Consider the following 115,956-nt stretch of genomic DNA (forward strand, 5'->3'; position numbering starts at 1 on the left):
AAAGTGATACAAATTTATCTGAAATTTCTACATTATTCGCAATTTAAAAGAGAAAAGCTAAACAACTTTAAAGTTCAGTGGAATTTATGCCTTCCAGCTGTGTAGTTGCTCTCATTAGCCAAGGACCTGACAATCTGAAGGTAATAAGAACCACACAGAAATCAGCAGTGGTGGTTCTGGCTTACTTGGTGCCCTTGGCGCCCCCCTTAATATCTTAAAATTACCCCTCCCCCATGTGAACGATACTTAAACTTTAATCATTTAAGAAAATAAAGTTTTGAATATAACAATAATACAAAAATCAACTTGAAAAAAATACCCCTGGAAAACCGGCTATGACTTTCTCTCCTTTTTCAGCTCTGATGATTTTGCATCCCTGATCATTATTAACAAATCCAGATTGTACATTAATACCAAATTAATTAAAAATATGTATTAAGTCCATAGGAAAGAATGTTCAGTGAAGAATTTATCTCATTTTGATCAATTATTGTAGAGAACATTTCAAATGTCTGGGTGAGGGAGACATTCTGGCAATGTAATATGTTCAACACTTATAGTAATTAGGAATAAGTAATTGAAAAGACACATTAAAAGTTTAAATCTGTTTTGATCTATTCTTTAAAACTAGATTTTGTATTCTTTTTGGAATCAAAACTTTTTTCCCCTTCAAAATCCTCCTCAAACATAAACAAATAAATCAGCCATAAACTGTTAGCTGGTCATGTTTGAATTTAGATCATGAGCAAGCAGAGGAAAGACACTCACCAGTGTTAATTATGACAATAATAATGATGATGATAATAATAACAACATGTGACCTACCTATTGAATACAGTCTGAAGTTAATAAATAGTGCACATTACAATTCCATAAACACTCTATCTGCAATACATGGTAGAATTACACTTTGCAGTATTTTTAGAGGTTTATCCTGTCAGATTAAGTTTAACGTTAACCAAGACATAATTCAGTGCATCTGTTCTTATTATATTTGCTTTATGATAAATGTTCTTTTACTGTAGCAGACAGAGAACTCACCTGATTTCTTTAAAAAATACTGAGTTGTTCTACATTAACAGCTCATTTTCTGTTTTCTTGGTAGGGTGCAGTGTGTACATGTTTCTTTTCCTTAGTTAAAATAACAGCTACAACAGTCCTCATAATATTACTCAAACATGTTCTGTTTGCATTCAAGTCATAATTTAAAGTTTTATAGATCATTTAGATTTTATCTTGACTTTATTTACATTTGTGTCCATGTGGTAATCCAAAGGTTATCTAATTACATTACTTTCATATTGTGGCAAATTGTATTACATTACTGATTACAATTATTGTTAAGTAATCAGTCATATGTAACATGTTACATTAAAAAGTAACCCTCCCAACCCTGGAAACTGGAGACGTTCCCTTTCTGTAAGAATTATGGGGAACAATATCCCATCATGCCGCACTACATGACATTACATTACCAGAGTTATAACACAAAATAGATATATTCATAAGGAGTCACAGGCCGATGACTTATAAGTCATATTAAAGTGTATCTGAAGTCCAACATGTGGGATGCCAGAAAGAAATTAATGTAGTCTGGGATCTATGAACCATATAAATATATATATACATTATGGATTATTAACCCTCTCACAACAAGGTTGGGAAAGTAGGTTTTATTTCTTATGGGAGCACTTATGACGTAAAAAGAAGCAGTTCAACAGCATATAATTGGTTGGCTGTGTTGATTATAGTCGGTAGCCCATATAGGACTTGGGCTCACCCACTTGAAAGTAAGAAGTGCTCTATTCAGAGAGGACTTGTGAGGAGATGGACACCACATTCAGGTTATAAAACCTCACAAACGTGTTTTGTGAGGATCATCCTGCTGCCAAACATATGTCCTGTAAGGACACACTGATTGTCCACCCCCATGAAGAGGCCTTGCCTCTGATAGAATGCGCTTTGACACCAATAAGGCAATTCACAGCCTGTGATTCATAAGCGAGATCGATCGCATCAACGAACCGGTGAGAGAGTCTTTGTTCAGAGACAGACATTCCTTACCATCTGACCCTAGGAGGGCACCTGAAAGTCCACCGGCTGCGCTTACTCGCACATTCTACGTTATTCAAGGACCCGAAAGCAGTTGCGGAACACAGATCATATTAAGCGAACACCTTTGCGTTGGGCATAATTTTGGGCGTACAATACACCTAAAGCGGCAGGGCTGTAAACCCATACAAGCGTCTGATTGTATAAGAGTTTCAACAAGGTCATGTAAAGGACAATCCCATAGCGATTACAGCAATGTCTAGTGAACTGAATCGAAAGGGAACTCAGTGTTTTGGTGATTAATGGTGACTGCTGATGGTAATAATAGCACATCTATTCCGAAATGTACATGTTGCATTTAAAATGAAGCAGAAAGATCTTCGAAATGTAACAATGCAAAGCTTTAGTGTAATTTTACAGGTCACATCCAGAATTTTAGCAAAATTTTAGCACCAAACAGGATTTTAAATTAAACTATATATATATATATATATATATATATATATATATATATATATATATATATATATATATATATATATATATATATATACATGCAATTTATTTGCCTTAATTTAATATATTTTTTAGCTGTGTAGCTCAATTTAGGGCCTCTTTGTAAAACATTGCAAATGCCTCTTGGATAGAGTTGACAGGCTAGCTTTAAGTTTTGACTTTTTTTAATCTTTATATAAATGGATTAAAGCAGCAAAAAATATATATTTTGATTTCACAGGGTCTTTAATTATATATATATATATATATATATATATATATATATATATATATATATATATATATATATATTCATAAAATCATACAAAATTTAATTCTAAGGTATTAATATCCTTTTTAGCCACAGCAAAGTGACCACCGATCTGTAGTATAAAACATGTCCTCCTAAGAGCCACCAGGCGACGCTGCAATATTAGCGGCGAGTTCTTCACACGAGGAAGTGAATTGTGCATCTCGGAAGTTGTTCTTGTGACCGTCCTCAGGGCAGACATTTCGGCCCATGTAGACGACAATTTTGGAAGAATTTGTGCAAAACTTTAAACAACCCGTGCCTGTCACCATCATTTCTTTCCATAATCTCGTGTATCAGCACAATCATGTGGTATGAAATATTGCCCGGTTTCGCTATTATGACGGTGTGTCTGATCATTCCTGGTGTCGCGACTGCTCAAATACACAAGCTCACAAACAATGGGAAGGTGAGTGTAGATGATTATCGTTGATTTAAACAACCCTTTCTATCTTATATCACGGCACTTATGCTTTATTGAATCTTTCAATGGTTAGAAATGTTGATATTACATGAAACTTGTCTGACAGCTCTGCATGCCCTCGTAAATATTGGTCAACGCATCTATAATTCATATACTCTGTTTTCTATTAGGAAAAGAGGATTGCAAGGGTCCCTTATCACTGGTATTTGATGGAGAGAGATAAGAGAGTGTCTGGGGCTGGCGTACATTACCAATCCAAGGTAGAAACTTGCATTTATTGTCGTAATTGACAATATTCTCACAAAATACGTTTTTTTTTTCTTTTTTAAATATGTTCTTTTATTTCACAGGGACTTGAAAACATCAATTGAAGATCCATCCAGTTCCCTCTGCAAACTTTATTCGCAATGTACATTTTATTCAGCTGTCTATTAAAATGTCTTTAAATGGTACATTTGCTTGCTGTTGTCATCATAGTTTAATATTTTTAAGATTCTTTATACAATTATTACATTGTACTGTTTTGATCAGCGTAATGCACATATAAATAATGGTAGTTTCCGTAACTTGACACTTTTTGATACTCAGCAGAGCAGAACAAATTATGTTTGAAGTAGTTGTCCTAAAATGAGATCAGTTTACTTTGTCAAAATCTCCACTACACTGCTGTCATGTAGAGACCAAAGAATTTGAAATGCACGCAATGTACATGATACACTATATACACATTATGTTTGTCTAGCATACAGTACACATTATACATTGACAATAGACAACTGAAGTGAAATAGTGGAATTATTTTTAAACATACACTGTATACAAGTAATATGCAGGGTTGACCTTTTGCCATAACAATAGGATGAAAAAAACAAGCATCTTGTACTGAAGTAGAAGCATTCTTATTTTAAAGTGAATCATAGTTTTTTTTAACGCAGCAATTTAAGTAAGGTAAATTTCAGAAGTAATCAAGGACAAAAGAGACCTTATGCATCTATTCAGAGAACCCATTGATTTGTAGAGATCATTGATCTGGACCAGCAAGTAAGCAAATAGCTATTTGGCAGACACGGTTATTCAAAGCACAATGCTTACAACACACTTATTAAAGGGATAATCCCCCTAGGCAACCTGAGTTATATGCATACAATTGTGCTCGTGCATGGAATGTTCCCTGTGAGGCTCAAATTAGCAAATATCTACTTTCTGGCCCAGAGTTTCAGTCACAATGGCACACTATCAGTGTACAAATGGATTCAAAATGGTTGCAAAATTTCAGCAATGTTATACATGTATTTATGATTGTACTTTTTCTTGAGAAGCCTTCCCAGCAAGCTAAGAGGCTAAAATTTGTATGCATATTTTTTATCTCAGAGCAGCCATGTTTAAAGGGATCATTCACCCTAAAATTTAATTTCTCTTATCATTTACTCAAACTCATGCCATCCCAAATGTGTATGACTTACTTTCTTCTGCAGAAGACAAACAAATATGTTTAGAAAAATAGCTCAGCTTTGTAGATCCTCACCATGCAAGGGAATGGTGGTCAAAAATTTGAAAGTCCAACAAGCATATAAAGGCAGCATAAAAGTTAAATGACTCCAGTGGTTTAATCCATATCTTCAGAAGGGATATGATGTGTGGGTGAAAAACAGGTCAATATTCAATTCCTTTTTACTAGAAAATGTCCACTTTCACATTCTTTGTTTTTGGCGATTCCCATTATTTGTGCATTTCGTAATCTACTAGTTGGGCCTGGTGAAAGGTGGAGATTTGTAGTAAAAAGGGTTTATTAATATTGAACTGTTTCTCACTCACACCTATTTGTATCTAAGTACCATGTTGCATTTTTTGCAACATTCAGAAAAATGCTGTTTACTTCAAATTTATATTATGGGGGTTTGTTGCCATTTAATATTTCTATCACTAAAAGTGGTGTATCATCAATGTAAAAATGCACTATACGGCCAAAAGTATGTGGACACCCCTTCTAATAAACTGGTTTGGTTTCGAGGTCTATAAATATATGGTTAACTGCATCTGGTGTGGAAGAACTTGACTGGCGTACACAAAGCCCAGACCTGAACCACATTGAACATCTTTTTAGTGAATTGAAAAGCCAGCTGTGATCAACACCCCATCGTCCCAACATATTTGATGCCTGACCTCACTGATGCTCTTGTGTCAGAATGGGAGCAAGTCCCTGCAGCCATGTTTCTACAGTACAGTGGAAAGATTTCCCAGAAGAGTAGAAGCTGTTAAGGGGAATTGATGCCTATGGTTTTTAAATACAATTTTCATCAAGCGCATGTGGTGTCTCGTGTCTACAAACATTTGGTCATTTGTAGTGTATATTACAGACCAAGTACTTCATTGGCTAAATTTGATCCAAACTACTGGTCAGTTGACAGTGACAATGTTGTGTAACTTTAGCATGCTGAGAGATTCAAATGATAAATGTGTTCCTGTCAAAAACAATTTTGATGCATTTTAGTGTGAGCTGTGAGTGTTGTACTATGTGTTTTTAACCAACTAGACTTTAAATTAAATTGCTTTAAACAACTTATGCATTGTTCTTGCAAAACAATGAAAGTAAATTCAAATGTTTAATAAAAGCACCAGTATGACAAAAAAAGAGGATCACATAACCATTTTATTTAAATGCAAAAAACACATTACATATGAGTATTGCAGTGGTAAATGTTGGTTTTACTGATCAGTCTATTCCTTATTTCTTAAATGGACAACAATTAGTTCACAAACCCCTCACTATACATTGAACACCATGATGTACCAAGCTGAGAAAACTGAATATATTCTGCACCTTAACTAGATTTTTAAAGTAAAACTAGGAGAAACAAACTAGTTATAATTATGCATTACAGTCTACTTCTCGTCTTTGCCTTTAGTCTTTCTGTACACCATTTCCCTGAAGCTAGAAAGGATTTTACTCTCCCTCTTTCTCCTTTCCTCCTGGTTGAAAGATGCAAGTGCTCTCTTCTCATCAGCACTGTAGATCTGGTTTTCCTTTCTCAAACGCACAGCTTCCATACGTCGATGCCTAAAGGTTGTAAACATTTAATAAACATAGCATAGAAAAAATGTACAAGATGCTCTACCTAGTCTATTATAAAACTTGTATGTTATTGCATAACATCTTCTGAAAGATTAGTTTGTTGTATAAATGCAAAAAGCTTTATACCTGCTTCCACTCATGACAAAGCCAGAAATCTCAAACTCTGCAATCTCATTGCTAGTCAGACCGATTTCACCTCTTCTTGGAATTCGTTTTCCAGCTTTGACAAACTCTGCCATGGCTGCACCTTCACCTGGCAGTAAAGCGTGGCCAAAACTATGGAAAAGATGAGAGAGCGGAATGTTTTTAAGTTCAGAAAAACACTTTAAAAACTCCATTAATATCATGCAACAGAATGGAGGAAGACAAAATGCTCACTCTAATGGTTTATCATCTTGGGACAGGTGAGTAAGAGGAGCTTCAGGTCCAACAACATGTTCTCCAACACCAGTTTTCTCCACCCATGAGACTTCATTAATGTCCTCTTCCTCAGACTGATCACTGCTAGAGCTACTAGACTCCTTGTGACTCTTCTTCGCCCTCTTCTTCTTTGATTTCCTCCTGTGAGGAAGAAATCATGACATTTTAGAAAACATTCCAAGCCTTCTGATTCAATGCAGTACACTTACAGCGAATGAAAAAAAAAGATAACTTACTTCTTACTTTTCTTCTTTCTTTTCTTCTTTTTCATCTCTTCTGCAAAACAAAACGGTAAACTCTTTTGAAGGGGATAGTTCACCCATCAGCATTTACTCATGCCATTCCAGATGTGTATGACTTACTTCTGTAGAACAAACTAAGATTTTTTTCAAGAATAAATCTGATTTGTAGGTCCTCACAATGCAAGTGAAGGGTAACCAAAACATTGAAGCTCAAAAAAAGCACACAAAGGTAACATTTATGTAATCAATATGACTCCAGAGGTTAAATCCATGTCTCCACTGTCATCCTTCACCTATAATAGGTGTGGATGAGAAACAGTAGGGCTGTCAAATAAAATTTTTAATGAAGAAATGGTTGAATTGAAAAACAAATGGATGGTTGCTAAAGCATTTGGTGTGTACAGCCCCTTACAGTTGGTGGAGGTATTTGCTCTCTCATAAAAACGTTTCTCAGATTAAGCAACAATTTTTTTTTTAAATGCTTTGCGAGGAAAGATGTTCAACTTGGAAATATGTGTCTCATGATCCTCGCATTCGGTTCCAGTCTGTTGTGTTCCATCTGATTGAACAGCCCCTGGCCCGTGCTCCTCTGAGCCACTTCACCGAGTTCAGACGAATACCTCTATTATTTGGGAATATTGCTACCCTACATACAACTGTAATAAATAAAAACAATGTGGAATTTCAATGTTATTACAGCTTGTGTCTGGGGTAGTATATTGTGGCATCAGTGAGAGAATGTCAGAGATAGAACCCAAACGCAGAGTTAAATAAACAAGGAATTTATTAAATACCAAAAATAAAAGGAAGACAAATAAATAAATCTAACTCCTACAAAGGGAAAAAACAATAAACAAACCCCAAAGTGAAAAAAAACTAAACAAAGGAAGCATACCGGTAATTCAAGCTGGGTCAGGGGAAACAAGAAGCAGGAACGACCAGACCGAGGCAGGGATGGGAATAATAAAGAAGAACTTGACCGACTGGAAAACAAGCACACAAGACAAACTGGCAATGGACAGCCAATATGAGGAGAGAAAATCAAGCGGGTTAACAGGGGAAAGGTGAGACAAATGAACTAATAATAAGCAAAAAAGGAGGCGGGGTATGACGTAAGAGAGAGAGACACCTGGCAATACAGAAACAAAACCACGTGCTCTCAAAAGACAACAAAACATCTAGGGATGCACCGAAATGAAAATTCTGAGCCGAAACCGAAAATCCAGGATGCACTTGGCCGAAAACCGAAACCGAAATTTTTACCTATTTAAAAAAAATAAAAATAAAATGTTGTGTATAATTGTATTAATTTTATACTTTTCATTAATTTCATGAATTTAATTAATCTGAATTGAAAAACTACAAACCAATAAAATAAATCACACTTTTATTGAAAGTAGCACACCAAAATTGGACAAAAAATATATTAAAACTATATTAAATATTATTCTTCTTTCAGTTCTGTAAAAATCTAATTTTACAGATTTTATTAACAATTATCCAAATAATGTAAAGTTTTAGAAAACTATTATATGCACAACAACAGTCAAGTAATGAACTTAGCTAACATCTTTCAAAAAGTTTAAATATGCAACAGTAATTTTAATTAAAACAACAGGCAGAACACAGAATGGCAGAGGGCCTCTATTCCACTGATCTATATATATCTAATATATATATATATCTAATATATATATATATATATATATATATATATATATATATATAGATCAGTGCTCTATTCTGTTAATGTAAACGTATGTACACTTTAAGTGAAAATGATTGTGCAAAACAACAGTGCAAAACAACAGTAATTGAACTAAATCCAACCTCAACTGTAAACGACAGATGTATTCTCAAGTGAAGAACAAGTGTAATGTAATTGCTATTCACATCATATTGGACCGCTTATTTAAGTACAAGTGACAGGTTTCTCTTCAAGAACAAAAGTTGCTAAACGTTCTGACAGTCTCTCCTGTCAGAAAGCTCATCAAGAACATGAGATGCTGCACTGAACAGTTTCTCACTCGTTGTGCTGGTGCTTGGGCAGATAAATACCTGTGCGCAATCCGCGCAAGCAATGGAAAGCGGTCTTTGTTTATGCGACCGTAGTCAAGGGGATTGTCGCTTCTGCGTAGTTCAGCTATACGTCTCAAGTTGTGTTGTAGCTGCGCTAGTTGTGACATTTTCCTGTAGAATCTCTTGCTGTACTCTGTATATAATATACATCTTGAAAGTTCTGCTGAATAAACACTGCAGATCGCGGGCCGAGGAGGTATATATTTTCGGCCTTTTTTCTCTTTCTGCCGAAAACCGAAAGTGCCATTTTCGGCCGAAAATTTTCGGCGGCCGAAATTTCGGTGCATCCCTAAAAACATCCGAATGGCATGAGTGCACATCGGCAAGATAATAAGGTAATATATGCCCATACCAACCGACAAACTAGACAAGAGAATGCGTAGCAACACCAAACAAAGTGATGCCACGCATTCTCACACAAAACGAAAACTGAACGTACATCATGAGGCAAAAGCCATGCAATACATGCAACAGGTGAGACAGGACACATGTGCGAGAATTCAGTCACACACAAACCCAAAACCTCAGACTGAAGGGACCGAACCTCAGCACAATGTGAAGACAGCTCGTGACACGTGGTCACGAGAGACTGACATATATTATTGACGTGAGTGCATGCCACCAATATGACAAGCGCAATGCACTCACGCCAATACATGGAATATGAGTTTCCGGAATTCCAACCCCAAAACCGAACCAGACAGAAGGTTCAAGATCCAGAAACCATGCTCCAGACATTAAACAAGACGGACCGAAGAATTCAGGGAATTCAACCAAAACGGTGCGCTCACACAGACAGTGAAACACAAGACAGACATGGGACAATAAAGCCACGGTCCTGTCAGACAAAAACCCAGACTGACAGAGTAACAGGCCCGTGACATAGTGCAAGTGTAACACCATGAGAACTGTCTATTGAAGCGTCCCCCGCCCCCTTATTTTACTTTTGACTTAACATTTGAGAATATGGGCCGACTAAAACTTTTTATTTATTAATTTTATGCATATTCATTGAAAATTAAATGCTCTTTTTTTTAACAGCCAGGAATGTTCTTTATAATAATATAATGGTGCTGTATGGTTTATGTATTTATTGCGCCCTCTTGTGGACACCGAAAAAAAATTATTTTATTACTGACATGAACAAAATATTAATTTGTTATTTATTGTACCAAATTAACACAGGCTCATTTAAAACAACTAGCAATATGCACAGGTTCACAAGAATAGATTTTCCTTGTAACTGGAGCAACATTAAATCTGTTAATGTGAATATCACTGCATTGGAGGAGAAATCTCAAATGTACAAATGTATTCATTTTACTTTACCTTTAAAACTTGGAAATACTGTACACAAAGAATTTAAGAATATTACCATTGTGTGATGGGATATTCACCTAATAAGTTATATGCATATTTATTGTGAGCTCTAGTCAAAATATCCCTGAAGTTCTGTGGTCTATTTTGATAGCACAGGTATTCCGAAGGAAAAAAACTCCCTGGGTTTACCCACCATCTGGGAGTGTTTGGTGCTCTGTTGGCTCTTATATGACAATATAATATGAAGGAACAAAGCGAAGCCTGTATGTGTTAAATTGTTGGAAAAGGCATTATGCCAAGCAATAATCCTATGATGATGTAATCAGAGCATGTTGAATGTCGGAAACCCTACCACCAAATATAATGCAATTTTGCCACGTCTTAAAAACCCTGCATCCTAACCTACTCTCGCGAGATGAGCACCTTAAAAACAGCCTACGTTAGACATACAGTATATCTCGTCTTTTCATATACCTCATAAACAATGAAATATAAAAAATATTCAAAATGGCCATAATTGTTTGTGCTTTATTACTAAAATAATTATAACTTTTTCACACATTCAATTATTTTCTTCTTGTAACCCTCAAAAGAGAGAGAGCTTGGTGACTCCCAATGAAGCTCTGGCGACCCCCAGGTTGGGAAGCACTGGACTAAGTAAACAACATCAATATAAGAATCCGCTATTTAAGGTAAAAATTATGTCGTTTCTCTGCTCAATTGACAGCCCTAAGAAACAGATACAATATTTCAAGCCTGTTTTTACAATAAATCTAAGCTTTAGCCTTCACCTACACATTTTTCTTCATTTGTTTTTTGGTGATTCCAATTCTAAATGCATATCACCACCTACTGGACAGGGAGGAGAACTTAAAGCAAACGGACTTAAATATTGATCTGTTTTTCACCCACACCTATCATTTAGCTTCTGAAGATTTAGATTTAACTACTGGAATCTTATGGATTATTTTGATGCTGCCTTTAAGTGCTTTTCGATGCTTCTAGCCACCATTCACTTGTATAGTATGGATCGGAGATATTCTTTAAAAAATCTATGTTTGTGCTCTGCAGAAAAAAATAAAAGACATACACATCTGGAATGCCATGAGGGTGAGTAAATGATGAGAGAATTTTCATTTTTGGGTGAACTATCCCTTTAAGATCTCAAAAATAACATTACATCTTGGGACAAAAGAAATAACCCAAACCTTCAGAATCACTTTCTGACCCGCTGTCCTCTGAATGCTTCCTGTGTTTCCTCTTCTTTGATTTCTTTTTCTTCTTCTTCTTTTTCTTCTTTTCCTCTGTGAGAATAAAATCAATATCCTAATTTGGATTATGCATACATCAAATCAAAGTTCATGTTCAATAAAATGTGTGTTTGAGATACAAGCATGACACTGAAAATAAAGAATAATCTACCCTACGAACCTGAATCAGAGCCATTGTTCTTCACATCCTCTTCCACAGGAGTGTGCTCATCTGAGCTATTGATAAAAACATTTAGGCATATGCAGATAAAAACAATGAATGCATTAATTTAGACTTTTCTAAGTTTGAACTGGCTATTGTCATTGTACATGTAAAATATACATTGCTTTTGTGAGGAGTTCATGGTTAAAAAACCAGATGAGCTCATATATAGTTTTTAAAATACACATTTGATTGTTGAACTTACTCGGGTTCTCTGACTCTTGGAGAATAGCCCCAGACCTCAGGACATCCCAGTTCACCAATTCTTTCTCGTTCCTGTAGGCGTCTTAATAGAAAAAATAGAAAGAGAATAATACATTTTTTAAATAATCTTTAAGTACTGTCCTCCCTCAACCCATTATTTCCCCACATAACATCACCGAATCATGTATGCATTTACACGATCACCCTCCAGACTTTTACAGTGTGCAACACACAAACTCACCTCGCGATAAAGGCGTCTTGCCTCTGTCGTTGGGCATCATCTCTCTTCTCATAGTAATCAGACCTTGAGCCAGGACCGTATTCCCTGTCTCTCTGGTCAGACCAATTTAACCTATCTCGTTCCCTGGACCTCGACCGGCTGCGGGAATTCGCCACTCTGAACCGGTTTCGTGTCCTTTCTTTATCTGAGTATCGCGGCTTGTGCTCGTCATTATGGTTGTGTCTGGCGTTTTGCAGCTCTTGGTCCGGTGAGCGGCTGCTGGAGCGACTGTGGCGGCGTCTCTTCGGGCTCACGGTGTTTGAATATTTCTCGTCTAATTCGGGCATTATTATAGACTGACAGATTTACTAAATATAACCCGTAAATGTATCGCTGTTTACCTTTCTTAAATGTTGTAAACTTTTTTTACATTTTGTAGGTAATGTCGCAGTTCACCAAGAGGAACACTAGTAGCTAGATTATGTTGTGTAGAGAACAACGTCCTCGAAAGAAGGTTTAACGATTTAAAGCGTCAAAATATTGGTTTATATTAATTAAGGTTGTGTTAAGACTCACCACGATCGAAATAAACCTTCCGATAGGCATGGAAACCAAATATACGCTAGGTTTGTTGAAATCAAACATGAAGCTTACGTTTCCGCAACATTATCTTCTTCTATTGTAGCTAAATATAAGACATTACTGCAACACTAGAGCATTATTGCCCCCTGGAGTCCAGGGGTGAACTTACATTAAAATGTCTACTGTTCTTGCTCTAAAACGGCACGTTTTGGTGTGCGTAATTTTTTTTATGTTAAAGTAATTATTCATTTATTGATTTCTTTGTGTTGTGACTTGTCGCCGTTGTGTTTTCAGCTTTTATTTGTTTTGCTAATTTGGTTGTCTAGGAAAATAATAGTTTCTATTTTTCAAGCATTTGTCCATCTATTTGACAGAACTGAAGTTTTGATACACTTGATTTTTTTAGTTCATCTATGAAAATATAGCCATATATGATAATATAAAATAGATTAAAATACATACACTGGTGGCCAAAAGTTGACTAATAATGTACATATTTTGCTCTTATGGAAAGAAATCTGTACTTTTATTCACCAAAGTGGCATTCAACTGATCACAATGTCGACAGGACATTAATAACATGAAAAATGACTATTACAATTTGAATAATAAAAAAAAAAAAAAAAAAATTCAGAACTTCTTAAATTACTTCAAAGAGTTCTCATCAATTGCAGCTTTGCAGATCCTTGGCATTCTAGCTGTTAGTTTGTCCAGATACTCTGGTGACATTTTACCCCACACTTCCTGTAGCACTTGCCTTATATGATAGTCGGGCACTTCTCACACACCTTTGCTGATCCCACAAAAGCCAGTGTCTGTGTTTCTTTGCCCACCATAACCTTTTCTGTTTGTTCTTCTGTTTCAAAAGTGTTTTTTTTCTGTGCAATTCTTCCCATAAGACCTGCACCCTGAGTCTTCTCTTTACTGTTGTACGTGAAACTGGTGTTGAGCAGGTAGAATTTAATGAAGCTGTCTGCTGAGGACATGTGAGGCATCTATTTCTCAAACAAGAGACACTGATGTACTTATCCTCTTGTTTAGTTGCACATCTGGCCATCCACATCTCTTTCTGTCCTTGTTAGAGCCAGTTGTCCTTTGTCTTTGAATACTGTAGTGTTCACCTTTGTATGAAAGCTTTGCAATCCTTGAAAGCATTGTATAGCTTTCATTCCTCAAAACAATGACTGACTGATGAGTTTATTGAGAAAGCTGTTTCTTTTTTGTTATGTTTGACCTAATATTGACTTTAAGACATGCCAGTCTATTGCACACTGTGGCAACTCAAAAACAAACACAATGTTAAGCTTAATTTAACCAAACAAAATAGCTTTCAACTGTGTTTGATATAATGGCAAGTGATTTTCTAGTACCAAATTAGCAATTTAGCATGATTACTCAAGGATAAGGTGTTGGAGTGATGGTTGCTGGAAATGGGGCCTGTCTAGATTTGATCAAAAATTACTTTTTTAAAATAGTGATGATGTTTTTTTTTACATCAGTTATGTCCTGACTATACTTTGTGATCAGCTGAATACCACTTTGGAGAATTAAAGTACCACATTTCTCCAAATCTTTGGCCACCAGTGTACATGTACTCCATCTTTTTTTTTAACCCACTTGCATAAATGTGTCTCTTTAAGCTAAACATGATATACATAAGATTTATAAATGTGGATTTATAAAGTATAAATAAAGTATAAAAGATTTATAAATAAAATGAAATGATGAATATAAATGAAAATGAAAATATAAATTAAAATATAAATGAAAATATAAATATTAAAATATAAATGAAATGATGTGGAGTTTACAATGATAAATTGGTGTTTTATAAGAGAAGTGACAGACAATTTTGCGACAGGTAGGTGTCAGTTTACGGCTCTCCCCATTCTTTTGTTTGGTATTCACAAATGGTATACTGTCATAACACTCTAGTTGACCACTACTCTCTCTCCTACTGTAGAACCGTGGAGGTTGTTATCTCCTTTTGTATAAAAGAATCTCTGGCAGAGTGCTACATGGCGCTAGGAAGTGTAATCAAGCTTGAAATCATGATTGTGCCTAGAACTTAAAAGCAAAATGTACCCTGACAAAGGAGTTCTCTTACGAGAGGTTCTCTCGTATTGCGTAAGCTAGCTTACGCTACGGGAAAGATTCATCTTTTCTGAGATATTGAAGCCAAAAAATTATCCTTAATTTTGTATCATTTGTCAACGCAGTGCAGCAACTGCAGACCTTGAGTGGGCTAGCTAGCGAGCTCATTGGTTGCTCTGCGGCAACTGCTGCAGCCTATAGACGAACTTGCGTGAACTCGCGTCCAATGAGAGGCGTCCGCGCGCTTACTGCATCAAAGCCCGCCAAAATGGGCGTGGCTAGAGTGCATATAAGCGTAGTTCGTAGGCTGGAACCCTGATTTTCATCTCTTCAGCGAAGCTCTTCGCATCTCTGAACTGGAAGCCGCGTCACCGTTCGAGGGGCATCTAGCAAGCTTGGACAGCGCTCGAAGAAGCCGGCCGTCTCCGCCACCTTCAGCCATCCTGCGAGCTACGCCATCCGGCGACGTATCCTTTTTTAGAGCAAGCTAGTTCTTAACGAACTTCACAAAAGAGTAACGAGTGTCTTTTTTAAGATGCCTCGCACCACTTGCGCTTCATGCCGCGCCCCTCTCAGCGCCGGAGACCGCCACATCATCTGCGCTCTCTACCTGGACTGGGGTATGCAGAGCTCGCCCTCGCTGAAGGCGGATGCGACCTCTGCGAGGAGCTTCCGATGTCGACCCTGCGGGCTCGACTCGAAGCGCTCAGAACCGAAGCCGCCGCGCCGCCTTCCGTTCCGCCGCGCAGGAAAAAGCGCCGCTCCCAAAGGCTGCCAGAACCGGTGATAGAAGCAACTGCCTCGCCGGAGCCTCTCCCTCGAGCATCGCTCTCACCCTCCCCGCCCCCCCAGGACACGCAGTTGCCGCCCAGCGGCCGCACTGCGGCCATCTCGGAGGACGAGGCGGAGGATAAGGGCTGTTCCATCATGGCTTCGGACAGCAAGGAGTGGTCAGGCTCCCACGCCTCCTCCTCGGCCCAGGAATCCAGCAGGACCCGCGCCGGAGTCGGAACTAACACGCCTCCTCACACAGGCCGTCGACCGCCTCAGGCTCGAGTGGTCACCGCCCCCTGAGCAGGCTCCCAACAGACTCGACTGCTGCTTTCTTCAGAGCCGTCGCCGCGTAACACCCACGGCCCGGGCCGCTCCCTTCCTGCCGGAACTCCACACTGAGCTTGCAAAGTCGTGGAACGCGCCTTTCTCGGCCAGGATCCGTTCCCACGTCTCCACCCCTCTCGCTTCGGTGGACGGCACCACCGAGAAGGGCTACTCCTCCATCCCCCCGGTCGAGGATTCGGTAGCAGCACACCTTTGCCCGCCCTCCGCGAGATGGCGGTCTAAGCCAGTGCTCCCGTCTAAGGCCTGCAGAGCGACTTCCGCCTATGTTGGCCACGCCTATTCCGCCGCCGGCCAAGTCGCATCTGCTCTGCACTCCATGGCCGTCTTACAGATCCTCCAAGCGGACCTTCTTCGGGAGTGGGATGAGAAAGGCAGGCACCCAGAGGCTGTTACAGATCTAAGAAGAGCGACGGACCTCGCCCTTCACGCCACCAAAGCTGCAGCCCAAGCTCTAGGGAAGTGCATGGCCTCGCTGACTGTGACCGAGAGACACCTGTGGCTAACGCTAGCCGACATGGGAGAAGCAGAGCGCTCCACGTTCCTCAACGCACCGCTCTCTCTGACCGGTCTCTTCGGCTCCGCGGTGAGTGGCATTGTTGACCGCTTTTCAGAAGTCCAGAAAGCCACCCAAGCCATGAACCTCTTCCTGCCGCGTCGCGCTAGCTCCTCTGCAGGCCGCCCACGTGACCAGCCTCCTGCACGAGCCTCTTCACAGCGCCCAGCTCAACAAAGTCAGACTTCTCAGCGTCGACAGGGCGGCCGCCCTCGATCAGCGCTCAGACAGCCGCCGCAGACCGCCGCCCCGCGGGCCTCGGTCTAAGGTTGCGCTGAAACCTGAGCAACCGAAGTCCTCCTAGCCTTGTTGAAAAAACGACGGCTCAGTCCGCCGCGGCGGACCACCGTCAAAGCTTCGCCCCTGTCAGTCCCCTCTCTCAGGCTACTACAGTGGTGGATTCAGCAGCCAACAAGCCGGTGATACTGCCCGCTTGCCTGCACTCAAACACCGTTTTCACGGCGACCCAAAGAAATCTTGTAAAGAGCAAACATGCCTTATGTGTAGAAAATGTGCCCACAATCCAGTGTTCACCCCTACACACAAGCATTACACTTCCGTGTTCCTATCAGAGCCCACTCACATAAAGCGGACACAGCCCGCTCGAGTGTTAGAGTCAATAAACGCGCCCATGAATCCGTGCGGCGCCCTTCTCTGGCCGCTCTGTCACACGACCAGCCTTATGTGTAGAAAATGTGCCCACAATCCAGTGTTCACCTCTACACACAAGCATTACACTTCCCGTGTCCCGATCAGCTCCACTCACATAAAGCAGACACAGCCCGCTCGAGTGTTAGAGTCAATAAACGCGCTCACGAATACGTGCGTGCGCCCATTCTCTGCCCGCTCTGTCACACGGCCAGCAAACACTTCTCTGTATGTAAGTCCCGTGCCCGTGATTATGCTCGCGCATCACTTAACAGATGTGACTCTTTCCCCATTCACCTCAATCGGAAGTCACTCACAGAACAGCCTGTCCCTGCTGTCTGCGAGCAGTCATGCATAAGCACAGTAAGCGGCTCACACATTCTGTTCAGCGCTGTGTGCAGCAATCAGGGCCATTTGGCCATTCACCCTCTAGCGTTACGCTTCAAAGCGTGGGAAGCTATCCCAGGGATATCCAAATGGGTGTTAAGCACAATAAAACAGGGCTATTTGCTACAGTTCGATCGCCGCCCTCCCAGCTTCAGAGCGTGGCTCGAAACTATTGTGAACACGGAAGCAGCCTGCATGCTTCGTTCAGAAATAGCAAACCTTTTGTGCAAAAGGGCCATAGAGAAAGTGCCGCCTTCGCTGAGCGAGTCGGGGTTTTACAGCCGTTATTTTCTTGTTCCCAAGAAAGACGGCGGCCTCAGACCAATATTAGATCTCAAGGGTTTGAACAAGGTGCTTGCAAAAAGACCGTTAAAAAATCAGGAAACTCCTCGCGCATACGCGCCAGGGGGACTGGTTTATCTTACTCGATCTGAAAGATGCCTACTTTCAAATTCAGATAAATCCCTGTCACAGGCCATTCTTGAGATTCGCCTTCGACGGCCAGGTTTATCAATCCACCGTCCTTCCGTTCGGCCTGTCTTTAGCACCCCGTACTTTCACGAAGTGCATGGATGCGGCGCTCGCACCCCTGAGGAGTCAGGGCTTGCGAATTCTGAACTATTTGGACGACTGGCTGATTATGGCACAGTCACATACGGAGCTTCTGTCTCACAGAACAGTTCACCTCAGCCATCTGAACAGTTTGGGTCTTGCAGTCAATTGGGCCAAGAGCTCACTACAGCCCAGTCAGGCAATTTCCTTCCTTGGAATAAAACTGGACTCCGTGGCAATGACGGCTCGCTTATCTACACAGCGCGCGCGCCGTGTTCAGCGACTAGCCGCGTCCTTTCAGATGAACAGCCTCACGCCTCTGAAAAAATTTCAGAGAGTGCTAGGTTACATGGCCTCAGCCGCAGCAGTACTTCAGCTGGGTTTACTGCGCATGCGCCCACTTCAGCATTGGCTAAACACCCGCGCGTCTCGCCGGGCTTGGGCCACAGGCCGCCAGCCGATCAAGGTGACTCAGACCTGTATTTCAGCTCTGCAGCCCTGGACAGTGGCCGAATGGTATCAGCGGGGAGTGACGATGGGAGCTGTATCTCGCCGAAAATTCATCTTGACAGACGCGTCCAACACGGGTTGGGGCGCGGTCTGCGAGGGCTCTCCGGTTTTTGGCCTATGGTCAGTTCAGGAAAAGCTCCTTCACATAAATTGTCTGGAAATGATAGCGGTCGAGTACGCGCTTGTGCGCTTTCTCCCGGTCATTCAGGGTCACCACGTCCTGGTCCGTTCGGACAACAGATCTGTGGTATCCTACCTAAACCGTCAGGGCGGTGTCAGATCCAGGAACCTCTTCCATCTGACGAAACGCATACTGAGTTGGTCCCAGTGCCACCTGCGCTTGCTGATGGCGACGCACGTGCCAGGCCACCTGAACGACGGCCCAGACAGACTGTCCAGAGACAATATTCCTCCAGGGGAATGGTCCCTGCACGCTCAAACAGTCCAGAAGTTATGGCGCATATTCGGCAGAGCAGAGATAGACCTCTTTGCGTCAGAAGAGAACTCTCACTGCCCAATATTTTTCTCGAAGCGAGGACGCGCTGGCCCAGGACTGGCCCAACCGCCCGCTTTACGCCTTCCCTCCCGTCTCGCTATTACCACAGGTAATGCAGAGGATCAGGGAAACACGTCACTCGGTGCTCCTCATAGCCCCGCGTTGGGAGAATCAGACATGGTTCCCGGAGCTTACGCAGCTGTCACTGACAGCACCGTGGCCCATCCCAGTGAGAGCAGATCTCCTCTCTCAAGCTCGCGGCACGATCTGGCATCCCCATCCAGAGCGCTGGGCGCTGCACGCATGGGTGATCAACGACTACCCGTCGCTCTGCCAGAAGGGGTAATATACACCATCATACACACTAGAGCCCCTTCCACGAGAAGACTCTATGCGTCAAAATGGTCTGTGTTTTCAAAATGGTGCACCGACAGAGACCTAGACCCACGGACATGTGGGGTGTCGTCGCTGCTCGTGTTTTTACAAGAGCTGCTGGATAAGGGCAGATCCCCATCCACGCTCAAAGTGTATGTGGCGGCCGTCGTGGCGTTCGCTGAACCCCTGCATGGCCAGTCACTGGGAAAAAACGAGCTGGTCATCTGCTTCCTCAAGGGAGCTAGAAGGATGAACGCCCCCCATCGGTTCCTATCTGGGATCTTTCTATAGTTCTCAAAACTATGAAAGCCCCCCCTTTCGAACCGCTTCAATCCGTGGATTTGAAATACCTTTCACTCAAAGCCGTTTTTCTGACTGCCCTGTCATCAGTCAAACGTGTGGGAGACCTTCAGGACCAAGTGACTCCAAGGTCGTTTTAAAGCCTAGACACAGCTATGTTCCCAAGGTGATCGGTACTCCTTTCAGAGCACAGGTCATTTCCCTATCGGTGCTGCCAGCATCCGATAGCGAACGCGACGCCAAGCTCCTTTGCCCAGTCAGAGCACTGAGATTGTATACTGCGCGCTCCGCCTCTTTCAGACGCTCTGAGCAGCTTTTCGTTTCGTTCGAGGGCGCACCAAAGGTCTCGCCGCCTCGAAACAGACACTGTCTAGATGGATAGTGGACGCTATTGCTGCCGCATACGCGTCAAAAGACCTGCCATGCCCGTTGGGCATTAGGGCTCACTCCACTAGAGGCATGGCCTCATCGTGGGCATGGTCCAGCGGGATTTCCATTCACGACATATGTGTGGCAGCAGGCTGGCTTCCCCCTCCACCTTTGTCAGATTTTACAATCTGGAAGTGCCCGAGCTAGCTAGCTAGCCCGCTCAAGGTCTGCAGTTGCTGCACTGCGTTGACAAATGATACAAAATTAAGGATAATTTTTTGGCTTCAATATCTCAGAAAAGATTAATCTTTCCCGTAGCGTAAGCTAGTTTACGCAATACTCGTTCCCTCATCTAGAGAGAACCGAGGTTACGTTAGGTAACCGATTCGTTACATTTTGGTCGGCTCTCACCCAAAACCAATTGGATCCCTTTAGAAGACATGGATTAAACAACTGGGGCCAGTTGGACCAGCTATATGCAAGTTAAAACTTAGCTATAGCTGAGGCATAAATGGGCACTAAGTCATAATTTATGCACTACTAAATATTTGAGCATTACACCATTTAAAAATGTAGTATTAACTAATATTTAGTTAATTATATTACTCAAGGAGTAACGGATGGAATAAAAAAGCAGAATGATTTAATGACATCAGTGAGCTTATGTTCTGCGTGACAGACTTTAATCCTTTAGACATAACTGATGATGTTGATATTTAAACTTGTTTGCATTTATAAGAGAGAATATTATGTAAAAAGAAAAGAAAAGAAAAGAAAGAAAAGAAGCTTGCTTCTTTGAGGCTGTTCAGCATGAAACCGATCGAAAAGTGCACTTTCTGGGGTGTGTCACCCGGTGTCAAGTTTCATCACATACAAAATATATTAGATATTAAAATGAATAAATGTCAATTTTTCCAGCCTGTTGAATTAGTATTTATTTATTGCTCCTGATTAATTTTAGACACAGTTCATGAATAATGTTATATACATTGGCTATATATTTATTATATCTACTTTTATTAAGTGTCGCATTTCAATGGGAATATAATTGATTACAGCTGACAGTTACGTGAGTCAACAAGGTTTGAACATCAACTGTATCAAGATAAAAATATAATGCATGGCTTTTTAACACTTCTGTGTACAAATTTGAAGGTTGCTTATTGGATCTACTAGTTAAGTCTCACCTTAAGAATAGATGGTGCAACCAAATTAAGCACTGACTTTGTTACAAACTAACTAGTAGTTATAAGCAATTCATTTTAACTTTATGCCCAAATTTAAGTGAGACCTTATGCAAAGCTGGTGCAACCCTACCCTGGAATCTTATGGATTACTTTTGTGCTGCCTTTATGTGCTTTTTGAAGCATTCCATGGATCTACAGAGCTGAGATGTTCTTATAAAAAAAAATCTTAATTTGTGTTCCGCAGAAGGGGAGGGGGTGAACTATAAATTATGTTTAAATTAAATTGCATATTCACTAATAAAATACCAACGGCTTTTGAAGCCTCAGCCTCACAACCAGCGAAATAATATGAACAAACAGACGTTGGCATCAAGAAGCTCTAAGGTTGGCATCGTTGGTTTGTCACTTGTTATTCATCACACGTATGCATTGGCAGACTGTTATTTTGCGACTCCTGTCGGCTGGTGCACGAGACGCAGCGCGAGACTCTTTCATCTCACACAAGGAACTCCAGCTCGTTGCGTTGTTAGCTCAACCGACGCATATTATCGGTGTAATTGTTGTCTCTCAACAAAGGGAATCGTGGCTTTTAACGGGTCGCTCTGCAGGTATATGATTCTGAGAATTCACTTACAATAATGGGGATATTAAAAATGAAATGCATTATGTTTAACCTACAGCGTTGCTGTGCATCATAATCAGATAGGCCGCGACCTGCCGCCAAATCAAGAAGGAGAGTTTCATTGAAACATTTGTTTTGTTTGCAGACTGACCGCTGCCCACCGGGTCCTAACAGTTCTGATTGGCACAAACAAAAATCTGTTGCCTCACAGATATTGCATTTTGTTCATGACGCAATTAGACTTATATCATTATCTGTATGCCACTTTTCCGCCGCATTCCCGCTTTTGCTTGTCTTTTGTTATTGCAAAGCTAGCCAGCTAGCCTGCTTTTGATTCTTGTGTTCATGCGGTGTCCAGATTTTGTTGCCCTGAATTCAAAATTATTATAAGTTTATTTTTACTTTATTAGTATATAACTTTTAAAGCATGTTTGGATCGGCACAGCAACTCGATAGCAACTTATATATATATATATATATATATATTTCATTATTATTATTATTTTTTTGTGTGTGTGAACAACAGAGAATTGCTGTTTTATATCACTGCTTGACAGACAGCTAAAAGTTGCCTGTGACAGCAACATTAATGTAGAAAGCTTTGTATTATATAGAGAGATAGAACAGGTGAAACTCGAAAAATTAGAATATCGCGCAAAAGTTCTTTAATTTCAGTAATTCAACTTAAAAGGTGAAACTAATATATTATATAGACTCATTACAAGCAAAGTAAGATATTTCAAGCCTTTATTTGATATAATTTTGATGATTATGGCTTACAGCTTATGAAAACCCCAAATTCAGAATCTCAGAAAATTAGAATATTACATGAAATCAATAAAAAAAAAAAAAAAAGGATTTTAAATACAGAAATGTCGGCCCTCTGAAAAGTATAATCATGCATATGTACTCAGTACTTGGTTTGGGCCCCTTTTGCATTAATTACTGCCTCTATGCGGCATGGCATGGATGCTATCAGCCTGTGGCACTGCTGAGGTGTTATGGAAGACCAAGATGCTTCTCAGCTCTTCTGAATTGTTTGGTCTCATGTCTCTCATCTTTCTCTTGGCAATGCCCCATAGATTCTCTGTGGGGTTCAGGTCAGGCGAGTTTGCTGGCCAATCAAGCACAGTAATACCATGGTCATTGAACCAGGTTTTGGTACTTTTGGCAGTGTGGGCAGGTGCCAAGTCCTGCTGGAAAATGAAGTCAGCATCTCCATAAAGCTTGTCTGCTGAAGGAAGCATGAAGTGCTCTAAAATGTCCCGGTAGACGGCTGCGTTGACTCTGGACTTAATAAAGCACAGTGGACCAACAACAGCCGATGACATGGCTCCCCAAACCAACACAGACTGTGGAAACTTCACACTGGACTTCAAGCATCTTGGATTGTGTGCCTCTCCATTCTTCCTCCAGACTCTGGGACCTTGGTTTCCAAATGAGATGCAAAATTTGCTCTCATCAGAAAAGAGGACTTTGGACCACTGAGCAACAGACCAGTTCTTTTTTTCTTTAGTCCAGGTAAGACGTTTGACATTTGAAGCCCATGTCCAGGACCCGTCTGTGTGTGGTGGCTCTTGATGCAGTAACTCCAGCCTCAGTCCACTCCTTGTGAAGCTCCCCACACATTTGAATGGCCTTTTCCTGACAATCCTCTCCAGGCTACGGTCATCCCTGCTGCTTGTGCACCTTTTTCTTCCACACTTTTCCCTTCCACTTAACTTTCTATTAATGTGCTTTGATACAGCACTTTGAGAACATCCAACTTCTTTTGCAATTACCTTTTGAGGCTTTCCCTCCTTGTGGAGGGTGTCAATGATGGTTTTCTGCACAACTGTCAGGTCAGCAGTCTTCCCCATGATTGTGAATTCAACTGAACCAGACTGAGAGACCATTTAAAGGCTCAGGAACCCTTTGCAGGTGTTTAGCTGATTAAAGTGTGACACTTTGAGCCTACAATACTGAACCTTTTCACAATATTCTAATTTTCTGAGATTCTGAATTTGGGGTTTTCATAAGCTGTAAGCCATAATCATCAAAATTATATCAAATAAAGGCTTGAAATATCTTACTTTGCTTGTAATAAGTCTATATAATATATTAGTTTCACCTTTTAAGTTGTATTACTGAAATTAATGAACTTTTGCACGATATTCTAATTTTTCGAGTTTCACCTGTAATGTTCATTATGGTTGAAATCATATTTTTTTTTCCACCGTTTTTTTTGTTGTTGTTTTTTTGTATGGTTTTCTATTCAAGCAAATATCACAAAATCCTTAAAGACTACTGTTTTCTTCACAGGGATGTCGAAACTAAAGCTGATATCTGCAGAGGACACTCAGTACACCACATCATTTCTGAAGTCCATCAGTGAGCAACGAAACAGTGGTTTATTCTGTGATGTCACCATAATTGTGCAAAAGCGCAAGTTCCGGGCGCACAAAGTTGTGCTGTCCGCCTCGAGTACCTATTTTCGCCAACTTTTCTCAGTTGCTGGACAACTTGTAGAGTTGAACTTCATCAAGGCAGATATATTTGAGGTGATCTTGAATTACATATACACATCTAAAATATGCAAAGTTCGATCGGACAGACTTCAGGATCTCATTAGTGCCGGTCAGAATTTGGGTGTGAATTTTCTCGCCAATTTAGGAACGCCACTTGCACAAGTCAAGGGATTACCTGGCTTGTCCAAAGAAGGAGATAACAGTGTTAACTGCTCTGAGAAGAATGATACTGAAACGGAGAATATGCCGATCATTACTGAGACATTCTCACTGTCTGCTGAAGAGTTCAACATGGCAAGCAGTGGTACAGAAAAGGAAGTGGACTCGGACAATGATGACATTCTTTTCGTCTCCAAAACAGAAGCCTCACCAGCTCAAAAGATCAAGATGTCAGAAGTTAATGAGGGAGGGCCAGAGGCTAAAAAACAAAAAGTCATAAATGAGGAAGGAATTGTCTCTAAAAGCCAAGAGGGAAAAGACAAGCCTCCTTCTGATACATCACTCCAAAACAACCTCCAGCCCCAGCCAGACACAGTGCTTCTTGCTAGCCCTGTGATGTCCCCAGACGCCAGTAGCAATATTCTCACTTCACCTGTAAGAACCAGCTCAGCCAGTGAGCCCCACACCCCTGCATGCGAGAACACCTCACTCCCTCTAGAAAACAATGAGGTGCTTGGTGTGCAAAAGAAAACGGTTCTTCTAAAGCACTCGCCAGATAGTCCTGATAAAATCAGACTGTCGGATGTGAAGTCAATCTATAGCACAAATAATGGAACAGGAACCGGAATAAACATGGTACCGGTAGTTTCCGCAAAAACGACAATAACTTTAGACAAAGCCTCGGAAATTGATTCGTTATCGACAGGGTGTAAAGTATATGCTAACATAGGTGAGAACACCTATGATATTGTCCCTTTAAAGGAGGACCCAGGGGAGGGAGCCACCCAAGATCGAAAATCGCAGATGTCACCTGGTGCCGGCAATGTGTCTGGTAACTCGCCTCGAGGAAAGAAGTTCAAGCTGGATCAGGAGGATCACTACGAAATTATCATGGATGGAAAAACCTTCTATGTGTGCATTGTGTGTAAGCGTCCCTATGTGTGCCGAACAAGTCTCAAGCGTCACTTTAACACTCACTCGTGGGAAAGAAAGTACCCGTGCCATTACTGCAGCAAGGTTTTTGCTCTGGCAGAATACAGGACCAAACATGAGATCAGTCACACAGGGGAAAGACGGTACCAGTGTTTACTGTGCAGTGAAATGTTTCTCAATTATCAGGTTTTGTCTGGTCACTGCAAGCAAGTTCACAATCAAGACCCTTCAGGGCGGAAGCAGAAAGATGACACAAGCAACAACTTGTATCGGCTACTGCCTTGTAAAACAGTGCAGTTCAAACCGTATTCCTTCGTATCTGAGGAATCATTGGGGATTCCAGTGATCAATGAAGATGGGACTGTTCAACATTTAGACCCCAATAAAGCGCACTTTACAAGCGAGGAGCTTCCGTCTAGCCAAAGCAAAGCACTGGCCTGGAGTGACATCTTTGCAGAACCTGAGACACATAACAGTCCAGAAGCTCTTGCTCAGCGTAATCCGCAAGGACCACAACTGCAAGGACCACCGCCACAATCGCTCAACCAAATAAATGCTGAAAGCACAACAGAATTTGAGTTTGTTATACCAGAGACGTACTGAGCATGCTTGTTCGCTGCCCTGGCTCAGGTGCCTTGTTTGGGGTGGTGGAGTGGTTGATTGTCTGGACCAGTTGATTTGATTTGTAGTATAAACTCCAGTGTCCCATCAACTTACAGTAGTTTCAAGGTGCTTTTTGTTCTTGGTAATGTATATTTAGAACCATGTAGTACTTTGCATTGGTTTGCAGTTCAGTTTCAACTCATCAACTTAACATCTTAATTATGTGTTATCACTGTTAGATAACACATGGTTAATTAAATGGATATAATACATATTTTATGTACAGCAAAATTAGATTGAGCTGCCATATCTTTAAAATTTAGTTTTGCATTTTCTGTTCCATTCCTAGGACAGTATAACAATGTTGGATGTTATTAGCAGGGAACAAGTACAGACTGTTACAAATACAATTTGTTATATTTTTTTACAGTTATGTAACTTTAATATGTAAAGGCTTTTTGGGAGAGTGTTACATCAATAAGTCCAAAAGTAACTGTGTTGTACCTAAATCATACTAACTAAATTATTGTTTTCATATTCAGAGTTCAATTGGAAAGAGATGCTAAAATCATTTAGATTTTCTAGTCTGCTTCTTATTGTAGTTATTAATGATTGTTTGGCACTAGACGGATACATGTTAACGGCAGGTTTTGGTCCTGCAGTAAGAGTTTGAATGTTTGTATTTATGGTTTTTGCTGATTGTTATGTTTTAAGAAGGATGGAGTAAATATGCAAAATGTTTTTGTCAATTGTCCATTAATTATGTTTTAAAATGTATATGCTGGCCATATATTATCACAAAGGGTATGTGAAGAAAAATATTCATCCCTCCGCCAATCATGTCTCGATAACTACTGAAATGTTCAAGCTAATCAAATATTGGCACGATGACCTCTCCTTTTCAATAAAATATTTTTAGTGTTTTTTCAGCATAGTTTTGTCAGTTCATAGGTGTGAAGAATCTTTGATGACAATTAGGATGCCTTCAGTTTGTCAGAATACAAGCGCTCTAACACTGTAATCATCATCTACATAATAGTATTTAAGACCTTCATTTTAACCATTTCTCCCTTTCCTGAAACCTATTATTAGGTCTTCGTGCGATATATAATACAACTTTAAAGTATGCATGTATTTATTTATTTCCAGGAGCATCATGTGAATGATTATTATTTTTCAGGGTCAGTCTTCTACTTTGGTGATAACCACCCATCCATCAGTCATGCTAACATTCCTGCTCATGTCCCCTACATATCAGAGTGGAAATAACCAAGGAGCATATTGTAATGCACCAATTCATAGTATGTCTGTATAATCCGTATTGTGTAGATTCTACACGATGCAAGATAGAAAGGATTGAAATGGTTGAATGTCAAATTCCATTGACAAATATATACCGGTAAGTATACAAGGGTCTGATAATTAAAAAGCTATACATAAGAGATTATTAAATACTTATGAATGTTTCACATTTTTAGATCAAAGGTAAACAATGCCATCAATAATTATGATAAACATAAATGTGTTTGAAAAATTTACAAACAAGACAAAGATCCACTTTATAAGTTCTCTTTATAGCATATGACTGTACAATCACCATCAGCTGCACCCACATATCAACCAGGAAGTTGCAGAACTGTTGAATGTAGCTTCACTAAAGGACAACTTTCTTGATATAAATCAGACACATAAAGTGCAGTGTATAAACTTAACATTCACAGTGAACACACGGATGAAATAATAAAACTAGAAGTCTTAAGACTTATGTTTCATTACAGGAAGGCAAGATAAATGTTGATTGTTCGGTATATGTACAACATGTACAGCATTGCACACAAACTGAACACATTTGCAATGTGGAGAGAATATCGAATGTCTTTGTTATTACACAGTGACATTTAAGTGTTTTCAGTTTATACAGTTTAATTGTTTCTCATAAAGCTAAGCCTCATTTACATTTGATAACAATTTAGACAGAAATAACAGCAACACAAAAAGGCAGATGCATGTAAGTTTTTCAGAGCTTGTAACTTTGCATAAGAAAATTAAAACATATTTGTCAAAAGACTATTTGAATTAGTTTGCGTGCTTGACATTGCAAAAGCAAGATCTTGCATCCTCATTAAGCAGGCGGAAAGGGAATCAGCCTTAAAATATGTACAGGTCATTGCAATCTAGCTGCCTAAAACAGTTAAAAACAGTTTATAACTCAAGTAATAATCTAGATCTGTGTGAGTACAGTAAATTCCGAAGACAATAAAGTGCAAATCAATTGCAAGATAAGATATGAGACTCATCCTTATACCACTATAGCAGATGCAATGCAAAACAGACACGTTGTGCCACTTTGGAAGGGAAACATTCACATTATTGATTTAGGAAGAGAATGGCAGAATCACAGAGCACAAGAAGGAGATCCACAGACATTACCTGTAACAGGAAGAGAAGAGTTGCCGAGCCAGGTGGAAGTATACTGAAAGCGGACACATTTTAAGGCTTATCTGTGAACAATCATCCTCTCATGATGAGGATAGTGTTTCTAAGTATAGGCCTCTTGAATAGAAGCTAAAAGACATGACTAATTTACACATCAGTTTTGTTGACTAGAGCAAATCTTGTCAAAGTTTAATGTTGCATATTACATTGCCTCTGTGGTGATGAATGCCTGTGGTTAATGCTGTAGTATCTCTACTCTTTTCCCTCAATAATCTGCAGCTGCAGATAAGGCCACTAAATTTCAAAAGCCTCCTCTGCTTTGGTTGTTCTTTTAGAACAATGATTGTTCAATGATTTGTTACACTAATACCCAAAATGCCCACTTGCCAGCTAACTCTTGGCAGCAAAATGTGTTTCCTTGCTCCTCAGGCTGGTCCCTTAGGGGCTGTATGGTGGGGGCTTCTCATCAGGTGGGTAATAAGGAGGAGAATAACGAGGTGGGACCATATGTGGCCACATGTGACTGGCTCCAGTCTGGGAGTCATCAGACAAGCCCAAAGAGTCAGGGAACATGATGGCACCCTGTGAAGACACATTACATTTTTATAGCACACACTGTAAAAAGTGGTTTACTACAATTTATATTCAAATAAAGCTTTTTTCTACCTGAACTAACCCTTAAAATGTGTTTGGTTGCTGTACCCTAATGTAGTCAGACTGATTCAGACATGTTAAATAATATTTTTGATTTTTTCACTGTCAACAAACAAACTTATGGTGGGAATTATGACCAAATCTTATATATAAATTAGGGCTGTCAATCGATTAAAATTTGTAATCTAATTAATTACATGGTGTCCCAATTAATTAATCGCATTTTATCGCTGTGGCAGCGGGGGCGTGGTCAAGTGTCCATCCGGAGAGAGGGAGAGTGGTAAGGGCGCATGCACCTGAGCTAAATTATGCCTAACACCTGTTTCTGATTACAGTGAACACAGGGAAAGTGGCATAAAAGAGCCACATAGCCAGCAGACCAAGAGAGAGAGAGCTACCAGGAACACCCTGAGACTGTGGTTTTCTGTAAATAAACATTCTCACTTAAGTTGAAGGACCCTGTTGACTGGTGTCGTCCTTTGGGGAACCTTCACAATCGCATATACAAATATTTGCTGAGAAAGCCCCTCATATAACAATAATTAAATATATAAAGATTATACATATTTATATCAATATATAATTATACATAGTTATCTTTAAATATTAAAAATTATATATATATATATATATATATATATATATATATATATATATATATAAATATTCAGATAATTAAAATGCATTACATTCTTGTGGCAGAAGATTTAATCATTGATAAGACAATACAAAAAGCAGCTTTAGAATACAATGTATTGTTTACTACCATATTATTGAATATAAACCAATCATTGGCATACAGTTCACAGGAATCCCTTACACAAGTGAATTTGTCAATCAGTTCGAGATTTATTACGAGGGCTTGTTCAATTTACACCTTCGTCAGACAGATGCTTGTGTAGCATCTCGGGTGCTTTGCATCATAAATATAAAATGTTTAGGTCACTGTTTAAAGTTAAATGTAGTTTAATACTCAATCTTTAAACACATCTTGAGATGCCTTAGTTCGCATTTGCACTCCTTCAAGTATTTTGAATTCAAGAATGTAACGCATGTTTGTGTTGTTCTGCCTACTGAAGTGTTCTCTACACTGTATAAACTACGCGTTGCCCATACAGCTGAAATTTCACTTACTGCCCTCTTGAATAAACAGGTGGTACTACAAGCTTGCATTTCTCAGGAATCTTCCTTATTATGGTCCGGGGGAAGTGCGATTAATTGCGTTCATTTTTTTAACACGTTATTTTTGGTCAAAGTAATCGCACAGAATTAACGCGTTAAATCGACAGCCCTAATATAAATATAAGCAAAAGGAATCAGTGCAAAAACAGCTTCTCATTATATAAGCCTTTGCATTACCCCAAGTTACTTTATCATTGTCTCATGTAAATAACATAAAGCAGTCCTGACCTCTGATAGCTGCGCAAAGGTATCTCTCGCTGTATAGACGGTATAGCGACATCTTTATTATGTATAATTTGCCAGTGTGAATTATAAATACAAAATGTATCCAATAATGCCCATGTGAATCACTAACACAAATTAACTTTGTTAAAAGTCCATAGTGAATGCAAATTACCTGAAGGTCATAGGCAGTGTATGGAGGTAAGCAGGGGGCAGTGTTGTATAAAGAGTTGTTGGAGGTGGTGGGGCCAGGAGTCTCTGGAGGTGGAGGTACAGGAAGAGGTTCTGGCTGACAGGAATCTGGTGCAGCTGTAGGCACCTTAAAAAGACCCAATAAATGGCACAGGAATTATACAGAATTCCATATGTACAGAAATTAACATGCTGTATAATATCTATCTGTCCGTCCGTCCGTCTGTCTGTCTGTCTGTCTATCTACAGGGCAGGATGTAGACATGGGAAGGGGTGGGCAAAACGTGAGTCTTTCCCACCCAGTTTAACATTAGGCAAACACGGTTTTGAATAAAATATATGATTTTTTATGATTTGTGCAGTGGTGTAAATCAATATTGGATTGGATGCTGTTTGTTGTTAACTTTAAGTGTGGGCTGTAGACCGCCCCATCCAATCACAAAATAGCACCAGAAATTTTCCCATTTTTATCATTGGCCGAATTACAATTATGCATTCTACACTCAAGAGTTGGCTGCTGCAAATCAGAGTTTCAGAGATATTTTTGCAATGCATAGGTTTTGGTGCCCATTAAGAAGCCTGATGGTGCTTCTAGCAGTGACAGTGATGTGGCTGCTGTTAATGTACCACAGGCTCCTTTTTCCCCAGCTCCCACTCATCAAATATATCCCTCTCCACCCACCTCAGCTCCTCAAAATCATGCTACGGGTACTAGAGAAATCCTGGACCTGAAATCTAATGCATCAACCAAGACAATATTAGCTAGCTACCCCAAAAGTGCATTTGGCTCCATATCCCTGTGTTGTGAAGAATTTTGACTCCCTAGCATCCTTAAGTTTAAAGGTCGGTCTAGGGATGGCTTTAGGGGTAGGGACTAATGAGGTTAGGGTTAGGGTGGAGTTAGGGATAGGCTTTAGGGATAGGGGCCAATCAGTTAGTGGGGAGTATGAATCTGGCGTGCAGTCAGATTTAAGCAAAACACTGGTTATTTAACAGAGAATGCTCCATTCGTGACCATGCCTGGATATAGTGTTTTGCGGGACCCGTTGCTGAGATATGCTGTCTTTACCTCATGTCTTACATCTCTTTTATTTACGTCTTTTTACAGTGCTGTGATAGATTATTGTTTATTGTTTGTCATTGCGCTTAAAACTACTCTGTTTTTGCCAGCACAATAACGTTTGGTGACATGACATTAAAAATAAATACAAAATATCTATATATCATACAATCGATAATTTCAGTACATTTTCCTAAATTAATTTATATACCACAGTTAGTTCCGGTCCTCGAATCTGATTGGATGAGAGACGTTCCATGAGCACTGATGGTGTGACAACTGTGTGTATCACTCCGCTTGTGTTCGTGCTGTTCTAAACTAAAGTGTAAGCGTAGTGCATGTGTGTTAGGAGTTACTGTCTTTATTTTTGAAATTACATTTGTTAGCCAGCAGGTGGTGGCAAAAGATCATTTTCACGTGTAATATGAGCCAGTTGGTGATGTAAAGTGAATCCATTAGTCATTGTTTACATAGATCAGCGCTCTGTGAGTTTCCACATTGGATACATACTGTTTAAAATGCGGAGGACATCGCTGTTTCTATAGTGAATGACATTTGTGCACTGGCTACCCTGAAATAGAAAGGAATACCCCGCTTGGACGTCTATATTCCATTGAGAAAGCTGATCTTCAGAAAGCTGTAAGCATCTCTGCTTGGGTGTGGCAACAGGTGATCGTACACGCTCTCTCTCTCTCTCTCTCTCTCACACACTCACACACACATACAGACAAACACACACATCCATCCGTCTATCCTTGTTTATCCAATGACTTGTTAGAAACAGCACAAGCCAGGATACTATTTCTGAAGTGAACATTTTGAATTACTAACGGAGGATTGGACGCATCATTTGTTTTGAACCAGCAACGGCAGATTCTGATTGGTCATGTAATAAAGTATTTCCATGCACAAATGCGTTTTTATGACCGTACTCAGTTTTTCCTCATTTTTGACAATGAACTTGTTCATTGAACTGTTGTATATAAGCAATATCAAACAAGCAAGAGTGCTAGAGTGCTGTGAGACAGCGCTACAGGAAGAACAGCTGATCATCCCCGCAGTGGCAGACCACATGTAACAACACCTGCACAGGATCGGTACATCCGAATATCACACCTGCGGGTCAGGTACAGGATGGCAACAACAACTGCCCGAGTTACACTAGGAATTCACAATCCCTCCATCAGTGCTCAGACTGTCTGCAATAGGCTGCAAGGGGCTGGACTGAGGGCTTGTAGGCCTGTTGTAAGGCAGGTCCTTACCAGACATCACCAGCAACCACGTCACCCATGTGCACAAAAAGTGGCAAAAAGTGCTCTTCACTGATGAGTCATGGTTTTGTCTCACCAGTGGTGATGGTCAGACTTGTATTTATTGTCGAAGGAATGAGCGTTTCACCAAGGCCTGTCCTCTGGAGCAAGATCGATTTGGAGGGTCCATCAATGTCTGGGGCGGTGTGTCACAGCATCATCGGACTGAGCTTGTTGCCACTGCAGGCAATCTCAATGCTGTGCCTTAAAGGGAAGACATCCTCCTCCCTCATGTGTTACCCTTCCTGCCAGCTCATCCTGACATGACCCTCCAGCATGACAATGGCACCAGCCACACTGCTTATTCTGTGCATTATTTCCAGCAAGACAGGAATGTCAGTGTTCTGCCATGGCAAGAGAAAAACCCGGATCTCAATCCCATTGAGCATGTCTGAGACCTGTTGGATCAGAGGTTGAAGGCTAAGGCCATTCCCCCCAGAAATGTCTGGGAACTTGCAAGTGCCTTGGTGGAAGATTGGGGTAACATCTCACAGCAAAAACTGGCAAATCTGGTGCAGTGCATGAGGAGGAGATGCACTGCAGTACTTAATGCAGCTATTGGCCACACCAGATACTGACTGTTACTTCTGATTCTGACCCCCCCCCCCCATGTCTGTGAAACTTGTTCAGTTTCTGTCTTAGTTGTTGAATCTTTTTATGTTCACACAAATATTAACACATGTTAAGTTTGTTGAAAATAAAGTTGAAAGTGAGAGGATGTTTCTTTTTTGCTGAGTTTATTTCATTCCACTGCATCCTTGTCATTCTTGATACTATTTCTCTCTACTTCATCCTTGCATTCGTGGGGATTTGTATGTGTTATTGTCGTTAATTGTGCAATTGTAATTACTCTGAGTGTACTGCTGTAATTTCTTAGTAATGGAGGTAGTATACCAAGAGTAACATTGTCAGGGGCAACTTCAATCGAATTTCTATATTTTAATATGGAGAATAAGTATATATTATGTGTATAATGGGCCTCGTGATCTTCACAATTACGACAACAGCTCCCTTTTGCAGGCATTTGTAAACCGAACCCAAGCGCACACAGTCAGAAAGTCTTTCAATAAAAGAAAAGAAATGAAAATGCAAAAACCAAAACAAAAGGCCCAGACTGATGCCAACAGGGCAGCAAACCAAAACTCCCATGAGAGGGCAAAAACGGAAAAGAAAAACCAACAAATAAACAAACATGAAAACGATGGAAATAGAATCTAATACAAATAAAAAAATTACTGATGGTAAAAATGAATGACTAGGACAGGGAAAAAACCACAAGAAAGAAACCAGCAAAAGACAAGAGACACATTGGCTACGTTAACACCGCAGCTGAATGTGGTCCAAATAAGATTTTTTCACTCACATGTGACACAGATCTTTTAATTGGATAACCATGTCGACAGCCACAAATGCTTTAATTATAGCATTTTCAAATATGATTTGGGCCACTTTCATATGTGGAAATGAATCAGAAACAGCCAAGTCAGATCTAATTGAACATTCATCACTTCATGCGTGCTTGATTTACCGCATGTTATGCTTGCTAAGGTTTAAATTTATAAGATTTATCATATCTTCTCTAGTTAATGGTAAATGGTCTGCACTTATATAGCACTTTTTTTAACCTTAGAGGTTACTAAAGCGCTTTACACTAAGTCCCAATCACCCATTCACACACACACTCATACACCAATGGCGGAAGAGCTGCCATGCAAGGCGCTAGCCTGCCACTGGGAGCAACTTTGGGTTCAGTGTCTTGCCCAAGTAAACTTCAGCATGTGGAGTGGTGTGGGCCAGGAATCAAACCACCAACCCTGCGATTAGAAGCTGACCCGCTCTACCACCTGAGCCACAGCCATTTTTCCTTTGTAAGAAAAAAAAATGATAGGTTCAACAGTTGGGTTCAGCGGTTCCTTTGAATATCACACAGTAAAAACATTTGCATGAAAAGATACAGAGATTTAGCCTATGTAACAAGGCTCTTTGCTCATGTCACTTGAGCAGAAAACAGATTCTTTATTTCTCAAACTCTAGCAAAACTTGAATGCAAGCAAGTCAATGTGATTACATTGATCTGATATGATTACAGAAAACAACTCTTACCTTACAAATATATTATGCAGTCTTTCCTACTGTTCTTCAATTTTATAATGTATAAAAATGACTTTGACTTTGATGCAAATGCCTTAATATAAATTACTTTATCTATCTGATCTTCCATCACTTGCAGATATTTTGTTAGTTCCCTATCTGTCACTCACTTGACATTGTATCGATGTAGTGACACAAGGGGTCACTCTTGGGAGCCAGAGACATCTCTGATCTTTGATAAAAGGCCAATGGAATAGGCGAGTGGTATTTGCATGCCACTCCCCCAAACATATGGGTATAAAAGAGCTGGCATGCAAACCGCTCATTCAGATTTTCTCTTTCACTTTCTCTTTTTTTCGATGTTCACTGAGCTGAATTCCCATGGCTTTCCATTCACCTCTGCTTCATCTGATGCCGTATTTCAGCGGCTTCTCCCCCCTCTGCACTGGTGCACTGCAGAGATCACCCCTGGGTGCTTCGGCAGAACCCTAAAAGAGTGTATTCTAAACGAGCATAATCCTGAAAGAGTATATTCTAAACGAGTGATACACGCTGAAATGTCTTTTTAAAGACGCGTCTTTCCATTTGTGTGTAATTCCTGGTTGCGGTCATTATCTCTCGACTTCTGATGGCCACGATCACTGTCTTTCTTGTCTTGGCGCTGCCCACGCGGAGACATCATTCGTGGATGGGTCATGTTCTTACTGTGAGAACATGACCATGGCAACGTTGCGGTCACGGGTTGCCTTCGTAAGATAGCAAGCCACCCCAGCGGCTCCCCGCCTCGGTCCTTCTACCTACGGCTATGAGGCCTGCACGGCTAGCACTGGGGGCGATTTGGGGATCTCAATGGGACCACCTCCACCGGGCATTCCCTCACGGACCTCCCATTCCTCAGTGCACTCGTTTACCCCTATCAGGCTTCCGGATGAGACCGCCGGCTTGTCTCAGGGCGAGTTCAACCTCTTGTTCTGGGCCTGCGAAGGTGATGAGCTCTCGAGCGCAGCATCGGAGAGTGGGCTTGTCCAGTCGGTCACATATCCAGTGTGCACGGCTGTCATTATGACCACTGTCCACCATTCCATTTTTGCAGGTCCGGCGCTCCAGCCACGCCAAGATTTGTTCATGCCGGTAGACTTGAAGGATGTATACTTCCATGTCTCGATTCTACCTCAGCACAGACCCTTCCTGTGGTTTGCTTTCGAGGGACGGGTGTCCCAGTACAAAGTCCTCCATTTCGGCCTGTCCCTGTCCCCTCGCGTCTTCACGAAGATCGAAAGATCGGAAGTGGGCATTCGCATCCTCAACTATCTCGGTGACTGGCTAATTCTAGCTCACTCTCGGGATGTGTTGTGTGCACACAGGGACCTGAGGTCAGGTTGAGACTCTAGTTCCGAGATGGGCATGGCGCCTTGGGAAACATCGCATACATCAACACAGGTAGACCTGTTCGCTTCCCCAGAATCCTCCCACTGCCCGCTTTGGTTTACCCTGACCGAGGCACCCCTCGGTATAGACACGGTGACTCACAGCTGGCCCTCTGGACTATGCAAATTCCCCCAGTGAGCCTACTTGCAAAGACCCTGTGCAAGGTCAGGGAGGATGAGGAGCAGATCGTCATAGTAGCACCCTACTGGCTCACCCAGATTTGGTCATCTGGCACCCGCGACCAGACCTCTGGAAACTCCATGTCTGGCCCCTGGACAGGACACAGAACAACTATATGGCCTACCACCCGCCATGGTACACAAGATCACTCAGGCTAGGGCTCCCTCTACAAGGCACCTGTATGCCTTGATGTGGCGTCTGTTCGCTAAGTGGTGTCATTCCCAACGCGAAGACCCCCAGAGATGTGCAGTCGGTTTGGTGCTTTCCTTCCTGCAGGAGAGGTTGGTGGGGTGGATATCCCCCTCCAACTTGAAGGTGAATGTAGCCGCACACCACAACTCAGTGGATGGTAAGTCCTTAGGGAAGCACAACCTGATAATCAGGTTCCTGAGAGGCGCCAGGAGGTTGAATCCCTCCAGACCATGCCTCATTCCCTTATGGGACCTCTCTGTAGTCCTCCAGGGTCTACAGGGAGCCCCCTTTGAGCCCTTGGAGTCAGCTGAGCATAAGGCACTCTCTTTAAAGACTGCCCTCCTGACTGTGCTCACTTCCATCAAGAAGGTAGGAGATCTGCAAACATTCTCTGGAGTTCGGCCCAGGGTACTCTCACATGATCTTGAGACCCCGACCGGTCTATGTGCCCAAGGTTTCCATGACCCCATTTAGGGATCAGGTGGTGAACCTGTAAGCGTTGCCCCAGGAGGAGGCAGACCCAGCCTGACCCACCAGTGTCCAGTGCGCACTTTACGCATCTATTTGGAATGCACGCAGAGCTGTAGAGTCTCTCAGCAGCTCTTTGTCTGCTTTGGTGGACAGCAGAAAGGAAGCGCTGTCTCCAAGCAGAGTATCGCCCACTGGGTCATTGACGCCAGAGCGATGGCATATCACGCCACCACATGCCTCCTGGGCCTTGACCAGTGGCACCTCTCTAACAGACATTTGCAGAGCAGCAGGCTGGGCTACACCCAACACCTTTGCGAGGTTCTTCAATCTCTGGGTTGAGCCGGTGTCGTCCCGTATCTTGGCAGGAACTAACAGGTAAGACAGAGACAGTTGGCTGGGTATATCGCAATCGCATAGCGCCTTTCACCTCCCCTGGATGCGGAGAAACTCACCACCGGCTCAGTACATGTGCTGACTAAGCCCTGTACTTGGGGTAGGTGCTCCGCATGTGTTGGTTCCCCATAGGTGACCACATGTGACAATCTTCCCTGTTGGTAAACTGTGTCTTCCTTGGGCAGAGGCCCCTCTGCCCCAGTCACCATGTTTGTAGAAACTCCTCCCCATTGGGTAGAACCTGCCATGGGACTTCTCTACATGTCATCCTTCCGACAAAGCTCCCTGGGCGGGGTGTGGTCTCCACGGTGTCTTCCCCTTGGGAGTGAACAATTTTAATATGTTCATTCATTGTACATTTTAATAATGTCTGGGTTTGGCATATGTATGCTCTGGGAGTGTATTATGCATGCAGGTCAGTTAAAGAGCATCAGCTGTCCAGACCAGTGTCTTATATGGGCTACATTTAAAGTGCTGTGTGAACAACCTTACCAAAAGAAAAAGAAAATCTGACTTGAGCAGGAAATCAGATTTGGGCCACATTCAGTTATGGTGTCAACTTTGCCAAGGTCAAGTGAAGTAAAGTCAAGTGGTTTTTATTGTCATTCAAATGTAGTTGACGCGACGGTACAATAAATTACTAAAAATTAACAGGACAATAGGCACAGTGAGAGTCCAGTACACAGTAGTGCAAAAAGATGACAGTTTCTAAAAATGCCAAATGTAAACATAACATACTATGAGATGAGTGTTCTATGCACATAGCAGTTATTGAGGTAGCAGCCAGGTATAAAGTGACAATAATTAAAGTGCAACTCAGGACACGTGTGTCGTGTGTGTGTGTGTGTGTGTGTGTGTGTGTGTGTGTGTGTGTGTGTGTGTCAGTCCAATCTCAGTGTATTGAGGAGTCTGATGGCTTGAGGGAAGAAGCTGTTACACAGTCTGGCCGTGAGGGCCCGAATGCTTCAGTACCTCTTGCTAGATGGCAGGAGGGTTAAAAGTTTGTGTGAGGGGTGTGTGGGGTCATCCACAATGCTGGTTGCTTTGCGGATGCAGTGTTATAAAGGAGACTATAAAGGGGGATAAATCAGGAGGCAAACAAGCAGGGCATGTGAGGGAATTTAACAGATAACAAGGCAATCGAGGGGTGGAGTAAAGACAGGAGACAGAGCACATGAAGAAAAACCAAAACAAAGACACGTGACAGGATCCCGACATTAAATGATACTCAACAAGAGTGTTGGAAACCTGACACTACCCCTTCTCCATGGGATGACTTCCAGACATCCCCACCTGACCACAAATAAACAAAAACAGAAGGGAGGAGGAAAGTCCAATTACCTGAAAACAGCAACAAAACAGTCCAGGCGGGGCTGACGGAGTAGGAAGAAAGGTGACATACCAGGAGGGGACCGGCATAACAGGAATGCAGGGAACAGACCAAGGGAGGGTGGGAGAGGAAAACAAAGAGGGCAGTTCCGAACCAGGGAGGGAGCAAGGTGCAGTGGCTGGGGGCGCGACTCCAGGAAGGGAGCAAGGTCAGGAGGATTTGGAGAGTGGACGAGGTCAGGCAGCCTCAGAGCGGGAAGAAAGTCAGCAACTCCAGAGCAGGAGGGAAGATGGCGGGCACCTACAGGAGGGCTGCAGCAATCCTCCATTTTGGCTAAGCTTGGCTAGTGGTCAACCCAAGGGAAGGTGGGGCACAGACAAAGAGGAGGTGTTTTCCATTGTGGATGTCCTTCCCCTGAGCAGGGCCTCCATCTCTCTAAGCCGGCAGGTGTGGTTCAACACTCACCAAATGGCCCATAAAAAGTTCCCCCCATCTCCTCCGAGCTGAAAGGTTAGTCAAGTCCTGCAAGGAACAGGTGTTTAAGCACAGTTTTGCCTAAGCACAGCTCCTGGTCCACATTAAGGAGAGAGTCGGCATACTTAAATATGTGCTGGCCAACCTGAGGGCAGCCCAAACATTCTGTGTAAGGAACTGTGCTTCAGGGAAATCAGTTCCTGCCAGACAGAAGCTGGGTGGAGGAACAGACCCATAGGAAAAAAGGTCTGCTGGGTTCAAAATTGGCTGGTTTCTTCTGTCAGGTTTTTGTGTATAGAACTCAAGCACAGACATTCAGAAACTCTTAAGTCTTTTAATGAAAGAAAGAAAATCTACAAAAAATACACAAACCACAACTCAGATGAAAGGGCAAAAACAGAAAAGAAAAACTGGCAAACAAAACAACAAAAACAAAACAGAAAGGACTGGAACTAGAATCTAATAAAAATTATAAAACAGTTCAAAAAGACAAAAAAAAAAAAAAACAGACCAACAGGAAACATGACTTGTTTTTATATAAAATGTCTCGGTTGTTACTGCATTTCTAGATGCAGACTTGATGTTACTTAGAATCCCAGCCCACACTCCCTCCTCCCAGACCAAGTTTAGATCTTTCTCCTATAATCTCTTAAGAGAAGTTGAAGTTCCATTCCCCCAGACTATGAATTAGCATCGAGTAATACAATGATGCCTCATTACCTTTTCCAAAAGCAGTAATCACCACTCCCAGTATCTTCCTCTTTAGGGGTTGTAAACTACTCCCAAAAACAGTACAGAGCAGGTGGTGCAGTTGCAAACACTTGCAGAACTGAGACCTGGGAATCACAAAAAGCTGGACCAAATTTTGAAAGGATCACAACACTCCACTGTCATATAGGTCAGTGAGTGTAGTCACCCCCTCACAATCCAATCTGATGGGTTCAGCCATATGTATGGGCTGAAATATGTGCCACCAGAAACTGAATTTGAACCATTTATATTTGAATTTGAATGGCTAAACTTGAATAATTGCATTGAAAAACTGAATTTGAATCACATAATTTGAAATTGTATTGTTTAATTAAAATTGAATTTATTCAAAAACTGAATCTGAATTGTATCATTTGAAATTGAATTTATTCGTTTGGAACTGAAGTCCAATAAAATTTGATCCTCACTGAAAATTAAACTCTCTATATATCTTCACATTCACTTCTCACAATTCAGATTCAGTTCTCAAATTCAATTTCAAGTTACTGAGACAGACATCCGGGTAGTTGGAGGATGAAGGAAGAGCAATGGAGCGCAGATCGATAGATAGCGTTTATTGGCGCACAGGACTCCTCTTGGGCCAATCAGCACCAATGTTTTGGAGCACAGTACGTTACCCGCCATGAAACTATGGAATTACGATTGTGTCAATAATAATGAATGTACCTTTATAAAACTGAACGTAACTTTATAAAACTGAACGTAACTTTTTCAGAAACTATCAAAAATATTCCATTACAAAAGAAGAAAAACACAATTAAAATGAAAAAAAATGAACTCAGTCGCACGAATTTAACAGGCTCTTCAAATATGCTTAATTTTTTGTTAATGTTTTTCAAAGATTCGTTTTCGCAAATCGTGGATTCTGAATACATTGCCACAGATTTCGCTTATGCTTCGCAGTTTTTCGTTTGCTGTTTTGAGACAAACCTCTCGTGGGGGTAGGCTTAACAGTGATCTACTCTGATTGGATAGTGAGTTTTTGACGGACAGGTGCTCTCTGACCCGGATGTACAGAGGTCACTCAGTGGCGCGCATATTGGAAAGCTCTCGCGGTGATTTGTAGTTATGCAATACGTCGTGATTTGTTGTATTACTTACTAACAATATGTAAATAATATTTGACCTATAATGATATAATTTAATATTATATGAGACCTTCGATCGTCTAATAATCGTCTTCGATCAGTCTGTAAAGATGAGCTCTCAGGAGAGACACGGAGCGGCATCATCTTCCTCCTCCTCTTGTCCTTCAAGGCAGCTTGAAGTAAGTTCGTGTTACTGAAGTAACCAATAACATCGATAAAAGTTTTATTCGTGTAACGTTACAGTGTGCAACAGTTCTGGCTTTATTTTGCAAATTTATTGTTGTATTGTAAATGCATGCTAAATAAAATTTTGCTGTTTTGTCATTGTCATGACTGCAAAACTGAAACCTGGCCATATCTTGGTCCACTGTTTGACTCTGCCCCGACTGCTGAACGGACTGCTGAACGGACTGCTGCTGACCCTGCCTTGTGCTGGTATTCCCGAGCGACTGGTTAAGAATTTCAAGGTTGTTATGTACAGCTGCAGATGCAGCATCTGCACCAAGATTTCTGCCTTGCTGTAGAATAAAGACCAGTTTGATATCTGCACTGTCTACATTGACACGTCCTTGAATATAATAACTGTGCAAAAGAGCAAACAATCAAACTACATAACATCATGACATGACATCAGTGCATTGCAAACTTGTGAATGACAATAAAAAATTATTAAAAAATATATAAAAATATGATATTTTATATGTGTTTATCAAAACATTGTGAATAAATATAATAAAATATATGCAATATTCCACCACTGTGTTGAAATTTAGAGTGTTTTCTGTAAAATTAGACAATTTCTATCCATTTACTCCAATGTATGAGGGCAGGACGCTCTTTTAAATTCAGATATGCCTAATTCTCTAAAAAATTCAAAATATCCTGCAGAGCTGAAGTGGTTAAACAATAAATTTGCAAAATAAAGCCAGAACTGTTGCACACTGTAACGTTACATGAATAAAGCTTTTATCGATGTTATTGGTTACTTCAGTAACACGAACTTACTTCAAGCTGCCTTGAAGGACAAGAGGAGGAGGAAGATGATGCCGCTCCGTGTCTCTCCTGAGAGCTCATCTTTACAGACTGATCGAAGACGATTATTAGACGATCGAAGGTCTCATATAATATTAAATTATATCATTATAGGTCAAATATTATTTACATATTGTTAGTAAGTAATACAACAAAGCACGACGTATTGCATAACTACAAATCACCGCGAGAGCTTTCCAATATGCGCGCCACTGAGTGACCTCTGTACATCCGGGTCAGAGAGCACCTGTCCGTCAAAAGCTCACTATCCAATCAGAGTAGATCACTGTTAAGCCCACCCCCATGAGAGGTTTGTCTCAAAACAGCAAACGAAAAACTGCGAAGCATAAGCGAAATCTGTGGCAATGTATTCAGAATCCACGATTTGCGAAAACGAATCTTTGAAAAACATTAACAAAAAATTAAGCATATTTGAAGAGCCTGTTAAATTCGTGCGACTGAGTTCATTTTTTTTCATTTTAATTGTGTTTTTCTTCTTTTGTAATGGAATATTTTTGATAGTTTCTGAAAAAGTTACGCTCAGTTTTATAAAGTTACGCTCAGTTTTATAAAGTTACATTCATTATTATTGACACAATCGTAATTCCATAGTTTCATGGCGGGTAACGTACTGTGCTCCAAAACATTGGTGCTGATTGGCCCAAGAGGAGTCCTGTGCGCCAATGAACGCTATCTATCGATCTACGCTCCATTGCTCTTCCTTCATCCTCCAACTACCCGGATGTCTGTCTCAGTAACTTGAAATTGAATTTGAGAACTGAATCTGAATTGTGAGAAGTGAATGTGAAGATATATAGAGAGTTTAATTTTCAGTGAGGATCAAATTTTATTGGACTTCAGTTCCAAACGAATAAATTCAATTTCAAATGATACAATTCAGATTCAGTTTTTGAATAAATTCAATTTTAATTAAACAATACAATTTCAAATTATGTGATTCAAATTCAGTTTTTCAATGCAATTATTCAAGTTTAGCCATTCAAATTCAAATATAAATGGTTCAAATTCAGTTTCTGGTGGCACATATTTCAGCCCATACATATGCTCGAGGCAACATTTAAATAAATGTCCAAATTAAACTCTCTGGACACTTTTGTCCACACTGAGTGCAAATGCGTGACAAAGGGGTGTGACTTAACTTCTCTGATTAGTATTATAGAAAGGCTTTGCAATAGCGAAATATGGGTAAGAACTTCAAGTTCAATACAAAACCAGGGAGGGGCTCTCTCAGGTGGAAGCAACCAATGAGCCACATGTCTGAGACCTAATGCATAATAATAAAACAAAATCTTAAAAAGCCTAGCCCACCTTTGTCAATCGGCTTATGTAATTTATTGAAATGTAATCTGGGACGTTTACCATTCCAAATGAAGGATGCTCTGCTATCAAACTCTTTGAAATGAGAGAGGGGGACATCTACAGGGAGAGACTGTAGCAGGTAGATAAGTTTGGAATACAATTCATTTGAATAACATTAACCTTCCCAATCATAGATCAATTTAATGAAGCCCACCTGTACACATCGTGTCGTAGGCATAGTGACTTGCCTTAATCCGGGTGGCAGAGGATGAATCTCAGTTGCCTCCACGTCTGACACCATCAATCCACGCATCTTATCATGTGGCTTGTTGAGCAGAGACATAGTGCACATGGAGGCTTCATGCTACTCTCCGCGGCATCCATGCACAACTCACCCCGTGCCCCACCGAGAGCAAGAACCACATATTATAGCAACCATGAGGAGGTTACTCCATGTGACTCTACCCTCCCTAGCAACCAGGCCAATTTGGTTGCTTAGGAGACCTGGTTGGAGTCACTTAGCACTCCCTGGATTCGAACTCATGACTCCAGGGGTGGCAGTCAACATCTTTACTCGCTAGTTATCTAATCCCCCAACGATTATTGTCCTCTTATGATAAGGCAAACTGTAATAATTTCATCTGTAATTAGGGCTGGATTGTTAATCTGGCATACCGGGCATTTCCCCGGTGGACCGATGCACTTTGGGGCCGATCAGGGGCGGACTGGACTAAGCTGAAACAAGCCACCGTGTTATGCAGAACGGGACACAAAACGGTGACGCAATATGCCAAAGGGGGCAGCGATATGCCCTAAAAAGTTACCCCCCAACAACTTTTGGGCCAGTTTCTATTTAGAATCCCAGGCCGATTTCTCTTCCCAGTCCAACCCTGTCTGTAATAAGTCAGTCAGTCTAATTACAACCTTTAGAAGGTGAAAATAATATTATGTTTTTTTTTTTCTAAAATAATTTATTACTGTACTCATCAGGCATACTGTAATAATCTTATCTGTAGTAAGTCAGTAAACCTCAATAGCAGTGATTTTCAGGATAGAACATGCAAGTCTATTGCAGTGTATGGAGTTTTCAGACAGTCCCTTAAACACCATAACCGAATATCCAAGGAATATCGAACTAACAACCAACTTTACCTCACTCATTCATTCTGCCTGTGCTACAGTGTGTGATAAATAGGATAAACGGTACAACTATGCATTACAAACCATGGTGTTCATGAAAAGAATAATGAATGGTAATAATATGATCACATGGATTGCCAGCCTGCAATATAAATAAGTATAAATTAGCATTTTGTATCGCTAAAATGGCTGGAGGTGGCTTATAACGAAAAAGGTCCACATTCAGCGTTGATCATAGCAGCGCCCTAATAATGCTGAAAAATAAGGTGGATACCTTATTAAGACCAAAACCAAAAGAAAGACAGGTGACAGGAACCGACAATAAATAAAAACTCAGCAAGAGTATTGGGAACCTGACAACTTTCACAGAACTATTATACTGTAGGCTTATGTAGTGTGTATAGTTATAGAAAAAAAATTAATCTGTATCTTCTAGGCATATTCTCTCCAGACATGAAGAAAAGAAATGGTAATCTGAGTAGCCCATTTCCCAAATACCCACCTATATAACATCTCCCAGCACACCCTAACAAAGCTGGCCAGAGCAGGGCTTGTCTGTCTGTCTGTCTGTCTGTCTGTCTGTCTGTCTACATTATACATCATACAAAAGTGTTTGCTGTGCATTTCAAACTTACCATGTCCTTGAAGCCCCCCAGCACTGCTGCTGTGATGATGCCCAGAAACAGAGCAACAATGTTGAGGATAGTAGCAGACCACAGCAGGTGGTAAAGGTGCACAACATCCTGGCAGCTCCGCACCTCTGTGTACTCATGGTACCCACCTCGCAGCTCCACCCGACTACATTGTTTAAGAGAGTGTAAAGAAAAGAGTTATTGCAAAAGATTAATAAAAGGAAACAGAAACACATTGGTGACAGGCAGAGCAACCAAAAAATGTTAAGCATGACATGAGAAAAAGAGATTCATGCAATAAACAAAAACATCTGCATACTAGTGCACATCACTCTTAAGAAGAGCATGAAATGGATAAATAAACTCTGCAAAAGAAACGTCCTCTCACTTTCAACTGATTTTATTTTCAGCAAACTTAACGTGTAAATATTTGTGTAAACATAAAAAGATTCAACAACTAAGACATAAACTGAATAAGTTTCACAGATATTTGAGTAACAGAAATGGAATAATGTGTCTCTGAACAAAGGGGGGCTGGTGGCATTGTCATGATGGAGGATGAGCCTGCAGGAAGGGTACCACATGAGGGTGGAGGATGTCTTTCCTGTAACGCACGGCATTGAGATTGCCTGCAATGACAACAAGCTCAGTCCGATGATGTTGTGACACACCGCCCCAGACCATGAGTCTGACCATCATCTCTGGTGAGACAAAACCGCGACTCGTCAGTGAAGAGCACTTTTTGTCAGTCCTGTCTGGTCCAGTAAAGGTGGGTTTGTGCCCATAGGTGACGTTGTTCCCTGTGATGTCTGGCAAGGACCAGCCTTACAACAGGCCTACAAGCCCTCAGTCCAGCCTCTCTCAGACTATTGCAGACAGTCTGAGCACTGATGGAGGGATTGTGCGTTCCTTGTGTAACTCGGGCAGTTGTTGTTCCCATCCTGTACCTGACCCACAGGTGTGATAATCGGATGTACCAATCCTATGCAGGTGTTTTTACACATGGTCTGCCACTGCGAGGACGATCAACTGTCCTTCCTGTCTCCCTGTAGCGCTGTCTTAGGCGTCTCACAGTATTGACATTGCAATTTATTGCCCTGACCACATCTGCAGTCCTCATGCTTCAATGCAGCATGCATAAGGCACATTCACACAGATGAGCAGGGACCCTGGGCATCTTTCTTTTGGTGTTTTTCAGAGTCAGCAGAAAGGTCTCTTTAGTGTCCTAAGTTTTTATAACTGTGACCTTAATTGCCTACCATCTGTAAGCTGTTAGTGTCTTACCAACCATTCCATAGGTGCATGTTAATTGATTATGGTTCATTAAACAAGCATGGAATACATTGTTTAAACCCTTTACAATAAAGATCTGTAAAGTTATTTGAATTTTTACAAAATTATCTTTAAAATACAGACGTTTCTTTTTTGCTGAGTTTATATCCAATCCGCTTTGTTAAACGCACTGTCTACTGTTCTTATCTCTTAAATTAAATTGTTGAAGCCTCTTTCCTCACCTCTGAAAGAGGAACCAGAGAATGGAAAATAAAATGTCCTCTCATTTCATCAGTTATATAACTGTACGTTAGGTACAGTAACTGTACACAGCCACACTCAGTAGTTTAACAACAACAAATAATGGGCTGTGAATGACCATGAGGGACTAAAAGTGGAAAAACCTACTTCCAAATCATGGAGGATTTCCTAAATTTTTTCAAAACATCTTTATTCTGAAGTCCCATAAGAGGATGCTCTCTGAAACATAAATAAACACAAATGTTCTTTCGAACAGAGCTGAATTTTTTGGGGGGGGGAAAGAACACACCATACAAGCAAATATAAACCATAACTTAAACAAGGTAAAACAAAGATAGCAGTATTTTCAGATCTGCCCTTTTTGCAGAAGATATTAGAGGGAGCAATCCAAAAGGGACTTGTTCAAATACACATACTTGCCACAGTTGTAAAGGTCACAGCAGTAGCAGGTGTTGCTCTTCACACGCAGGTTACAGGAGACCCGAGATGCAGTTTGACAGTGGACCTGTGGGACAGATGTGCATTCAGAAAGATCTCAATATAGAGTACATGCAGGGTATTTCTTTCCTTTAAATTCAAAGGAAATGGGTTACTTTAGGTTAAAGAGCGTACTTCAAGCTATCGACCGACTCACATCTAAATCAAATGAGGTTCCACTGGAATAATATTCACATCGGCCAGCATATAGAGGTCTGAGGTCCTTTGAAACAAAAAATATAGAGCTTCAACAGCAATGAATATCTTTGAACATGCACTGATACATGGTACGGAAGAACTTACTATATGTCTTGCAGCAAAGACTCCGTCCACAATAGCACAACAGAAGGCAGCCACCACACCAAAGCTGATGAAGACAATGGAGGCCACCAGCTGTAAGCAAAACAGCAATGTCAACTGCTCAACAGGCTGCACAGGACTACCTATGCACCTGCTCTGATAGCTCAATACATGTGTACTCACACTTGGGGCATTATGCCTATATACAATTTCCTGACTAATGTCTACATTCACAGATTGAACTTGTCTTATTGTGTCTAACATGTAGACGTGTTTGTCATGGGACTTAGTGTGGTCTGGTCAGATCTTTTCAGGGAGTGCTTTCCCTGCCTTTTCACCACCTCTCGTAGGATTTAGATACATGTTGCTCCATTCTGTCTGCAATCCAAAGCACTTTGCAGCTAAGAGGCCTTGGTGTTATGCATTGTACACACTCAAAAATTTATAATTAATAAATAAATCAATAAATAGGTAAATATTGCTTCTCAATCAGAAGGCTGCAGCCTAGTTAGGTTGGATGTCTCGGCTGCCATGTCATTAAGCACTTTCGAAGGCCAACTCAATGGTTCGGATATTTGGAAGGCAGCCTCGTTTCGCAGCCTTTGTTCAGATTATTTATTGTTCAGACTTACTATACTGCCTCATTCATAGCACTGATGTTAAGGAGGAGCCTAGCCTGCAGCCTCAGAAGGACTGGTTTAGGAAGGACTCAGCCTTACTAGGGTTCTGCCTTTCATTTGAGAAGCACCCATGGTCACTATGCTATCATCAATAAAGCAATTGCTCAATGGATAAAGCAATATGTCGAATATTTAATATGTCTTTGTCCTCAAACTAGGCTCAAGCTTCACTCTTCACCTTGACAGTAACCCCAAGTCTCACAAGTCTCCTTCTTTATAGTCATCTTGCACAAAGACACATAAAATGACACTTAATTTTAACATTTACTCTCCCTGTTGAGTCCCATGAAAAGCATGCTGGGAACTAGAAATCCTCAGCACTGTTTCAGTGAACCAAACAAAGAATATTCATGTTGTCCTAATGCAAATGTATTAAATTTACTCAGTTAATATAAGTTCCCTTGGTTTCATAAATTTTTTAAATAATATACACATGGGAGGATTGAGTAAAACTAACGATAGTGAAAGTTTTTTTTTGAGTGCATACAAAAACAACCAAACAATTTTGTTTTGCTGTCCATATTTTATAAATGTCAATTTCATTTTTCATTCTTTAATAAATAAATAAATATGTTAAAATGTTGAACTCTTTCCGAAATACTCAAAAGTCCACTAGTGAAAATACTTTTTAATTAAAACAATTATTTTGCATTTTTCTAAATTAATACAAAAAACATTATTACAAATTATATGATCAGAATAGAAATTTTTGTAAAAACCTTACTTGAAAAAGTTATTGAATTTTTGAATATCTTAGTATTTGGTCTCTGTTTGCTTTAATGATAGCATGCTCAAGTTGGCATGGACTCCACAATACTGTGAAAAACCTGATATTCTGTGTTATCCCAGCATAATTTCAGAATGTTCCAAAGAAGGAAATCTGACCGTTTGTAAAAGTTAACATGGTCATTGTCACAAATAAGCCTACAATTGATCAGTGACCTTTAAATAATGCAGAATCTTAAATATTTTCATATCATAATAAATTCATATCTTTTCCATGGTTAAACTGTTCAAAATCCTTAAACATTCTGTTTATTTCCAGATTTAAATTATTTGAGATTTTCATTGTGGTCGCAGACTTTTGTCCCACTGTGTTTATATACTAATCCAAGGGTGGAATGTGTATCCTGGATTTGACCATCAATAAGTGTCCCTGTGCGTCTATGATCTTGCCAGCAATGCTGTCCTCATGCATTCTTTATTTGGATTGTGGCACCTCCTATTCCCTCTGCACAGCAATGACTTTTGAACATTCCTGCCTGGACATCCACCCCGCTCCCCTTACACTGAGCTATTTCTGGTTGCATCTCACCACAAGCCCTGCACCATGCCCTGCTATCTGAAATAAAACCTGTGAGCTATTTCTGCCAATATGACACCACTAAAAACAAGTAGCTCATTCTGAAAATGTGTTTGTTAGTACCCTCAAAAGAAAATCTGATTTTGTTTTATTAAAAAAGTTAATTGGACAATGGAATGCAAAAGTACAGAAACTGAAATGAGCAGTGTAACGAAAGACTCCTTACCATCTGCCTCTTATTCTCTATCAAATGGGCGCCAATGATTCCGAGAAAGGACCCGAAGCCAAGCTGAAAATGTCACAGGGTGAAACATGTCACTATAGTTGCGCAAAAAGGCAAACATATCACAAAGGTCTAAGAAACTCAATTAAGATTCCACCTAAAAGCTGCTCTTTCCCACTAAGTCATTTGTTTTCCACTAACAGTAGTATTGTTTATTTTATGGTGTGTTGTCAAGGGTCAAGTTAAGAGCTGTAAATAAAAACTCACCATGTCACTGACTATCATATAGAATTTCAAAACAGCCAATCCCTAAAGAATACCAGTGAACACCTGTTACAAAATGTTCTTGATTGGTTGTCACTTAAGCTTGCATGCTTCTCTTGGAGTGCAAACAGTACAAGATTTGCTCTTGAATAACGAATGGAATGAGCTTCCTCAAATCTGACGCACAGTTATGAGATAACAGCGATCCATTACCACTGTGGTCAGAGTAAATGGGAAAAAATAAACAGCCTTTTTCTCCTCTCAATACTCTTCCCAAACCCATTTATAGACTGACACAATGGTTTGCATTCTGTTCTAAGTGTGGCAATGAACAAAACTGGCATACTTACAATGACTCCTGGATAGTAGCCACCAACGGTGATGTTTTGCGTCCTAGTAGTAGCGGCCAGCCCAAAGACCAGGATAAGTATAGATACAATAAGGAGCATCACTGTTACAATGATGGACTTTCTTTTCCTCCTTTTAAATGACCCTGTGAAAGAAAATTAAGTAGGAAGATGCCACACAACAAGGTGTTTCCTTTGCCAACAAATTAATATTCACTCTTTCATTTTAATCACACTAAAATACATTAATTTTGGGAAAAAGCAAACCTAAAAGTGCTATTTAACGATGTAAACAGATTGCATGTTCATAGCAAAGGCACAGCCACAACCCAGTAACCCAGATAAATGTAGGTGATGTAATATGACGTTGTATTTTTCTACAACTAAACAAAACACCATTTTTCAACCAAGACAGACCGCATACAAATAATATTCCACATAAGGTTGATTGATAGTGTATATGTTCATATAAGTAACCAATCAATGTTACATTGGCATTTGTTGGGTACATGCAGTAATGTAGGTTACGGGACATTTATTTCTCTTTCCTGCCTGCCTATTGTAATAATTACGAAAAATAACCTTGTTTATCAAATAGGAGTATTGCTGTCAAACGTAAATTCAAGTACAAATGCTGCTCTTAGCGATCGTGGGCGCAGTGAATGCCATTGACCTTGTACTTACCCATCGCGTCTGAAGTAGGTGTACCGCTGCCTTGCGCATTCAGCCCCGCTGGCATTTTAATGTGAGGACATGCAGCATTAGCCGCAGTTATGATTTCAATTCAAAAACAAAGAACCAAGTCGATGATACAAAGATGCCTTTCCTCAGAGTTAGTGAATGTAAACTCTTGGCTTGCCGTGTCATTCTCTGCGACCATGCGTCCGACGTATTTTCGTGGTTCTCTCATCAGCATCCGTGTTCGTAAATCCGCTGCCCTCATCCCTTCTCCCAAAAGGAAAGCCGCTGCGCCGCACGGAGCGCCATAGTGCGCATGCGCACGGCAGTACCGCTCACTGTCGTCTCCTGTGGGTCAGCAGCAATATGTTTGTTTGAAAACTCTTTACAAATAGGCCTACTTACCAGTCGCTGCATTGCACACAGGAAAGCTCTTTGCAATAATTGTACAAGTACTGATACTCTCCTAAAGAGAGACTTTTGAACTCTTGATCTCTTACGATCAATAGGCCTATACACCAGCACTGCACTTTATTAATCGCACACTGGACTGTCATAAATTATATTTTCTCGTAACACACTGGGCAACTGACTATAAACCGAAAGCCTGAATGTCAATCAATACAACACTATACAACCTACTGTATATTTCTATATATTATTTTTATTGTATCATACTGTGTATTCTATATTGTGTGTATTGTATAGGCCTATATTGTATATTAATATTTGTACGTTGTGTGAAATCATGTGTATTAGTTTGGTAAATTGTGTTGTGTAAATCAGATTTTTATTGTAGATTAGTATATGTCTCATCACTGTTATGACTGCTTTGTTGCTCGGAACTGCAGCAAGACTTTCACCCACTTTTGCACTTGTGTACAGGGTTGGAAGGGTTACTTTTGTATGTATTCCACTACAGATTACAGAATACATGCTGTAAAACGTATTCTGTTAGATTACTCAAGGTCAGTAATGTATTCTAAATACTTTGGATTACTTCTGGAGCACTGGTAGATATTTCACTTGTTTGACTATAAAACCTCTACCAGTACAGTAAGAAAAAATACACATGTTAGAAATACATTCTCTGAAAAAACTAAATATCTTATGCAGTGTTGTTTCTAACAGAAGATAAATTAAATTGATCTTATTTTAATGATTTGTATATATTTTTACAAGAAAACAATGTAAAAATGATCAAGTATACGATTTTGATATTGCACTAATATCAAAGGTCTTACTAGAAAAAAGATATTATGATCCAACATGAATTTTCTTGTTAAATAAATATGATTGTGTCTGGTAACGTGCATGTAAAATGGCTAGAAATAGCATTTTAGCTTAGCGTAAAGCTGGCAATTTACACAAGGTTTATTTCTATTGTGCTCAAAACGACTTCTCTGTCTGCTCATATGAATGTAACACATCATAAGAAAGTGTTTCACCACTGCTCAAATGCACTTTGGATCACATAATTTATATGTATAGATTTTTCCATCTGAAAGGACTAAATATTAAATTAAACAAATGACATTTAAATGCAAAGTAATCTCTTCAGTAATTAAAATAATTTTTGAATGTAACTGTATTCTAAATATTAGCAATTATTTAAATTATAACTGTAGTGGAATACATTTACTTGTATTTTGTATTTTAAATACATAATCCCGTTACATGTATTCCGTTACTCGCCAACCCTTTTTGTGTATATGGTTGAGTGAATGACAGTAAGGTGATTTGATTTGAAACAATTATGTGCATTTTGAAGAATAACAAATGTGGTACCTATTCACTTGCATTGTGAGGAGCTACAGAGCTGACTATTATTCTTAAAAAATATTATTCTTAATTTGTGTTCAGCAGAAGAAAGAAATTCAAACACATCTGGTATGGCATTAGGGTGAATTGTGAGAGAATTTTAATTTTGGTGTGAACTATTTCTTTAAAACTAGATTTTCTTTTTTATCTAAAAAATGAAGCGTATAGTTGCAATCTTTCTCTTCTACAATGGACTCCCCGAATCTATGTGAAAGTAATGCATGTGCGCCACCATCTGGCTAGTGAACAAACAAATAAAATGTTTGATTTTCAATTTTCAGAAGAGAAATTATTTTTCTCCAAATCCCTAAACTTTAATATGTTTTGGTGATGATTGGATGCATATTTAGGCTAGGCTTTTGTGTATTTTGATTCACGCGCATGAGATACACATAATTGGTAGTCCTCATTTTCAAAAAGTACCAACGGTTAGGCATATTAATAATTCCTGCTATCACACACATGCATATAGCAATTGCTGATGTGATGCAGGTAATAAAATGGTGAGATTAAACACCATGAGCCAAAGTGATGACATTTTTACAGTTGGTGTTAAACATTCTTGCACTATTCTGTTGCCAAAAAGTGGCTTTACTATACCCCCAGAGTATAAGTTATTTCAGATAAGTAAATGTAATTAAATTAAAGTCCATGACTTTCAAACAACCAAGCAGCCTAAATGAAACATTCAATCTGGGTCTACAGCGATCTATATACTTCTAGACAAAAAAGCTTTTGTTGCATAGTAAATGATTGTATTTGCTCGGCTGTATTTTCAGTCATGGATGTTTGTACTATTAATGACTAGCTCTTCTCACCAAAGAAAGCAGAAAGAACCAGACAAGGCCGAATTTTCCATGACGCGAGTTCTTTTCGGGTTAAAAAAAAATCAGCGGGTTCAAGAACTAAACGTGACTTGAGTACAAATATTAAGAATTCGACCATTATCTTAATTTATTACACGTTTGCCAACAAAACACCAAAGCTAGACCATGTGTCAGAATTTAGCATTTGTCTCTTTACAGCATTACGCGTGTACTGTCTCTCCAGATCAACAGTCCAGTGAGTCAGTGGTGATTGTTTAGTGAAAGACTTCTACGCACTAAACCTCACAGTTCTAATGTGGTTGCTGATGCAGTTATTGGTGATTGACAACGACAAATGTAGATCAGGACAGAAACTCATAATGATGTGGGTCTTTGCATAGAGCTTGTTTCAGCAGACAATGAGACAGAGTGGTGTGCGTGTGCAGAATTCCACACAACACCAAAGGAAGCTGCTGCCAAAAGTAAAAAAAAAAAAAAAGAAGAAAAGCAAAAGCCCTCCACTTTGTATCCCACCCCCACTTTCTCCCTCCAGCTCAACTCCATTCACTATGATGCTCGACTCGTAACAAGAAGCTCCCTCGCGCCCGACATCCGTTATAAGGGGAAAACTCAATGAAATTCAAGGCATCTTCTTGACCAAATTACCAAGAAAAAAAAAAAACTAAACCAAAAAAAAAAAAAACAACATATATACAATATATAACGTCCTCGGACTGCTACAGACTTTATTTGAGGAACGGAAATCAAGCAGTAAATCGCTTGGATCGCGTGTATATGTGATTGGTTTAACAAGTACCTTTATTTTTCAGTGAGAGATCATGGAGCGCGACTCTACCGCGGGAGGGGCAGAGGACCTACTCCTGGAAGACAAAGATTCAAAAGTGGCAAGTCTCTGTTCCTCTCAACTACTAGCTCAATTATATAACCATAATGCACCAGTCTAAGGTGTACCTTTGTCTTACTGGACCTAGTGCACAAATATGTGTTTACTGATGCCATCTCAATTGTAGATCAGATGTCTTGAATCATTATTTAAATTCAGGACTGTTACTGTTTAGGTGCCAAAACTTTGAAGAGTGTGCATCCAGCCCATCATAATTTAGGTTCAGTGACACAGGACAAATATTATTTTAAATGACTGTACACTGAAAAAAAAAAAAAAAAAAAAATAAATATATATATATATATATATATATATATATATATATATATATATATATATATATATATATATATATATATTAACCCAAGAATGTGCTTTATGTGTTAACATCTAAAATAACTTTTTGATATGAGTGAAAACCTGAATATATAAGTAACACCAACAAAGCACATTTTAGAATTAGATCAAGTAGAAATAGGAAATTAACAATAAATTATATCAAAAATAAGTTAATAAACATAAAAAAATGTTAATCTCCACAAAGGTTTATGGCACCAGTGTGGTTTTCAGCATGCACTTTAAGTTTTTAGAAGTACATTTTACTCATGCCTTGATTTTGAGAATGAGTCTGTAACATCTGGCTGGAGAGTGACCCTGCAGATTTCGTGCAGCTGTGAGAGGTTAGATCTCCCATCATGGGTCAGTGAGTGTGTGGGTCCTCTCCGCCTTCAGTCCTCTCATACATCAATGGGAATGGGATCGTGAAACGTCTTTCATTCACTCCGAATGAGATCCTGCTCTTGCTTGGTGTTTTGACCATAAATATTTGTCTTCCGCTTGCCTACCCTTTTGTGAGATCATTGGACAATTTTATGTAAGTTAAAATGTGTTTTAAAATGTTACGGTGTCATCTCCAGTCTAGCATATAATACTTGATAGTTTCAATAGATGTAGTTAACAGAAGTGTTTTTGTGACTACTAATTTAACTTTCCACTTTATCGTTAGCGAGCAGGGTCACTTCATAAACATGAACTAGCTGAGGCCATGGAAGTGGAACAGGAAGGACTGGTAGAACATCAGCCTCTGGAGCAGGATGACCTCAACTTTGAGAAATGGAAGCCCAAGCCAAAGCCCAAGAGGACACTGCATGAGAAAATCGATGACCTAAAGACATACCTGTGGAACTCAGAGACTAAGGAGTTTATGGGTCGCTCAGGGAAGAGTTGGAGTAAGTATCAAGAAAGAGGTGTGTGTGAATGTACACCAAAAGTTTCAATGACCAAACAACGTGCACTTGTGTATGGGTGAGGGAGTGCATCCAAATTTTAGTTGGACTGTAAACGAAGTGTTCAATTAGTGATGTTCTCTCTCGTCGCCAAAGCTCAGTCAAGTAAGACCATTGTTTTTGCTCATTATTTTCCATTTTTAGTCTAGTTATTTGTAGCGGGAATGAGTTGAGGGGGTGAGGAGAAGACAAGAGGAGGGCAGAATTGTGCCTCTTCGGTCTTTTGTCACTGCTAACTTAGAGAGAAATTGTGTGTGTGTGTACAAACTGTCACCGTGGGTGCGAGTATGTGGGTGTGTATGTCCAAACTTAGTGTTTACATAGGTGCACAATAGCTTAGAGACATCTTGACAAAAACAGACTGCCTGGGGAATGGTCCACAGTGGGAGAGCGAATGTCACAGTCCCTTTGCTGGCCTGGGATAACATTCCAGTTACCCCTACCGTGCTTTCCTCTACTTCATCCCAAAGCCCCCTTGACCCCCAGATCTCTTACAACATGCTCTGAGATCCACAGCGCATCCTAACATGTAGTGCAGCAGTCTGTTTTTTTGTCCATGCTCAGAACTATCTTGGCAGCAAACATTTCCTGAAGAGGTCCGACGAGTTAGTGATAATAGAGCAACCAATCAGTGGTGCTAACTGGCCCGTTGCTAAGCAACATTCTAAATTCCCACCAGAATGAATACTCTAAACAGTAATATGAAAACATAACATAGGAAAATGTCAATGCACTGATCCCATTTTGAAGCTGTATGGAGTGCAGACACTGTTTGTCTTGATTAAACATCTCCACGCTTTACATGGACATGATATGATGGGGAATGTGCTGTCGAGGTGGTTTAAATAAACAGCCGTAGTCTTCCTTAGAACAGGGGAAGGGGCTGCTGGAGTGCTACGATGCTTGCCCCTTGAAAGCAGAGTGCAGAGGCCTCACAATGCCAGAATGGTGTGATCGGGCTCCTTGGAGCTGGCCGTGGCTCTCTATGGCTGCAAAAGTCCGTCACTATGATGGCAACCGGAGGTTCACTGTGTTCCTAAGTGAAAGGACATCTGGGAGAATTTTCACTAGGCTCAAACAGAAAGGCCTTTGTGGCTGTGGGACACAAGACAGGCTACAACTAGTCCCTGGGAAATTGTCTGCACAGCAAAAAACATTTAATTTGATGACACATCCCATTTGATCAGCTGTTAATTGATTCTTAATTGAAAATTAAAGGACAGGGGCTGCTTTCCATATTTTTCAGGTCTCATATGCTGTTTCATTCAAATTTGTTTCCTGAACACCGAGTCAAGAGGTTAGCTCATTCATTCTGGGTCAGTGAGTCTCACAGAATGATTAATGGCAGAAGAGATTCTTGTACAATTTAAAGTGTATCTGAATGGTTAATTGAATGGAAACCACATTCATATGTTTCTGTGTGAGATTTCGATTCTTAAACAAAAACTGTGTTAAGGTTATAGCAGTGGTTTGCCATTTTGCTTTCTGTTAATAAAAGATTTTTAGATTTGAAAATCAGTTTTTCTATAAGGAAATCTCTTATTTTTTCACTGTTATTCTGTCTTTTTTCAGGCCTTATTCTGCTCTTTTACTCTGCATTATACATTTTCCTGGCAGCCATGTTTGCTGGCTGTATGTGCTGCCTGATGTGGTCAATTAGCCCCTATGCTCCTACCTACAATGACAGGGTGATGCCACCAGGTGGGAATGATCCTCCTTTTTACTTTGTGAATATTCAAAAAAGTATGAATGCATGTATTACTATTTATACTAATTATTCCAATACACAATTTCAGTATTATCTTTCCTGTATTTTCACTGAGGTTCAGAGGTAACAGAAAACACTAACTCTAATTGTCTGTTTTAACTGGCAGGTATGACAATGTCCCCTCATGTAGATGTAGCTCATGGGTTTGACATTGCTTTTAATGCCTCTGACCGCAGCTCATGGAAGAAGTATGCAAAATCACTGGAAGCCCATCTGAAATGTAAGTCCTGTGTGAGAGAATAACTGAGTTTTGTCTAACAGTCTTTAAAAGGGAAGATACGTTTTTCTGTACTGTGGACGCAGATTTAAATTGGTCCTGCACGCGCTTTACCAAATCCTGCTGTCTATAGAAATACTGACAAGAAGGGAAACCCTTTTGTGCACTCAGAGTAACTACTCAGTGCTGCCGGGGCCCCACTTTTGTTTTAGCCTGTAAGTTGTAGAGGCCAGGCTGGGCAACTGCCATTGATGTGTTAATGTATGGTCTCTCTTTCTCTCTTTTTTTTTTTATACCTTTTCCATCACTTTTATCACTGTTTCCCACCACTGCTGTGTCCAGCCTATGACGATGCAGTTCAGGAGAGGCGCAATATTGTATGCAAAGGAAATATGTATTTCATGCAGGATGACATGGAGGAGAGTGCAGAGAGAAAGGCATGTCAGTTTAAGAGGTCCTGGCTGGGGGAGTGCTCCGGCCTGCAGGACCGAGATTTTGGCTACTCAAAGGGAAAACCCTGCATCATCCTTAAAATGAATCGGGTAAGAGAGTAATAGTTTGGAATGTAGAAAATGTTTTGTTTTTTGGATGGTACCCCATCCACCCGTACCCCCCAACCCCCACCACCAAAAAAACTGAGGACAAAGCATTAAAGCTCTAGTGCCATCTTGTGGCCATCCTGTCTCTTAAGTGTGCAATCTGTTATGTAATCAAGCCACTCTTATTGGTTAGCTAGGTAGTATGTCAGTTGTTTAAAAAAATAATAATTCTTGTTATTCTGACAGATTCTTGGGTACCTGCCTGGTCAAGGCACTACAGTAAATGTTACATGTGGAGTAAAGGTAAAAATTAATGACTAACACGATCAGTTTGTGCTGTATAAGAATAATTCTGTTAAAAATTGTGCAGCATGATCAAACATTATAATAATGCAATAATGCAATGGTGTAATACAATTTATTTTGTCACTAAACAGTAACAGTCTTAGACCTTTCTTCAATGTTTTTCCAGAAAGGGTCCAATGAAGGCCTCGGAGAAGTTGAGTTCTTTCCAAAAAATTGGTTTAACTTGCATTATTACCCCTACTATGGGAAACTGAGACATGTAAGTTATTGTATTTCAAATGTTTTTATTTGAATTCCACATTCATTTCACAGTGGCTACAATAATAGTAACACTGTAATGCTTTTTCACTATTTTGGCAAACAGGTAAACTACTCTTCACCACTGGTGGCTGTGCGCTTCGCTAGAGTCCAGTATGACAACCAACTACATGTTCAATGCAAACTAAATGGCAAGGGCATCATCAACGACTCACCAACTGACCGTTTCCTGGGTAGTGTGTCTTTCACTTTAGAAGTGGGTGCATAGGATTGTAGCAGACATAGAGAAATTGACATTACATTATTTTACGAAATAGTCCAGTGTGCTGTCTTTACCCATTTCCCATCTGATTATGCCTCCGGCAGCCACTGCGCTATTCATGTCTGTGAGCTGTGTTACTACAATACACTTCCTTTTTAAACAAGGAATCTCCCAGTAAGTAAACAATGAGATGAATATATGCAGTGTATTCATAGGGCACATTCAGAAATATAACAGTGAGTACCCAGCATCTGGAGACTGAAAGGGCTAACATTTTATTATTGTATTAAATGAAAAGACATCAAGATATGTAGATCACAACTACAGCTAATGAGGTTTAATCACTCAAACAAACAGTCTAATGCAAGTAGGGAAAACAATTCTCCAGATCTGTGTAGACTTTAGAATTAACATGAATTAAACCTTTTCAATCAGTTCTTTTGGTAAGTCAGGTGTATATAACACATATTAATTAAACAATTCTTTATTATTTTTATTCTCTGTTAAGAGACTCATTAAATTCTCCCTCTTTTGTACAAATCATCTGGACAAGAGAAAACGACAGGAAAGTTTATTTCTGTTTTCTGCCACGAGCCAGCTAGCAACTTAACATTATAATTTTGCTTGCTCATTTAATGGAATAACAATCAGATGAGGTTTAGAATTAATGATTAATTGTACATTATGGACTAAATGTGTTTTTTCTTCTTCTTTTGGATGTACAACTAAAATCTGATTCCAGAGGCAAATGTATTTTACAAAAAAGTGGTACAAAAAAAAAAAAAAAAAAAAATCCCTTTTCATCATTTTCACAGAGCTTCATAATGAAATACAAGTTGATCTTTAAGCAACCATGCAACCAATACTGTACTTCATAAATGAAATAGAATATATCTATTATAGAGTGAAAATATCTGTTACGTTACCTGTAAGAAGGATTTCAACAGTATTATTTATTAATTGTGTTTGAATATGTTGACATGGTACAAACATTTAGAGGAAATTGGTAACTTTGTCACTCAGTAAATACAATGAAATATCCAATGGCTGACAAAGATTTGCTAGCTCATGTTTTTAAAAACACGCATGTTCTAGCATAAACAATAAAGACGGATGAGAATTAACGGAATGAAATCTTTCTGCTCAGTTTTCCATTCTCTTTAAAATTAGATGAGATGTACATCATTTGAACAGAACTGTCACCACCACACTAAATCTTCCATGATTTACTAAATCTTCAACTGTATACAGATATTATTCTCATTAATATGCAGACTTGAGTGAGAAGCTTCTAGATTATAAAGGCACCATTCTTGTGACTCTTGTGTCATCTGGAACTTTTATAGCAGCAGTCCTCCATTAGCACAAGCTAGAGGTTTACATGCCATGTGAATGCTGTAAAAACTGTTATTTGCTGAAGGTTAGCAAAGCCAGGTTGAAGATATAAAAATCTACATGGAAAATGTCTTCATTCCACAAACACGATAGAAGACAAAAGAGAGAGGGAGAGAAACAAAATAGAAGACTATTGTTCAAAAACAGAAAAGACATTTTATTGAAATATTCTCCACTTTGAACCAACATTCTTAACCTGACAGGTCCGATAGAAAAGAAACAAAGAAATGCAACTAAATGGCATACTATAATTAAGCAATAATATTCTTTGTTTAATTGTGTATGGTATTAACAACTAATTCCTTTAGGGAGAGTATGGTGAAAGAAAGAAAAATTGTCATCACATTAACCTGGTCTGGCCTAATTTGGACACAATTATATGCCAATCAGCCACAACATTAAAACACCTGCCTAATATTGTGTAGGTCCCCTTCGTGCCAGTAAAACAGCACCATTGCTATTCTTCTCACCACAATTGTATAGAGAGGTTTATCCGAGTTACCGTAGACTTTGTCAGTTTGAAGCAGTCTGGCCATTCTAAAACCTCTCTCATCAACAAGGCATTGCCGCCCACAGAACTGCCGCTCACTGGATGTTTTTGGTGCCAGATGGGCTGGTTTGAGTATTTCTGTAACTGCTGATCTAATGGGATTTTCACACACAACAGTATCTGGAATTTACTCAGAATGGTGCCAAAAACAAAACAAAGCAACATCCATTGAGCATCAGTTCTGCAGATGGGAGGTCAACAGAGAATGGCCAGACTGGTTTGAAATGACAAAGTCTACGGTAACTCAGATAACTGCTCTGAACAATTGTGGTGAGAAGAATGGTGCTGTTTTGGTGGCATGAGGGGGACCTACACAATATTATTATAAAAATTTGTGATTTTAATGTTGTGGCTGATCAGTGTATTTTGATTATGCAGAGCAGGAAATAAACTGAAAATCTACTGCAAACTGCTTTGGTCTTAGAAAGTGTAATTAAACATTGTATGCATATCTCCAGACTAAATCCATGTAGAGTTTTGTGCCTATCAGGCCTGTTGTACCACTTCCAACATTCCATGAGAGGGGACATAAAGAACTGAAGGGGGACCAACAAAATCCTCATATTCAAATGCTGGTAAATGTGATAAAAAGTGTCCCTTTATAATACATACATAATAGAATAATGTGCTAAGTGTAAGACATATTGTGACTTATAATATTTTCAGCTGATTTCGATAATTAAGAAATGGGCCAGGATCCTCTTCACCCCAAATTTCAGCAACAAAATGATCAACATACATTTGCAAAACTAAGAGCATTTACATTCAATGTTAAATAAACTCAAACAACAGACTCAAATCCCAATTTTACCACTCGTTTTAAACGCAATTTTCACATGAACATAAGTCACAAACCAGAATTTTGAGCATCCTTTCAGTGACAAAATAAACTACCTCCCATAGAGGGAATTTTTGTTTTCATGCATTTAACATACAGTGCAATGCCACTGGTTATTTGGACAGTCTGTGTTTACATTAACTGAATCATGCCTGTTGACATTGCTTTGAGTGTTATTAAGCAGAAATATACAACATCATCCATTAAAGGTTAAATTATATAAAGGAAATTATTAAAGCTCAGAGATATAATTATTCAATGCAAAGACAGCAATCAAATATGTTAGAAATTAGGGTGTCATTAGCAGTAAGCACTGGAAAGTAAGCGTCTATCAGTTTGCAAGAGAAGAGGAAGCCAACAGGAGAGAGCGAGCAAACATGGCAAAGGACAAGCCAGGGTTAGAGGTAAGAGGCAATGGCAGCAGCTTGGGTGTTATACAGACTGGTAACCAGTGCGACTTTTCCTCCGGCCAATCAGGTAAGATATAAGCACTAGTATGATTAGGAAGCTGAGAGCCACACCCACAGCAATGGGCACGAGAAAACTCAAATCAGTATCCAGAAAGCACTCCTCCGCTGGGAGAAAGGGAGAGAAAAAGGAAGATGAGTGATTTCCATTTTTTTTTATAAAAACAGCACTAGGGACTCAAAGCAGGTATATCATTTAGGCATAGCACAAGAGGGTAAGAGGCATCAAAGCTTCTCAGTATGCAAGGTTAGTAAGGCTCAAAGTATTGCACAGTAGTGAAATAACATTGATTGTTAATCTGAACAGTAACCCCAATTTACACAGATCAAATTAGAATAGTGCTATAATAGTGCCACAAAGGCCAACCTTTTCACATAGTCACTGGTACATAATGTATTGGAAAAGGAAATTATTGCTACACCAGTTAAACAATATTTCAAGTAGCGGACTCATGTAACTGCAAATAAACCAAATTACTTCAAAACTTTAGATCTCTGAAACACTAAGTATCACATAAGACTAGTGTTTAAATCCGTATCTTCAGAAGCGATCAAATAGGTGTGGGTGAGAAAGATCATCTCCACTTTCACACATGATGCCCGTTTAGCTTCAAACCTGAAAGTACTGATTGTTTAAGAAAAAAAAGGTTTCACCAGCAGCTATTATATTTCTTCTGAAGATATGGATTTAAACACTGGAGTCATATGGATTACTTTCAGCAACAAAATGTCTGATCACCATTCACTTGCATTGTATGATAAGCTGAGATTTGTCTACAAATGTGTTCTGCTGAAGAAAGTCATACTAATTTGGGACTGAGGGCAAGTAAATAAGAATTTAGGTAAATTATTCTTTTAACTATGCATGAAGTTTTTGCAAAGGACTAAAAAGATGGCCCACACCAGTTTCAATGCACACACACACCACACACACCTCTCCATTTATTGCAGCTAAAGGTCCATGTCAACATTTGAAAAGCAGTCATTTCAATTGCAAAACTTGCATTGAACACATTAGTTTAAGGGCAGACAAATAAGAAATCCCTTTTAACAAAAAGTCTGTAACAGAAAACATCAAAAGTGTAGCCTTAGTAAAAATCAATAAATCCAACTTCATTGAACAAGTTATGTAACTGATTGGATGACAAGAAATTTCAATAAGCAAGGCACAAATTCTCAGTGACCAGTCTTGAGAATTAAATGTGCCCGGTTATAGTGCAGAGGAAAAAAAAAAAAAGCCAATAATCAAGCAATAACCATAGTATGTGAATATAAATGAACAAAAAACTAAACATCTGCATTTAAAAATTATCTGCAACCACTACCACTCTACAGCGGGTTCAAAGAGATGACAAATTCCTCCTGTAGCAAATATAAGTCACAGTTTGCAATAAGCAGCATGTATCATTTAAACTATAGTTATTGTGGAGTAATTGAGGAAAAGGCTGATGCATTCCTTCTGTAGTCGTCCCTTTTTAATTAGTTACCAAATATGCCCAATAACATTTAGTAACAGTATGACTTAAATTCTTCTAGTGTTATTTGCTTTATTACCAGTCAAAACTACCAGGCATTGCACTTTAATACATAGGTCCTCATGCTTATGAAGGTTTAAACTTCACAAGCATCAATTTTCTGGTACTAGAATTTCAATTGTTCAATTTCCCCACACAGCTGCTCTGAATATAGGACTGCTAACATAATGCAAAGCCACCTTATTTCTATAAAAAAAGCGAGGTGGCCAATCTCTGTCCAATCACTAAAGTTCAGAGTAACAACCCAAACTATTGTAGTTGACCAGTAGCTAACTAAACTCATATTCTGTGGACGCAAGCAATGAAAGACTTGATGAGCACAAAAAAAAAAAAACCTTGTTCTTGCATGATGTCATTAAGAATAAAATGTTGCAAGACTGATGACAGATGTACTAAGATACATTCAAGAGCATGGATAACATTTATGGCTGCAAGCAAAAGAGACCAAGACCACGCACTTGGATACAAAACTGAGGAAAAAAAAAAAAAAAAAGCCCTGGAATGCCACTGTATATTCATATTTTTATTGTTACAATTTAAGGGCTGCTGGATTTATTGACCACATTATTAGGACCCCCCTCTTTTTTTTTTTTTTTTTTTAAACTTGTGGCCACAATTTAGTTGCCAATTGAGATTGCACAAATACCCATAATATTTGAAATGGCCCAGGAACAGGCTTAAGTGTCCCTTGAAACACTTAATGATTTGATTTTGGTGCATTACAGAGTCTGATATCCAACTTGGGTCCTTCGTCGACCGATCACGTATGCAATCACAACAATGAAAATCAAACCAGCCAGAGCAGCACCAACAATGATTGGGATTAAGAGACTGGTGTCATCCATTGAACATTCATAGGCTGCAGACAGAGAACATTAATGAACATAAGAGGCTGTCATCTTCTCAACATTAACACCACTGCAGATAACATAACATTTTACAGACGTAAACAATGAACAGTCTATAAGATAAGGGCCATTTCACTTTTGATACATGGTCCAAAAAAATATAGTGATCAAGCAAACTCCAAACAGTGGAAACCCATTTATGGTTCTATAAGAAATTATAATTTGCTCTCCCTATAATAAAGATGCTGTGCATCCATGGTCCAGATTTTTTTGGTTCCAAATATTCATTTGATCTTAGTGTTAACACTTAAGATCTCTTGGAGGGTAATCAACTAGGGACCTTTTCTTCCTAATAGGAGACCACAGTGCAAAATTTCATTTACTCAAGAGCACAAACGCTTAAATTCACACTAGAGCCAGAAAGATTGATACAAAGAACAATATATTCTGCCCAGATTTGCTTTTAAATTAGACTTACTCTATAGTAATGCATTGCATTTATAAAAGTGTATACAGAAATTGCGGTACAGTGACTTAAGGGTGTCCCCATGGTTTCTCTAAATACTTAGAAGCCTTGAGATGTATTAGATGAGAATTGGCAGAGGAAGGCAGCCAGATAAATTACAGTACTAAAGGACAAAGTCCAATAACGCACTATACATATCCAATACAAATCACCTGTGAATTTAGTTAACGAGGCAGTATGTAGGAAAATAATCAGTCCCTCTAGTATTTGATGATCTTGCAAGAATTCATGCAAAGTTCGTATTTGCAGTAGCTTGCCATTTTTTAATTCTCAGGATCTAATCGCTTCCGTCATGTTTGACAAAACAGATACTTGAAAATCTTGGAAGCAGTCGTGACAAACTGCACAGCTGCCATTCTATCATCTCCACAGTAACAGTAAGCATCTCCTCAACGTCACTGAATCATTAACACTGCATGTATGAACCCACATCGGCAGAGAACATGCGCCATTATGTGGATGTTCAATTGATGTGAAAACTGAGCATTTTGCATTAATGATCAAAATCATGATTTACATTTTTGTGGGACAGCAGACAGCACACGTACATCACGGCCAGTGTTTAATCTTCAATACAGCGAATGAGACAAACCAGGAGTTGAATGGCATTTCTATATTTACTTAAATTATATTTTACTAATCCAACTAAGGAATTCTTGAGTTGTAATACTCAAATTTGAACATGTACATAAATGCTCAAATACTGTTTATTAACTATAATTTGTTCTTGTATATGGCCATATTTCAGATTTATGTTTCAGACAATGGAATTGCAACAGGCTTAATTATTGAATCCTCATTTGTGCTTTTAGTTTACAGATTTATTCTTGCATTGCCTGCAAAAAATTTTTAATTAAGGGTCTTCCAATAGCATAATTCACAGGTTTCACCAAAATTGATGGTATTTGTGCATTTATTATCTTTTGCTTGCGTACTGCATATTCAGTTTCTGGGCACTGAACTACTTTTAAGTAAATTAATTTACACCATCATTGTATACCGGTGCAATGAGTCAATGATTATTTGAAAGAAAAAAAAGTGGCAATCTGACAAAAGCAGTCAATTTGGGCCGCAATAATCAGGAAAAAGTACTGCGAAATCCTGGTTCCTCCTTTTGTTCCTTAAAAGGCAATTTTTAAGCATGCCTTCCTTGTGGAATATTATTCACTACCATTTGGGATTATGCCTTCACAGAATACTTTAAGATTCATACCTACTGCAGCCTTTTACTTGCGCATTACCATGAAAAATACATACCTGTGCTAAACTTGTCTTTCTGGACTGCAAAAGGCTGCACTTGTAGCTCAAATATGTTGATGGCAAGCTTGTCTGAGATGTTGAAACTCTGCTCTTTTTTGCACATGTAGGAGCTGCCAACAGATGCCTCCCAAAGAGTCAGATTAGTATTGGATTCATTGAAAAAGCTTCCTGTTCAGGGGTCACATAAGGAAAGAAAGATTACAGAATGGACAGAATTGATAAGTTTCTATAACTGCATGATATGGAAGAAATAATCCTATAATTGCACACGGAACAAAAAACAAACTGATCTTTAAGAAAAAAAAAAAAAAAAAAAAAAAGTGGTTTCAAAATGGCTGATTTAATTTGCCAAGTTACAGAACTGCTCTATTTAGATGGCAATTCAAAACACATTATATATATATATATATATATATATATATATATATATATATAAAAAAAAAAATTAATCTGAGATTACATTTTAAAGTCGATACCTTTAAAATGTGTTAAAATATTCTAAGTCTTTCCTTACGGTGATGGGGCAGCCCAGACAGAGGCTACAAGAGTCCAAATTGAATAAAGTTTGTTTATTTTGCAACCAAAATAAGTGCATAGCATGGGACTTTTTTTTTTTAATAAATCCAGAAATACACCAGGGACACTTATTTTGAAATAAGTGCACTCCCAGGTGCTCAGATAAGGTTAAACAATGCATTTTTACATTAAACAAACATTTTCATAAACTGAACAGTTATTAAAAATCAACAGAAGATCTGCGACCGCATATCAAATGTCTGGTATTCCTATAAACCAGTGTTATTAAAACTTCTCTAGCAAAAAAAAAAAAAAAAAAAAAAGTGGTTAATGTATCTTTATGCAAATCTGACATCACGCCTTGCTGAACAACGGTGGAAGTCACACGGTGCATAAATGCATACAGCATGCGCACACTAAATAACAATTGTCATAAACATTACTTAATAGTATTAAAATTATTCCATCACAAGCACTTTAGATATGTATATTTGCAAAATGTTATACATCTTGCAGCCCTAATGGTTTCTCACACTAAAACATCTTACCATTTCCAAAATCAATAGAGAGCATCAAAGCATGCAGGTGGAATTTCTCTGAAACCTGTAAGATACAAAACAAGTCACATATTCAGATGACAAAAATATGCCAACCCAGAACACTTACCGCCGTTTTGCCTGAAATATGCCATAGGTTGAAATTCACTCTTTAAATACTTACATTTGTGAAAACAAACTGAACTGTAGTTTTCTCTGACTTCAGCATAAGGGAAGAGTTACTGCCACCACTTCCACAAGTTCCATTTGCTGTGGTTACATTAGGGTCGAGATTAACAGTCTGAAGGCTGGCATTCTACACAATCAGAAAAAAAAAAAAAAAAAAAAAATACAATTGTTAAGCCACTGCAACAACAACTCTTGCAGTGAAGTTGCAGTATAATAGACCTCCCAATTTTTATATTCTTCTAAAATAAACCAAATCCAAACCACTCTTTTCAAACATACCACACTTGTTTTGAAGCTGAATTGGAGGCCCATCTTTGCCAAAAGGCAGGCTGAGGAATTGGCATTAAGCCGGACACTGTAGTTTCCAACAGTTGGGTTGGGGATTGGTGGAGTGGTCGGAGGTGGTGTCGGGGCTGTTGTAGCATTAGTGTGCTCAGTAGTTGGAGCTTCAGTGGTGGAATTGGTTGTATTGTGATGGGTGGTAGTTGGCGCTTCTGTGGTAGCATTGGCTGTAGTGTGGTCAATGGTAGTTGGCGCTTCTGTGGTAGCATTGGCTGTAGTGTGGTCAATGGTAGTTGGCGCTTCTGTGGTAGCATTGGCTGTAGTGTGGTGGGAAATAGTTGGAGCTGGTGTGGCTTCCATGGCATGCGTTTTAATTGGAAAATAAGTCATGGAAATCTGTGTGACTGGTGGGATTTCGCTAGTACTGGGCTTTTCTGTTGCAAATGGGGTTGTCGTTTTCTTAGCATACACGATACCTAGGCAGAATAGAAGCAGAATGTTATAGATGAATGCATCCATTTCTTCGTGCCACACGTCACCGTGGGTTTCCCATGAGACAGTTAATAAACATGTGTTTTTAACTTCTAAAACAGGCTAGTCCATGGCAAGGGACAAGGTTGCAAGAAATCAAACTTTGAAAGCCAGGTCTGATAAATGACATTTCCACTATTAAAACTTCATTGTATCACAATTAAACATGAAACACATAACATCCATTATCCTTTGCAAATGACGGCTTGATTTTTTTAACCAAAAGTCTATTTAAGCCTACCATAGTCTGAAAACAACCTACGTGCAAAAGGAAATAAAAAGAGCCATTCAAGCACATTCCAGGAGCCATGACTTCCGGACTGACAGGCATGTTACAGCAAACCAACACCCTGTGTGATTGAATTTTATCTGTTGAACTTGTCGAAGATTTAATTTGATTAAGATAATTCACATTGGATGACTTTCCACGGTGGCCTGCTGTTTGATGCAATTAACCCTTGTGCTACCATCGGTACATTTACCTATCATTTTGGCTGCGTTAACGCCAACAGTATAAATTGCCAAAAGGAGTGTATTTTTTTTATTTGGGGAGGGGGTTTGGATATTTCAATCTCAGTTCCTATAATACACTGGGTACACAAAATATTTACATTCAGGAACTTAAATCACAAATATGTCCATTGAAACTGCAATACTTGGGGTCTGGGAAGTTCAGAGAGTATTGACTCAGACTTCCAACACTGGAGTCACGAGTTTGAATCCAGGGTGTGCGGAGTGACTACAGCCAGGTCTCCAAAGCAACCAAATTGGCCGTTTGCAATGAAGGGTAGAGTCACATGGTGTAAACTCCTCGTGATCGCGATTGGTGGCTCGTACTCTCATTGTGCGTGGAACGGAGTGTAGCATTGATCCCAGTAAGATTAAAGCAGAAAACTATGAATTCTATAAAATTATGTTTTCATTCCAGAGACCTGACTTCAAAATGTAATTCATATTTCCGCCAGATGGCACCATTTTCCTCATGTTTAGCCTATGGAGCAAAAACATTCTTTTCCCCCAAAATTTTCTGTATTATAGAGCACTGCAGGCCAATTGAATAAATGAAGCCAAAATTGTGTGGGTGTGTTGGTATGGATGTCAGAATGTGTTTTGTATTAGCGAATAAAACAAACAAAAAAAACTCATGTAAACAAGACATTTAAAACACAAAATTAATGAATGTTATTATCAGGACTGATGTTTGGTAAAAACCAGCAAAAGTGGAAAATATATATATATTTTTATGGCAGTTTTACGCAGACACTTATTATCCTCCAAAGACCTCCGAGTAACTTTAAATTGACAAATAAGGGTTAACCTGATGTGCTCAGCAAGCAATGTGTCTCTGGTGCTTAATAAACAAACACGGTCACATGATACGGGTGTCAGACACACCGAACAAGCGATTCAGGATCACGTGTTTGTGTATTTCAAATGTCAACTGAGAGATGATAAATTGATGGCGTTGAATTGTGAAAATACTGCTGGTCAAAGAAAAGTGTTGATGAAAAACGCATGGTGTTTACGTTCATAAAAACCAACACAACACTCCATTCGAACGGATTAAGAACTGACTGCTATCAGACTGACTTTGTTACAGTCCTACTAGACTGCAATAAAGCCATTTCGAGCATTATAAATTCGAACCCACTGTGTGTACCCACTACAAAAGCTGTATGGGTGTCGACACGGCCAGATACTATCCTCATCCCCACAGCGTCCCAGTTATGTGAACGATTCTTAATTTGACACTTAACATGTTGGAGCATGTTTAACCGTGTGTTTTAACTTCAAAGTCGGTTTGCTAACAAACAAGCTCAGAACATTTGTATGACGACGCTCCCGCTAAACTATATATCGTTTCCATATATATATTATATATCACTTGTTTATATTGATGCTTTTAAACAGTTAAGAGGGTAAAATATTGATCGCACAAGCCGACACTCTCTCCGATTACCTAACGTGTTTCTACTTGCGTAGGTAACAATTAATGCTAAAGCTAACGTTCGTGTGGGCCTAAGATAAACCCGCTAAAATAAACTTCACTTATTGCGTTTTTCAGCATGACTTCTCTGAAATAAGACACTGAACAACATGGTCGTACATACCACTCAGCAGAATCAAGAACAGGGTCAGACAACCGCGGAGAGACATGGCGACGGGTAGATGTTTCTCTGAGCAGGAAGACAGCAAATGACGCCAGGACCGAGTGTGACCGACCCGGTTAGGCAGCAGCACTGTGAGATCAACCTCAAATCTGAGCTCATATAAGTCATATGACAGGCCAGCAGTCTCCTCCTCCTGCACATGTGCCTTACAGGACAGCTAATTTGCTGATCAATGCCGGCTGTAATTAAATCAGCCCAGAACAAGCGCTTTACTCCTGCATCAGAGCACAATTAATAAGAGGCATCACAGTTCACTAATCAAGTGAGGTGTCATTGGGATGTGTAAAAGTATGATGTCTTAAAATCCATCGTTTTATAACCACATCAAGACAATGAACTCATCACACAAACTATTATAAAAACTTAAATCAGACCATGTTGATTCCAGCCACATAGGTGCATATTTCCTCATCATAACACATTTAGCCAGAATCACATGCATGCTTTGAATTTTTGAGGTCCACAAGTCAAATGCCATGTGCAATTTCTCACAAAGATAAAAAAATGTATTGAGCGCAACAAATGATGTGCACATGCAATCCAGACACTAAGAACATAAAATAATACAACATTTTGAAACATAAAATTAAATAATTTACTTAATATATAGAGTGGGAGGGGATTTCCCAAAAATATTAAATGTTTGAAGGACTGTTACCTTTTTTTTTTTTTTTTTTACACATTGGGCTCAAGTTAAATAGCACCCCTTGTGACCCAAGGTCAAACATGAATAAGTGTTTCGAGACTTTTATCATACATGATGCAGCCTTCAAGACATTTTTATAAAGTATGGGTTGTGGCAGGAGGTATCTAGATTTATTATTATTGAAAAACGTAAGTGTTTTAACTTATGTTATGAACATTATTTTTAAATCATGATAAGCATGTTGAAAATTAGGCAAATTACTTGAATCTTATAATTATATTAGCCATATACACTCACCTAAAGGATTATTAGGAACACCATACTAATACTGTGTTTGACCCCCTTTCGCCTTCAGAACTGCCTTAATTCTACGTGGCATTGATTCAACAAGGTGCTGAAAGCATTCTTTAGAAATGTTGGCCCATATTGATAGGATAGCATCTTGCAGTTGATGGAGATTTGTGGGATGCACATCAAGGGCACGAAGCTCCCGTTCCACCACATCCCAAAGATGCTCTATTGGGTTGAGATCTGGTGATTGTGGGGGGCATTTTAGTACAGTGAACTCATTGTCATGTTCAAGAAACCAATTTGAAATGATTCAAGCTTTGTGACATGGTGCATTATCCTGCTGGAAGTAGTCATCAGAGGATGGGTACATGGTGGCCATAAAGGGACGGACATGGTCAGAAACAATGCTCATGTAGGCCGTGGCATTTAAACGATGCCCAATTGGCACTAAGGGGCCTAAAGTGTGCCAAGAAAACATCCCCCACACCATTACACCACCACCACCAGCCTGCACAGTGGTAACAAGGCATGATGGATCCATGTTCTCATTCTGTTTACGCCAAATTCTGACTCTACCATCTGAATGTCTCAACAGAAATCGAGACTCATCAGACCAGGCAACAGTTTTTCCAGTCTTCAACTGTCCAATTTTGGTGAGCTCTTGCAAATTGTAGCCTCTTTTTCCTATTTGTAGTGGAGATGAGTGGTACCCGGTGGGGTCTTCTGCTGTTGTAGCCCATCTGCCTCAAGGTTGTGCATGTTGTGGCTTCACAAATGCTTTGCTGCATACCTCGGTTGTAACAAGTGGTTATTTCAGGCAAAGTTGCTCTTCTATCAGCTTGAATCAGTCGGCCCATTCTCCTCTGACCTCTAGCATCAACATGGAATTTTCGCCCACAGGACTGCCGCATACTGGATGTTTTTCCCTTTTCACACAATTCTTTGTAAACACTAGAAATGGTTGTGCATGAAAATCCCAGTAACTGAGCAGATTGTGAAATACTCAGACCGGCCCATCTGGCACCAACAACCATGCCACGCTCAAAATTGCTTAAATCACCTTTCTTTCCCATTCTGACATTCAGTTTGGAGTTCAGGAGATTGTCTTGACCAGGACCACACCCCTAAATGCATTGAAGCAACTGCCATGTGATTGGTTGATTAGATAATTGCATTAATGAGAAATTGAACAGGTGTTCCTAATAATCCTTTAGGTGAGTCTAGGTGCACATGAGATACAATGGAAGAAGCCATGGCAATTCCATTCCATACGATTATAAATAAGAAGTATTTTAAAATTATTTTTTTATTATTTACCCCACAAGGCAATTTCTTAATAAGTTTAAAAAAAAGATTTGAATGTGAATTGTTCTTTTTGTTTGATGCAATCAGAAACTGTGCTCCATCTTTTCTGTCATTCAAACTGTCATCACAGTAGGAGGTTGTGGCAGGAGTTATCTAGAATTATTATTATTATTGAAAAACTGTTAAGTGGTTTTAACTTGTGTTATTATTCTTATTATTTTCAAATCACGTTGAAAATAAGATATATATCATTAATTGTATGAGTTCAATTCCACATACATGATATACACTGGAAGAAGTTATGGTCATTCCAAAATAAATATTAGTTACGTTTAAAAATGGTAAAGGAATTTTCATTAAAAAAAAATACATATTTCTAAAATTAAAAAAGTATTTAGATTTTGTTTAGTTTTTTACCCAACAAAGCACTTTCTTAGTGAGTTTAAAAAGGATTTTAATTTGAACTGTTGTTTTTGTTTGATGCAGTCAGAAGACTGTTTTGTAAGAGGTTGGGCCATGGGTATATTGCGTTCCACTCAAGTCGGATGTGGGACATCTTCAACTTAATATCTCCAATCTCCGACCATAAATGCATTCCATTTCCAAATGCACGGAAGACGACGTGTAAAGTAACAAAACTGCAACAGACCGTTCAGCAGAGACAGGCCACATCTATTTAAATTAATGTGAGAAATTGGAACACCCAACCAGGAAGCTCTAGTGCAACAGATTTAGAAAGGAAGTCCCACTTTACAGGTAAAAGAGCTAATCACCTTTACATACAGACATCGCCTATCAATCAACTCGCTAACGCGCATCCGTATTAGCTATACAAGCTGGAAAGATTGCGTGTTTTAACGTAATATGAGGTAAAGAATTTATTATTCCAATATTATTTCTGATTTGAAATATGTTCACTGATCGTAATCTTGACCAACCATTTTTAAGATTTTGATGTTCATTCAAGTAGATAGGAGCTGCACTGGCATGACTGGAAATAAAGTTGGCGACGCGGAAACACACGGGCCAGCAAGGACGAGCAGAGACATTGCTGAAAAGGAAAGTTTTTATTTTGTTTTTTACTTAGGTGGTTTAAGTTTATTTTGTCTGTTTGTTTGTTTTGTTTGCGGGTTCATGGCATAATCTGATTTGTAACTGGATCAGAATGGCAAACTATAGTGGATTGTCAGAGGATGAAGATATTGTGATGAATGGTGGGGATTTATATTGTGTGTGACTTTGGTCCCACCGATCTGAACGTTTTGCAGTACGTTTTCTTTGCATGGATTGGAGGTAGAGATAATTGAGCTCACCTGGAGTAGATGATAAAAAGAGAGGGAGATGTGAGTGGCGGGGGTGCTCGGGGAAAAACAGGGAAGCGTCTGGTTGCTCGAGACCGTTAGGGTTTGTCCGGCAACGAAGATAGCTAGATAGAGTATATCTGTGTAGTAAGTAATAGTGGGACGGGGTGGGTAGCAGCGCTGGCCACATGTTCCCGGAGTTATTTCAAGACCTGTGTTTTCATAAGAGACCGCAGTCAGCCCTTGTGATTCCCAACCAGAAGTTGTATAACGAGGACTTATTAATGCCCGCGGCGCGCCATTGTGATCAGCTGTGACTGCGGGACGGGAATAACGAGAATAAGAGCGCGTGCTTTCTCTGTGGACAACTTGGCACGGCTGATTCCTTTCCCGAGAACCCTGGGCGGGGTCTTGCTTCCTGAAAACGGGGAAGTGTTTTATACTTTACTTATTTCATGTATTTTTGTGTATGTGTATGTTGTTGTTGTAAGTTTTAGAGGTTGTATGAACATTGTCTTGGGTACGCTGGACTGGGGCTAATGTTTTCCATAAATTGATTGCTGTGTAATCACGATTTCTATTGTGCTGTGCGGGGCTGGGGAAATGTATCAGAGTGCAGTGTAGTGACGTGGAGGTTCATTTGTGTGTATCACCGGTGGCCCTAGAGGAGCGTATCAAGTAAATGTTTGGGTGGACCTCGTTTTAATGGTTATTTATATCCTGGTAATATTTTGTTATATGAACTTAAATAAAGTGATATTTCTCCCTAATGGTTGGTGTGTGATGTACCCTCTGTCCTCCATAAACAGTTAAACCTCTATTAAAAAAATAAGTAAGGTTTACTACAATATGCAGATGGGTTGGGAAAAGAGTACGAGTAGGAAAGGAGGAGGGAAAAAAGAAAATAGAAATAGTCAGATGACAAAGAAGAGAACATTAGAAGAGGATAAAGAAATTCGAGAAGTAAGGAAAAAGATAATGATGGAAGAGTTTAAGATCATTCTGAAATTTAAAGTGGGGAATGAAATTACATCAGTTAGCCCGATCACTCTTACAAATGGATTGAAGAAAGCGATTGGGGAAATAGAAATGGCGAAAGTGTTGCGTGATGGGAGCCTATTGGTGAAATGCAAAAATATTGAGCAGAAAAATACAACTACATGCAATCAGTATGTAAGAAAGAAATAGTCGAGAAAAAAATAATTGGTGAGAAGAGAAGAACTAAGGGAGTGATAACAGGAATTCCTGTAGAAGAGAATCTGGAAGAACTAAGGAAAGTAATTAAAGGAGGAATGATCACAGAAATCACTCGATTGCAGGCTTTCAGAAATGGAGAAAAAACAGATAGTGAGTCTGTACTGCCACAGTTTAAGTGATGGTAGGGTATATGAGTTTTAACGTCAGAGAATCTCCTCCATTAAGATGTTATAAATGTCAGCGATATGGACATACTGCAAATGTATGTAAAGGGAAACAGAGACGTGAGATGTGGAGGAGAACATGCATATGGAGAATGTGGGAGTAATGTTACAATAAAGTGTTGTAATTGTGGAGGGAACCACACAGCAGCATATGGGGGCTGTGAAATCCGAAAAAAGGCAGTTGAGGTTCAAAAAGTAAAATTAAATCAGAAAGTAACATATGCAGAGGCTGTGAAAATATCTAATAATGAAAGAGAAAATGAAGACATTGGTACGAATAAAGAAGGAACGGGGTCAAAACAGGAAAATACAGAAATGTCAATGATAGTGCTTTTTGTAGCATATGTCATAAATTGTTCAGAACAAGCAAAAACAAAAACAGAGAAGATAAAAATCATAGTTAAGGCAGCAGCTAAATTCCTAAACATGAAAGATTTGTCATGGGAAAAGATACATGCTGATCTTAACCATGGAGAAGGGAACGCAGATACAGCTTCTCAAAGCATAACTTAATGTTGGTAATTCAATGGAATGCTAGAAGTTTGATAGCAAATGGATATGAGCTTAAGGGATATATTGATAAACTAGGAAAGAAACCAGATATCATTTAAAACATGGCTCAAAACTAATCTGGATTTCATTATTAAAGGATATAATACCATACGTGAAGATAGAAGAAATGGAATTGGAGGGGGATGTGCAATATTTATTAAAGAGGGTATAGTTTATAGGAGGTTAAAAACAATACAAGAATTAGAGGTAATAGTTGTTGAAATGTGGAACAAGAAAGAAAAGATCAAAGTGATTAACTTCTACAACCCATGTAAAAAACTAGAGAGAGTACAACTAGAATCAATACTGGAGGAGTGGAGAGGAATAATTATTTGGTGCGGGGATTTTAATGCACATAGTAAGGTGTGGGGTGAAAAAGAAGATTTAAATGGACAAATTTTAGAAGAAATAATGGATGAAAAGGAATTAGTATGTCTAAATGATGGGTCTGGTACAAGAATAAATTTAAGTAAGGGTATAGAGACTGCAATAGATCTTACATTGGTGTCCCAGTCTTTGGTAGGGATAAGTAGTTGGGAAGTAAATAAGGAAAGTACTATAGGGAGTGATCATTATCCTATATACACAGAAATATAGAAAGGGATATGCAAAAGAAAGAGAGAGTAAGTAGGTGGAAATTTGAGGAAGCAGATTGGAACAAGTTTAGAATATTGTCCAAAGAAAAATTAAAGGAGGTTTTTATAAATCAGGGAGTTGAAGATCTGAATGAAGAAATAAGTAGTATTATTTTAGGTGCAGCAAAAGAGTCGATACCAAAAAGAGGAGGCAGTATTAAAAAGAAAATCGTTCCGTGGTGGACACAAGAATGCTCAAAGGTAATTAAAGAGAGAAATAAAGCATTTAAAATCCTGAAAAGAACACATAACTTCCAGAATTTAATTGATTATAAGAGGAAGCAGGCTGTAGTAAGGATGACAATAAAGAGAGTTAAGAAAAACTTTTGGGGGAAGTATTGTGAATCTCTAGGAAGAAGTACACCATTAGATAGAGTATGGGGTATGATTAAGAGAATGGTTATCCTATAATGAAAGAAGGAGAGAAAGTAATAATAGAGAGCAAACGTAAAGCAGAGTTGCTGGCAAGGACATTTGTTAAAATACATAGTAATAGTAATTTGAGTAATGAGGAAAAGACGCAGAGGGAGAAAACAATAGACCCCTTCACGGTTGACGTCACAGAAAAATTCGAAGTGCGTAGTGCGCATGTCGGGGTCAGAAGTCAGAACGTTCCATCGTGTGTTAACCAGATAATTTGTCGTCAACATGCCTACTTGTTGTGTCGTGGATTGTGCAAATCGCACCAGTTGTGGAGTCAAGTTTTTCAGGATTCCTGCAGGATCTCATCCTTTTCAAAAAAAATAGACGTCATCTGTGGCTGCAAGCAATTAAACGGGCAGACTGGGACAATGCTACGATCCAAGAGGCTCGTGTTTGTAGTGCTCACTTCATATCAGGTAAAGTTATCCTTTATCATCCCTTTCTATTAGATTAAACTCGAATCCCTGGATTACATGAACAGTTTTCTGTACACTAGTCTATAACGTTAAACCTATGCTGGTAAATATATATTTTTTTAAATGTCATGGACCCGTGTCATGCTTCAGAGCAGCCAGCTGATAGCTAACGTTAGCAGTTAGCCGCAGGCTAGCGCCAACTTTGTGACAACAACATTTGTTTAACTGTTACTTACCATGGCTTAACTCTAGCCATAGTAAGTAAACAACTGTTTTATGTAAACTGTAGACTGATTTAATAGTTAGGTGAAAATTGATATCTGGCATTAAGTGTGACCTGTGTCATGCTACAGACTTAGCAGACTAGCTTTTAGCGCTTTCACAGTAGATCGCGTTGTAATCAATGTGTGCAATTCTTTTTTTTTTTTTTGTAGGAGAGGCATCACTTGACTCCAGTAGTCCTGACTTGTGCCCTCCTTGTTTGTGTACAAAAAACAAAGCCAGACACCTAAGACAAAAATGGAAAGGTACGAAAAAATCTAGATATCTAATTAAAAAGATACAGCATTTTAATTCCTTGTTCATGTAAATTATTAATTACATTTAAATGTAATTTAATTAAAGCAATATTGTGCAGGCCTAGTTTAACTAGACAATGATTAAATGGTTTCACACAGCACTAATTGTTCCTTTTGTTTTCCTTTAGGTATCTGAGGAAAAGGAAGAGAGATGAACGCCCTGACATGCAACCTGCTTCTTTCCAGACTGACACATAACTTTCCTTTATCAGCAGAAGATCCACATATGCCTCATGCTAGAATCCACTGACTATAAATGTACTCTATATGACCTGTGCAGTTTATTCCAAGTCTTCAGTTAATTATCCTGTAGTTTTTGGTTAGACATTTTTAGATAATAAAAATTATACACGGCAGATCATTTTAATTGAAAATGTTCTCTTATTTTTCAGATACTTTATTAGAATAAATCCGTAAAAGAGGACCAAAGCTGCAAGGAGAAAAGAGGTGTGTAAAATAACTGGGGAAACTGTGCAGAAAAAGACTTTAACCATCAGTCCAAAAGTATCAAATGCTGATATATATATTATAAACTATTTGTTTTGATATAAAATAATAGGCTAGTGTTCACTGAAACCTGACTTGAGAGTATATTTGTATTTTATGAACAGTTAAGATATGTATGTATGTAATTATGTATACCTGCAAGGCATATTGTAAAAGTCTATCTAGTGTTGTATGAGAATAAATCTAAAAGTTTATCTCGTGTTGTGTTGTTCTCTTTTGTAATCCACATAACAGAAAATGCAGGGTATAATATGTATTTAAAATTGAGACGGGGTTGTGAGAAGTAACACAACTACTATGATGAGCGTACAGTTTTGGCAAAGGCTCTAAATGTAAGGGTGTGTTCAAGCCAATGCAATTATGCATTACAGTGTAAGATGGCTGTAGAATGTCAAAAAACTTGGGAGTAGTAATGAAAATAAACAAAATGTACATTTGGCAAAAGGAATCTTATCTATGCTCTGTCAACTATTACATGCCTGTGGCTCTGGCGGTGGCACTAGATCTACTCCTGACCGTTTCTGGAAGCTGCCTATCTAGCCTGCCTGTCCTCTTTGGTTTGTGGAAGCTGATTTTCTTTAATGGGACTGGTTCGACTTCTTTCCTGCTTAAGTCTTTCCACTTGCACTCTCCAGAAGTGACTGCTGGTTTCTCTGTCCATCCCATTCTAACACAAATTTCAATTTTGAATAAAATTGCAGCTGCATGACTGCAGCATGACCCAAGCCTGAAATTAAATCACATATAATGTACATTTCAAATCAATATCCTTCATGAGTGGGTCTTGAAATTAACACTTGCTCTCAGCAAATGAGTCTGCAGGTAAGCTACAAACTAAATACTACTAACATGTATACATTTAAATACAATTTTTTTTTAGCAGTAGCTACCCTAGAGGAAAGGTGACGGATGCAGGGTATAAGTGATTAGTGGTCGTGACAGTTTTCTAGGGAAATAAAACCATCAAGACAAGGAAATCAGCCTACAGTACATCCGTCTCCAATGATAAATACTTAACGTTACCCTGCCATGCAGGTGCAATTTGCAGTATGGATGTAGCCTTCCCGCTTGTTGATCACAACCCAGGCTTGGTACATAGAGGTGTTTTTCCCTTGGCGCTGGCTCGGTAAAACCTCCGCTTTTAACACACAAAAGTAATCGCCTATATCGCTATATAAAACCTTCTGGACATGACCACAGACTACGTAATTATACGCGTCTAGCGATTTGTAGGCTCTTAGTTTTTCTCGCGTGTAAACACTCGGCTTGTCCACCAGATAGCTGTATATGGCGGGCCAGTGAATATCTGGCCACTTGTTGACGTTGTCTACCCATTCTGTTATGAGCTTGGGATCAGGCAGACAATCGCCATTAACTAAAACAAGTTTGTTGTGGTACTGTTCCCGTTCCTGTGGTGGCAAAGACAGTGCATAACTCGACACAATATGCCGGTCTATTAGCCGCGCCATTTTTTCTGACCCCATGATGCGCGCGCAACCAACCTAGCATTCGAATGTTTACAAACATTGAAGGGGCCTATAAGAGATAGTGTTGAAGTAATACAGGATGGTGGGGATAATGAAAGTACCATAAATGTGATGTTTACAATGGGTGAGTTGAATAATGTCTCGGAAAAAATCGGAAAAACAACGCCAGGGAATGATCAAATAAGTTATTTTATGATAAAAAATGTAAATGATGAGAGTAAAGAAATGTTATTAAAGTTATATAATAAGGAATGGGAAGTGGGATGTTTGCCAAAAAAGTGGAAAGAATCAATTATTGTCCCTATATGTAAACCAGGTAAGGATCCGAGTTTGGCAGAAAGTTATAGACCGATTGCTTTAACGTCACATGTAGGGAAAATTATGGAAAAAATTATAAATGAAAGATTAAAGTATTATTTGGAGACAAAGTAATTGATAAAGGATTACCAGAGTGGGTTTAGAAAGGGACGAAGCACAATAGATCCAGCTATATGTTTAGAAAGTGAAATTAGAAAAGCTCAAATTAATAAAGAAAGTATATTATCTGTATTTTTTGATGTTGAGAAGGCGTACGATATGTTGTGGAAACAAGGACTTATGATTAAGATATATAAATTGGGAATAAAAGGGAGAATGTATAGTTGGATCAAAAACTTTTTAACTGATAGGTGGATCGCAATAAGAGTAGGGACAGAATTGAGTACAAAGTATTTAGTGGAAAATGGAACTCCTCAAGGGAGTATAGTTAGTCCAGTTTTGTTTTTAATTATGATAAATGAAGTGTTTAGTAGAGTTGATAGATCTATAAGTGTTGCTTTATTTGCAGATGACGGTGTTATGTGGAAAAAGGGAAGAAATATAGAATATATAGTGAGGAAGATGCAAGAGGCAATTGGGAAGGTAGAGAGTTGGGGAATGGGGGGGTTTAGGTTTTCAGTGGCAAAGACCAAAGTAATCTGTTTTTCTCAAAGGAAAAATCAAGAACAGATTCAACTTAAACTTTATGACAAAAATCTAGAGAGAGTGGAATGTTTTAAATATCTCGGGATATGGTTTGACAAAAAGCTTAACTGGAAAATACATATTGAGAAAGTTGTTGAAAAATGTAAAAGAATATTTAATGTAATAAGATGTTTGAGAGGTAGAGAGTGGGGAGCAAATAGGACCTCATTGAAAATAGTTTATATTGGATTAATTAGGGCAGTTTTTGATTATGGATGTACAGTTTACCAGTCTGCTTCAAGAACTTTACTAAAAAAGTTGGATGTTATGCAAAGTCAGGTGTTGAGACTCTGTTGTGGTGCTTTTAAAACAACCCCAGTAGCGGCATTACAAGTAGAAATGAATGAGATGCCATTGGAGATTAGAAGAAATCAGATAGCATTAACGTACTGGGCAAATTTAAAAGGGCATAAGGAAAGACACCTGACTCAGAAGGTGTTACAACCATGTCAAGAAAGGGAAAGACTACAGATTAAGAGCTTTGGATGGATAATAAGGTATGCAGTCGATGAGATAGGGATAGGAGATATGACGGTAAGTCCAACTGTGCCATTGTCTAATGTTCCACCTTGGATATTAGGGGAGTTAGAGGTAGATTTGCACCTTTTAGAGTGGAAAAAAGAGAATAGTATTGATAGGAGTCAGGTTAGTAGATACATAGGGGAGAAGTATTCTATGTTTGTTAAGATATCTACAGATGCATCAAAAACAGAAGATAATAGAGTAGGAGCTGTGTTCATTATACCAGAAGTGAATGTTATGTTAAATAAGAGAGTAAATGATAAAATGACAGTGTATACAGGAGAAATGCTGGCCATTCTCTTAGCCCTTGAGTGGGTTGAAAATAGTAGGTCAAGGGAAGTGTTAATAGGGTCAGATTCAAGTGGTGCGTTAACCAGTATTAAGAACATGAAATCAGAAGTAAGACAGGATATTTTGTTGGAAAAAGCCCAAGCTGTTTATAGAATTAATAGAGTAGGAGTAGTAGTAAAATTCATCTGGATTCCAGCCCATATAGGAGTAGAAGGAAATGAAATGGCAGACAAATATGCCAATAATGCAACAAAAAAAAAACAGAGATAGATATGGTAATAAGTTATAGTAAGGCGGAAGTTAAAAGCATAATCAAAGAAGAAATGAGAAAGAAGTGGCAAGTGGAGTGGGATATAGAAACAAAAGCAAGAATGTACTTCAGTATAAAGAAGAGGGTAGGAGGTATGAGAGAAAATAGTAGGAATAAAAGGGAAGAGGACATTATTTCCAGAATGAGATTTGGGCATACTGGATTGAATAGTACGCTTAAATTAATAGGGAAGCATGAAACTGGGATGTGTGAGGTCTGTAATATTAACGAAACAGTAGAACATGTAATTATTAATTGTCATAAGTATAAGGAGGAAAGGATGAGGCTGAAAGACTGGTTTAGAAAAGAAAAAATTAGATTTGAAATGAAGGAACTATTACAAATGAATTCAGGGCATGTAGGGTATAGAGCGATATTCGTGTTTTTGAGTAATACTGGGCTTAGTAGAAGGATATGAGTTTAGTTTCCTTAGAAAATTGTTTATTAATAATGAAAATGTATGAATATTAATAATGTTATTAGATATTTATGTTATTTATTGGTTTTATTATGGATGTATGTAGGTATTTATATATTTATTTTAAGGGTAGTGAGGAAAGGCTATTGTGATCCACACTCCATATCAGAAGGTGGCGGTAATGCACACTTAAAAGTTGTTTGCCAACCGCCATTAAAGAAGAAGAAGAAGAAGAAGAAGAAGAAGAAGAATGGAAATAACCTCCCGAGAGTTTCCCAAATATGGCGGATAGTGGACGTTAAAAGTTCCTACTGGGAACTCGGAATTTTCAACTTCTGAGTACACATGGCTGTAACCAGAGACGTCTTCTAGCAACCCAACTGATAAACAATGCTGCGACGCTAGCATTTGTGCTACATGTTTACGATTATGAAAAGAGAGTATAATATACCATGTTTTATACACCTGTTTCTGCATGCATTTGCTAGACGAGCTTTAATATCATGTAATGTAGGAACTTTGACTCATTTATTGATATTACTTAATATAAGTGAATGTTTATCACTTTGTATCCCTGGGGGTTGACATATTTGTGTGACGCCGCGCACCTGCATCTCTGAGAAAGTTTCCCACTACTAGGAAGTTGGAAAATAAGACTTTCTGCGTTGAATGGAACTCATCGTAAAATCAAAAATGTTAAGTGGTGTTATGGAAATGTTTTTTTTTTTTTTTTTTCATTGTTATGTATAAGCAACTATTGTGACTATTCCACATATATAGGTGTCAATTTACCAACCAAAAATCTAAAAAAAAAAATTTGTGTATTTTTTTCTCCCCAATTTGGCATGCACAATTCCCAATGCGCTCTAGGTCCTCATGGTGGCGTAGTGACTCACCTCAATCCGTTTTCTACCCACCCTAGAAACCGGGCCACTTGGTTGCTTTGGAAGCCTGACCGGAGTCACTCAGCAAGCCCTGGATTCGAACTTTCAATTCTGGAAACTATATAGAAACTATCATGATCAGAAAAGCTGCTAAAACTGTGAATTTGTGCTCTACTTTTAAGATTTTTGTATCATAATAAGGACTTATGAGTGTCTTGTGTGTTTTTTCCTCTGGTTACTTTAAGTTGTAATGATCTGAGCCAAAGTCTCTCTAGCAAGTCAGTCCACTGGCGGCCATCTTTGGAACACTCTAGGGAGGCTATTTCCAGTCATGCCAGTGCAGCTCCTAACGACTTGAATAGGAAAAGACCCACATCTCCAAAATCTTTGTTAACTATTGCGATAAAAATAATACATTTCAAATGAGCAGTAAAACCTGACGACGCTGGTATAATACATTGCGCTTCTCTATCTCAGATTACGCTAAAAAACACGTTTTCCCCGGCTTGTACAGCTAATGCGCATGTGCGTTCCCGAGATGATTGACAGGCGATGTCTGTATCTAAAATGTGATTGGCTCTTTTAAATTTAAGGCAGGACTTCCTTTCTACATTGACCATTTGGACGTTCCAATTTCTCCCATGCATTTTAATAGAAGTTGCCTGTCTCTGCTAAATGCGTCTGTCTGAGGATAATAAAACTGGACTGTGTACATGGTGGATTGGCGCCCCCTGGTATAGGATCATAAACTTCTGGCCTTGTGCTGAACCAGCTCATAGCAGCTGCGCAGTGCGCACACCAACTCTCGCAAGTACTTCCGGCGGGTCAACGTCGCCTCTTCGAAAAGTTACTATTTCCCTGCGGACTTTTCCTCAAACATAAAATACCAACCCATTTCTCGAGCAAACAGACAACGTTTAACAGTATGCTTTAACACAAACAACTGGAAAGTAGTTGTAAAACCAATATACGTTGTGCACCGCACAGGACTGTGCTCGAGAGAGAGGAAGCAGTATTCAACCATCTTTCCTCTGCTGGCAATAACAAGAACGGAGAAGAGGGTCCGAGTGGGGGCTACACTTCTCCATTTATCCTCATTTTCCCTATTTATACACAGAGTCGTGAGGTTGGACTTTCCCCCACCGAGACCGAGGAATATAAAGCGTCCACACACGGGATCGTAGCATTAGAAGACTAGCTGTTTGATTTAGAATTTCTTTTTTCATGTTTCCAACAGGTTTACCTTCCCCTAATCCCCCACCGCCAGCCCAAGAGCCCAGACCGGCAGCTTCTGATGTTCACAACGATAGTAGTTTATCAGCTAAGAAGAGAAAGATAAACTGTTCCGAGAAGGAAGACATTGATTCAATATCTTCGTCTCCTAAAGCCACTTGCAATTCTTCCTCCACCAACACCACTACGTCCTGCTGTCCCACTTCTGCACAGCAGCACATCCAGAAGAAGTTGAGGTTCGAGGACCCGGTGGATTTAATCGGACTGGATGTGAAGATGGCCGAGGAGTCGTGTAACCCTGCTGCATCGTGTTCAAAGGCGAAAAACGTGTTTTTGTCCGGTGGTGTTGGGCATCATGCGAACGGACTGACCAAGTCCGCTGGTTCCGCCACCTTCTCCAACAATAAACCCGGTGCTGCAAAGAAACTTGTAATCAAGAACTTTAAAGGTAGGGAAAGTGCAAGCGATCACTAATTCCTCTCATCTTCCATGTGTTTGTTTATACCCTTCTTGTGTTTCATACCCTTTTGTAAATATCACTGGCAGTGTTTCAAAACAGATTGAGCTGCCTACCTATACAGCTTTTCAGGGCATCATATGCGCGCTTCGCCAAAAATGCTGTCTAGGTAGGCAGCTCACTAGGTTTTGAAACATTTCGCTTGAATGCTAAAGGTGTAATACAATTTTTTAATGCAACTATCTCCAATAAGATCAACATTTTTCTTTCTTCTATATATATATATATATATATATATATATATATATATATATATATATATATATATATATATATATATGTTTTTTTTGTTTTGTCTATGGAGTTTTCTTTTTGTTTGCATATCATTTATGCAAATGTGATGAAAGCCTGATTTAGTTAGAAGCATATTTTTTGTATTACTTGCATTGCAACTGTTTGGACCACAAATCCTTTTTCCCCCCTGTAATCTTTGTAAATGTATACTTTATCAGAAAAGCCAAAATTACCAGAGAACTACACAAATGAGACCTGGCAGAAGCTGAAGGAGGCAGTGGAGGCCATACAGAACAGCACTTCTATAAAATACAATCTAGAGGAGCTTTATCAGGTAGGATATACTGTAAATTTAATGTGAATATTGCTGAGAAAATTCATATTGTTTCTATTCATATTGCCATTTAGTAAGCAGTTAAAAAGTGAGTACACCAAACATGAAAATTCTCATCATTGTTTACTCGCCCTCTTTATGTTAAAAAAAACTGTATGACTTTCGAATGAACACAAAAGGAGATGTTAAGCAGAATGCTTGCCTTAAAGAGATAGTTCACCCAAAAATGAAAATTCTCTAATCATTTACTCACACTCATGCCATCCCAGATGTGACTTAATTTCTAATGCTGAACACAAACAAATATTTTTAGAAGAAATTGTTTAGCTCTGCAGGTCCTCACCTCAATGCATGTGAAAGGTGATCAGAACCTTTGAATGTCCAAAAAGGCAGCATAAAATATATATACTTACAACTCCAGTGGTTTAATCAATGTCTTCAGAAGCGATATAATAAGTGTGGGTGAGAAACAGATCAATGGCCCTGTCCTAAATGACACACTTGATGTGGACTTGCAGTCTTGTGGCCTTCATTTGTGCATTCCTGTGAAGTCCGCGAGACTGTAGGGTGTCCCATTTGACATTTTATTGCTCTGAAGGGTGCTAACGAGCGTCCCCTTTGCACCCTCGATGCGCCGTTCAGCTGAGCACACATCAGTGCAAGCTCCACAGTGGTCTACTACCCAACAGTCCCCGCTGATGGTCCTTATTACCAATCACAGTGGACTGGAGTTTCCGTGCTGGAGGTATAATAATGGCTGACGAGGCGATATCATTTGCGGATAAAATATTGATTTCAATCATTGTTTTTTCTGATTGTTAATGATGGATCACTTGCTTATGTGTATACAATTTTACAGTTTAGTCTGATGTGATTAACTGGTTCAAAACTTTGTTTTATTCAGTTTTCCATAGATGGAATTACTCCTATTCAGTTTAATGGAATTGTTTTTCTCTAGGTTTTTGTTCTTAAAAGTAATCTAAACCTTTTGCTATTGTGTTTGAAAGGAGGGTTTTAAGTATGTTTAAATATAAGTGTGTGTGTGTGTGTGTGTGTGTGTGTGTGTGTGTGTGTGTGTGTGTGTGTATATGTATGTGTATATGTATATGTATATATATATGTATATATATATATTAGTACTGTGTAGAAGTTTTAGGCACTTAAGATGTTTCACACAAAATAAAATTGTCTTAAGATAGTTATTTATATCTTCAGCTTTAGTGTGTTAATAGAAAAAAATTAATTTTAGGCTCCCAAACATTCCTTTTGCAAATAGAAAAGATTAGAATAGATGAACACTCTGCAAGAGTTGCCCCCATAGAGCCCCCCACTGAACATCAAGTCAGTCTGGGATTACATGAAGAGACAGAAGCAATTGAGACAAATTCTCTAAGAAGCTTGTTACATCCTATCTGCCAACAACCAAGAAAAACTGTCCATGTGTACCTAGGAAGTTTGGGGCTAAGTTTAAAGGCAAAGGTGTCTACAACAAGTATCGATTTAGCTTTTTATGTTTACTGAACTTAGTATGATGTTAATTGATGCTAGACATGCTCTCTATGCAAAATTTTTCACAAGTGCCTATATATATATATATATATATATATATATTATACACATACATATACTGATCAGCAACAACATTAAAACCACCTGCCTAATATTGTGTTGGTCCACTAATGCTGCCAAAACAGTGCCAACCCACATCTCCGAATAGCATTCTGATATGATATTCTTCTCACCACAATTGTACAGTTCTGTGGACAGAAATGCCTTGTTGATGAGAGAGGTCAACAGAGAATGGCCAGACTGGTTTGAACTGACAACGTCTATGGTAAGTCAGATAACTGCTCTGAACAATTGTGGTGAGAAGAATAGCATCTCAGAATGCTATTCTAAGATGTGGGTTGTTGCTCTTTTGGTGGCACGAGAGGGACCTACACAATATTAGGCAGGTGCTTTTAATGTGGCTGATCGATGTATTTATACATGAAGAAATTTGTGCATAAATACAAGCGACTTTTGCTATCTATGGCAGTGTGTGAGACGTATATTATTTTTTCTGTATATTTGACTGTTTTAAGCACCTGCATGCAACCATCCGGATGTCAGAGTCATGTTTATTTGATCTAAATATATACAAAATGGGTTTTTGTTGTTGTTATTTGTGCACTTTGTTTTCAGAGGTTCTTTATTAAATGGTCTAATGCTTTATTGTCAGTGTGTTGCTTGGAATTATTTAATAAAAACAATGTTATGACTTTTCAAATAATAATTTGTAAAACTGTATGTACATGCAAACATAATGTACAGTTGAAGTCAGGAGTTTACATACACTTGGGTTGAAGTCATTAAAACAAATGTTTTAAACACTCTACAGATTTAATATTAGCAAACTATAGTTTTGGCAAGTCGTTTAGGACATCAAATTAGTGCATGACACGAGTCTTTTTGCCAACAATTGTTTACAGACAGATTGTTTAACTTTTAATTGACTATATCACAATTCTAGTGGGTCAGAAGTTTACATTAAGTTTACTGTGCCTTTAATCAGTTTGGAAAATTCCAGAAAGTCATGTCAAGCCTTTAGACAATTAGCTTCTGATAGGATGTGTACCTGTGGAAGTATTTTAAGGCCTACCTTCAAACTCTGTGTCTCTTTGCTTGACATCATGGGAAAATCAAATAAATCAGCAAAGATCTCAGATACAAAATTGTGGGCCGCCACAAGTCTAGTTCATACTTGGGAGCAATTTCAAAATGGCTGAAGGTACTACGTTCATCTGTACAAACAATAGTATGCAAGTATAAAAACCATGGGACCACGGGTGTCCATGGGTCTCCTAGAGATGAATGTAGGTTGGTGCGAAAATTGCAAATCAATCCCAGAACAACAGCAAAGGTTCTTGTGAAGATGCTGGAGGAAACAGGTAGACAAGTATCTATATCCACAGTAAAGTGAGTTCTATATCGACATAACCTGAAAAGCCATTGCTCCAAAACTGCCATAAAAGCCAGATTACAGTTTGGAAGTGCACATGGGGGCAAAGATCTTTCTTTTTGTAGAACTGTCCTCTGGTCTAATGAAACACAAATTTAACTGTTTGGCCATAATGACCATCATTATGTTTGGAGGGTAAAGGGTGAGGCTTGTAAGCCGAAGAACACCATCCCAACCATGAAGCATGGGGTTGGAAGCATCATGTTGTGGGGGTACTTTGCTGCAGTAGGGACTGGTGCACTTCACAAAATAAATGGCATCATGAGGAAGGAAAATTCTGTGGATGTATTGAAGCAACATCTCAAGAAATCAGCCAGGAAGTTAAAGCTCGGTCAAAAATTGGTCTTCCAAATGGACAATGACCTCCAAGCCTACCTCCAATGTTGTGGCAAAATGGCTTAAGGACAACAAAGTCAAGGTATTGGAGTGGCTTTTACAAAGCCCTGACCTCAGTCTGATAAGAAATTTGTGGGTAGAACTGGAAAAGCGTGTGTGAGCAAGGAGGCCTACAAACCTGACACTGTTAAACCAGTTCTGCCTGGAGGAATGAGCCAAAATTCCAGCAACTTATTTTGAGAAGCTTGTGGAAGACTACCTAAAGCATTTGACCCAAGTTAAACAATTTAAAGCCAATGCTACCCATTATTTTCACACTGGGAATGTGATGAAAGAAATAAAAGCTGAAATAAAATTATTTTCTCTACTATTATTTTGACATGTCACATTCTTAAAATAAAGTAGTGATCCTAACACCTAAGACGGGGAATGTTTTCTATGATTAAATGTCAGGAATTGTGAAAAACTGATGATCTCTTGATCATTTTGCTTCTGAAGAAATTGATTTAACCACTGCATTCTTATGGATTACTTTTATGCTGACTGTGCATTTTGGAGCTTCAGGAATTTTGGTACCATTCACTTGCATTGTATGGACCTACAGAGCTGAAATATTCGTCTAAAAATCTTTGTTTGTGTTCTGCAGAAGAAAGAAGGTCACACACAACTGGGATGGAATGAGGGTGAGTAAATAATGAAAGAATTTTCATTTTTGGGGGAACTATCCATTTAAGTAACCATTCACTGTCAATGTATGAAAAAAAGATGCAAAGAAAGTGAGTTGTGAATGAGACTAGTATTTCCAACAACACCTGTTGTGTTCCACAGACAAAAGTAAGTTTGGTTTGGGACATGATAGTTTGCATTCATTTTGGGTGAACTATCCCGTCAAGAAGATAATGAAATATTGTTCATGATATCTGCTTTTTTTTTTTCTTTCAGGCTGTTGAAAACCTCTGCTCCCATAAGATATCTGCCAAGCTCTACAAACAGCTCAGAGTGGTCTGTGAGGACCATATCAAGGCACAGATTGACCAGTTCAGAGAATATCCTTTTAGTTATAATTAATTTATTTTGCATTTCTAACAGCATTGCTAATGTATTCCAAGCAGCATTTAGCACTTGAACAGCCATGATAGCAACAAATTATAAGAACATCCCTGCCTATAACATGCATCAAATCAACAACCTGAGAAGTTCATATATGAACTGTGTTTGTCATTGATGAAATAAATTAAAGTGTTCTTCATTATGTAAAATCATCACAGGAATGCCCTTTTTCTGTTCTATAACAATTTCTTAACTCTTGCTGTATGGATGCCCTAGACAGTGTACTCTTCCTGAAGAAAATAGACAAATGTTGGCAAGATCACTGCAGACAAATGGTTAGTGAAATAATCTCAATTGACATAATAAGTGTTTATTGATTTATGTTCATATATTTATGTTTTCAAAAACTACTTCAAAAAGGAAAAAACAACATCTTCACACATTTCCATTTTCTTTTCTTCTAGATCATGATTAGGAGTATTTTTTTGTTTTTGGATCGCACATATGTTTTACAAAATTCAATGCTGCCATCAATCTGGTATGTATCCTTTCTTGCTAAAATAAGTTTGACCTGTAATATTGGAGGAGTCACTCCTGATGTCTTAATTAACTACCAGTTCCTTGCTTGTCCTGCCACTGGCAGTTAAAGATACACTTGCATTTCGTCTTCAGGGACATGGGGTTGGAGTTGTTTCGTTTTTATATCATCAGCGACCTGAAGGTGCAGAGTAAGACAATCGATGGAATCCTGCTTCTTATTGAGAGAGAGCGGAGCGGAGAGGCTATAGACCGCAGTCTCTTGAGGAGTCTACTGAGCATGCTCTCAGATCTGCAGGTTAGGTCTCATGCTCTCTCATTTAAACAACCTTGGTGTTAGTACTTTGCATAGAGTGAGAAGTGTTTGTGTTTATCATGTGCAATTCACATGAAATACAGTTTTTGCTACCATGGTGATCTTTGGTTAAGAGCAGGTGTTTGAGATGTCTCAAGTCTCTTTTTGTGACTTTGCATTAACGAAGTTTACTAGATTAAACACATAGCAAAGTAAACCACAATATATGTAATATTTAAAGTTTAATGCCTTAGGTTCTTTTTCCTACAAGTGAAAATGTTATGCAGGTCCAGTGCTTTATTGCCTTGAATGAGTTTTCATGCCTTATATTATTCAACCCAAGTTATGTGTTCCAACCCTGTTAATGTGTGCACAGAATGGATGTAATCACACCCCTTTGGTCCTTTTTTGGCAGATTTATCAGGATTCATTTGAGCAGCGCTTTCTAGAGGAGACAAATCGGCTGTATGCTGCAGAGGGCCAGAGGCTCATGCAGGAGAGAGAGGTGAGTTTCACATCAGGGGAGCAAAATCAATTCATGCTTTATCTGGAAATTTCCTTATTATCTGAACTTCTCTGGGAGCAATTATGTTGACATTTCTCATTAAATGGAAGTTGGCAGTAGCTGTTGTTTTGCTTCATGCCAAAACGTATTATCTGGCTATATACAGTATATAACTATTACTGTGTTAGTCATATTCATTACTGTCAAGCTTCAAAATTGACATAAAAGAACTATAAAAGCACAATTAAAGAACTCCATATGACTAGCAATTTTTTCAAAGCCACTTGAAGACATGCAATAGCTTTGTGTATTGCAAAAATGCTGTGTTTACTAAGTAAATATATAGTATGTTTGCGCAGCGTATTAGTGAATGGCGAAGCTCTGTTGACACACATACATAGCACGTGCATGCTGGTGATGCTCTTTCGGCTATTTTCTATTTTATCCATCAGAACAATACGCAATATGTGAGCGCTACACATGTACAAAATCTCAGATGTAGATGCATAATAGTTCGGTTCTCTTATAACATGCATTTAGAATGGCACTGGAGGATAATTTCTTGGAGCATTCCGACTGTCAAAATAAAAGCCCAATGTTTTTAAATTTAAAGGTGCCCAACTGAAATATATTACCATTGTATTCTAAAAGTCAATAAATAAATAATAATAATGTATTATTATTATCATTAATATTTGTTAACAAATTACAACAATATTAATGTCGACTGCGTTCCAAAAAATAACTGCACAATTAAAAGGGGACTTATAACTAATTAAGTGAACAAAAACAGAGATCTGAATTTTTTCAAGTCCAGGTACAAGTTGAAAAAACATTTCCAAAAAACTTTCACTGTTAATTTTGCTGCTACATTATTCTGTAGTCTAAAGTTTTTCTTATTAGGCTGTACATTTATAACGAAATAATGTGTAGTTAGAGGTTTGTGTTTCTTTACATATAAAATAGTTCCTCCAATTAGTGTTACACAGTGGAGGAATTCTAAACTGATTATGAAAAATACAACACTGGTATCGGATCGGTGTTGGCCAATACTGAGATTTCAGGTTTCGGAATCAGATCGGAAGAGAAAGAGGTATCTGTGCATCCCTAACGTGAAACATATGGTCTTTGCAGGTGCCAGAGTATCTCCATCATGTCAATAAACGGCTGGAGGAGGAGGCGGACAGAGTCATTACATACTTGGACCAGAGCACACAGTAAATATGCAGAGAATATGAATAACATACAGAAAACAGGGTCCTTATTTTGATGAACAAGTTCAATTTGTGAGTGATGTTTATTGTCTTTAATTGTAGAAAACCCCTTATTGCCTCAGTGGAAAAGCAACTGCTTGGAGAACACCTCACTGCAATACTTCAGAAAGGTATCGCACTCATGGAATGAACATCATTACCATTTATTTGGCATTTAAATGTTTAGCCAATCTTGACTAATGATATGGTGTCCATTTAGACAAGTGGTTATTTTCTTCTCAAATACTAGGTTTAAATAACCTGCTGGATGAGAATCGTATTCAGGATCTGTCTCTGCTGTATCAGCTCTTTAGTCGTGTGAGGGGGGGCGTGCAGGTTCTATTGCAGCATTGGATCGAGTACATCAAGGTAGGAATGGGACCCTTTTATGTTTGGTACAACACAGTTCTGAGTGTTGTGTACATGCAGTTTTAAGTCTTGTTTTATTTTGTTGTCTCAGGCCTTTGGAAGCACAATAGTCATCAACCCCGAAAAAGACAAAACGATGGTTCAGGAGCTTCTGGATTTCAAGGACAAAGTCGATCACATAATTGACATATGTTTCATGAAGAATGAGAAGTTTGTAAATGGTATGAAGGAGGCCTTCGAGACTTTTATCAACAAACGGCCCAACAAACCTGCAGAGCTCATAGGTCATCACACTTTCCCCACCAATCATTGTTTTATTGTTCAAGAGCTTGCAGCTCATTGGATCAAGGAGATTAATAATATTGATTGATGGTGTGATTTATGTTGTATAGCAAAATATGTGGATTCTAAGCTACGTGCAGGAAACAAAGAAGCAACTGATGAGGAACTGGAGAAAATGTTGGACAAGATAATGATAATTTTCAGGTTCATTTACGGTAAGACATTTCATTAGTAATCACATTTCAACTTAATGCTCCTTTTCAAAGGCATATAGGGGTTTACATTTTTAAACAAAATGTCTCAGACCTCACAGACTTTCTAATTCTTTCATTTTAAGGCAAAGATGTTTTTGAGGCCTTCTACAAGAAAGACCTTGCAAAGAGGTTACTGGTTGGAAAGAGTGCCTCTGTAGATGCAGAGAAATCAATGCTGTCAAAACTGAAACATGGTAATTTACATTTCTCGCTTTTTATGTGATAATTTATTTATTTTTGTATTTTTTTAAACCATCCCATCATGATGACTTTACCCCTTTAGAATGCGGAGCTGCATTTACCAGTAAACTGGAAGGAATGTTCAAAGACATGGAGCTTTCAAAAGACATTATGGTGCAGTTCAAACAGGTAATGATATATTTTATTTTTACTTAGTCTTAACTTTTTCTATTCTGTTTTTCTTATAGTTAGATTTCTCAAATGTCTCATCCTTTTGAATCTGCGTCTTAGCACATGCAATGCCAAAATATTCCCGGAAACATCGAGCTTACTGTGAACATTCTCACTATGGGTTATTGGCCAACTTACGTCCCCATGGAAGTACATCTGCCACCAGAGGTCTGTTCTGACAAATTAGGAATGCTCTGATCAGATTACTTTATAACAGCAGTAATAATATTACCTTTTTAATCACCCTTTACTCTACAGATGGTGAAATTGCAAGAGATTTTTAAGACGTTTTACCTGGGAAAACACAGTGGGCGGAAACTACAGTGGCAGTCAACATTAGGACATTGTGTGCTAAAGGCTGAATTCAAAGAGGTAATGCAAATTTTGTTGTGAAAACCAGTTAGTTTCAGTTAACTGGTTATAATATAAACAAAGATTTTAATATATTAAAACGTCATCTTTCCAAAAGGCTTCAAGAAATACCTGACTATAAGGGAACTTTTTCTTTTTCCAAGGGCAAAAAAGAGCTGCAGGTGTCATTGTTTCAGACGTTAGTTCTGATATTGTTTAATGAAGGGGAGGAGTTTTCTCTGGAAGACATCAAACTGGCTACAGGCATAGGTATGGATGATAGATACAAGCATCTTGTATCATCTTGCATCTTGTTTTTAATTAAGAAACACTTCCTTTCAGTGCTGATTTTCACACCTCAGTCTGTGTTTTTCCACAGCATTATATCATTTATAACTGTTTGTTAGCAAATAGGATGTTAAGTTTGAAAACCTCAGTTAAATAATATAAATTAAAAAATATACATTTTCAGAGGACGGTGAGCTGAGGCGGACTCTGCAGTCATTGGCCTGTGGAAAGGCACGTGTCCTTACCAAAACCCCAAAGAGCAAAGACGTGGAAGATGGAGACAAGTTCTCATGTAATGATGATTTCAAACACAAACTCTTCAGGATTAAGATCAACCAGATTCAGATGAAAGAAACGGTATTGTCTGGCACACTAGAACTTTGATTACTTTCACACAGCATCATAGAAATCAGACCTTGGAGAGTTCTTGATATTCTATCTCTTGTTTGATTGCTGTACTTCTCAGGTGGAAGAACAAGCCAGCACTACAGAGAGAGTATTCCAAGACCGTCAGTACCAAATCGATGCTGCCATTGTGCGAATCATGAAGATGAGGAAGACTCTGAGCCATAACCTTCTAGTTTCTGAGGTGTACAACCAACTCAAATTCCCAGTCAAGGTAAGTTCAAATTTGATTGCATTGATTTGATTGTGTATTTGAAGAGAAAAAAAAAAAGGATTGTACCTAAAAGTTAGCTTCAAGCTATAAATAAGCAATTTCACACTCACAATTTTGCTGTTTTACTGAATAATGACACAGCTGTGATTTGCGACAACAATTTCCCCTCCCCATTCTGAATCAGTCCTCTCAAGCTCCAGTCCGTGTTTTCCATTTCCCACTCACAGGTGTGATAAATCCCACTCCCAGAAACTCTGGAGTGAGAAAATTCCGATCAAAAATTGCACAACTAAGGGAGCTGCTTGCTCCACTGCTCAGGAATGCTTTGAACATATTTGTAACGTAATTTAATGGAAAGTAGGAGGCGAGAACCGGCTTGTCAATATAAATAATAGTTTTAATGATAAACTTAAAAAGACACAAACACACACATGACGGACTATAAACGATCTGTAAACGATCTCTCTCTTGCCGCACCACCGTCTGCCATTTGGCCTTTATCCCTCTTGGAGGTTTATTTAGCCTGATAAGGGACCGGGTGTGTAGAATCACGACCCGGCCCCGCCCTCCGCCCTTCCTGTAACAGTGAAGTACCCCCCAAAAAACACTGTTAAATTTAAACGAGAGGGAAAAGGCCAACGCGGAGCGGCAGTGAGAGAGTGATGAAAAAAAAACCTAGTCTCTGGTTCTCCAATACACCGTCGCATGGTCCTCGATCACTTCTCCACCCTCTCAGGCAGATGACATCCACTTCTCCCCAGGCGGACCGGAGTCAGACTCACGACCCTGGCGGAAAGAACGCCCCTCTGCGTTCTCGGCAACTCGTGGGGACACTCCTCCGCCCCTGGCAGCCGCCCTACCGCTCCAGGCGGTTGGGGAGACACTTCCCTCCTCCCCGCGTGGACGGCAGTCTTCCTTCGACCCCTCCGCATTTCTGGGGGATGGCAGGGCTCTCCTCCGCCCCTGGCAGCGGCTCCATCGCTCCAGGCGGTTGGGGAGTCCACACAATATTAAACAGAGGGATACAAAAAGTAAAGCGTCCTAGAGCTATTAAACTAAATGTCAGCATTCTTGGAACTTTACTTGTCCAATCATATTAGATGACTGGAACTAACTGTCATGTTATATGAAGAAAGTTTTCTATTTGGCACTAATTAACAGTGGAATTTACCACAGGACTCTACATCAGAGAAAATGTGTCACTGCCATTAAATTTTGTTTTTTCTCCTTTCAGCCTGCTGATCTGAAGAAGAGGATAGAGTCACTTATTGACAGGGACTACATGGAAAGGGATAAGGAGAATCCCAATCAATACAACTATGTGGCTTAGAGAGAGAAAGAGAGAAAATAATATGGGTTGATGAGGGATGGTAGAAATGACAGGTGGAGGCTATTCTCAGTGACGTTGTTTACTTCCCTTCACACATGGAACCCCTTGATCCAGTTTTCGTTCACTTTACCATCTTCAGCCCACTGACCAACAACTGATTCAGTTTTCTCTTCATGGCTTTGTCAGGGTGTTTCCCCCCTCAGAATGACATGTCTGATTTATATAAAATAAGCATTGATACAAAAATGTTTTGTTAAATTGCTTCGAAACTAAATTTTGACTATCCCAAGTTTAAAAGGAAGCTATTAGAAATGTATTTATTTTGGGACTTGGTTAAATGGCTTTTTTTGTCTTTGCATTTTATTTTTTTTGTGCAAATGTCACCTAGCATATTGGCGTTTTGCCTGTGCAAAGAAAACCAGAACCAGATTGATCAAACTCAGTGTTGTATTAGGTACCAGTGTATGAACATTGAAAATAAGATTTCTTTTTGCCAATGTTTGATAAATTTGTAAAATGAAAATATTTGGCTGGTTGGTCACAAGCAATTTATGTTCTGTGAATGTGATTTATTGCTAAAGAGAACAATTGAGACTGATTGGAAATGTTGCAAATTTTGCCAAAATTAGATAATCCAAGCACTTGTTTTGTTGTAGGAATGTTAACACTGCTAAACACTAACTTGTACTCCTTATTTTTTTCCTCCTTGCTTATACATTTTCACATTTCCTCTTGTTTATTTTGTATATACATTTTACACACAACTTAAAATTTGATGTTTGACACTGTCTAGTACATTGCAACCAAATTCTTCCTCCAGAAACTTTAAACAAGCACAGAGCAGCACCATTTTATCATCCTAGTGTTTCCACAATTATATTTATCCCATATGTTCTGAATTAGGCTTATATACTGAGAAACTCCTCCATGTGACATCACTGGTTCTGTGGATTTTTTGCCAGTGGTGTTTTCAGAAATCATTCTTAAGTGGACAGCTGTCCAGTGTCTGGAAAAAGTATGCTTGTTTTTATTGCCTCAGAATAAACAACTGTATGTGTTTCCATGATCTTGTCCCAAAGTTAAATGATGATGAGTTCAGAACTACATACATGTTAGGTAGCATTAATCAATGTTGTTTTATTATTATTGTTTTATTTATTGTAATAAATATGGGATTTATTTTATGGATTATAATTAGATTAGTATTAAAATACTGCTAAAGCCTACTAAATGTCAAATTATAATTATTTTTATTAAAGTCATAACTATTCAGGTCCTTTCATATTATAATTTCGGCCAATGAGCTCTACAGTACAAAAATATAGCTAACAGTTTTAACATCAAAATATAACGCATCAACTACATTAAAAACAGTAAACAAACAAACAACAACAAAAACAATATATATATATATATATATATACACACACACTCACCTAAAGGATTATTAGGAACACCATACTAATACTGTGTTTGACCCCTTTCAGCCTTCAGAACTGCCTTAATTCTACGTGGCATTGATTCAACAAGGTGCTGAAAGCATTCTTTAGAAATGTTGGCCCATATTGATAGGATAGCATCTTGCAGTTGATGGAGATTTGTGGGATGCACATCCAGGGCACGTAAGCTCCTGCTCCACCACATCCCAAAGATGTTCTATTGGGTTGAGATCTGGTGACTGTGGGGGCCATTTTAGTACAGTGAACTCATTGTCATGTTCAAGAAACCAATTTGAAATGATTCGAGCTTTGTGACATGGTGCATTATCCTGCTGGAAGTAGCCATCAGAGGATGGGTACATGGTGGCCATAAAGGGATGGACATGGTCAGAAACAATGCTCAGGTAGGCCGTGGCATTTAAACGATGTCCAGTTGGCACTAAGGGGCCTAAAGTGTGCCAAGAAAACATCCCCACACCATTACACCACCACCACCAGCCTGCACAGTGGTAACAAGGCATGATGGATCCATGTTCTCATTCGGTTTACGCCAAATTCTGACTCTACCATCTGAATGTCTCAACAGAAATCGAGACTCATCAGACCAGGCAACATTTTTCCAGTCTTCAACTGTCCAATTTTGGTGAGCTCTTGCAAATTGTAGCCTCTTTTTCCTATTTGTAGTGGAGATGAGTGGTACCGGGTGGGGTCTTCTGCTGTTGTAGCCCATCCGCCTCAAGGTTGTGCGTGTTGTGGCTTCACAAATGCTTTGCTGCATACCTCGGTTGTAACAAGTGGTTATTTCAGGCAAAGTTGCTCTTCTATCAGCTTGAATCAGTCGGCCCATTCTCCTCTGACCTCTAGCATCAACATGGAATTTTCGCTCACAGGACTGCCGCATACTGGATGTTTTTCCCTTTTCACACCATTCTTTGTAAACCCTAGAAATGGTTGTGCGTGAAAATCCCAGTTACTGAGCAGATTGTGAAATACTCAGACCGGCCCGTCTGGCACCAAAAACCATGCCACGCTCAAAATTGCTTAAATCACCTTTCTTTCCCATTCTGACATTCAGTTTGGAGTTCAGGAGATTGTCTTGACCAGGACCACACCCCTAAATGCATTGAAGCAACTGCCATGTGATTGGTTGATTAGATAATTGCATTAATGAGAAATTGAACAGGTGTTCCTAATAATTCTTTAGGTGAGTGTATATAAATATATATATAAATAATTGTATTAAATGTGCAATATGTAATTCATTTACTGTACTAAAGCATACAATTATCATAATATGTTATCAGAGATTTAGGGAACATGCCAAGTTGAAATACTGGTTTCTCCGAAAACAATGTTACAGCCAGTATATTCTACTTTGAAATGTTCGTTCCGGGACCCGCCCACTGCTCATTTCTCAATTGTATTCCGACACATCGGGTTGACAGATTTGAAACAAGTTAGCTGGCAAACACAGCGCGCTGCAGCAATTGAAGCCAGCAATACATCTAGCTAACATAGACAGAGTTATAAAAAATCCACATGAGCTGGTTTAAGCAAACTATAAAAACATTGCAAATGTATACATTAACTGATCAACTTACAGTGTAAGGCTTGTCACTTGCGATTGTCAGTTTGCTCGTTGCTGTTGCTAGTCCTCAACTTGGCAACCCGCGTGAGCTTCGAGTCTGGGGAGAAGGGGCGGTGGAGACAACTCGCTCCAATATTTTGAATTTGTACTGCAGTACCCATTTTAAACGCTTGATGTCAATTACATATTGTTCCTTTAAGTTTTGGAAAGAACTCAATCATTATTTACAAAGAAAAGCTATATTTCTTGTTAACTTTGAAGAAGCTGATGTTATGCTATTCTGTTTATATTTGATTTAATTATTATAATTGCCCGTTATTATATTCATAATGCTAAATGGAATGGAAAAATGCCACATTTTGAACAATTTAAAATCGATGTTAAAATATATTTAGAAACAATATCCAAAAGTAAAAACTTAAAAGCAAGGAAAATGTTACAGCTATTTAATAGGTGTTTAATACGTTTTTTCTGTAAAATGCCTTTATTTTTTTGATTATTTTATATTTCTTATTTTATTTAATTTTTTTACCCTTGACATGTATGGCTATATGTACTCTTGTATGTAAATTATTTTTTGTTATTGTTAAAATGCAATAAAAAATAAAATAAAAATTGAAAAAGAATCTAATAAATTATCTTGAGCAGGTTGAAGCTTTTGCCGTAAAATGCTTACCACTGTCGCAAATGCCGTAAACAGGTATCGCCTGCTGCTAATGGGAAGCGTGGAGTTCATTTACCACCTTTAACTGAATATTTACTTTTATTTGTTCTGGAGACTACAGTTACGAGCTATAAGATTAGAACGGTAGTAGGAAAAGAGCGACCAACAAAGACCCGCAAGGATGTTTAAAAAGTAAGCTTGAGCCATTGTCAACCTTATAAAGACTTGCTAACATAACTTAGCATTATTAGAGTTAATGGAGTGTTCAGTTAATCGAGTGACATTTGCCTTATCCAAATAGACAGAATCTGCGCATTTATGAATTGACCACTTTTTATATGGCATGTTAAATGAATATGTGCTCTGTCTCTAAATGAGAAAGAAACCTGTTATAGCTAGCCAGCTAATTCGCAAATCAGGTATATCACAGCTCATTCTTATGGTTTATTATTAACAATCAGTTTGAACATACTTTTATAAAATAAGATTCACACTTATCACTTATTCACAATAGTAGTCTTTGGTCCAAAGTACTTCTAATATTTCTAACTTAAACAGTTGATAAGCAATCTGTAAATATAGCCTGTATTATAAATGTTACATTCAGACAGCAATGTGACTTGTTTGACATTCAAGGAACCAAACATGACTAATTTCAATAATAGAACCTTTGTGGGTAATAATCTGTTGTTACTACACCAGATGTGCAATAGTTTTAAGAAAAAAATAAATGCAAAGTGATGGTGTGTAGCTATTTGTGTCACCTAGACTCTTAGAATGTGCTTTCTCTTTGTCTACATAGATTTGATGAAAAGGAGAATGTTTCAAACTGTATTCAACTGAAGACTTCTGTAATCAAAGGCATTAAGAACCAATTGTTAGATCAGTTTCCCAACCTCAATGAATGGCTCAACCAGATCATGCCCAAAAAGGAACCTGTCAAAATTGTGAGATGGTAAGAGTTACACTGCACTCACAGTGGTCATTATTTATTGATATGGACTTCCATAAAGCAGTGCTAATTAGGGATGTACTATTTTCTGTTTCCAGTCATGAGCATGTTGAAATTCTTATGGTAAATGGAGAGCTGCTCTTCTTCAGACAGAGAGAGGGACCATTCTATCCCTCCCTCAGACTCCTACACAAATGTAAGACACTTTTTCTTTTTGTTAATAGCAGTGAGACGCTTTCCATGCAGTAACAAAGATGATTTTAAGTGCTTATCCATATATCAGAATGTAAACAGTACATAGTACAAATCATTTGCTCAGGCTAATACCTTTTAATCATTTGTTTGCTCTCCAGATCCCTTCATTCTCCCACACCAACAAGTAGATAAAGGAGCTATCAAATTTGTTTTGAGTGGAGCCAATATCATGTGCCCAGGCCTGACATCACCAGGAGCCAAACTCTACCCTGCTGAAACAGACACGATAGTTGTATCTTTCCAATGGATCTGTGTCACCTTACATTTTCAAATAGTTACTTATAGTTTTAAAGGTGCATCCTGAATAATTAATTATATTCTTTTATTGGATACACTTTGATGCTTATGTGTTGAACAGCATGGGTTATTGTCCTTAAATATTTGTTCTCAGGCCATAATGGCAGAAGGCAAGCAGCATGCGCTCAGTGTGGGAGTCATGAAGATGTCAGCAGATGACATGTAAGAGTCTTTATGCGTCTCCTGCATTCTGAATCCCGTTTTTTAAATGCAGAATATATTCATCATCTATATGTTTGGTTATTCTTAATGATGATATACAACAAACTGTTGTTATCTGAATTTGATCAGTTTAAGTATATCCCATTAATTTCTCTTACACATAGCATTTATAAAATTACACAGAGGGCATAATGCATATTTCAGTTTTGTATCTTGAATAGAACAGAATTTCTGACTTAAGTTTACAGAAATAGGATTTAAATTTACAATGGTTTATTGCATGCTTATTGAAAACTCAATGAGAACTCTTGAAATAATGATTTCTTGTGTCACTTCACTGAACAGAGAGAAAGTAAACAAGGGAATTGGAATTGAAAACGTTCACTATCTGAATGATGGACTATGGCATATGAAGACGTATAAGTAAAGACAGATATGAGGATGTGGTGGAATCATTTAGACCCCGTGTCACCAGGCTGCCCGTCTACTGTTTACATGAATGGACTCAACTGTGCACCACGTCGAAAGCTTTGAAAGCAACTCAATTTTAATGCACAAATAAAACCTGCATTCATGTCATTCCAGATTTTAAGTGGTCTTTTGGGGAAAAAAAATTGCTTTGCTTATAAGCTGTTTAAACAATTGTATATGTATGTGTTCTTCACTTCTGCCCAAGAGAGAAAGCTGTTTTTGCATTTCTTGATTTACTCATTCCCAAAATGATACTATTATCCTTTGATCCGTCTCATCTTTAAAAAAAAAAAAAAGAGCTTCCCCTCAATTTCTCACTTTATACAGATGATTAGATTTTTCATAATAAATGTATTTCATTAATGAAACTTTTATGGTTCATTTTAAAAAAGTGATTAGAAGCTGGAATTGTAGTCCTGGAAACTCTAAAGTTATCACTAATACAAATTCAGGTTTCAAGTTTATTGTCAAAATGTCATTGAAACTATTAAATACATGCCATCAAATGGATATTTGCCTATACCTATGAAGCCTATGAGTCTAGCAATGCTTTCAAAACCATTATATGTATAGAGAAAATATCAGATCTCTAGCAAACTATTTAAGACAGGTCTTCCAATAAAATTCATCCAAGTTAGAGTGCACGGCTTGACCTACATGCAAGGTTAGGATGGAACATAGCTCTGCTTTTAAAAACAAATAGCTGTACACAATGAGCCTCATTCATAAAACAAGAACAGAACAAATTTCAGTGTAAATTATTCACAATTTATGTAAGAATTGTCAAACAGCGTAAAGACAGCAAAGAATTATCCATGTAGTTTTATCAAGTACATGAAATCCATCCATGAAGTGATTTCTGCAAGGGCACAACACCAGTAATTAAAGCTACAAGTTGTTTTTGCAAAGAATACCACTTTTTTATTTTATTTACTTTTTCAGTTTTATAATTCACTACAAAATATAATTGTCTGTGTTATTTGTTAATTTATTTAGTGCCTATCAATAGTGTTTTAACGATGCTAAAATATCCACATGAACATTTAAATTTCAAGGTGCATGTACTTTTGCAGTACCTTTTTATTTGTACTGTTTTAAAACCAGGTTGGAGTGAACACCTTAAACCTCTGAATCCTTGTGAACACTGATGTTTACTATAAAAAGAAATACAGTATATGGAATAAAAAAGGTCACAAACCAGTGTATGATGTAGTAGTAGCTCTAAATTATATAAACAGTATTTTGATATGTAAATAAATAGACAAATTTCTATGTTAAATTAATTTAAGTGTATTTGGATTATACATTTAAACCACATACATATGATTTCTTATGAAGTACATACAATTTATTTAGCATGTTCTGTAATTAAAACAATGGAGAAAGCTTTTTTTGCTGCTTGACAAACAACATCCAAAAATACTTTATTTAAAAGTTCATCAAAAGGATCATACCAGATGCTCTGAAAGCCTTTAGATCAATTAACTTACCTCCCAGCTAATCCCTCATCAAAATATATATTTTTAATAAATAAACAGCTGAATCAATTGGCTCTCGTCAAAAAGAATTACATTTTATACAGTACTCAATTGAAAATGTGTGTATCTAATGCTACATGCAAGTTTCGCAAGTGCACCCAGCTCATACTGCAGCAGAAACTTTCGTTTTGCATCACAGTGCATATCTGATCCATTGTGGCTTTAATGAATCAGAGACTAATTTCATTTAAAATGCTACTGTTTGCACAAAAGTATCCCATATTGGGCCCCATGTTTAAGTTATGCCAATTTAAAGCCCTTAACACCTGGATGCAAACTATTATTCATTAGGTAATAGTGACAAGGTTTTGATTTAATCAGAACACAGGTTTAGAAGAAAGAAGAGTAAAAATCCTACAACTTGCATACCAACACCAACCTTCAAAGCACATAATCGCAGATAAAGTACATAATTCACATCAAAGCTAATTTAGCCCTGCACCCAGTTTAAAAACACCCATCATGACCAACATTCTTTGAATTGATCAGTGTAGAATAGTGAATCAGTCATTATTTGAGTCTTTAGGAGGCAAAAATGTTAAAGAATCATGGAAGTCATGTCCATATGGCCGAAGTCTGTAGACGCCATACATCATGACCTGCATCTGGCTTGCAGACATGCCACCAAATGTGATAGCCATGTCTGAACAGCAGGCTTCCACAACATCAGCTGGGTTTTGGCTCATGCTGTCAGAAATCAACGTGCTAATGCTTTTCTTGTTAAAAAGTCCTTTGCCTTGTGCATCCTCTCCGTTTTCAGCGAACACCCCACTGTACTTTAGGCAGGTGGCAAGCTGCTTCTCCTCAGGCATCTTCCACAAGGCACTGCCTCTTTCTGGGCATTTGTCCTCATCTTTGAATATCTCCACAAGCCTCCTTACTGCCTCATAACTAAACACGATCCCGCCGTCATATTCCACGTAATCCAGCTCTCCAGACTTTTCAGTGTGGCCAATGTAAAACGGCTGGCTTGGGTCTTTCTCCAGTACCAAATACTTGAGGTTCTCAATAATTACAAAAGTGGTGGGCCGTGCCACAAAGAACCAGCGCAAGTCTCCAGCATTCTCATAGGCGTGTTTGATGGCTTTGCGTAGCCTTACCCACTCATCCTGCTCCTTTAGGTCCACTGCCTCTAGAGCTTTGGAAGACTCTGAGGTGTAGAACACGGATTTGTCACAGTGTTTGCTCCATGTGTCGTTGGCTGTCGCCCAATAAACCAGGAGCTTGGGGGTGACCATGATGAGACAGTACACTCGAACCTGCTGGGTGAGGTCAGACATCTGAGCCTCAGATAGTTTTTGTAGTTCATCTTTGCTGACAGGTTTCAGATGATGGTGGAGATGTTCATCACCCTCTGAGTGGAGTCCTGGACTAAAAGTTCCAAACAGAGACATCACTAGGCAAAATATGCCCCCTAGGATCATCCCTTTCATAAACGAACTGCCCTCGGACATTATTCAATCCTTGAATAGATAAAGAAAAAATGTGATGAGAGTAGAATAAAAAAAGGTATTGCAAGCTATAATGAGAATCCTTTTGGCTCAGTGCCCAGTGAAATTGACAATTGCTGCATTCTAAACGCATATAACAGTTACCACAATAGCAATCTCTTCTAGTAACTCTATATATTAAGAGATCGGCATTTTGTTCCTGGTGTCAATACACAGATATAAACTGTTGTCACCATGCAGACAGACAAGTATATTGTACTTCCACCACAATAAGCGAAAAACTAGCTCTAATACCAACAGGCTGCATCTGAATGTAAGATCAGAACTTAGTAAACAGTTGACCAAAATCTCATATTTCAGTAATTAGTTATAATCTGATACCTTTCAACAACGGAGAATGTATCTTAAATTTAAGACGCGACACCGTTGAATTCAGTTCCGTGTACACGACCGGAAAATATAAAACCTATTTAAGAATATGATCTGTTCTGGAAACAGTTCTACCTGTCCTCCTTCAAGTCATTTAGCTTGGCGTAAGGTAGGAAGTCTGGTTGCAGTCCACTGCCCCGTAGAACACTCACAAACGGATGTATTAACGGATGTTAAATGTGCGCGAAACGTTCTACGGGAATTGTAGTTCATATGATGTTGCATCACAAAGCTGCACACTGCGCTAAAAACTACAAGCGTCCTCTTCCTAGGGTTAGCAAAGGCGGATATGATTCACGGAAGTGAACGCAAGTGTGTTTTTTAATTTTCAAATATGTACTTTAACAAAATAAATTAAACTACGGTCTGACGTAATTTTTTTTTTTACATTATTGTTTTACTATTGAAGCCAATAATATCCATCTGCAGAGCCATACATCACAGCAACGCCAGACCAGAAGTCTCAGGACTGACTTAGCGGAGCTAATGACAACACAACAATCATGGCGGAGAACACGGTGAGTTGTTGTCTTTGTGAAAGAAACACACTTCAAAGTAATGAACAACATTTACCTTCTAAAGAATTACTTAGACTTCACTTTGGTATAGATGTTAACACATGTACATTCTGTGGAAATGATGTCGAAACTACGGACCATGTATTTTTCTCATGTAATGTGATACAGACATTTTGGTGTGAGTATAAATGGGTTAAGCAACAGATGTCTTCATTCCCAACCTCTATCTCCAGAGACGACACAACATTTGGATTGATATTGCAAAGCAAGGGTGATGAGCTCTGTAGTAATACAATTGTATGTCTAGCTACATTTTTCATTCACAAATGTAGAATTGTGAAATCATCGTCGTTTTTTTAAAAATAAATTTTAATTGTATATGAAATCCTTAAAAACTCTGAAAGGTCCTAAAGCACAAAAAATACATGATACCCTAAAACACTTCCCAACTGAGGTAAATAGCTGAACAAAGACTGAAGTATCCCCTTATGTTATAATTTCCTACCGTTTATTTATTTGATTTTATTTATTTGAATGTTTCTCTTTCCTTTTATAAATCATCCTTATTTTTGTTACTAAGACTACATATATATTTCCTATGTTTGTATTAAGAGCTGCTCCCTCTGGCTATATTTCTCTGTATCCTGTTTTGAAGAAACTGATTTTATGCAGCCATGTTTGTTTATAAATTTTGATATTTTCAATAAAAAAAAATTTAATAAAAAAGTTGTTGTCTTTGTAATATCTTAAAGGTGCAGTATGTAAGATTCAGAAACCCTTGTTATTTATGGCACCTGTGGCCGTTAAGTGAGCTGCAGCCTGTTGCTCGTGCACACACTCCATAGCGAGTGAGCATGGACCAAAACAATGATGTAAACTACAAAGAGGCTGAACATCATGCTGATAGATGTGGTAGCATAATTAAAATTACACAGTTATAATTGCTTTACTACAAACTTTGAGACTGCATATTATATTTGACTCTCCTGTGCTGGAACAGGGCTAAAACAAAGTGTGAATATAGGTCTGATTGTGCAAGACTGTAGTTTGAAGTAATCACTTTTCTTTGCATGACACATTGACTGCATTCACATTGACTGCCTATGTCGGTGTGAGCTAGCTAGCCAACTTTATCAATAACCGTTAGCTAAATTTGGTGGATGATGATTGTAGCTGTTTATAAAATAGACTATACTTTATAAATATGTTGACACTATTTAATATCGATGTGCTATTGTTTTATAATAAAAGAATGCCTATATTTTCTGTATAACCAAGTTACAGTACACTAATGAATGGAGCGTTTTGCATTATCTTGAACATTGTCTTGCATTCATTTAATGTATTATTGTAGTTTACCTTGCTGAATAATTACAGATTAACATTGACATTAACCTGACTTTTAGTATAAAGAGAAGATCGTTGAAATTATTTTAAAGTTACGAAGCAAGATAGCTTGTAATTAGTGAGCGTTTGCAGCCAAGATCAAGTTAGCTAAAATTACACAGATCAATCCTTAAGGCACTATATTTCACATGCTTTGCAGTTATGTAAACTTAACTGTCCAATAAGAAGAACGCCAATTCGGGTTCAGTTTTGATCCCCAAAACCGAACAGTTCCTTCCAGGAATCAAATGCTCTGCCGATGTTCACTCTAGTTTTCACTCGACCGCAATCTCGTTCCCGTTTAGCCAATCTGGGTTCAGTAGATAAATAAATATATATATATATATATATATATATATATATATATATATATATATTATAGCTATATCTGAGTTTATGTTGAGTGATATTGTACTGGGATGACGTATACTGATTCCATCTCTAATGTAATGTTACCTAGTGTTAGCAGACTGTCTGTTGACGCTGTTGAATAGCGGAAGAGAAGCACTGAGTCAAGGATCCCAGGAGTGCGCATAAACATTACATACATTGGATTTTCCCGGCAAAAGCAACCCACTCCCTTCGCATGAAAATCAGTCTACAGGATATAATAGGCAATCTAGGAAGTCCGAGAAGGGCACATTTTTTAAGTTGCATTACAAGCCGTTCATACTTTGGCAAAAAAAAGGCGAATATTACATGAAAAATGTTACATATGGCACCTTTAATAAATCTGTCATTATTTGGTGAACAATGAATCTATGTATTGATACTTAGTTTTTATCTGCTTACTACTCGTGTTTCTTGTTATTCGTATTGAAGATTGAATTTTTTGACATGCTTTAATAAATCAAATATTTTATATATATATATTTTTTAATATATTTCTAAATAGAAATGGGTTGTGCCAATTTGTTTTATTTAGGCCTATGATTTGGGAATTTATGGTAGCCTTTTAAATACTCTTGAGAACTGTAAGAATTTTGAGCATTTGCCAAAGTTCCCGAAATGGACCTATACGTGTGGTGCATTTTTTTTCCCCTTGAAGAGACATATTACGATTGGGAGATATCAAACATTCCCTCTGTTGCAGCGATTTTCACTGACCTTTTTGCATATATGTGTGTTTAAGCCGACAAGACTGGGAAAATTAAAATTGCATCTTCAAAGCCACTCCCAACATGGCAGTTGTCCATGGAGATATAAACACCTTGGGTTGTTTGTCAATATATGTAGCACAAATATTTATATTTACTTTGGCTTGGGCTGTAGCACATCACTCCATTTTCACTGTCTGTACTGAGCAACTGCAGAGATGATTTTGAAAATAATTCACATGTTTGTAAACATAAACAGAATCCAACGTCAGCCAAAATGCCACCAACCACCAGTGCAACAGTGACCAAGCCAATGGTCAGAGACACACCATCAACCATCAGTGTCCAAGCCAATGGTAGACACACATCAACCACAAGTGCAACAGTGACCACACCAGTAGTCAGACTGTGGGGTATTCATGTTGATGGTGAGGAATACTTTATATACACACATGCTTTAAAATGTATTAAATTGGCAGATGCTTTTATTGAAAACATCTTACAGTGCATTCAGTCTATTGACTTAAAAGTTTATGCATTTCCTAGGAAACCAAAACGTTGTTACTATCAACCTTGTACTATATCTACTTGTTGAAATGCAGGAGCTCTGTAGCTCAACTGGTATAGCATGGGTCATGCTGAATCTGGCATATATGATACTGTAAACACATATTTGCATAGTACTATTATGCAATTTGAATGGTTCTTGAAATTGTTTTTGTTGTTTTTCAGTATGCTCCGCACAGTGTCTTGGGTCCACCCTTTGTTTTTACCTCTGTAAGTAATTTATTACCACTTAAAGAAATTAAATTGTAATTCATGCTGCTGTTGCAGTTGATATTTAAAATGGTCTTTTTTTTCTGTCTTCATGTGTGACCATCCCTTTATAAGGAAATGGTTGGCTCAAATTATTTTGGTGAACTTTGGAATTATCTCTGAAAGGTATCTCCATAATTTCCCTTCAGACCACACTAGCCACCCTGAACAACAATTGTAAATCAACCAATCAGCATTTGTTCAGGAGTCACTTCCAAGAGGAGAACAAGGCACTCCCAGCAGCAATGAGTTACAATATGTGTCAAATATAGACATACACATACAGGTGAAACTCGAAAAATTAGAATATCGTGCAAAAGTTCATTAATTTCAGTAATTCAACTTAAAAGGTGAAACTAATATATTATATAGACTCATTACAAGCAAAGTAAGATATTTCAAGCCTTTATTTGATATAATTTTGATGATTATGGCTTACAGCTTATGAAAACCCCAAATTCAGAATCTCAGAAAATTAGAATATTGTGAAAAGGTTCAGTATTGTAGGCTCAAAGTGTCACACTTTAATCAGCTAAACACCTGCAAAGGGTTCCTGAGCCTTTAAATGGTCTCTCAGTCTGGTTCAGTTGAATTCACAATCATGGGGAAGACTGCTGACCTGACAGTTGTGCAGAAAACCATCATTGACACCCTCCACAAGGAGGGAAAGCCTCAAAAGGTAATTGCAAAAGAAGTTGAATGTTCTCAAAGTGCTGTATCAAAGCACATTAATAGAAAGTTAAGTGGAAGGGAAAAGTGTGGAAGAAAAAGGTGCACAAACAGCAGGGATGACCGTAGCCTGGAGAGGATTGTCAGGAAAAGGCCATTCAAATGTGTGGGGAGCTTCACAAGGAGTGGACTGAGGCTGGAGTTACTGCATCAAGAGCCACCACACACAGACGGGTCCTGGACATGGGCTTCAAATGTCAAACGTCTTACCTGGGCTAAAGAAAAAAAGAACTGGTCTGTTGCTCAGTGGTCCAAAGTCCTCTTTTCTGATGAGAGCAAATTTTGCATCTCATTTGGAAACCAAGGTCCCAGAGTCTGGAGGAAGAATGGAGAGGCACACAATCCAAGATGCTTGAAGTCCAGTGTGAAGTTTCCACAGTCTGTGTTGGTTTGGGGAGCCATGTCATCGGCTGGTGTTGGTCCACTGTGCTTTATTAAGTCCAGAGTCAACGCAGCCGTCTACCGGGACATTTTAGAGCACTTCATGCTTCCTTCAGCAGACAAGCTTTATGGAGATGCTGACTTCATTTTCCAGCAGGACTTGGCACCTGCCCACACTGCCAAAAGTACCAAAACCTGGTTCAATGACCATGGTATTACTGTGCTTGATTGGCCAGCAAACTCGCCTGACCTGAACCCCACAGAGAATCTATGGGGCATTGCCAAGAGAAAGATGAGAGACATGAGACCAAACAATGCAGAAAAGCTGAAGGCCGCTATTGAAGCATCTTGGTCTTCCATAACACCTCAGCAGTGCCACAGGCTGATAGCATCCATGCCACGCCGCATTGAGGCAGTAATTAATGCAAAAGGGGCCCAAACCAAGTACTGAGTACATATGCATGATTATACTTTTCAGAGGGCCGACATTTCTGTATTTAAAATCCTTTTTTTATTGATTTCATGTAATATTCTAATTTTCTGAGATTCTGAATTTGGAGTTTTCATAAGCTGTAAGCCATAATCATCAAAATTATATCAAATAAAGGCTTGAAATATCTTACTTTGCTTGTAATGAGTCTATATAATATATTAGTTTCACCTTTTAAGTTGAATTACTGAAATTAAAGAACTTTTGCACGATATTCTAATTTTTCGAGTTTCACCTGTATAGTTATGTATGTGTGTGTGTATGTATATATATGTATATATATATATATATATATATAACAAAACAAAACAGTTGTGAAATGGTTGCATGGGAATAAACAGCACTTCAGGGGCACAGGTGATGAGCCTCGTTTCCTACAGTTGGAAGAAGTGGACAAGAAATGGGCCATCCGCAATCTTTTTGAAGAACCAGAACTTTCCAGAGAGACCTTCACATTTAATTTTCTTTTAGGGATGACATGGAGATTTGTTTCCTGGATTTACATGATTAAGATGGGCCCAAGAGTCAGTTGTTCTTTTGATGTGTTTTAAGTCGTCTATTTGTTGTATAAAGTTTGTGTTTCTGTTCAAATGTTGCTGTTTAAGTTATTAAATTATTAAGTTATATTTGATCAATATGAACATATATTATTTATTTTCTAATTGTTCAATCTTTAATTTGAAATTATTGAATACATATGACATTAAATGCCCATGCTTTGTTCCTTTCTTATGTATTTGAAACATCATGAGCATGAAGAAAATCATATTTTCTTATATGAAATAGTAAAAACACTTTAAAATAAGGTTATATTTGTCAACATTAGTTTACTAAATTTGTTAACATGAATAACAATGAGAAATACATTTTTTGCATATATAAATCTTGTTTAATATTAATATTTACATTTACTAATATACACTCACCTAAAGGATTATTAGGAACACCTGTTTAATTTCTCATTAATGCAATTATCTAATCAACCAATCACATGGCAGTTGCTTCAATGCATTTAGGGGTGTGGTCCTGGTCAAGACAATCTCCTGAACTCCAAACTGAATGTCAGAATGGGAAAGAAAGGTGATTTAAGCAATTTTGAGCGTGGCATGGTTGTTGGTGCCAGACGGGCCGGTCTGAGTATTTCACAATCTGCTCAGTTACTGGGATTTTCACGCACAACCATTTCTAGGGTTTACAAAGAATGGTGTGAAAAGGGAAAAACATCCAGTATGCGGCAGTCCTGTGGGTGAAAATTCCATGTTGATGCTAGAGGTCAGAGGAGAATGGGCCGACTGATTCAAGCTGATAGAAGAGCAACTTTGCCTGAAATAACCACTTGTTACAACCGAGGTATGCAGCAAAGCATTTGTGAAGCCACAACACGCACAACCTTGAGGCGGATGGGCTACAACAGCAGAAGACCCCACCGGGTACCACTCATCTCCACTACAAATAGGAAAAAGAGGCTACAATTTGCAAGAGCTCACCAAAATTGGACAGTTGAAGACTGGAAAAATGTTGCCTGGTCTGATGAGTCTCGATTTCTGTTGAGACATTCAGATGGTAGAGTCAGAATTTGGCGTAAACCGAATGAGAACATGGATCCATAATGCCTTGTTACCACTGTGCAGGCTGGTGGTGGTGGTGTAATGGTGTGGGGGATGTTTTCTTGGCACACTTTAGGCCCCTTAGTGCCAATTGGACATCGTTTAAATGCCACGGCCTACCTGAGCATTGTTTCTGACCATGTCCATCCCTTTATGGCCACCATGTACCCATCCTCTGATGGCTACTTCCAGCAGGATAATGCACCATGTCACAAAGCTCGAATCATTTCAAATTGGTTTCTTGAACATGACAAATGAGTTCACTGTACTAAAATGGCCCCCACAGTCACCAGATCTCAACCCAATAGAGCATCTTTGGGATGTGGTGGAACGGGAGCTTCGTGCCCTGGATGTGCATCCCACAAATCTCCATCAACTGCAAGATGCTATCCTATCAATATGGGCCAACATTTCTAAAGAATGCTTTCAGCACCTTGTTGAATCAATGCCACGTAGAATTAAGGCAGTTCTGAAGGCGAAAGGGGGTCAAACACAGTATTAGTATGGTGTTCCTAATAATCCTTTAGGTGAGTGTATGTTAATATTTGTTCATGTACTATGAATTAACAAAGAACAATTGTGTGTTTATCCATTAAAATTACCAAGATTAATTAATAGACTAATGGTTAAAAATATAGTTAATTGTTTGTTCATGATACTTACTACATTAAAAAATGGTAACAAATGGAACCTTGTTGAAAAGTGTTACCATTAAATGTTTGTCATCAAATGGAAATCGATGTGAAAACAGCATGTTTGACATGTAATTAAGCAAAGAAATATAAGAAATTACGCTTCAAAACAGGTGGCTTAAGCATCTCTCCATTATCTTTGCCCTAACCTCCGTTCTGAGACTGCTGTCCTGAAACGGCTGTGACATGTGGCTCTGCAGATAGATAAATATAATTAAATCCTCTCTCTCTTTACGGTATTCCAGTTAATGCAGAGGTGACCAATCTAGGTGTATCCATATAAAAGGAAGAGAAAGTCAAATGCAGATTGAACTTTGTGCCAGTTATTGAAAAAGCTAAGAGGCAATTTGTGGTTACACAGAGATTTATCTCTGATAGGACGAACCGTCCTTGCTAAAGCTGTGGGTACCTCAAGAATGACATACCCCACAGACATTGACAGAATGCTATTTGACTTTTTATGGAAGTATAAGAGGCACTATGTCAAAAAGTCTGGTTATAAATAAATATGAATGTGGTGGTCTAAATTTTTTAGATTTTGCTTCCTGAAATAATACTTTCAAGGTAAATTGGTTAAAACAGTATTTAACAAACCCCAAATCATTTTGGAATATTCTTCCTAATCTTGTTTTCTCTAAGGTGGGAGGTCTCCCTTTCTTATTGTTATGTAACTACAACATCACTATATTTCCCCTTAAACTCTCAAATGTGCTTTTGGCCTGGAACCTGATTTATAAACATAATTTTAGCCCTCACCGTTACTTTACTCAGCTAGATCCCAGTTTTGTTTTTTATTGTTGTTTTTTGTTTGTTTGTCAGTAGCTCTTCCTTTTGATACTATTGGAAATATCTGTTTCTTATCTAACTTTTCTGGTTGGAACAGAAGTATTAGACAACTATTTCAGAATGAGATTCTCTCCCATACATTGTGTCCTACTGGAATGGCCCGTTTGTCAACATTCCGTAGAAGAAAGTGTGGACTTCTCATCCAAATACTTAAGGATGTAACTTATAAATTATTTCATCTTTGCTATCCTTTTAAGCTCTACTTAAAAAAAGATGTTTCCAGATATTGACTCTTTAGGTTTCTTTTGTGGTGCTGAAGATTAATCTATTTCTCATCTCTTCTGGGAATGCACATATTCTTCTGGAAGGATTTTTATCTTCGTACATATATTTTATATAGTTTTTCTTTGTTAGACAAAGTTTGTTTGTTTTATTTGGTCATCACAACTTAGATAAAAGAGTAAAGGACCAATATTTTTGGATTTATTTTTCTGGCAA

At 38.7% G+C, this 115,956-nt stretch overlaps 9 protein-coding genes and 1 long non-coding RNA gene across 18 annotated transcripts; 6 read left to right on the forward strand and 4 right to left on the reverse strand.

The window, feature by feature from the left end:
* Positions 1-3,019: 3,019 nt before the first annotated feature.
* Positions 3,020-3,733, forward strand: ndufa1 (NADH:ubiquinone oxidoreductase subunit A1). The gene is made up of 3 exons (XM_052089174.1): positions 3,020-3,266; positions 3,452-3,541; positions 3,632-3,733. Exons 1-3 carry the CDS (start codon positions 3,165-3,167, stop codon positions 3,650-3,652), a joined length of 213 nt encoding a protein of 70 aa, XP_051945134.1. The 5' UTR covers positions 3,020-3,164; the 3' UTR covers positions 3,653-3,733.
* Positions 3,734-5,919: 2,186 nt separating this feature from the next.
* Positions 5,920-12,986, reverse strand: nkap (NFKB activating protein). The gene is made up of 8 exons (XM_052089175.1): positions 12,334-12,986; positions 12,094-12,174; positions 11,847-11,902; positions 11,624-11,719; positions 7,011-7,050; positions 6,733-6,915; positions 6,481-6,630; positions 5,920-6,339 (listed from the first exon to the last, which is right to left on the reverse strand). The coding sequence occupies exons 1-8, from the start codon at positions 12,657-12,659 to the stop codon at positions 6,165-6,167; spliced, it is 1,107 nt and encodes a 368-aa protein (XP_051945135.1). The 5' UTR covers positions 12,660-12,986; the 3' UTR covers positions 5,920-6,164.
* Positions 12,987-21,968: 8,982 nt separating this feature from the next.
* On the forward strand, positions 21,969-27,201 carry LOC127617123 (transcriptional regulator Kaiso-like). Its single transcript, XM_052089025.1, has 2 exons — positions 21,969-22,092; positions 24,408-27,201. Exon 2 carries the CDS (start codon positions 24,410-24,412, stop codon positions 26,306-26,308), a length of 1,899 nt encoding a protein of 632 aa, XP_051944985.1. The 5' UTR covers positions 21,969-22,092; positions 24,408-24,409; the 3' UTR covers positions 26,309-27,201.
* A 666-nt stretch (positions 27,202-27,867) lies between these two features.
* LOC127617047 (transmembrane protein 255A-like) lies at positions 27,868-51,980 on the reverse strand. 2 transcript variants are annotated; one of them, XM_052088919.1, is made up of 10 exons: positions 51,718-51,980; positions 51,037-51,179; positions 50,426-50,488; positions 48,220-48,309; positions 48,074-48,139; positions 47,856-47,944; positions 47,587-47,658; positions 45,910-46,072; positions 30,978-31,121; positions 27,868-29,326 (listed from the first exon to the last, which is right to left on the reverse strand). In XM_052088919.1, exons 1-10 carry the CDS (start codon positions 51,770-51,772, stop codon positions 29,183-29,185), a joined length of 1,029 nt encoding a protein of 342 aa, XP_051944879.1. In that variant the 5' UTR covers positions 51,773-51,980; the 3' UTR covers positions 27,868-29,182. The 2 variants fall into 2 exon arrangements, with proteins under 2 accessions (XP_051944879.1, XP_051944880.1); XM_052088920.1 differs by lacking the exon at positions 47,587-47,658.
* A 2,917-nt stretch (positions 51,981-54,897) lies between these two features.
* Positions 54,898-61,221, forward strand: atp1b4 (ATPase Na+/K+ transporting subunit beta 4). Of its 4 annotated transcripts, none has more exons than XM_052154892.1 (8): positions 54,898-55,247; positions 56,253-56,471; positions 58,101-58,229; positions 58,403-58,516; positions 58,856-59,055; positions 59,299-59,355; positions 59,525-59,617; positions 59,723-61,221. In XM_052154892.1, the coding sequence occupies exons 1-8, from the start codon at positions 55,178-55,180 to the stop codon at positions 59,882-59,884; spliced, it is 1,044 nt and encodes a 347-aa protein (XP_052010852.1). In that variant the 5' UTR covers positions 54,898-55,177; the 3' UTR covers positions 59,885-61,221. The 4 variants fall into 4 exon arrangements, with proteins under 4 accessions (XP_052010852.1, XP_052010854.1, XP_052010855.1 ...); XM_052154894.1 differs by having other exon boundaries at positions 54,898-55,243; positions 56,256-56,471; XM_052154895.1 differs by lacking the exon at positions 54,898-55,247 and adding an exon at positions 55,708-56,116 and having other exon boundaries at positions 56,256-56,471.
* A 203-nt stretch (positions 61,222-61,424) lies between these two features.
* On the reverse strand, positions 61,425-71,608 carry lamp2 (lysosomal-associated membrane protein 2). 2 transcript variants are annotated; one of them, XM_052154896.1, is made up of 6 exons: positions 71,463-71,608; positions 68,818-69,296; positions 68,534-68,665; positions 68,362-68,416; positions 67,295-67,465; positions 61,425-63,236 (listed from the first exon to the last, which is right to left on the reverse strand). In XM_052154896.1, the coding sequence occupies exons 1-6, from the start codon at positions 71,506-71,508 to the stop codon at positions 63,094-63,096; spliced, it is 1,026 nt and encodes a 341-aa protein (XP_052010856.1). In that variant the 5' UTR covers positions 71,509-71,608; the 3' UTR covers positions 61,425-63,093. The 2 variants fall into 2 exon arrangements, with proteins under 2 accessions (XP_052010856.1, XP_052010857.1); XM_052154897.1 differs by having other exon boundaries at positions 63,094-65,522.
* Positions 71,609-78,234: 6,626 nt separating this feature from the next.
* LOC127617226 (uncharacterized) lies at positions 78,235-79,770 on the forward strand. 2 transcript variants are annotated; one of them, XR_007967294.1, is made up of 4 exons: positions 78,235-78,512; positions 78,947-79,039; positions 79,219-79,348; positions 79,483-79,770. It is a non-coding gene; the product is annotated as an uncharacterized LOC127617226 (long non-coding RNA). The 2 variants fall into 2 exon arrangements; XR_007967293.1 differs by having other exon boundaries at positions 78,237-78,512; positions 79,219-79,770.
* A 5,543-nt stretch (positions 79,771-85,313) lies between these two features.
* Positions 85,314-98,892, forward strand: cul4b (cullin 4B). Its single transcript, XM_052089123.1, has 20 exons — positions 85,314-86,192; positions 86,714-86,829; positions 91,109-91,212; positions 91,482-91,551; positions 91,681-91,754; positions 91,889-92,051; positions 92,464-92,553; positions 93,688-93,770; positions 93,870-93,937; positions 94,057-94,175; positions 94,267-94,459; positions 94,568-94,672; positions 94,795-94,905; positions 94,995-95,080; positions 95,183-95,290; positions 95,381-95,494; positions 95,638-95,743; positions 95,946-96,118; positions 96,228-96,380; positions 97,615-98,892. Exons 1-20 carry the CDS (start codon positions 85,736-85,738, stop codon positions 97,708-97,710), a joined length of 2,589 nt encoding a protein of 862 aa, XP_051945083.1. The 5' UTR covers positions 85,314-85,735; the 3' UTR covers positions 97,711-98,892.
* A 2,533-nt stretch (positions 98,893-101,425) lies between these two features.
* Positions 101,426-103,646, forward strand: mcts1 (MCTS1 re-initiation and release factor). 2 transcript variants are annotated; one of them, XM_052154923.1, is made up of 6 exons: positions 101,426-101,593; positions 102,204-102,356; positions 102,452-102,549; positions 102,707-102,840; positions 103,000-103,067; positions 103,413-103,646. In XM_052154923.1, the coding sequence occupies exons 1-6, from the start codon at positions 101,583-101,585 to the stop codon at positions 103,492-103,494; spliced, it is 546 nt and encodes a 181-aa protein (XP_052010883.1). In that variant the 5' UTR covers positions 101,426-101,582; the 3' UTR covers positions 103,495-103,646. The 2 variants fall into 2 exon arrangements, with proteins under 2 accessions (XP_052010883.1, XP_052010884.1); XM_052154924.1 differs by having other exon boundaries at positions 102,707-102,901; positions 103,413-103,463.
* Positions 103,647-103,779: 133 nt separating this feature from the next.
* On the reverse strand, positions 103,780-107,102 carry c1galt1c1 (C1GALT1-specific chaperone 1). 2 transcript variants are annotated; one of them, XM_052154922.1, is made up of 2 exons: positions 107,032-107,102; positions 103,780-106,539 (listed from the first exon to the last, which is right to left on the reverse strand). In XM_052154922.1, the coding sequence occupies exon 2, from the start codon at positions 106,528-106,530 to the stop codon at positions 105,580-105,582; it is 951 nt and encodes a 316-aa protein (XP_052010882.1). In that variant the 5' UTR covers positions 106,531-106,539; positions 107,032-107,102; the 3' UTR covers positions 103,780-105,579. The 2 variants fall into 2 exon arrangements, with proteins under 2 accessions (XP_052010882.1, XP_052010881.1); XM_052154921.1 differs by having other exon boundaries at positions 106,909-107,053.
* Between the last annotated feature and the right edge of the window lie 8,854 nt (positions 107,103-115,956).

Source organism: Xyrauchen texanus, chromosome 23, assembly GCF_025860055.1.
Source record: "Xyrauchen texanus isolate HMW12.3.18 chromosome 23, RBS_HiC_50CHRs, whole genome shotgun sequence".
Taxonomy (NCBI): domain Eukaryota; kingdom Metazoa; phylum Chordata; class Actinopteri; order Cypriniformes; family Catostomidae; genus Xyrauchen; species Xyrauchen texanus.

Excerpts from the sequence above, each read along its gene's own strand:
- cul4b (XM_052089123.1), top strand. The coding sequence starts at position 85,736 with ATGTTTCCAACAGGTTTACCTTCCCCTAATCCCCCACCGCCAGCCCAA. Across the intron at positions 91,552-91,680 it reads AAGATCACTGCAGACAAATG|ATCATGATTAGGAGTATTTT; the intron begins GTTAGTGAAATA and ends CTTTTCTTCTAG. Across the intron at positions 92,052-92,463 it reads GCATGCTCTCAGATCTGCAG|ATTTATCAGGATTCATTTGA; the intron begins GTTAGGTCTCAT and ends CTTTTTTGGCAG.
- lamp2 (XM_052154896.1), bottom strand. The coding sequence starts at position 71,508 with ATGTCTCTCCGCGGTTGTCTGACCCTGTTCTTGATTCTGCTGAGTG. Across the intron at positions 68,666-68,817 it reads TCAGCTTCAAAACAAGTGTG|AATGCCAGCCTTCAGACTGT; the intron begins GTATGTTTGAAA and ends CTGATTGTGTAG. Across the intron at positions 67,466-68,361 it reads CTCTATTGATTTTGGAAATG|GAAGCTTTTTCAATGAATCC; the intron begins GTAAGATGTTTT and ends ACCCCTGAACAG.
- mcts1 (XM_052154923.1), top strand. Across the intron at positions 102,550-102,706 it reads CCTCAGACTCCTACACAAAT|ATCCCTTCATTCTCCCACAC; the intron begins GTAAGACACTTT and ends TTTGCTCTCCAG. Across the intron at positions 102,841-102,999 it reads CTGAAACAGACACGATAGTT|GCCATAATGGCAGAAGGCAA; the intron begins GTATCTTTCCAA and ends ATTTGTTCTCAG.
- LOC127617047 (XM_052088919.1), bottom strand. The coding sequence starts at position 51,772 with ATGCCAGCGGGGCTGAATGCGCAAGGCAGCGGTACACCTACTTCAGAC. Across the intron at positions 50,489-51,036 it reads GCTACTATCCAGGAGTCATT|CTTGGCTTCGGGTCCTTTCT; the intron begins GTAAGTATGCCA and ends TGACATTTTCAG. Across the intron at positions 48,140-48,219 it reads TCTTTGCTGCAAGACATATA|GACCTCAGACCTCTATATGC; the intron begins GTAAGTTCTTCC and ends TTTGTTTCAAAG.
- ndufa1 (XM_052089174.1), top strand. The coding sequence starts at position 3,165 with ATGTGGTATGAAATATTGCCCGGTTTCGCTATTATGACGGTGTGTCTG. Across the intron at positions 3,267-3,451 it reads AGCTCACAAACAATGGGAAG|GAAAAGAGGATTGCAAGGGT; the intron begins GTGAGTGTAGAT and ends GTTTTCTATTAG. Across the intron at positions 3,542-3,631 it reads GCGTACATTACCAATCCAAG|GGACTTGAAAACATCAATTG; the intron begins GTAGAAACTTGC and ends TTTATTTCACAG.
- atp1b4 (XM_052154892.1), top strand. The coding sequence starts at position 55,178 with ATGGAGCGCGACTCTACCGCGGGAGGGGCAGAGGACCTACTCCTGGAA. Across the intron at positions 58,230-58,402 it reads TGACAGGGTGATGCCACCAG|GTATGACAATGTCCCCTCAT; the intron begins GTGGGAATGATC and ends TTTAACTGGCAG. Across the intron at positions 59,618-59,722 it reads ACTATGGGAAACTGAGACAT|GTAAACTACTCTTCACCACT; the intron begins GTAAGTTATTGT and ends TTTGGCAAACAG.
- LOC127617123 (XM_052089025.1), top strand. The coding sequence starts at position 24,410 with ATGTCGAAACTAAAGCTGATATCTGCAGAGGACACTCAGTACACCACA.
- c1galt1c1 (XM_052154922.1), bottom strand. The coding sequence starts at position 106,530 with ATGTCCGAGGGCAGTTCGTTTATGAAAGGGATGATCCTAGGGGGCATA.
- nkap (XM_052089175.1), bottom strand. The coding sequence starts at position 12,659 with ATGCCCGAATTAGACGAGAAATATTCAAACACCGTGAGCCCGAAGAGA. Across the intron at positions 11,903-12,093 it reads CCAAGAGTCAGAGAACCCGA|CTCAGATGAGCACACTCCTG; the intron begins GTAAGTTCAACA and ends TTTTATCAATAG. Across the intron at positions 6,631-6,732 it reads CAAGATGATAAACCATTAGA|TTTTGGCCACGCTTTACTGC; the intron begins GTGAGCATTTTG and ends TCTTTTCCATAG.